At 39.1% G+C, this 142,873-nt stretch overlaps 6 protein-coding genes and 1 long non-coding RNA gene across 30 annotated transcripts in view; 4 read left to right on the top strand and 3 right to left on the bottom strand.

Annotated features, from left to right (window-relative positions):
* CRABP1 (cellular retinoic acid binding protein 1) overlaps nt 1-2,276 on the bottom strand; it is an 11,839-nt gene extending 9,563 nt beyond the window's left edge. Inside the window, exons 1-2 of the mRNA XM_035554016.1 lie at nt 2,182-2,276; nt 1,879-2,057 (exon numbers count right to left, since the gene is read on the bottom strand). Of these exons, the coding sequence (XP_035409909.1) occupies nt 1,879-2,057; nt 2,182-2,251 (249 nt within the window). The 5' untranslated portion in view covers nt 2,252-2,276. The remainder of the gene's footprint in view (nt 1-1,878; nt 2,058-2,181) is intronic.
* Nucleotides 2,277-24,598: 22,322 nt separating this feature from the next.
* Nucleotides 24,599-32,652, top strand: SKIC8 (SKI8 subunit of superkiller complex). 6 transcript variants are annotated; one of them, XM_035553909.2, is made up of 11 exons: nt 24,599-24,694; nt 25,034-25,077; nt 25,184-25,211; nt 25,922-26,027; nt 26,889-27,061; nt 28,155-28,303; nt 28,502-28,595; nt 29,411-29,504; nt 30,193-30,285; nt 30,902-30,980; nt 32,355-32,652. In XM_035553909.2, the coding sequence occupies exons 2-11, from the start codon at nt 25,066-25,068 to the stop codon at nt 32,442-32,444; spliced, it is 918 nt and encodes a 305-aa protein (XP_035409802.1). In that variant the 5' UTR covers nt 24,599-24,694; nt 25,034-25,065; the 3' UTR covers nt 32,445-32,652. The 6 variants fall into 6 exon arrangements, with proteins under 6 accessions (XP_035409802.1, XP_050568983.1, XP_035409803.1 ...); XM_050713026.1 differs by having other exon boundaries at nt 24,648-24,694; nt 24,977-25,077; XM_035553910.2 differs by having other exon boundaries at nt 24,648-24,714.
* Nucleotides 32,653-33,487: 835 nt separating this feature from the next.
* Nucleotides 33,488-39,095, bottom strand: DNAJA4 (DnaJ heat shock protein family (Hsp40) member A4). 2 transcript variants are annotated; one of them, XM_035553904.2, is made up of 7 exons: nt 38,834-39,095; nt 37,059-37,239; nt 36,046-36,150; nt 35,041-35,268; nt 34,731-34,961; nt 34,170-34,270; nt 33,488-34,085 (listed from the first exon to the last, which is right to left on the bottom strand). In XM_035553904.2, the coding sequence occupies exons 1-7, from the start codon at nt 38,963-38,965 to the stop codon at nt 33,867-33,869; spliced, it is 1,197 nt and encodes a 398-aa protein (XP_035409797.1). In that variant the 5' UTR covers nt 38,966-39,095; the 3' UTR covers nt 33,488-33,866. The 2 variants fall into 2 exon arrangements, with proteins under 2 accessions (XP_035409797.1, XP_035409798.1); XM_035553905.2 differs by lacking the exon at nt 37,059-37,239 and having other exon boundaries at nt 38,834-38,931.
* Nucleotides 39,096-39,309: 214 nt separating this feature from the next.
* On the top strand, nt 39,310-78,351 carry ACSBG1 (acyl-CoA synthetase bubblegum family member 1). 10 transcript variants are annotated; one of them, XM_035554064.2, is made up of 17 exons: nt 39,322-39,611; nt 43,171-43,210; nt 43,781-43,859; nt 48,888-49,040; nt 51,932-52,038; nt 60,696-60,913; nt 61,458-61,546; nt 62,298-62,418; nt 63,317-63,397; nt 66,139-66,288; nt 68,551-68,727; nt 69,449-69,630; nt 70,699-70,932; nt 71,411-71,628; nt 74,273-74,412; nt 74,961-75,207; nt 75,945-78,351. In XM_035554064.2, the coding sequence occupies exons 6-17, from the start codon at nt 60,782-60,784 to the stop codon at nt 76,019-76,021; spliced, it is 1,848 nt and encodes a 615-aa protein (XP_035409957.1). In that variant the 5' UTR covers nt 39,322-39,611; nt 43,171-43,210; nt 43,781-43,859; nt 48,888-49,040; nt 51,932-52,038; nt 60,696-60,781; the 3' UTR covers nt 76,022-78,351. The 10 variants fall into 10 exon arrangements, with proteins under 10 accessions (XP_035409969.1, XP_050568980.1, XP_035409957.1 ...); XM_050713023.1 differs by lacking the exon at nt 48,888-49,040 and having other exon boundaries at nt 39,318-39,611; nt 70,702-70,932; XM_035554067.2 differs by lacking the exon at nt 43,171-43,210.
* Nucleotides 78,352-78,518: 167 nt separating this feature from the next.
* IDH3A (isocitrate dehydrogenase (NAD(+)) 3 catalytic subunit alpha) lies at nt 78,519-89,759 on the bottom strand. Of its 2 annotated transcripts, none has more exons than XM_035554084.2 (11): nt 89,626-89,759; nt 88,556-88,618; nt 86,864-86,947; nt 85,362-85,476; nt 84,611-84,798; nt 84,215-84,348; nt 83,456-83,558; nt 83,313-83,377; nt 81,072-81,156; nt 80,634-80,786; nt 78,519-78,763 (listed from the first exon to the last, which is right to left on the bottom strand). In XM_035554084.2, the coding sequence occupies exons 1-11, from the start codon at nt 89,650-89,652 to the stop codon at nt 78,680-78,682; spliced, it is 1,101 nt and encodes a 366-aa protein (XP_035409977.1). In that variant the 5' UTR covers nt 89,653-89,759; the 3' UTR covers nt 78,519-78,679. The 2 variants fall into 2 exon arrangements, with proteins under 2 accessions (XP_035409977.1, XP_035409978.1); XM_035554085.2 differs by having other exon boundaries at nt 88,580-88,618.
* Nucleotides 89,651-134,189, top strand: CIB2 (calcium and integrin binding family member 2). Of its 4 annotated transcripts, XR_007708735.1 has the most exons (8): nt 89,651-89,884; nt 92,230-92,403; nt 104,043-104,077; nt 114,295-114,406; nt 125,017-125,164; nt 125,261-125,456; nt 132,187-132,491; nt 133,533-134,189. XR_007708735.1 is itself a non-coding variant. In XM_050713024.1 (7 exons), exons 1-7 carry the CDS (start codon nt 89,651-89,653, stop codon nt 132,206-132,208), a joined length of 921 nt encoding a protein of 306 aa, XP_050568981.1. In that variant the 3' UTR covers nt 132,209-134,189. The 4 variants fall into 4 exon arrangements, 3 of the variants coding, with proteins under 3 accessions (XP_050568981.1, XP_050568982.1, XP_035409980.1); XM_050713024.1 differs by having other exon boundaries at nt 132,187-134,189; XM_050713025.1 differs by lacking the exon at nt 92,230-92,403 and having other exon boundaries at nt 132,187-134,189.
* A 1,707-nt stretch (nt 134,190-135,896) lies between these two features.
* On the top strand, nt 135,897-140,861 carry LOC118251673 (uncharacterized). 5 transcript variants are annotated; one of them, XR_007708732.1, is made up of 4 exons: nt 135,897-136,016; nt 136,884-137,007; nt 139,103-139,175; nt 139,481-140,861. It is a non-coding gene; the product is annotated as an uncharacterized LOC118251673 (long non-coding RNA). The 5 variants fall into 5 exon arrangements; XR_007708733.1 differs by having other exon boundaries at nt 139,100-139,175; XR_004779903.2 differs by having other exon boundaries at nt 135,897-136,028.
* Nucleotides 140,862-142,873: the final 2,012 nt, after the last annotated feature.

Below are 142,873 nucleotides of genomic sequence, written 5' to 3'. Positions count from 1 at the left end.
ATAAATATATAAAAACCCTTTCCTTTGGTTTAGAATTAGCTGTTCACTTTATAAATATTATTTTCAAAACAGTACTTTTTTTAGGCCGACAAGCCGTCTCAAGTGGCAGTTATAGAAGCTATGCCTTTCAGTGCAACTGTGTAGGACTCTTCTTTGTCTGTCTGAACAATGGATCAAGTTAGTTGGCAGAACAAAACCCTCCACTCCATAAAGTGTATCACAATCTATCACCAGCCCGCAATTTTGCCAGGTATTGCAAATTATATTCTGAAGTATTATTTTATTATCTGTCAGTTTCTGCACTGTGGCCACATCTTGATAATATATACACAACAGTACAACTCATTCCTGAGACTGGACTGTAAATAATTTCACAACACATGGAAAAAATTTACTACTTCAGAAAACACATTTCTTTCAGATTTTTCCAACTTTCAAAGCTTACAGCCGTAATTATTGTTTTTCCATCTGCAGCAATAAATCCCTCTGTAGAAAGCGGGTCACATTTATTGTGTGCGCATTATGCACTAAGACACTAGAATACTACTTTTGCTGAACAAGATAAACTACCAAAGCCAGCAACATTTCCTGAACAAACTGTTAAGTATACGATAACTCATCCTAGAGATGAAGTGGATGTTCTAAATCTTCACCATCTCCCAAGATCTGTCTCCCTTTTTCGTAAGTTTAAATTCATACCAATTGCACTGAAGATAGCAAGTTTATGCTGAATTTTTAATTGTTCAAATGGTCTCAGAAGCTGGCCCAAGAATCAACAGAGATTATAGCTTGGCAAGAAGATTATTTCAACATCACAAGATATTTTAAAATCCATACTCTTTACCTGGGACTACATTCTGGTACTCTTTACAAATTCTTCTCTCTCAGGCAATCTTATAAATGTCAGTGAGAGTAAAGCAATTGGGCAAAGGATTACAAACGCATGTCTTTGTTAACTTTTTTCAAAGACAGCTATGATTAGAGCCCAGTTCTCCAGTACCCCCGATCCCATGTATCTACACCAGCAAGAAGCCGGTATCAGATGCTGCTGACTGACAGCACCACTATTATATCCCCTCCACAGCCACAAAAGTGGTTACAAAGGGCAGAGGAGCAGGGGCTCACACGCTCAGAATCAAACCCAAAACACTCCAGTGAACGCCCTCTGATGCACTTCTGCACAAGGAGATGGTGTAATTATGGCTGGTATAACTCTGGCTGAAAGTCTGTCTTACACTGTTAAAGATTTATCTGATCAGCAAACTGAAGACATGCACTCGAAAGGGAATGAGAGATGATTCCAGCCCAAAACTACCGATAGTCTGTGGTCCTGCTTGTGAAGATGCCCGATTGATTGAAGGACAAAGGTTATGTCAGGCTTGTGCACTAAATCCTGACTCTTGAGGTCTCTCTCACTCCACCGTTCCCTGTGTTCCCACCAGGGAGGGAGATCGGGGAGATCCTTCACTGCAGCTGAGGTGTCCAAGGGAGAGGGAGACAAAGAGAACTGTACAAAACCCTGCCAGCCAAGGAACTGGCATGGTGATCCTTGAGCTGTGCCTTCAGGACCTGCAATGCTCTGTTGCCTTCAGATTTCAGTTTTACCCTGTCCTGCATGAGGGAGAATGTTGGAAGAGGGAAAAAGGGTGCTGTGACCACCACGAACCCCCCCAGAGTGTTTTCTAGTATGAAGCGGGTGGAAGGCAGCGATGGCACTGTTTGGAAATGCTGGCACCAGGTGTGTTTGTCCTATCTAAGAAGAGATTGGTAATGCAGCTGGATGGACACAGCATCCCTCATGGCTAGGGCAGCAATTGTGTGTCTGTAAGCATGCACACACACACCCCACGTGCACACACACACGCGCTATCCTCCTACCCTGCACTTTCGGCCATCCACCGTCTCCTCCTCGAAGCTCTCTCCAATTTTGAAGTTGATCTCAGTGGTGCGGACAGTGGTGGAAGTTTTAATGTAGAACTGGTCCCCGTCCTGGCGGATCTCCACGTGGGGTTTGGAAGCGGCAGCCACCGCCACCTTCCTGAGCATGGCATTGACACCTGGGCGGAGAGGAGATGAAGCAGAGCCTGAAGCCGCCGGCTCGCCCAGCACCGGGCACCGGAGCGCGGCTGCCCCTTGCACCCTTCCCCCGGGGACGCGGCCCCTTCCCATCCCCCGGCTCACCCAGCGCCTTGAGGAGCTCGTCGAAATTCTCGCTGCTCCTCATCTTCCAAGTGCCGGCGAAGTTGGGCATGGCTGGGCGGGCGCTGAGGACGGCGGCGGGGACGCGACGCTGCTGCTCGGGCTGCGGCTCGGGCACCTTGTGAGCGGGGCGGGCCGCGGCGGCGGCAGCACAACGGGGCACACCCCCCCGGCCCCCGGCCCGGCCCCCGGCAGGGGCAGCCCCCCCGGCCCGGCCCAGCCCCGCAGACCCCAGCCAGCGCCACCCCCTGCCCTGCCCGGGGGCTCCCCGGGAAGGGGGGGAAGATCGTCCCGCGGCTGGGGGGGCTGGAAGGGGGCAGCTGGGGTGGGGCTGCCCGGCTGGAAGGCACCCGCCGGCTCGTTACCGAGACGCCTGGGGAAGCCCCCTGAGGTGTTCCCCGCTTGCTGCAATCACCAGCGGTGTGCTAGAGGGGGGAGCGCCTCGCTGCGCCTCGCCCGGTTGTCACCACCACCTCCAGTGTCTGGCTTCGAGTATCCCGGTGTCAGGTCCGGGAGGCTGGACTGAAGCTGCAGCTGATTTACCCACACGGTTAATCGTAGGGGAGCGGGATTTGGCGGTTAAGGCAGACGGAGTTTTTCTGCCGCTGTTGTGCATAAGGAAATACTCCAGACGCTCAGAGGTCTGTGATTTCCCACTCAGACCAGAGCCAGATGTATTGTAAATATAGGAAAAGCTCTGCTGAGCCAGCTTCATGGTACATTCACAACCATCCTTCACTTGTTAGCCTTGCTCTGTAAAATGGACAAGTTGGTTGCTTGAGGTATGTATAAAATGCGTTCAGTCCTGGAGAATGTACAGATCTAGGAGTTACTTCAGCCATAGGTTAGGCAGCATTCTCCTCTTCCTCTATTTGTCACCCCAGGAAGAGTTTTACTCAAGTAAAGAAGAGCCGGGAGGCAGAACCATAGGGTCCTGAACAAAACTTTTCTCCGTTGACAGTCCCTCTTTTTCTACCGATTCTTTTCTCCTGTCTTTTTAGCATACCCTGTAGACCTGGCATGGTTCTTTATCTGAAATATTCTGATGGAAAATGTGTTTGTTTTTTTTTTCCACGAAACAAAAATTTTAGTGGGGAGTATCTGTTTTCAGTAACATGTTTTCTCTAGGGAAAAAAAAATTGCAAAGCATTTTTCAGCTTTCAGCAAATGACAAGAGAATGAATCCCCATCTGAAATACTTTAAGGTTCCCAGTCACCTCATTAAAAAAAAAAAATGGCAAAAAGCACAAATAAAGTGCAAAACCCACCACCACCAAACCAAACACCTGGGGAAGAAAACACAAAACGGACACACAGATCACACACAGATCACAACCCTCTTGCAGGTAGGCTCAAATCTTATGAACAAAAAGCCACGGGCCCAGGGAGCCTGTACCAAGTCTGTGTTTTGCCGTGACGCAGAGAAGAACCCTGCTCAGTCCCTCAGTTTCAGCTTCCCAGCTGCACCTCCGGATTCACACTGCCACGGGCCAGGCTTGCTCCCAGAAGCGCACAGAACATGTACACACAGACCCAGTGGGAGCGGTACGGCCTCTGCAGGACAACGGCTTCATGATAATAAACATGTGCAGCATAAACTGGAAGGAACCATCTATCTCTACTGGAGAAAACAAATTGGCCCAGAAGATGTTAAGGTGGGGGCATGTTGGTCTTCAAAGGACCACCTAAGATCCACTACTATTCTTTCATTTGCTGCACCACTGCCAGAACAAGAAGCGTTCCAGCAGGTGGAATACACCCTTCCCAGTAGCTGGAATCTCACGCTCTGTTAGAGTGTTCCTAAGACAGAGGACTGGGGTTTTTTGGCTTGGACTGTGGCCATTGACCTATTTCATGCTGACCAGGAGAGAGCCCTCAGAATACCCTTCATCTAGAGAGCGCAGCAAGCTGAAGGAACAAGTGCCTATGGGTGATAAAGGCTCTCTTCTGCAAGGGCAGTGCACGGAGCTATGCAATCCAAATACACAGATATCGAACTACATTTTCATTCAGACAATAATCTTTTCTACAGGCAACGAGGTACCAATCCACCTATACAGTGCAGTTTCTAAAACAAAACCCCTGATATGTTCTTGGGTGTTGAATTGGCTTTGTCTGGCCATGTGTACACTTTCACACCTCATTTATACACAGAGCAAGTTTCCCTCAAGCAGTGCAGACTGGGCTCACCAGCTCTTTAGAATTAGACCTCAAAGTTCAACCCCCTAGGAACTGTCCCTCTGAGACTGGTCCCTGGCAGTGCTGCTAGCACAGGGCTGGAGACAGGCACATGTGTTTCCAGAGCACACGCCTTCCTTCTTACCCAAAGTGCTTCATATGTATGCAGAAGTTGAATTGATCACCTACAGCCATTTCCCCCTTGCCCTCTGAGCTACATTCTTCCATGTAGCCTTCCCCTAGGCGTCTTCTCTTTCCTTTTAAATCATTTATGTTTTCCCTTTCTATCTCAAAAATATGCCCTCCCGTTCCTCTGTCTTTACCAAGTCATTTAACAGTCAGCAGCAGTTGAAGCGCAATCTCATAAAGAATCTAACTTCACGTGAAAAAAAGTTTAAAAGCAAAACAACTCTTATGTTCCAGGCCCTTAAGACAGGTAAAATTCAGTGATAAAAATGAGGTGTTTTTTTTTTTTGCTTTTCCATTTCCTGTCTTATGAAAATATTGGGATTGTAATCCCCTTTCATTGTGGTGTACAAGTCCTCCCTTAGACTGATAAGGCAACAGAACGAGATATAACTTAAATCGTAACAAATTTCACATCTTACGTACCAGTTACACCAATTAACTACACATATAATAATAGAGATATAAAAGTCAGTGAGAGCTGAGTTTCTATGTTACAAGCTGTGATCATACCAGCTAGCTCAATGCTGTTAAACTAATCTGCATGCTGGAATTCTTGGGAAAAGAGGAAGGAAAGGGTAAAGAAGAAAATACGGCAAGAAGTTTAAAGGAAGGCAAGAGAAAGGAAAAGAAAATGGATGTGGGATGTAAGAGCCATAAAGAATCTAGCACCATTATAATAAATAAATAAATAAATAAATAAATAAGAGGGGACAATGAGAATCATGATCAGCTTTCTTCATGTCCTGGATCACTCAAATGAAGGAGAGAAATAATATCACTGTGGCAGATACAACTCAAATCTCCACTGTCATAAGGTGAGGGTAGTTCCACTGAGATAGAAAGCTATACTGATTTACCTTAGCTGAGAATATTGTCATTGGACGTTACCCCTCATCACAGATCCTTATCCTAGCACAGCAGCAATAGGAGATGTTTATCAGGTCATGCTGAAATAACCCTGACTAAAAAGTAGTTTTACTTTTCTTTCAGTCTCCTTCTGTATTTAATTTCCCAATTCATATACGGGAAACAGTTTGATTTCCAAAACAACCCCTTCAGCTGTTTTTTCCCCTTGGCGTTTATTTTATTTACCTGAATCCCCTAAGGCTGATCTTTCCCCACAGATGGACCTAATTAATCTTTCCAGCAGTGCCCCTAAGACAAAAGAAAGTAATATACGTACAGATGGGACCAGGGTACTCCATCATCCATCCAAATAAGTGACCAGTAATGTGACCAAAACTATCCCCTTGAGGTTATTGACTGACCACTGTGAAGTCACAAAAGGCTCAGGGTAAACAATAAATTTTATTTACTAAGGTGGTACCTCCAAAAAAGAATGGTTTAAAGGAGAATATAATGAATTATTTCTGACATGAATAAATTATACAACTGGAAGGCAAATTGCTGTCATAAATTTATCTGCCAAATTAATTTACCACGAGCCTCCAGCATGACAATAGGTGAAATGTAATACAGATGTATGCAGAATAAAAAGCATTTCTGCAGTGTTGCATTGTCTACTGCACTCTCATTAACAGTTGAAAGAATACCCACTGTTCCCAGGCTAAAGTGCTGGAGGGATTTCCAGTCCCAACTTATCCTTTGGGGTTTTGAGACCTAACTCACAGAAACACAAATGAATACTCATATTATTAAAGATGGGCAGTAAAGTGTCTGCCACTCTTATGTGCATTAAGAAAAATAAATATCACATTAATTCCTTCCCTATAATATTCCCTTTCAAGAGACACTAATTGATCTGTGTCATCTCCCACATTCAGGCTTCAAGCTGGCCACCTGCTCTTTCTATCTTTTTTATGAACTGCTACGAGAATACAATAAAATTGAGAATGTTTTCTTAACTAACGTATAATTTGCTGCTCTTACTCTGAATACAGAGTTTGATTGTCTCTTCACTTGCACATTAATTCTGCAGACCACTGAGCAATTTGATTCGGATCCAGCAATGCGCAGTAGCAACAACAGTAACACAATAAGTATTAACTGTGGTTTAGAGGTGCTCACAGGCATGTTGTCTCAGGGCAGTACCACTGATATCAGTGGGGAGGAAGATCAAGATCACTCAGTCTCAGACTAATATTCTATCTGTAATAGTTTAAATCACTGCTTTGGAAACCCATTTACAAATGGCCAAATCCTTATGCAGAAGGGTCATACCGAATAACAAACATCTAATACAGATTTTCAGTAGTTGGACCTTTTAACTGACATGCACAGAATTTGAGTACTGACTGAGAGTGTTCAGAGCATAAGTGACATTACCTTCTGTCTAAATAGTCCAGCTATCAACAGCTGACTTCAGCACAAGACTTCAGTTCTTGTTTCCCAAAAGTCAGACTCTGCATGTGGCTTGACTGCTGCAAAGAAGATATAAGTCCCCAACCTCCTTTGCTTCAGACAAAGCAACATGGCAGAAGGGAACAGTTTTGAAGGGACACTAACAATCTGCCAAGTTTAAAATAGTCTTGTATGAACAGGAAAAAAAATCTATTCACATGATTAAAAAGAGCTTTCATGTTTTGTTGGGTAAAATAATGTGCTTCAGGAAGGAAAAAAAAAAAAGAATTTAAAGTGTTTCAGAACCCGTGACTCATGAGAATGGCCTGTCAGTGAAAGTCCTCCTCTGTGAAGAGCCTTATACATGCTTAAGTGGATTTTATGTGGATCTGTGAATCAAGGATGGCTTTCTGAATGACAAACTAGCAAATAAGACTCTAGCCTTCTCTTCTCTTTCTCCAGCATATCCTTTGTTGAAGAGAGCTAAACAGAATAGTCTATTCAGACTCTTTCAATTGATTTGGGGGCTGGTTCTGTCCAGACAAGTACCTTCACCCCATATAAGATGATGAAGAGCTCTTTAAGCACTAGAGTTGCTTGTACTTGCTCATGGGTGACCTAGGCTAGGGAAGCAGAGGACCTGAGGCAGAGGCTGCTGAAGCCCAAATCTTCCTCCTGGGCTCCCAAGGTCAGATCACACTGGTCTGCATCACTCTCTAAGAAAGAAAAGCAAGCCTTCGCCAAGCTTGCTTGCTCTAAGCTTCTGTAGGCATGCTCAACAGTGAGGAACAAAGTTACTGTTCCCCTATTGGAGGCATTTAAATTAATACCTCATATGATGTTTTAAATAGAAGCCTCTGAATGTGCACTTAAGTCAGGCAACAGATAGAAATGTTGATAAAGCTACTCTCAAAACCCAACCTTCCTTTGAGCTATGCCTGGTAGTTTTCCTGTGTGCCCATGATAAATAACTGAGGGGTGTTGAAAAGTGAGAGCAGTGCTCTGCATGTTATGCAGCCTTCATTTGATATTTCACATTTGACATTGTTGAAATGCGGTTGTTAAATTGGGAACACTCCCCACAATCACTAATGCAGAAAAGTTGTTTCTTTCTCATGAAAGGGTTATCATTAAATTAGAAATCAGTGATTTTCACAGAGGCTTTCAGGAGCTCTGCAATTCTCTTTTGTGTGAACAAAAGGCATTAATAAAGCTGTCAATATAAAAGCAATCAACCTGTGTCAGCTCCTCTCTGAAGATGACCCAGGACTATTAAGATTTACTTACTCAGGCAGATGGACCAAGCTGATGCATGGATTACCTTAGATATTGGAAACTCTTAAAGGATCTTTGTCCCCAGGGATAGAGGACCATGTTATTTTTTCCACATGTCCAGAAGAAGAATGACTGAATTCAAAGGAGTGTATTCTCATTTAGGTCTGGACTGAACTCCCAACAGGGCCATGTCCTGAAGCTATAGGGGCCATACCATTTGCACAATCCTAGGTTTTACTCTTGTGCCCTGACCTTTGTGTGTATGTTAAATTCAAAAGCTTTCCACTACATCTGGCAGACAAAAAGATGAAGAAAATTCATTTTCCCTTTCGTGGCAAAATGCAGTATTTAGCATTCCATGTGAATTAGAACCAGGAAATAGGAATCTCATCTGTTAATTCAATTCAGAATTCCAAATGCGCTTTCAAAGGTTTTTCATCAGCCTATCTCAAAGCAATAATAAGTCTAAGGGCTTGGAGTTACTCCTTCCCAGCACAAGTAACTGTAATTCTACTAGTTCCAGTGAAGTTATGTCAGTTTATGTAGTCAGAAGATGAGGTCCAGAAATATGTAAGCTGTAAGTGTTCTAACTCCTATCCATCCTTCTCCGTTCTTTGTTTTGTCCTGCCAAACTTTGCTCAGAAAATGACCTTGAATACAACTGCTCCTTCCATTGCTAACCCTCTGACCCTCTAAACTAATATCCTTTGCTCTTTCTAATTCAGAAGGTTTCTGGGGCTTATTAACTAAACAGGCCAAGTGACCGTTCCCAACTGAAATCAGCATCTCTGACAAGGAGGTCATTGTTTTCCAGGCTTCCTCCCTAGTACTAGATCTGCAGATTTCAGAGTGAAAAGGAATAATGCAGACATTCTTTGTCTACAAATTATCTGGAAAGCATCAAGATAACTCAAGCCACTTCCACACCATTAAAGATTTGAGGGGTCATCTCTAGGGACCTAGGTGATTATGGCCACAGTTTTCAAACTTGTATGCTGAAACGTGTAGCAAACTATATGAGAAGGTATCTATAAGTTTATAAAAGAACCTCAGTCTTCTGAATTAATAATAATTTAAGCTCCCACTGATGTCAGTAAAAAGAGAGAGGGCTCAGCACCTCTATGAGTAGCAATGTTTTTATTTACATGCCTCCCTATGCATTTAGATAACTACCTGAAAGCAATGAAATTTGGACAGTATGAACAAAATTCTCAAAAGAAGATGCTGTATTCAGACTTCTGAATTTACAGTTTTAGAATCCACATGATTTTCAACAGTACTTCTGAGTGAAGTACCTGTTTTTGACAATTCTTTCCCTTTATTTAGGTAAGACGTAGTAAGTTTGATGTTCTGAGTGGTTGTACAGGCTGAGGGATCTTTGTATAATATACCCTGGAAAAGCAGAAATTCTGGCCAAGATACAGTTGCATACTACTAGTCCCTTAGGAAGAGCAGACATATTTTGACATTCATGTAACCTTTTAGCACAAATAAGTCACTTTCAATGGAATTTGTCTCATGTTTCTTGAGAGGCCTGTCCTCAAAACAGTCCATTCAAAATCTAAGAAGTGTTCTGTTCCGTACGTCTCAAAACATCTTTGTACTCCTCTTATTTTAAAGATAGCGGGAGTAAATTTCCTGAAGCTCTCAGGAGGCTATAGGTGCTCCCATGAGCACCACCTAGTGCAGAGCACGCTCCATGTCATCGCACCCACATGTAGCCCTTCCATCTGAATCACAGCTGCGTTCAGTCGTGAGCAGTTTCCTATGGGCATCTTCCGTCACTAATGTTAAAAGGAAAAACATGGGAGAAAGACAAGATATTACGTCAAGTAATATGAAGGTATCAACCCCCAAAGTAGGGGTTACTACTAGTTGCAGAGATACTGCAACTAAATTTCAGGAGAGTGTTTTCATAAAAGCTGACACAAACAATAGAAGGATTATTATATAGGCGCAGTATTAAAGGGGAATCGTTAAACTTGTTTGATAGAACATTGTTTGTTCTATCATATAAAGTGTTTGTGTCTGGGCAGATAAAGTTTAAAAATGGAGAACAACTGGCTTTATACAAACATTTTAAAAGCAACACTAAGTCTACATCAAAAAGAAAAATTCAATAGTTCCACATAGACAGCTGGACCTACATCATAAAAGGGCTTGTGGACACATACAACATTCATCTTTTTCAATGATGTATTGTTTCTTAATACTGCGTTCAAAAGGCCTTCCAAAGATTAAAGTCACTGTTATGCCAGGTGCTATAGATCTAATTTTGTCTACTTTTCTTCACTCATAAATAATTGTGAATGATATTTTCTTGGCACAAACAAATCAATGTATATATCTGGGACCCAGATTGTTGAATCTCTGCTAAAAGGAAGTCTACAAGCCTAAGCAGAATTTCTAAAGAGAAACAGAGCCCATATGTCAGAGACATAACTTCTGATTAGCACAGTTGGAAACGAGGAAATTGTAGTATATTGATTAATTCTGATTTTCCTTAATGAGCTATAATAGAAAGCCACTAGGGTGAATGCACTTTTCTTTCTCAAACAAGAGAGGTTCTGCACATAATACCACTGACTTTGAATGGACACTCTCTGATGTGTGTGTTTTTTGGTTTCTGATTTGGTTTAAATTCATTGCTGCCAGAGTAGTGTTAATGAAAAGAAAAAACTTTGACTGACTGCCATAGAGAGAGAGAGGCTACCTTCCTGAACAAAGAGATGTCCCACTGCCAGAAGCAAGATGGCTAGGAGGGCTGTCTTTGATCTAAATCAACAGGGAAAAGCTGGTAGATATCAAGGCAACCAGACTGTATTCAGGACCTTGTTGTGCTTTGGAAATCCGAACTCACTGTCTATGTAGAATAAAGTTACTGTGGTTGAGAAATTCCTTTTCAAAGACTCAACGGCCAGTTTCCTGATGCAGAAGGTTCAACTGTGTGATCAATGATCTCACAGCAGGAAAGGTTCCAGAAGAAATAGACCAAAGGATTTGATACACTAAGGACTTCAGTAGACTGTGGCATAGGTGTGGCATAGGTGACCCAGTGTTAAGGCAATCGGTCTGTGGGATACCGAATCCCACTGCTTCCAGGCGCCAGATGTGGGAGCTGCATCTGCGAGAAACTGAGAGGTAGGAGCATTGAGCGATGGAGGGAACCGAACTGGATAGGAGGCAGCATTTTGGTTCAGTGACAGGGAGTGGCGCCCTCCTGGTGAGGGGCACGAGACCAGACTGTGGCACGGGCTACAGCTATTTTTATGCACTCTTATGTGTGTGAGAGGTTTGCTGATTTTTTCAAGTGGCAACAGCAAACTTCTCTGCAATACAATACCTTGCTGCTTATCATTTTGAGATATCACAGTTCCAGAAACAGTATTTGCCTTTAGGAAATGGACTAAGCACAACTTAATAAGGAAACATTTTCATTGACTCATTACAACAATTGTGGACACAAAAAAACAAGATTCACCATGCCTTTTAAAGTAAACAGTATATAAGCTCCTTCTGACTTGGTGCTGTTAAATCAGACCTTAATTCTGCTGATTTGTTTCTTGCTTAAGGAACACGCTGCCTGCAGCTGTGATTAGACAGAATATACTTTCGCAATAATCTCTAATGCACTTCCCATGTTTTTAGTCTAATGAGTGTGACGGAGCGGTTTGCTGCTGGCTAGAGGTTTCAAATGCTGTTTTATCTGACAGTTCTGAAGGGCTTAGTTGTACCATACTCACATGCAGTGTGCAGCATGACAGTGACTATATATAGTACACCACTCCACTAATCTCTTTTGGTTGGGAGAAACCTCATAAATATATGTAATGTATGACTGGCTTAAGCCATTACCTCACACATCTGAAATGACTCACAGTCAATTCAGCTGGCACACATTTCAGATGGAGTCCCAAGCCTGGAAATAGCTAGGCAAAGAAATAGGTAAAGTATCTGACGAGGCATACTGTACTGAGGGAACACGTCGGTACAGCCAGCTCTCAGATGGCGCTCCTTCCTCAGGACTCTGTGACACTAATTACACCCGACGAGAAGAGTAGGTGGGCACCATGCTAAATATGAAACAGAATCACAATGGTGACAAAAAGCAAGACAGGAGCAGAAAGGGTAAGTGATGCACTGAAAAGACAAATAGACAACAGACTACTTGTGTGGGACTCATACTGAGGCAGGTATGCTTCTTGAAGCAAGAATCAGAAGTCCTCCACACCTTGCAGAATCTGTAACGTGATTCTTGGCACAGACAAACTCTTACCAGTACACCCATGAGTAAGCTGGAAAAAAAGGTCTGCATCATGGTCTCATGATTGTAAAGGTGAATCAAAAGTGAAAGGTAAATAGTATGTAAGGCCAGCTATGGCTCATATAGCCCTAATTAAATGCATGACAGTCCTGAATATTGTAGCCAGAAGACTGTTTACTGCTGCTTGTCAAAGCCCAGTAGCAGCACGTCCAGACTCTGGTTTCAGCTCAGATTAAAACCTATCATTTCCTGGCCCTGGGCACTAACAGCAATAGAAGGGAGGTGGTCATCTATTCATGATACCACTGCTTGTTTTGGAGCGACTCTGCTCGATTGACTCTTTACGGTCTCTAGACACCATGTGGTGTTGTAGCAGATGAGAATATTAGGATAGCACTGTGTACATATGCAGAAAAATGACGGGCGTATTAGAAAAAATGTACTTAGCAAAGCTATCAGATGTACAAGCCAACATATTGGAGGAGGTTTAAGCTCTTGGCAGTTCTCCCAGTCTAATTGTTTCACTTGTGGGACAAAAATTGATATCTGGAATGTTATCAGAAGAAAGTAAAGCAAAATCACTTCCCCTAGCTTGTAACATAAAAAGAGTAGTACTGTAGGAATCTAAAGTTTTAATATCTGAAATAATCTGAATATTATGTTTACATAAAACAGACATAATTTAAAGGAAAAAGAAGAAAAATGACATTTGCCTGTGATTTTCTTACAAATTCCTATAAATTACAAGAACTGGAAAAAATACATTCTTCTGATATTCTTTTCAACTTGTTCATTTTGTGCATTGCAGCATCCAGTGTGTTCTGATGTTTTCTTCAAATTCTCTTTGGAGCCAGCTCTGCTCTACCGAGTTAGTTACAGTTTGGAGAGGAGAGGGAAATCTTGTAAATCCTAACCAGGATGCCACAGCATTTAATCATTCCACATTCCTTTTTATATCTTTACCAAAGCTACAACGTAAAGAAAACCATTTTTAAAAAGTAAGAGAAGTGGTAGCAAAGCCACAGATCTTCAGAAAGACTCCGTGCAGCACCTACTTCTGTATTAAACTTACTGCTTGAAATTGGTACTGTTTTCTGCCAGCTGTATCTCAGCAGGGTAAGCATTTACAGTGATAGCATGAAAGAAAGCTCACATGTACACGTGAGATGCCAGGCTTGGAACTTAATAAGGAAAAAACCGAATCAAAACAAAACAGAAATGAAATTTTTAAAATCCTTGTGATATCCCCATCCTCACAGGAAAGCACATTGACAGAATAAGCCTCTGGGTTGGGCAGGAACAGAAAATAAAGAACAGACTACTGAGGAACTTCACAGCTCCAGAGGAACCCCAGTGATATAAAGCACTGCAGGGGCAATGTGTCAGAAACATAAATTCCCACTGCAAATGCTAATATGCTCTGCTGCTTTAGGAAATCATTATTTCTCTACCACTTCGATCAGTTCTGGGAAGATTATCTGCTATCAGAATGGATGCCACTGTCAAAAAGCACTATATTTGACAGGCATTTGGCTATGCCTGTCAAAAAGCACTATATTTTTTGTATACAGCACCTCCTTCACCATTGTTGCCTAATAAACAGAACTGCACAATCCTACAGCTAGAATGATAATACTGTATCTATGAGACTGATTTCACCGCTAAGCAAGCTTTTATAAAAGGCAGAGCTTTACCTGGAACATTATGAACATTGCACAATTTGACATAATTTCCATGCAATGCATGTCACATTCATAAACAAATAATTTTTTTCCACCAACTTAGAGTGGTACTTTTAATGAATAAAGTCTTAGAGTAATTGAAAATAGGGGTATGTACTCAAAGGGAAAATACAATGAAAAGCAGATAATTACTTATCTGTGCCACTTTCAGAGTAGAAGATACCTTTTTACTTCATGAATTCTACATATGCCATTGGTTTTCACCCTTCCCCATCTTCAAAATAAACTTTAATCATCTCCAGGTTTTTAGTTATTATCTACTCCAAATTTATCAGTCCGAACTTTCCAATAAAGCATAATACACACAGAAACAGAGCTTTACCCACTGTACAAACAAAAGAACAACCAAACAAGGAAATTCCATTCTTCATCATGCATGGTCTCATGACAAGGAATTTCAACTGCTGTCCTAGGAAAGCCTAAAACTCAGACTTGAAAGGAGGTGTTTTGCTCAGCAAAGCTGTTAAATCCAATCATCTCTCAATGATTGCATGATTCTCTGTGGCCACAAGAGCTACTTCTGATCTTTTAATGGTATTTAATTAAGTCTCTACCAATGCTCATTTCTAAACAGTTTCATCATTACCAAGAACAACTACTATTAACTGCAAAGAAGGCAGCCCTGGGCACAGATGACAGATTAATAGATGAGCTTATGGGTTCAGCAGTGCAGCTTTAAATCTATCCATATCTGCCTCTGAAAGCTTTCTAAACTAGCTAATGGTGCAATATTGTGGTTCTCACTGGATGTGAATTTATGTAATTACGCTGATTATCCATAATTTCTTACCCCAGTTATTACAAGATAGAAGCTGATGGATGTTATAACAGTCATTTATTTACTTTGTTTGTAATGCGTGTAAACACGATGATACATCTGTTCTTGTTACATTATTATTTCAGAGGATACTGATTTTGAAATCAATCCAGTGATTTCATCTGGAGATTATTTATTATACAATAATAATTGAGAACAGATTTTCTTTTCCCTACTCAGAATGGGTTGTATGCAATCTCTGGATGCCCACTGACACCAGCTAGACCACGCCAGTTCTATATTCCAGGGCTTATGATATCAGGGCTTCCAATTATAACAATTTTGCAAGGAAACTTGCACCTCAACCACAAGTATTGCGTCTATTGCATTAATTTATCTGAGCGCGTATGTTTGTATCGGAATGCACCCCAGTGATATTAACATTCTGATCATCTTAACCCTCAGATAAACGTGTCTGATCAGAATTCAGTACGTGCTGTATGTTTCAAAACACAAATTAGAGATTTTGCTTCATCAGAAGTAGGGACTACAGCCACTCCAAAATGGAACAGGCAAGGTGTCAAAAAAATTGCTGTTTTGACTGGACTGCATTAGGGACTGTATTTGCAGGGCCATCCAGCAAACCCTAGCATTTCTCATCACCTTTTTTAGGCACTCACCTAAAAGAGGAAGAGGGGACAAAGGAGAGTCTGGAAAGAGGGGTGATCATGATCCTCAGCCACTGTGTATTGCAGCCGCATCAGGTCATGGATAGCATGATGCAGCCATGTAACAGGTAGCTGAGAGCTCTGCTCCTGTGGACTTCCCTCGGTCTTTCCCTCCAACCCCCCTCTCCAAGTGCACACACTGAAGTTTTGGTTCCCTGGGGCCCAGCATCTGCACATTCTGCCAGCCTCAGCAAAGCGGTCTCTGAGACTTGCACCAGCTAGACTTCACCACAGAGAAGGTAAAAGGAAGTGGCAGTAGCCTGGGGCTCTTTGTTTTCCTCTTGCACATGTAGCAGTCTGAGGAAGTTCAGATCTGCTTTACCAATCGAAACGGTCCAATTAGGTTTCCAGCAGTCCGCCGGAACATCAGTCACTGTAGCACGTGGAATGACCTGAGACTGTGTTTTCCTAGAGATTTAATTCCTTCAAGGGCAGAGCCTCTCTTCACTGCCTCACACCTCCCTCTTGGAAACATCAGAACATTTGGGAAGCTGTCACATTGGATTTTATCACCACAGCCTAATACAGGAAGACTGGAAAGTGACCCACTTCATGTTTAAAAAAAAAAAAAGGCAACAATAAAAAGAATCTGTGCAGACAGCACTGCAAAGATGGCAAAGCAAAGGAGATTGTCTTTACTCAGCAAGATGAGATTTTCTTTAAGGAGCTAGACAATGTGAAATCCTCACAGACAGACTCACTCTGTACAACAAATGGATTTTGTCCACTTGCTTTTGGAGGAAATCTAGCTCTTAAATTCAAGATATTGTTCACTGAAGACAATCAAAAAAACTTTTGTTGCATTCAGTCTTCCTAAGGCAACGCTGTCCACTGAAACCCATGACTTACAGTCTGCATCACTTCAAATCAGTGCTTCATCAGCAGTTGCTATAACATATTTCTGTTAACACATCTGATAATCCCAGGAACTTCCCATCCCTGGAAAAGAAGCTGTTCTTGCTGTGATTTGCACAGGAGGAGAGATGAATGCACATGGAACATAACTGTCTGTGGCTGACAATGCCACTCACAGGGTCAGAATGAAGGTGACTAGATTCTAGCTTTCCAGGACTTAAAGGTTCAAAGAAAGTCAGACTGCAGCTCACATTACAAAGTCATTTTTAGCTTTTGTGCATTATCCTCCCAGCAAAGGCTTTCTCCTGGGCATTACTCGGTTCCTCAGAAGCTGCAACCTGGCACAAGAGGCAGTATATGGAAACAAGAGATGACTGGTCCTTGATTCTTACACTGGAAATCTGTCATTTGTTTTTTCTTCACATTGTAAATTATTCCAATTCTAAACATGTGCTGGAAAAGCTGCTTTTCAAAATCTAAAACTGCTGCAGAGGATCATGTGCCAATATTTAGACCACCCAGCTGTGAACCTGAATTTCTCATTCTCTTCTGCTGCTTGATAGAGCACCTTTTATCCTGCAAAGTGACACTTCAGAGGGCCCCCAGACCCTTATGCATTTTATCAAAATGCATGGAGACTCTTCTGGGAGAAACCCCAATTCAGGGACTGAAGAATATAGCCTACGTAAAATATCAGTATAAAATACCTCCTTAAAATTGATTCTTCAGGATCTGGGCAACAACCTTCACAGAACAGATGGGAGAGGACTTTTATTACCTTCAACTCCTGTTATTAAGGCTCAGAACCAGCAAAATACTTAAACATCATGCTTCAAAACACTTTTACTTCAATGCTAACATGCTTGGCATATGCTTAAATGCTCTGCTGGATCAGCACCTTGTATGTACTGGTTCCAGTCATGCAAAAGAGAAAAACAAAACCCTCTGCTTTTTGAGCATTCTCATAAAATTCCTGTTTATAATGGCAGCCCAGACAGGACCACTGCTGTCCCTTCTCTTATTCTATACTGAGCTACCGGGTCGAAACAATAGTTCTCTGCTTTCTAAGACTGTGCTCCTGTGAGCAGGAACTGGACCTGTATTTGCTTGTTTGCACTAGACTGGTGAATGCTGCGCTGGTCAACACTCTACGCATTTTTACCACCACCGTTCTTAGGGGTAAAATTTCCACAATATCGCTTTTACCATGAAGCTACCAGTTACAGAGTTGCACCAATCCCATATTCTATTACTTGTTTCTTTCCAGTTATACCCAGTGATGGCACTCAAATTTGAAATATCCCAGTCATTTCTCTGGTGGCTGTCGCACTTCAGACAAAAAGCTGCTAATCACTGCCAGTAACAACACATGAACTATGAGTAGTAAATGAGAGCTGCTGACTGCACTGCACTAAACTTGAGGGTGTATAGCAAGGGCCTAAAAGATCTCTCTTCATACCTGACCCCACATGTTTGGGTCAGTGGGTAAATGTTTCCCTGCAGGGTCAGTTCTGGCTGAGGTGTCATTACAGAAATGTTGTGCGTGACCTCCCTCCAGAAAGAAGCATCAAGAGCTTCAGCTAGCTCGGTCACAAACGCAAACACAGCTCAGTACAGCTGTGTAACCTGGTAGCTCCCTCTTGCAGATAAACACAGAAGGCCCAGACTCCCGAGCAGCACAAACACCCTTCACTAACAATTGTCAAACATCATGCAGTGAACATGTTTAGGGGCTCCTCACCCTTAGCACTGCCAAGTCCACTCTTGAGATAACAGGTTCAATGGGGCCAACACACCACAAGGGAAATTGCAGTTAGTATTTTCAACAGACCCATCCCTGCAAGAAAGCCTTTCCTCATCTGTTTCCCTCCACAGTTCTGGAAACTTGCAAGTCCGGCTTGGGAGGAGCACTTGCATTTTAGATGGCATTTTGAAATCACAAAACTTCAAGAATCTCTTACTAGGAGCTCAGGGCTCTGGCTACCACCTTGTAAATTAACTCACATGTTGCAGTTCTTGAAGAACAGGATTTCCTGTTGGGGAAAACTCATAGTACTGAAGCTTGCCTTGGGATCAGTGTCCAAACTCCAATACGATGTTCTGTGCTGTTGGCAACGATCCTCCAGTCACAGAGATTGATCTCATGTTCACTGAAATAAAGAGGAGTTTTTCCTCTGTTATTTCTTTTGCTCTGTGTCTGTCCTAGAAAGCTTGGGACCTAGATGATGCTCACCTCACAGACAAAATTTATGATTTCCTCATGCCACACTTCTGCTTATCTCGCTAACACATCCCTAAGCAGAGGTGGCCCACAACAGGCAATCATCTCATTAGAAATCTGGAATTTTTTTCATTATATGACACTCTCATTGATGGTATAATGTCAAAAGTCATCACAATGAGAACTCACAATAGCAGGGGAAAGCGTACAGCATGTGGTATCTATGGAATTGAATCACTAGAGAACTTGAACGTATGCTCAGGACCTCGTAAGATCTCTGAGACAAAAAAATGTACTCTTGCTGTGCAGGAATAGTATGTGGAATCACCGCTGTAAAATGGGCTTCTGTGGCCTGCAAATGATTCAAAGATTTGCCAAATTTATAGAGTTTGGTTCAAGCATCTCATCTGAAAGTAGCTGAATGTAACGTTTGATGATGTGCCTTGCTTAGTCCTCCTCCCACTGACTTCCACAGAAGCCAGAGCATGCAGAGCACTGGCATTTATCCTCCAGCGTGGCTCCTCTGTGTAAGATTAATACTGTCAATTTGATTCACAAGGGCTTGTGAGCCAGACTAGCAAACCGAAAAAGAATAAGCCCCCCTCTTAAGGAGACAACGACACGGAAGAGGTTGCCCAGCGAAGTCATCAAAGCAAACAGCATGAATGGGACAGTGTTGATGAAGACAGAAGTGGCATTGAAGGCTGCAATAACAAAGCGGGGCAGTGACATGAAGATAAGTGGCAAAGTAATTGGCTGGTTGAGCCAAGTGTGAGTCCATGTAGCCTGCCTGCCAGCAAACACGCAAATGGATACTAGGCATTGAAGATCCAAGTGTCCATGTATGTAAATATATTCTAGGGTAGTGACACAAAAATACATAGGAACAAACTCTAAGTACAACTTCTGAAAATGTTCTTAAAGTCTCTTAGCTAATTATTACAAACCTGTTTTCCATCTACTGCCAATGAATAAAGGGTACTAATTTGAGTTTTCTTACTAATTGTTCACAACAGCCACAGTTGCACCCTCCACATTTGATCCTGTAAATGTTTTTCATATCACAAAGACCCTTAAAATTACAAAGATGCCACAGTGCCAGTTTAGTTTTTGACTCCCGACTCCAACAAAAAGTAGGTTTACAGCCAATTCAAGCAGCTAACTGGATTATCACTTTAGAAAGAGAATCTATAACAAGTATAAAATTAGTAACATTTTACAATGAAGCAAATAACACATCCAGAGACTGGAAGCACTGTGCCTTCTCTCCCTCTTTAGTGAACAGCTTAGTCAGGCAGAGAATGTCCCACAGACAGTGGAAAAACCTCCTTCTCTCCCCCCTGTCCTCCAGTTCAGCAACCCATTCAAACACTTGTCTGCAGGGATCGGGGAAAAAGAAAAGAAAAAAAAAAAAAAAGAAAAAAAGAAAGATGCTTTCCCTTGTCTCCTTTGCCACCACCTATCCCAACTTCACATGACCCAGATGCAAATAGAACTAGCATCCCGGGTAAAAAAAGGTGCACAGGAGCACAGGATCCCTGATGCCTTCATACTCTTCCTTATGAGAACAGTACCTTACAGGTGGTGACTGCAGATGTTCATTTACACTTGAGAATTAACTGGCTGCTTGGGTGATGTTTGGCATAGGAAAGCCTACCAATACGCATGTGTAAGAGCATTTTCTGCTCTAGCTTCAGGTATGGATACCAAACTAAAAAGTACACAATTGGGTGTAAAATAGCAGCTTAGATAACATGATCGTTATTTAGTTGCTCAGAACTAAACAGCCTATTATTGACAACCAAAGACATTTTCCTAGAGCTCAAGTACTTTGCTTTCAGTGCCTAAGGTCATAGATTAGGTCCTCATGAGCTGCCGTGTATATCGCAAGTGACAATAGCAATTTATACATAAATTTGGGTGAAACGTGAGATACATCATAATGGAGAGAAAAGTTTTACTACGAGTTTTGATGTACTAGTTGAAACTTTGTGCTTTCTAAAAGCAAGTCCCAACCATATGCATGACATTTTAAAGTGCCTTATTCCAATCCTGACAAATGAGCACCAGATGTTTCTTTTATTGTACTTGCATTTCATATACTTGTTCAACATTTCAGGCTCATGTGAAGATCTAACAAACTCTCTCTGACCCACCTCTCCCCCCATAAGAAAGAGAGCTTCAAGAAAGAACAAAATCAAGAATAAAATATAGTAATTCAGATTAAATACAGCAAATACTTGAAGGAAGAACTGAAGTCTTTTCACAAGCAGAAAGAAAAGACAGGGTGAGAATAAAGTCTGTGTTCAGTTATCACCAAGCACAGACCAATTCTTGGAAAGTCTCTCACAACGAACAACACTTTTTTTTTTTTACTATTATTATTCCTTTCAAATAAGTTGTGCTCTGAAAGGTTCCCCTCAGCCTATAAATGCTATAACCTAGAGATTAAAAGGCCTGTAATTACATCTGAGCATTCTGGCTTCTCTGCAGGCAATGGTGGGGATGAGGTTGCTTCCATGGAGGAGGGAGTCTGTTTTTTAGGATTTATTGGTTTAACTAACTGCTTTATATTCCTCTTCTCTTCCCAGAATAAACTGTTCATTCACTCCGGTCTCACTGCCCACCTCGCCCATTCAAAATCCAGGCCAAGCTGTCCTCCCAAAGGTGCCTTGGGGTGGAACTGCAGGGTGCCAGTCAGAGAGATTTGTCCCTGCAAGTGCTAAGTATTATTTTCATTCCTGTTTGGCTCAGTCTCTGGCAGCTTTGATTTTCTTTTCCATTTTTGTCTGTCTCAAAAACTGCTCACTGCTTGTTGACTGAATACATAGAAAGGCTTGCTTTCTTGCTAGAGAAGCAATTCAGTATTTAAATGCAACCTTAAAGCAATGTCAATGTGTAGGGATCACTTCAAAAGTGGAACTGTAGACTGTATTAGGGTCTGATTTTCTTTGGCTCTTGCTTTTGTCTCAACTACCCTGACAGTAACATGCTACAAAGCTGGTGCGTGGATTACACATTCTTATAAATTACTTTTCAAGAAAAACATCTAAGTTCTATGTGTAACTGTCTTCCTGGAGCTTGATGAAGGGAACAAATACCCGAAATGAATGAACAAACAGTGCAAATATCATTCCAATTCGCTCCCAGGAACACAGTCTCTTAGCAGTTTCCAAGGGGCACATCGGGCAATGTAAGCAGAGGAATCTTTCCCCTTGCCACAACTGTTCAGAGTCCCTAAAGGGAGAAGGACTCAGAATGATTAATGTGTCATTGTGTACGCCAACCCTTTGCTACTATAAGGAGGTGGAGATTATCTTGATGCTGCTGCCCCACAATGGGCAGATGGTATAACTCTGCACACTGACGCCAAGCTCTTTGTTTCTGCAGTGCCTGCAGGTGCTACAGTTTCTGCGACTGATCCTACACAGAACCCTACCATGGAAAATCAAACCTGAAATTGATAGATCAGCCCTGAAAGGGACCTGTCATCCAAACCAGCCCTCTGCAGGTAGTTATGTTACATAGTCCCGTTCTAAAGTGACCATGTTGCTCCATCTTGATGATCATGAGAATACATATTCATGTCATCTCTGTATACATGCCCACTTCAGCACACACCACACATAACTGCAAATACCATTACCACTTTCCTCAAACCCACTAGTTAAGGAATTACTTAGCATGGATGACGGAGAAGAGCTGGCATGTCTGACAACATTTGAATACTGTAGTGTTCATCTAACTGCAGAACTGAAATTCTAAATTAATTACCTAGCCTTTATGCTTTATGGAGGTTCAGGTGTCTTCAAGACCTTCATAAATCAAGGCTCACTTGGCGTTTGGCTTTTGAGAAAGGCCAAGCAAGTGTTGAATTGTGAATGCTGATCCTGAATTATGATTGCAATAGCTGGCCACAAGGGCACTCAACCTATTATTTCTGAAACTAGCTGTTCGGCTCTCAATTTGTCCTCTGCAATTGTGCTTTTGTCTGGGAACTGCCTTTTGCAATTTTTGTATGGCATCCCAAAGGAAAAAAAAAATCTAAACTTAAATCACTTCTATTTGTTCACAATACCAAGGTGACCGTACTGTATTTTTAAATACATCAGGTTTTCCTTTGTAACATTATTTAAGAAAAATGCATTTAAACACATGTACACTCAAAAAGTATTATTCTGATTAGCGTTAAAACATCCATACAGATACAGAATATGCTAGTGCTCCAGAACAAGGGCAAACATACAGAAACACACTCTTAGTAACCATTCCAAGAAGACAGTTTATCTATAAATCAAACATGTGGCACACTGCTTCAGATTATCCTCTTGATGCACCAAAGCAGCATCTAATCAGCTTTAACTCTTAACAAATACAGATTTGTGTCATAAGTGTTGTAGGAAATAACCCACAATCTCACTCTGCACTTGCAGGAGAACAATAACAACCATTTCCCGTGAAGGTGTAATGTTCTGTGTACAAAGTTAATACCGGTACATAGGAGAACTCTGCGTGATGTGAAAATTCTGGAGGGATTAGAAACACTTTGACTCTCAAAGATTACATGACAGTACCACAGAATTGCAGAACCCAGTCATGGACATTTGAACATAGGGTGAAAGTGGCATATTTTAAGCACAAATTTAAACGAAAAAATTCTTAGGAGAATCCTGGTAGGACACATAAATACACTAATTTACCTAACTATTGAAACAATGCTTTCCAGTGTATCATTAGTAACTGAAATGCAGTGAATTAAAGCAGCTTGCCTTAAAAGCCTCTCAAAGCTCAATCTAAATAATAAGAGAACTAAGGATTCTGTAATTACTTCTAAGAGTTTTACCCAGATTTTCATTCTTGAGTGCAGAACTGTGTTAAGACACATTCAGAATTCGTTTTGGTTGTTACTTCGCTTACTCTGACAAGCTCTATTGATCTCTGTGAGCTTTGTGTACACATAAAGACTGATTAAAAACTGTGAAAGACCACTGATCCTTTGTCTTTAGTTTAAAGCCTCAGGGAAGGCACTTTGTTCTCCTGAACTTTAATTCTGATTGTTTTTCCCAGCTCTAACTTAAGCAGAGGCAGTAAATGCAACATGAAAAAAGTCAGCTTCCAAGAAAAGTCATACCTTTTTTGTCACCCTTCTTTGTCACCACCTTCCTCTCCCTCCCGTGAAATTAAAGCCGACTTCTGCGCTCTGGCTGGGGAAACGGGCAGTGCTGCTCAACATTTACTGCAGCTCCAGGATCCTTGGGAGACGGCTGTTTATGAAGTGACCCAATACCTACGATAAGAAGTAAATTTGAGGCTGTCTTCCCTGACTGGTTGGTATTGCTCCTCCACACCCTTGACAAAAGCCAGCCAGTCTCACTTTTCAGTCAGCAACTTCCAGCCCTGTTGCTGCCCGAGTCCCTCACGTTTTCCACAGCTGCCCTCACGAAACTAAAGTGCATTATTGTTATTTATAGGCCACCCAAAAAATGCTGACTGCTTTTGGACAGGTACAAGCACAGTGACCGGTGTCTCAGCCCGGTGGGGTCGCTGCCTGCGTGTGACGAGCGGGAGAACCGGGGTCGGCCGGGCGGCGAGCAGCCGGCTGCCTCTCAGCGGCCGTGCCCAGGAAGATGGCAGGGCCGGGCGGGCAGCGCCCCGGCCGCGCCGCCAGGCAGCCAGGGAGGAACAGGCGCTCCTCGAGGATCTGCAGCAGCCGGAGGGGACGTGTGAGGGCGGCGGGACCAGCCGGCGGCGCCTTCAGCCCCGCTTTACCTCAGCGGCACCAGGGACGCCGCCGGCGTGAGTCGCTGCCGCGGCGATGCTCGCTGCTCAGCTGAGGCGCAGGGAGCGGAGCCTCCATCGCCACGTGGCGGCGGCAGAGAGCGCGGCGCCGCCACCGCCCCTCTCTATCGTCGCGGCGCCGAGAAGCCCTCATCATTGCGCGACGGCGGCGACAGAAATCCCGGTGGCCTGGCTCGGCACCTTCCGGTACCTCACGGCTCGGACCGGTACCGCACGGCACCTCACGGCCCGTCACGGTCCCTCAGGGCGGGTCACGGCCCCTCACGGCACCTCAGGGCGCGTTTCGGTACCTCACGGCCTGTCACGGCTCGGCCCGGTACCTCAGGGTGCGTCCCGGTAGCTCAGGGCGCGCTGTGGCTGTGAAGGAGGAGTGGTGGTGGCAGGGGTCCTGTGGGGAGGTGGGGGTGCCCCAAAGGCAGCGCTTTCTTCATGCCTTACTCCTGTGCCCACCGCGTTTTCTCCTTCCAGAGTGGTGTTTCTGAGTCAGAGTCTTATTGTTGAGCCTAATGGGTTTTCTCCTTCCAGAGCATTTTTGTTAAGATTGCTTCCATAAAGACATGACCACGCAGGTAAATCAGAACTTAATTTTAAGTGAAGTAATTGTTGGTTTGATATATATACATATATATTTTTTTAGGCTGCTTATGCGTAATACTAATTATTTTTTCTTTCTAGTACGGTATTCTCTTCAAGCAAGAGCAAGGTGAGAAGACACTAATATATATTAAATAATACTGGCTTCATAGGGCAATGTAAAGCAGATATGCGTCTGAGATCACCTGGGTTATGTTTATATGACATGTAAATCTGAATAGCTTAAACATATCTGTGCTGTTTTTCAACAGTGACCTTGGTGAACATAGACCTTGTGTGCTTTGAAACAATAAAAGCGGTGATAAGGCTCCCAGAGCACTGATAGACCTGAAGTGCAAGGGGGTCTGCTGCTAACATTAAACAGGCAATTTTAGCATTACCAAAGCCTATGTGACTTTTTTTGGTGGTTGGACTCTCATATGCTGAAGTTGTCTCAGGAGAAGTCTGTAGGTACTGTGACTAGAGTAGCATGTTCTTGCTGCAGCAGATGCAATAGACTTATGATAAAAAACTCTATGTTTTTTGCCTGATAAACCAGCTACATATGCTTCAAAACTTCCTTTCATAAAAATGTCAAAATACAGCTACAATGTAGATCTTTGTCAGAGCAATCTTAAAATAGTAAAAAAAAAACACAAAAAGGAGCAGTTTCCTGGTTTAAATTGAATTACTCTGTGTCATGTCAAGACATTAATTGGTCTATCTGCTCTGAATATTACATACGTGTCCAGCCTATAATGGGAAGTAAAAATTGGTTGTCATCTTCCATCAAAAGAAACCACCTTAACTTTTAGTTTCTATGTTTATATTCTCTTTTAGCTCACGATGATGCCATCTGGTCAGTTGCCTGGGGAAAGAACAAAAAGGATGGTTCTGAAACAGTGATCTCTGGTTCTTTGGACGATCTAGTGAAGGTCTGGAAGTGGTAAGTGAAGTGCTCCATACTGAATGGTTAAAACCGGTTTTAACCCTGGGAAGTAGTCAGTGTGGACTTACAGCAGTCTTAAATTTCCACAACAGGTAGCATGGCACAGCTCTTGAGCAAGCTTATCTTCATTGGTACATGGTTTTTCTAGGAGTGGTAGCATTCCGATGTGCTTTAAATTGGGAAGAACGCAAACCCTTCTGAAAATATACATTGAATTTTATGTGTCTTCTGCGAGAGAATGGTAGAACTTGATGCATTTTGAAACCAAAGAATTAGAAATGAAGCTTTTTATAGGACAGTGCATTGGGAGCATGTATACTGTGAAAGGAATAATGAGAACAAAGTAAAAGAGGAAATGTTTACCTTCCTTTCTTACTTAAAAAAAAAAAAAATCTTCATAATCCTCATACAAGTGACACTGAAGTGTATTTTTGCAGTTTTCCTCTCTCTTAGCCAGAGCAATATTAAGTCTGTGCTTCACTTTAGTTACTTGAGTAGCTTTGTGTGATATTCTAAAAATGTTTGTCGTTGTTTCATGTTGTGCTGGCAGATTAAGTCTGCTATGCAAATACTCATGTACTGCTGTGTGATGGAGATTTTTGTGGGACTACTTGCAAACTTAAAATGAAGTACATGCTTTTCAGAAATACGATAAATCATTCATTGTTTCTTTCCTTTGAGTACAGCGAGCAATTTGTGCATAGCTGTCCTCACTTTCCATGGGTACTTCTATTTTCCTGTGGTTGACCAGAATTGAGAAGTGTGGGTTAATTTGTTTATTTGTTTTATCTGAGGTAGGATTTCGGTTAAGTACCCCCAGCTATTCATAACTGGCCTTTTCTTTCCCTTTAACAAAAGGAATGATGAAAAATTGGATCTACAGTGGACGTTAGAGGGTCACCAACTAGGTGTGGTATCTGTGGATATCAGCCACACGGGTTCCATTGCGGCATCCAGCTCCCTAGATGCCCATATTCGCCTTTGGGATTTAGAAACTGGCAAACAGGTCAAGTCAATAGATGCTGGTCCTGGTAAGATATCAGTGTTAAACTGTGTGTAAGAAATTTCCTAAACCTAGGTGGTAACTACTGTACATTGTATAATTAGGGTATATGAGATGACTGGGATTTTTTTTAAATCTTTTTTGATTTGCAGAATCTTAAAATCTGAGTGATTTTTATCAATTCAACATAAAGTAATATCAGACGGTTTTACATTTTTACACTATTTATGCTTTTTTAGATATGCTTTTTGTTAGATAAAGCAGAATGGAAACCAGCTTGCTCTTATAGACACGTTAATATATTTTTAAAAATGACACAAACACTTACTCAGACTGGTTTACAAAGAAAGTCTGAGTCTTGATTTCTAGTTATATCTGAATTGAATTTAAGCCATATGTGTGATGCTTATTTATGCAGTACATCCAACCCTAAGGGAGCAAGTCAAAGTAGGGTAAAGCTGAAGTCTAAACTGATGTTGCATTCTCTAAGTTGGAACGCAGGGCCTAAGATTTTATTCTTACTTCATTGATCCATTGGCAGTCCCTTAATTAAGAACAATCTTGGAGTGTTTTAGGTAATTAATCATAAAGAGTACAGAAAAATATGTGAATTACATTGTGCCAGATAAATATATTATGTTACTCTGAAAGGTTTTTTAATTCACTTGCAAGGCATGTTGATCCATGTTACATTCATATATCTGCATGATTCTCCTGCATCTTCTGTGCTTTGCTAACTGCTAGTTGTTGCTTTCTTACACTGGTACAATAGCTGTCAACATGAGGAGAAAAGAACGAATTTATACTTCACATATGCAGCCTTAAACGCTAAATTTGTTGTTGCAGTAGGGCCTACTAAACTTGAGATCTTAGTAGAAAATGTCATCTTTCACTAAACTTAAATAAATGTCTCATGCTCTACTCCATTAAAAGGAAGTTCACATTAATGAGTTTCTATGCTCCTAGAATATTTAGTAGAGTTTGGAGTATTAAGAGTAGCCAGGGATAAATGTCTAAACATACGCATTTAGAACTGACATTGGATAAGGACTAACAACAGTATTCAGCTAACTGAATTGTTTGTTTGTTTGTTTGTTTGTTGTTGTTGTTTTATAATATAGTTGATGCTTGGTCCCTGGCTTTTTCACCTGATTCCCAGTACCTTGCAACAGGAAGTCATGTGGGAAAAGTAAATATTTTTGGTGTTGAAACTGGAAAAAAAGAATATTCTTTGGATACCAGAGGAAAGTTCATCCTTAGCATTGCATATGTAAGAACAGCAACTGATCATCTCTTATGTGAAATATGTGGTAATACGTTATAAACCATTTTTTTTCTTTCATAACTTTATTTCTACGTGATATTGTCAGCCATGCTTTGTGACAAGCCGCTAAGAGCATCGGGAGGGGAGGTACATAGCATAAATTCATACAGTTGTTAAATGCATACTTCCTGTGTTTTATTACAGAGTCCAGATGGGAAATACTTAGCCAGTGGAGCGATAGATGGCATTATCAATATTTTTGATATTGCAACTGGAAAACTTCTGCACACGCTAGAAGGTAATGGTTTGCCTATTTGCAGTACCCAAGTTCTGGCTTCATTCAGGAAAACTGAAGGATATAACCTAAGTTGGAGTTGGATACAACAGCCACAGCATAAATGAATTGACGTTTCTGTCCATTAGATTTTATTTATTCATTTACTTATTTAGCGTACTCTAACTTGCAAAATAAGAGGCAAACTGTAAACTCAGGCTTGTAGCATAAATCCCATCCCTATCTTAAAATATCAAGTCAGTAATGCTTAACTCATTTCTTAACTTGCAGTTGCTTCTTGTATTGTAGTGCACTGCAAGTGAGACTAAGCCAAATCTGTGCTGCTATACATATGATTTTTCTTTTGAATATGGTATCGGATTTATAGCAAAGTATTCCTGTTTCAGAAAACAACTGAACATACTATGTTGTAAAAGATACACATTTTTAAGATGTGTGCTTTTACTGTTCATGCAGATTCTGCCCAGTGCATAATATAGAACCCAACAACTTCAAACGTTAAGAAATCATATTAGAAAACATGACACTTGTCATATTAGAAAGCAGTGTGAGCTCAGAAAATTATGTTTTCCTACATCACTTCTAATTAAGATCCTCAGCTGAAAAGAGTACTTTTATGTTGCATTGGACATGCTTTAACTTTTAAAGCTCAGAATTACTGCCAGTTTCCATTGTATGTTGTGTGAAGAAACCAGCAGAGGCATAGAGGTTGCTTTCTTTTAACAGGGAATGCTGTTCTGATGTAACTCTCAGTACTATTGCTGCCATTAGTAAGCAGTAGAGATAAATTCTGAGCCATGCAAAACTTTGAATTTCAGGTCATGCGATGCCTATTCGTTCACTGACATTTTCTCCAGATTCTCAGTTACTTGTAACTGCTTCAGATGATGGCTATATCAAAATCTACGATGTGTGAGTTTTCATTTTGCAACATATGCTAACAGTAAAGTAACTGTTCGAAAAAGCTGATGACGTAAAAAATGTAATTCCCTTTGGCTTCTGGAGAATTCTTTATTGAATAAGTAACCTTAGCTTAAATAATAAAACATTAAATCCTGCATTTTTTAAGAAGTACATAGGTAGATGATAGTCTTAAGTTTGAAATCAATTTTCCTCATATTTGGCCCTGTAAGCAACAGGCTAATTGTTTTGTATATCTGTCTGATGTGTTTGTGTTTGTACATCTGAAACATCAGTACCTACCTGAAGTGACATTGTTTACTTTTCTCCAAAAATTGGAGCCAAAAATTGGAGGAGTTTCCTGGGGAGGAAAAGGCACTGATTCAGTCATCTTCACTCCCCTATACCTGCATTACTGTGCATTCTTTATAGAAGTTTTCCAGGCCAAACTGTTTTGTCCACCTGTGCATCTTTGTAGTGACCTCTTTTTAAGTTTTGAAATGGAAAACCAGAACCTATTGCAACACAAGACAGCTTGGTTGAAAAAATGTCCAGATCCAAATGTCCTCCTTCCATGATCCTTCCATTGAACTATTCGTGACTGTGCTAATTACGGTATATTCTAGTTGTTTTTTCCCTGGAATTCACAAACCAAATGTTGATCTTGTAATTCTGTGTTCTAAATTTGTTCTTCCTACAGACAGCATGCAAACTTGGCTGGCACATTAAGTGGTCATGGATCCTGGGTATTAAATGTAGCATTTTGTCCTGATGATACCCATTTTGTTTCCAGGTAATGAGGATTTTAAACTCTTATGCTTATTTAAAAAAAAAAAAAAAGTTTTATATTTATAAATGGAGATTAATCAGAAAGTAGATGTGTTCAAACTGCAGTGAAATCTGTAATGGAGTAGCAAACATTACAATAAAAGACTCGAGCCAATTTCTGATGTGATAGCAGTTGTAGTCAATACTATTTTATAGTGTAAGTCATCTCACTGCAGTGTAGTTCCCTACAAATGAAAAATATTTTAACGAAAAAGAAGGGCAGTTGGATTCTAAATATCTGAAAAGCTGCTGTTAAAAAACAAGGACAACCTAATGTAGTAGTAGTACATGTTGATTTGAGTTGAACTGTCTTAACAACTCTTTTAAAACAGCTTAGACAGTTGGGGGACCCAGTATATGTAATAGGCGTTTCTTGATCTTTGGATCAAGAATTTTCAAAGAATTTTCTGGCTAAAACAGGAGTCCTCATTTTCACATTGCAGATACTGAAACAGTGATGTATCTTAAAGGTTACTGGGACCTGGTGGAAGATGTAAATCTTTGTTAATTTATCCCTATCTTTTAAGCTCTGAAATAAACTATAGTTAATCTATTAACTTAATTTTTGATTACTTTTCCAGTTCATCTGATAAAAGTGTAAAAGTTTGGGATGCTGGAACAAGAACCTGTGTTCACACTTTCTTTGACCACCAAGATCAGGTATGTCACCAGCTTAAAACTGTCTGGTCTACCGTCACTTAATCTAAATTACCGTAAACAGGAAAACTTAAGTTGTGCAGTTGTGCGTGCTTGTGCTTAAAAGTGGAGTTGGACTTCAGCTTGTTATAATGAAATCTTAAAAACTGCAATTTTTAGGCACTTAACATCAATCTAATACTCCAAGAGTGGTATAGGTTGAGCTCTTCCACAGAGCCCGTTTTTACAGGTCTAAAACAAGGGCACTCCTGAGGGGCCAAATGGTTTCGTATCAGACTGTATTTTTTATTTATATGGTCTTATTTATTTTTATCACTTACATAGTGTGTGCACGTGTAAGGGGGAGGCGGTTATTTAAAAAGATGGTATTTTTAAAAAATGTTTGAAACTATCCTTGAAACGCTGTTTTACTCAATTATAGCTTTTCTTCAGCAAAAGTAAAGAGGTTACTTTTTTTCCAAATGTTAGGTGTTAAGTAGAACAAGGCTGTATTTTAATGTTTAAGAGAAGACTTAAGAAGGGAAATTCCTGCATATTTAGGCTCTTTCTTCCACAGTACTTTTTTGCTGGTAACCCCCTTTTCAGATATCTGCACCTGTGAGGATTTTGATACCAAGTATAATTGGATTTCTAGTGTTGTTTCAGTTGTAGTTACATGGATTTGTGAAAGGCAGGGCTGCGTCAGCCCCCTGGAAGGAACACTTGATCCCTCTCGTTTTTAGGTACCAAAGCAAAATGGCGTATGGGGTTTCCCCCAAAACATGTTGTTGATACAGCTATTTTGTAATTTTGTGTTAATGTGCTGGATAGACTTCATTCTTCTTGATGTTATCCTAATGAAAGGGATGAGTGAGAGTCGTTTACAGGTTTTGAAGTTTTTAGTTCAAGCCAGAGGACTGACCTGAACTTCTCTTGGTTTTGCACTGGTAAGTAAATGACTCTCAATTAACCCAAGGATAAACTTGATCATTCTTTATCATATGCTGCTTCTCAGTCTGCATGAAAAGCAGTTCAAAATACACTCAAGAAAAGATGGAAGCTAAGAGTGAAAAAGTTAAGTCAGATTTATGCTAACCAGGGCAAGTACACTTTGGTATTTTTCAAGTATCTTAAGGCTGCATAATCTGCAGTCAATAGGAACTGAAAGTAAGAACCTACCAGGCAGCTAGAGGTCTCATCACTTGTTACAAGCCTCATAACTTGTTAAAGCACAAATTGTAACTGTATCAGCTCTGATAAGGTGTTCTTAAATAATCCTCTTTTGGTTGGTGTAGTTGATATACATTACTTGGTGCAAAGATAAATAAACACTTGTTATAAATACTTGTTTTGTCTCACTACCTCCCCTGTATCATCTTCCCTATGTCCTATTTGCAGGTTTGGGGAGTGAAATACAATGGAAGTGGGTCCAAAATTGTATCTGTTGGAGATGACCAAGAAATCCATATCTACGATTGTCCTGTTTAAATGTCTTGATTAGAGCCTTTGGTTAACTTCTGTGGCAGTTCTTAGAAACACTGCAATCCTTGTTTTGTTTTTTTATTTAGTAAAAAGCATTTTAGTAATGCTTATCTGCTTTCCCACTGAAAAATCAGCTAAATTTATATGCCATCTTTATTGTTTAGCATGAAATAAAGCTTTACTTTTCTAAAATAAAAGCTACAGTTTCAAGTAACCTGTAACTAATCCTTGGAAAAATGTATTTTTGGGAATATGCAGTCATGGGTGAGATAACTGGTCAGTTAATCTACCACTGGTATTTCTTCCTGGCTTTCCCACGTAAATAGAGCTAAAAATTGTTGACCAGCTTGAACAAGCTTATTTTAGGAAAAGGAAGCGTGACTGAGATTATGATAGCCTTTGCTCATCTTAATGTTGGTCCTCTGTGGGGGATAGGGTCATTTAAGTTGAACACCTGTTCCAGCCATTGTATGGTGACAGGGGGCAGCTTCATCATGGTTCAGTTTCACTAATGGGTACTATTGTTCTCAACCCTACTTCAATACAAATGCTGCTTTTATAAAGACACACAAAATAGAATTTTACTTGGCTATCCTGGCATAGTACAAAGCAGCAACAGTATATGCAAGGCACAGCCTTTTGTTATAGTATTCATTTTATTTAAAATGTGAGTACCAAAGCCCTAGGAAGTATATAACACCACCTTCTAGGAAAGCCTGAGATAAAGAGCATAGGTTTCTGAAAGAGATCAGTTTTGGGGGGAAGTAGCTCTGGCTAAATCATTCTGAAGTCATGCACTGTATACATAGGAGAGAGATACTTCATAACCTCCTTATTACACTTACACAGAGTTAAGCTGATGAAAGAAGCCTACTCTCATCTGTAGTTAAGGAAGAGAATGAAGTAGTGGGGCAGGAATAAAATACTCTTGAAATACAAAGTTAGCTGGCTAACTGAGTGCATACACCAAGACATCAAAATTAGTTCAGAAGGAACTTAGAGAAACAGGTTTACAAAGACTAGCTTACAAAGCATGAAGAGAAAAAACGAAATGTGAAGTTCTATTTATTAGAAGTAACTTCAGCTATGTTTTATTCTATGAAATTAATTTCCAGTATGAAAATATTTACATAAGACACTCCACTTCTTAGCAGTATTGCCAGAGTCTTATATAAATAGCATAGGTGAAATAAAGTGAGAACCTTCACAGCACAAGAAGACGTATACCAACTCAGTTGGTTCTCAGCTGTGTGACATTTGCTTTATATATAAAGACAAGAACACAATATAAATTAGTTACAAAAAAGTGATACTGACAGCGCAGCAACTCAATTTGCTGAACACAAAAACCAGAAGCAGTGGCTATTACAGCCATGCAGTTTTCATTGTGAAAATTTACATTTTAGATGATAGCCATTCCACCTCGCTTTAAGATGTCTGACATTGTACACCTGTTCTTGGACCCTCTTCATCTTCTTCATATGCTTCTCCCCCACTGTTACGGTAGGTTTGCTCACTAGGGTCAAAATCTTCAAGGTCTACCTGATCCATCTCATCTGTAATCATAACATCTTCTCGTGGAGGAAGCAGAGCCTCCAACAGACTGAGTTTCTCCCTTGGAAGCCAGTGGTGCTCTGGGAACTGGACCTACAATTGTATTTTTTTTAAACAAATAGTTACTCCTGACGCTAATAGACTTCTTTGCTACAGAAAATCAAGTAGTCAACTTACCAAAAATTGTATAATTAAGCTGCCTTTGTCCATTGGAGATTTGTAGATAGGCATCCCTTCATTGTAGATACATTTTAGGTCACCATGTTTTATCACTTCACCTGCACAAATGTCAGGAGTTGTAAGCCATCTTACATGACAGAGGTTTCATAACCAATAAAAACAATCTTTAGGTTACAAAACAATCTATAGAAAACAGCACATACTGAAGCACACTAAAAGCAAAGTAAGAAAAACACCAAATAAAAGTTTGAGTATTTCCTCTACTGTAGGCAAATCAGCTTTTCTTAAAAACAGCCTCCAGGCTGAATTAGCAGATAATATGTAAGTTTCTGGCCTCTCGTGGCCTGTATCCTGCAACTGAAGTAGTGACTTCCTAAGAAGCATTTGACAGCTTCAGCTGTAATTCTGCATGCAATGTTTCAGTTCTTAGTTTTGCCACTCCTGATTTAAATGACTGCAAGCACAGTTTGGATTTGTTGCATCAGCTGATTAAGAAACAGCTCTAGCACAATCCAAAAGACAAGCAGTTTGCATGGCATCAGAATTCCGAAGACCTACCTGGCCTAGATGATATGACAAGGACTCTGTTGTCAAGAGTTTCAATAGTCTTTTTGAAGCCACATAAAGCCTCCGAGAGTTGAATTCTCATTTTTGTAATTAAGTCATGCCCTCGCCTCTGAAAGACACCGTGATCCTTTTGATCAAGTACAATTATAACATCACCAGGCTCCAGATCAGGCTCCTGGTCACCTTCTCCATGAAATACTATCTTCTGACCATCTTTCATACCTGCAGAAGAAAAGCAGTTTACTCTCAATGGAATTATTAGAATGGGATTAGGGATGCAGAACAAATACATGTCTCTCACCTTTATCAACATGAACTTCAATGATCTTTTTCTCTCTTACAACCTTACAGCCATTGCAGTTGTCACACCTGTCCTTTGGATTTATTCTTTCACCTTGGCCTTTGCATTCTGGACACACAGTTTGGATTTGCTGTACCATGCCAGGTCCAATCTGCTGAACTAGAACTTGCATTCCTCTTCCTTTACACACAGGGCACTTTTCTACTGCCCCTCGCTTTCCACCATAGCCTTCAACGAAAGAAGTTAAAGGTGATCTCAGGGGGAAAAAAGTTATTCTACAATAGTCAAGCTACAACTCACTGACTTCAAGAGAACCTCTGAGCAACTTAAGTAGATCTGTAATGCAATTCCAATTTAATTAGAATTTAGTTTACATGACAAACATGCCCCACAAGTTAGGAGTTTTAACATACAAAAGAGAAAGCCAACTTCTCTACTCACAGCTCATTTTATTAGTCTCTCCCTTCACTGCCAGCCCTCTTCCCTCCTCCCCCCCCCCCAATTATCTTGATTTTGAATCAATCATCAACATACAGCCTTCCAGAGCTAGATTTACCATTAACACCTTGGTAAGAATCTGTTTAGTAAAACCAAAAACATACTAAGATACGAGACTACATTAAGATTTACCTCAGTGAAGATCAGGCATTATGGATGCTTAAGAGGTGTAAAATGAGTTGCACAACTCAAGCTACACTTCTACTGCCAGTTATTCAAGAAAAAGTTTAACAAAACAGCTGTTTATTAAAGCTTCTGATTCAAGTATTTAATTAAAGCGCCCTTAATGATAATTTATTGAGAGTTCAAGTCTGCCATTAGACCAATGTCTAGGAAGAGGGCCTTACTCTTGGCTGAACACTGGCATAAAGCAGCCTGATTTGGGGGGGGGGAGGGTGGGAAGGAGAAAAATATATTTAAAAAAATCATACTTCATTCCTAGCCCTCCACTATGTTCTTCATGAAAATCTTGGAATAAGAGGTGTTTGAAACCACTGCTTATTTTACCTTCACATTTCCCACAGATAACATTCTTCTGCAGTGCCAGTTTCCTTGTAACACCGTTATATAAGTCTTCAAGAGATACACCTAACTGGTGCACAACATTCTTGCCTTGGAAAAACAGAGAAAGAAAGATTAATTCTGGTTCAGCTACTGGGAGGACTAATGCTTATTTAAAGGCTTCTATACTTGTTCATACATGCAGTCTCACTGAAGAAATGTTAAGTTCATTCCAGACTTTGAACAGAGCTCAGCCCCCTTAAAAGCATGTGCAGTTCCGTCAGCTTCCACTAAGCTGCACCCACTTAGGTCAGAACGAAGTTGAGCTGTAGTTAAGTAAAGCATCATTAAAGCCACCCAACCCCTCCTTCTACCCATAATTTTATAAGCTTAACCAAAACAGAAAGATGCAAGGACACTACCAGCTTCAGATCTAGTCAATTCAGAAATTGCTGTTAGGCCTACCTATGTATTTCCATGCCACTTCATAGCATGATTTCAAAGACATGTCACCAAGTTACTACTTGCTCTTCCAACAGGCATTGGGAATGAACAGGAAGAAATCATTATGGGCTTTTGGCAACAGTACGTACTCAGTGCCACATAATTTCTCCCACATCTTTTCATGGGATTCAACGTTAACTTAAGTTGATGGTGTCCTTTGAAGCAAGTTGCCCAAAGCATATGAGCAAGTGAGGCACAAATTTAGAAAGGAGGTAACTTAAAACTTATCTGCTAGCCATCTTGACAAGTATTTCCCCCTCCCCTAAAAATTGCCCATACCCATTTTAACAAAAATAAGCACAACTAATCAGAAAGACTGCTATAGCTACATCATGTTATCTACTTTATTAGAATCTTACTACTAGAATAACTAAAATTCATAGGTTACTTGATCTATTAATTCAACTAGTAAAACCCACACTACGTGCACTTAGCAGAACAGCAGTACCAGAGCACACGTGTTTTATGCTTAAGTGCATGGTTAGAATTTCTAGAACTTGTTTAGAACTGTGTACCTCTTCTCTCTCTATTCATTCGGCCTCCACCACCAAAGAACATGTCAAAGATGTCCATGGGTGAAGAGAAGCTGCCGCCACTCAGGCCTCCTTCTTTAATAGCCTGCTCCCCACCCTGGTCATAGAGGTCCCTTTTCTTTGGGTCCGACAGAACTTCATATGCCTGGGATATGAGTTTAAACTAAAAAGAAAAAAGAAGCTCTGAACAACTATGACCAAGAGGAAAAGTAACCCTCTCATGTGCAACTCAATCTTCAGATTGAGCCACTACAATACTCTTGCAGTGTTTGGTTTTTTTCCAAGAGCAAACTCCCTCAACAATAGAGCCTAATAATACACTTTTGTCCAGGAAAAACAGCCGTCTTCTCCCTCCCACCCATCAGCATATTACACACAAACTTCGAGTCACATCCAACTTACAGGCATATGCCAACTGCCCCTTCGATGTTCATGGGTTGCTAACGAACCTGTTTAGGAAGGGATATGATGCTATCCCTTAAGTCTTGGGGGTTCCCAGATGCTCACTGGCCACAGCAGCACTAGTCACTCTAGAGCTACACAGGGATCTTTCATGGCTGCTGAGCTCCTATATCCAGCTAAAATTAAGCAAATGTTTAAATGACAAAGCACTGGTTTAACTGCAAATGGAAGGAATTTGGATACACATCAAAACATCAACCTTATCCAAATATGTTACATTCTTTAAAAAGCCATCCAAAGGCTCCTATTACTAAATCTTATTACTAAAATAACCCATTTTTCAACGTTATTTTGTATTACTGAAATGACTTGCTCATTTTCAACATGATTTACTTATGACCAGGTAAACTGGCAGACCAAAAATAAAAGCATTAGAAGTTAACTTAGCCTATGTTACTATTTAACTAGTTTAGGTTTGTGAATTACTATATTAGATACACAATTATTGTGTTTCCTTTCTTACATTAAGATATTAATTATCAGGCCCATTTCTATGTAAATAAACCTATAATTCAAGTTTGATTTGTTTTCCGTAGTTCTCCAGTTGCAGAGCTCTTTTATTCTCATACACAACGTAGAAAGCTGAGTGGGTCTCTCTTTTTAAATAAAACAGATGTGCTGTAAACAGTCCACTCATGGTTCAGCCCAATGGAATGACTTCCTCTGGGTAGTTACCCTATCCATCTGCATTTGCGGCTCCTCTAAAGGACTCATCCTGTTCATAGGCACAAATTCATCCACTGCAACCCCAGCGTGCACAGTAGTGCTGGCAGGTAGATCCAGTTTTGACCTTCACAACATCTAATACAACACGACGACCATTAAGGCAGCAGGAGTCCTTCTAGCTTTGCCTGCTTCAAAAAGCATCACTGCTAAGAATGAACTCCTCCTGGCAACTGTAAGGAATGGTGAGAGCAATAACCACAGAAAGGAGCCGCCATATCCACTTCTCCTCCCCAACGTGACCTCCTGCCGTGGCCGAGCATCAGGCCTGCTGCCAAGCCGAGATCTCTTCACCCACTTTGCAAACCCGCAACCTTCATTCATCCCGGGTGCCGCTGGAAGGGCGCTACGTCCGTCCTCCTGCTAGAACAGAGGAGCTCCCCCAGGCGGCAGGGGGCCGGGCAGCTCCGCGCCAGCCCCAGGAGCCGCCACCTGGAGGCCGCCCCGCGGCCCCGCATCCCCTGCGGAGTGGCCCAGAGGCCTGCAGGCGGCGGCCACGCGGGGCCTGCCCGGCCGAGGCAGCCCCAAGCCCCGCCGCGACCCCCGGCCCGGTCCCGGTCCCGGCCCCGTACCCGCTCGCCCTCGCTGGGGTTCTTGTCGGGGTGGTACTTCAGCGCCAGTTTGCGGTAGGCGCGCTTAATCTCCTCGGAGGAGGCGGTGGGCTTCACCTGCAGGATGTCGTAGTACTCTGTCTCCTTCACCATGGTGCCCTGCCCTGCGGGAGACGCACCGCGCTCACCACCCTTCACTGCCCCAGGCCCGCCGCCCCACTCAGCGCCGTCACCCCCCGGCTTCGCTGCCTGCCCGCCCGCCCGGATCTGCGCGAGCCCCGCCTCTTCCGCGCCTTTTATAGCGCCGCCAGCCGAATCTTCTGGAATGACGCCGCCGGACGTCACGGCCCTGGAACGGTCTAGAATCCCTGCGCGTGACGTCACCCCCGGTAACTGGGGGGGCGGGGCCGGCCCGGGCCGGGCTTCAGCCGCCGCCGCCCGCTGGGGCCTCAGGGGAGTTCGTTGGGCCAGACCCCCTCAGCGCGGCGGCTCTTCCTGTCAGAGCTGGCAGGCTCGGTGCCCGCAGCGCGGCTTCCCGGAGTTACGGGCCCCTGCCCGGCCTCGCTGGCCCCGGGGCCTCTGCGATCGGGTCCCTAGGCCTCGGGAGGAGCCCTCGGGCCAAGGTCCCGCTGCCTGCTCTGCGTGTGGCCTGCTCCTGGTAACGGGCAGGCGTACCTGAGGGTGGGGGGCAGAGCCACAGGGAAAAATCAAAGCATTGACAAAGGGAACAGTTCAACACCACAAAGCCACCATCGATCACTGCTGTTTTCTGCAAGCGTGATTAGTAACAGCAAAGCAGGTAAATCTGTATTTTAAAATTACGATGTTGCCCTGGCAAGCAAGTAGAGAAACTTCCTAAAATGACTACAGAAAAAAAATGTAGGAGTTTTTTTTTTTTTCCAAAAAATCATTCTTAAGTGGTTTTTACCTTGAAGATAAATTAGCTGTAACATTCAAGCAGTTAATAGCTTTGCAGTAGCTGAGTGCTCCAGCAGGTCAGAGGCTTTCCAAGCACATCATGAATTCACCGAGAATTGAATTTCAAAGGTCAATTTAAAGCAAGTTGCAGAGACAGTACATCACTGCCAGGAGTAGGAAGCCCCATGTGTGTACATGTGAACCTTTGTAAGTACAGTGGGAGCTCAGAGCTTTGGTCAGTGTGCTACCAGTAACAGCTGTTGGTAAGTACCCTGCCAAAAGCTGCTCTGGTGTGGGTCTTTGCTGAAGAGCATTGGGCCTCTTTGCGTTCTTTTAATCAATTACCAGGTTATAGTTACTATCAAGCATTCATTTTCTCCATCTTTGGAGCCAGTTGGGACATATAACTCATTATTTAGTCAAAGAATTAGCAGGAAAAGTAGTAAGGGCTGGTGTTTGCGGTTCGAGTAAATGGAAGTGGTGTCAGTCCATCGTTATCGTTTGCGTTAGCATCTGCATTCCTCTATTCTGACAACTGCAGTGACTGTGGTACCTACCTGAGGGGAGCACGACACTTCTCTAGCTGTCTGATGCAAAACGCTTCCTATTTTTCAGTACTGTGTTTATTGAACAGAGTTGGAATCCTTAATAGCTGATTTAATTCCTGTAATGTCTCATAATAAATGTAGTACAGCCTCTAAGCATTCAGGCATGTTTCTCAGCAATTGCAGCTCTAGTTCCTTCATCTCCTAGGCTAGCTTGGTGATCGAGTGTGTACAGGCCTGATGCAATTTCTTTTGCTACACACCTTGCTTTCTCGAGTCTGGTTGTTCCTCACCAGCGGTTGCTTACCTGCTTCTCAGATGAACACCTGATCTCTTGCTCTCCTTTCCCTTCCTTTCTTTCCTGCTGCATGCAACACTATGAATCACCTTGTCACTTCTTACTTACCAAGTTTGTGTCTAGGTGTAAAAAAAAAAAAACAAGCAGAGAAGCTCCGTTCTCTCCAAGAAGGCAGGACTGGACTGGATTGGGAGTTGGGGAATAATTAGCTCCTATTGCCTGTTTCATTTAACCACCAGGGGACTCTGTGTTTGGTTTTAAAATAGGTATTCTCACTGTTAGCACAAAATGAGTCAAAACATTGCCTGCTATCTGACTTTTGGAACATCCATCATCTTTATAGGCTGCAAGAAGTATGCATTTTATAAAATACTCACAGAATCTCTCTGTTTTTGTTTGCTTCTCTTATCTGGCCACACCCTATGTAGTAAACTGTGCCTTCTAAACTGTGAAGCTGTTACTGGAAGCGGCGTCCCAGAGCCATGAGTAAGAGTGCAGTGTGCTGAACTGCAGCTGGGGTTTCTTTGAGCACCCTTGATTTTTTGTAAAGATGTTCCAAGAATAACCTAAAAAAAAAAAAAAGTGAATGTGGGGCTTTGGACTTGTGTTTTCAAAAGCACTGACATTTGCATAGAGAGAGCTTCAGCTGTCCCTCACAAAGGTGAAATCTGAATCATAACAAACTTCCTTGCTGCTGAGCTGGATTTTTCCAGTATGCAAACCTAAACAGCTATCATGATTTCTACAGTGCATTAGGAGAATACCTTTTAAATAACGTACTTAACCTACAGTTTTTAGTCTTTCTTAAGGTATACTTCAGAAAGTTTTAAAACAGTTTCATGTAGTGGACTTTAAGTGGTACTGGAATTCTTTCCACAGAATGAGATATTGAAAGGGTATTTTGGGCAGAAATCAGCTCTTAGGAAAGCATTTCTGTTCTTGGTGAAAAGTAAAAGACTAATATATGTAAGGAAATGGAAATGATGGCGTTTTTTTAAGATGTTAGGGCAGTTTATAGTAAGCGATTAGCATCTTCAGAGGATTTTTCAGAGCCAAGTTTTAATTAAAATGTGACAATCTGTAGTAATTAACTTCAAGTGGTAGTAATACAAAATGAGTAAGAGAGACCTGTTTCCATAGTACCATTTTAATTGGTTAAGGCTGTGCAGCTCTGAGTGGTTTGGGCCTGTATAAAATTTGAAACTGGATACACAAACACCTGTAAGTAACTGTGAGATTGCAAGTTACTTGCGGTCTAAACCCGACTTTTCCTCAGAAGGAAGCAGCAAAATTGTTTCTAGATGTGCTTGTCCCCCAACCAACAGTCGTTTGGACCTTACAGGTCACATTCTTCTCTCTGGGTGCTCAGAAACAGATGTCTCCGCGTGTGCGTTCACAGCTGGTTTTTTCTTACAATTTTCTTCCTCCATCAGTACAAACTGTAGTTGAAAGCAAATTTAAGATGCTTTGGGTATAGATGCTCCGACTCTAGCAGCTTTGCAGAAACTGGTCTGTAGTGTTTTTTTCTCTAATTGTGGAACAATGCCTTAGAAAGCAGAGTACATTCTTCAGAAAGGCAAAGTGAAATTCCTGTTGCTGTAGCATGGCCAATGAGAGAAAACATTTTTAGAGATTGCTACTGCAAATTTCTTGAAATACAAATACATGGCAGCTGGATACGTTTGGATTGCAAAGTGTTTTGTGGGTTAAACTGTATTTTTCCTGCCCAACGTCTGTGAAGTAGTCGCCTCATTTTAGCCTAGAGACCATGGAATCACAGAATGGTTTGGGTTGGAAGCGGCATTAAAGATCATCTAATTCCACCCCCATGCCATGGGGAGGGACACCTCCCACCAGCCCAGGCTGCCCCCAGCCCCATCCAGCCTGGCCTTGGTCACTGCTAGGGATGGGGCAGCCACAGCTTCTCTGGGCAGCCTGTGCCAGTCCCTCACAACCCTCACAGTAAAGAAGATGCTGATTTGAGTGCAGATAAATTCTCTTCAGTTCTGAAAGTGTAGTGAAAAACATCTAAGGATAAAAGTTGTCCTTTTTTTTTTTTTTCTTTAAATCAGAATTTCTTCATTGGAAATGAATTGGTAGAAGGTATATGCATGAGTTTAGAAAGATGTTGCTTGCCTGGGGTTTTTTCATTATGGAACCTACTCTTAACTACTGCTTGGCCCAAGCTAACTTAAATTAGTTGATCTTCCAGGAATGGTTTAATACTCATTTATTTAGTAAGAGTTATTGGAAGCATAACCAAAGTACTGTTTGGGTTTAGAGTTTTGCTTTAAACACTGAAACCTACTTAAGTTTAAGAATAACTGCTGAGTTTATTAGAATGTTTTAGCTAAATACAGAGGCCAAAATTAAATATTTAATTTTATGAGAAACTTTTTAAGAAAGAATGAACTATTGACAGAGGGTTGGTATTAGCAGAAAACCGAAAAACTGTCAGGCTGTAAGAGGACTGATTTGAAATAATGAAAAAAGATTCAAAGTGGTACCATTTTTTAAATGTCATAAAGCCTTTGAAATAGGAACTGAAAAAGTATTATAGACCTTTTGCTGGTTATGTTTTTTGTTGTTGTTTTTAGACTCAGTGCTGGAAGTCTGAAATAACAATAGGACCACCAGGTTAGCATCATGCTTCTACCAAAAACCATTGTTCTACATCAAGAAGTTTGTTACCAGTTACGAAGTCAGAAAAAAATAAAGACAATCACGTATACTTGTTCTGTTGCATGAATCAACAGCCTGCTTAAACTAACTGGGATAAACAGCAAGGAGCATCCAGAATTAGTATATTTCTCCGCTTGTTTTAAATGAATGTAAGTTTTGTAGTGAAACAAACACGCTTGCCTTACAAGGGAAGAAATGACAGAGCATGCAGCTATGGACAGCTTCATGTTGCCATGGCAGCAGTGTGAATTAAACCTGAAACATCCCATCCCAAATATGAATGGAGTGCCACGCACTCCACCCACCTGTTGGCTGATCTCTGCGCTGTGGTTAAGCTGGTTACGGGCCATGGTAACAGCACGGCTTTGTTTTGGCGTCTGTAATATTTCTGTTTGGGATCTTGTGACAGCCAAGTTTGCAGTGACAGTGTCTTAACACTAATTCCTGGAAGGTACCAATCATGATTGTAAAATGAAGGACATAAACAGCACATGAGCTTTATTCACCTCTTCATTTCCTTCATAGCTTCGTGAGCCTGTCAATGCCCAGAAAGCTTCACCTGCAGCTGGAAGAAGCAGCCTGTCCCATTGCAAGAATTCAGTCTGTGAGTTGAGTGCAATCTCATGCATGTTGCATACAGGCATCAAAGAAAACACTTACTGTGCTAACAACAGCATTGTGTAAATTGCAGCATGTAAAAATTGTTTGAAGGTCAAGATTCCTTACTGAACTCTACATAAGTTATCCTCATTTACTAGTTGTATTATTTGAAGAGTACTGAAAAATGTTGTACTAGGACTGCAAAGACAATTTCATTGTGGAACTTTTTCTTACAGCATGACATTCATAATTCTGTAGTTAAAATGTAGTTATAGAAGAGGTCTCTTCTATATATACTCTGTTTAGAAATGTTTTCTGTTTATTAAATGAAAGCACAAGTTTTGGAGCATTAACAGCCATTTTTCCTCCATGAGACTAGCTGTTCAACATCAAGATGCAAGTTATACAAGGTAATGTGATCATCTATTTGGATTCCTTCCTTTAACATAGCAAGGAAAACATTTCACATGACCAGAAGAAAAGAAAAAGTGAGACTTCTTGCACTGAGTTTCAGATTTGTGGTTTTTTTTTCTTTCTTTTTTTTCTTTGAAGTAGTTCTGGAAAGCTAGTTGCAAGCTCAGGTAAGATATCAAGGGGCTTTCTGAAAACAATCCTTGGAGCAAAGTGAGAATTATTCCAGAACGAAGGAATTAAATCAGCCCTGACAAAAAAAATATATATATGTATATCTATGAGGTAATATGTTTTTTACAGTTGAAATATCCCCTGTTCAGTGTTCAGGGATTTTCAAAGTGACTTTCTGTGAGTGGTGAAAATAGGGCACTTAAAATCCCACCGTGAAGTTTTCTTTTTTTTCCTTTCATTTCAAATTGCACTATGCACAATTAGGCATTTGGATATGGTGCAAGATACTCTGGAATAAAATATGAATCTTTCTATAAAGCGTCTGTAAAGTATACTAGTCCTACATTTTACTAATCAATGTGGCTTTGTACCAGTAAATAACATTCTTGAGCATGTTCTATGGCTCTGAGGGAAGTGGCAGGGCACAGCTTGCATCCCTCTCTCCTTTGAGAAAGGTAGCCATTAACACAGTCTTCCAGTAACTGCCCCTGGCCTACATTATCCCCTCTGTCTGTGGCAGTTGGGTAGGGAAATACCAGTTGGCTCAGACCAAAGCTGTTCCAGGGAAGATGCTCACAGTGGGTGGCTTGAGCTATTCCCTGGCTTTTATTTATTAGTAGAGAAGTAGCCTAAGTGGACAAACTGGACCTTATTACATCCTGGGAACTAATCAGTTCAGTCGTGTAGAAACTCCTACAGTATATGGTAGGCCTCGTTTGGTGAAGTCAATGAAGTGCTGGTAGCTGTGATGCTGGAGGAGGTGCTTGGCTGTTGCAGTACTGGGTTTCATTGGTATAATTGACTTGCAGGCATTTCCTAATGTAATTAATCTGTGTTTTCTTTAAGAAATTAACTTCTCTGAATGTTTCTTTTTGAAAATAGAGGTAATAAAAATCAGAATTGATTCAACTTCCATGAACTAATTTGTTAAAAATCTTGGCAAAAGAAATGATTTGCATCTTAAAGCATTGTAGACTGATTAAAATTCTTCTCATGGATAATTAAAGAAAACTGAATAAAAAAGAAAGTTTAGCAGTAAGCAGCTCACAGGCACTGCGACATTTCAAGCATGTTAAAATCAGAAAGAAACAGCTTTTGTAGCTGTAGTCTCCTCCTCTTTATTACGTGTTGTTTTTTTCTAACAAATAACCAGTTAGTGTTGGTTTCTTCTGTTGTTCAAGTGGCTTATTTATGCCCGACCTTCACAGTTCTTAGCATATTTGTCACCAGCTTTAGAGGGTTTGTCAGCATGCTTAACAGTGGAGAGACTCTTGCGAAAAAATCACAAGACAAAAATGGGTAAAGTAGTTTATGTATTTATATTAACAAACTGATTTTCCAGTTTTTCACAACTTAAATTTGTCTTCTGCTACCATGAGGATCCACGAGAACCTTACCTTCTTAATAGTGACTCAATCTGATTCAGAATAAGAAGTATCTTTTGAGGCTAAAATGAGAGAAAATCATAATGAAGATTCTAAATGGATTTACTCTCCTATGCTAACTTCTAGTTTGGCATTAATCCTAATAGTTTCATTCAGTATGAACTACGTTGCTTGTATCCTATTTGCATGTATCTAATTGTGTAGTGTTCATTTTATAGCGCAGAGGCTTTTAGTCCCAGAAATGGGCTCAGCAGAGGTTTGTGTATAGCAGTTCCAACAAGAGGTACATTGAGTTCCTGTGGCTCAGCTGCTCACAGCTTAGTAAAGACATGGAATGCTAGCTGAAAGTGCTGGTAAGCTACTAGACTCTTGTACTGCAGTAAATTGAATGATTAATAGCTTTCCAACCATGTAGTAAGATTACATACATTCTTAAATACCGGAAAATAGCAAAATTCTGATAGTCAAGAAAGGAGTGGTCATGCTCTTGAACCATCCCTTCATGTGTCTCTGATGGGTAGAGCAGCACCAAAGACTGGGAGTTCGGTACTGTTTGCTCTGCACATACTACCATTCATATTATGTACTTTGAATGGACCTTCAAAAATACCCTGCTGCAGCTATGAATGTAGAGCTCTCTTCCCTGCTAAATTTGAAGGAATAAACCTTAGGTCCTAATTTGCCTTTGTGGTTGAGCATCATCTTCCCATCAAAGGCAACTGAACTTAAATAGGTATCCCGTTTTTTTGAGCAGGGAGTGGAGAACTTGGTTTTAAAAGAGTTTATTTCAGAGTTGATGTTACATTTTTACATGAAAGACAACCCTATCGGCTGCTCTCTTCTTTTTGTCCTAGGTAGGCAACACAAAAGGGAAAAAACACTTCCCTTTTCCTGTTACTCCATTGCTGGAATCGTATTTCTTGTGAGAAAATCTCCCCATCTCTTTTTAGAATTTGTCAAAATGCCTAAGATTTTAAGAATAGATTAACAAATCTCACAGGAAATATTTTAGCTTCTTATTATAAGTTTGTCAGTATCACTGAGTACTAATTATTGATTCCCATGTACTGAACTGTCATATTAGGTAGACACTTTTCTGTTAAGTTAGATTTAATGTCACTGTTACTTAGATAAGAACTTGCATGTTACGTTGCTTGAAAGATTTGCTTGATCTTCTCAGGTAAACAGACGGCTGGGGTCCATTTTATCATAATGATTTCTTCTATTCAGGGCTTTGTAATCCCAGATAAGCACACTCAGGAGTAAACTGTGGAAAAAGGCTTTATGGAAAAGAAAAAAATTGAAGAAATCTTTGAAAGCTTTTGATAATATGTATATATTTTTTTCTTTTGGAGTAGTAAAGTATTTAATACTAGATTGACATTTTTAAATCTGCCCCAAAACCAACAGTTTGACTTGGGATTGGTGTAGCCATATGTACACGCTGATCTGCAGAAGTTACGATTCTGGTAAATTAGTAACGATGCCTCTGTTTTAGTCCAAGCATGGTTCTACTTGTGACGTGCTTAAGTAAAGAAGGTGTTCTGGGTTTCCATTATTTAAAAAAATGTTACAAGAATTTTAAAATATATAGTGGTTTTCGACCATTGCAAACGGGACGTTTAAGTGTCATGTATATTACTTCATTTCAATAAAAAATGTTTGGCATATGGTTTGTTTCTGAATTTCTATTGAAAGAATGTCAGACTAGAACTCTGAATGCTTTTGATGCGTTCAGTTTCCTTTGCTTAAATGCTTCCTTGTTTTTGAAGAAGTTGGTGCATATTTGTTGTCCTGCTAAGTGGTGGTGTCCACCTGGTGTGTTTCGAAGTTCAGCAAAGTTTCTTTTTTCATGCTGGAAGTAGGATTTCAGGTAGAGAAAACTAGACAAAGAATATAAGATTCTAGCAAAATGTGCAGAGGTAAAAAGACCTTTGGTTAGGCTGAAATTTAATCAGCATGACCTCAGAAATGAGAAAGAGAGGAAATAATGAGTTCTGCATGACCTAACTTTGCCTTAATCCCTACAGATTGCTGTACAGAGGCAGCTACTGGAAGATTTCAGGCTCAGGTGTGGGATTTTGCTGGGTAGGGTAGAACAGAGTAAAAAGGCTGATACGTTCCTTCCTATTCACCCACACAATTCTCAGCTATCTGTAGAACTAGTCTGCTTGCCAAAATAAATGGCCTGTTTTTTTTGGAGGGAATTTAGTCATACAAAAGATAAAAAGAAGTTTTATTTTTGCAAACAAAGATAGGCTTTACTAGAAGGTGTGCGTCAAATCTGGCATAGGGCAAAACAGGTCTCAGCTCTTATCTTTATCTTTACTTCTTTGTTCTTTATTAAACTTTTGTGTTGCTCTTAAAGATACCTTTGTGTGGGAAGAAGTTATATTAGTAACTTGAGAAAGATGGTTTTCTTGTGCACTCTGAGAAGAAAACTGATTATCTAATCAGCTGAGCCTTTTTGCAGGAGTAGGCACATATCTGGGCTGCCCCCTTTTTAAGTCTCATAAGGACGTGAAACTAATTAAAACCCGAATGTAACCTGTTCTTCGAGGAGAAGAGGAAATTTTAAATAGAAGAAATAAGGAAAGTAGTATAATATTGCCCTAATTCAAAAAGAGGAGTAATTGGTAAATAAGACCACTCGTAATAGACAGCAATGCCTCTATAAAGGACCATGAGGACCTCTTGTGACTCTCCTTACTTTGCTCCTTAACATAGGAACAATTTTACATGTGATACAAAATTAGGATTAAAAAAACTAATATTGTGTGCCATTACTGTCTGTTTTTCTTGATGCAGTAGAAGATGAGAAACCATTTTTAAAATGTTTTAGGAAATAACTCATAACTTCTCAGATGTAGTATTTGCTACTCAGCTGTTTGTGTTGCTCACAGAATTTGATTTATCTGATGAGCTATCAAACCTGTGGGACTATGTTATGTTGTGTCACTCAGATTCGAATCTGAGTAATTTCACTGTCTTTGTCTAGATCTCTGACAGATTTCTGATTCTAAATTTATTTTCTTGTGCTCCCTCCTACATCCTCTCCCCAGAGTTCTGTTTTAAAATATTGGAGTCAGCACTTGCAAGACGCATGGGAAATCGGGAAAGGATTACTCATGAATGGGATCCAGATGGTGATGGTTAGTGGCTGAAGTTTCTGGGCAAAATGCCAGGATTATTCAAGTTTTCAGAGGTACCCAGAGGTAATTTGGCCCATTGCTTTTCGCTGCCAAAAGAATTGCCAAGTGATTACTTAAGGATTCCATCTTAACTTAAAATGGCCAAGTGACCTGTTGAAAATGCCTAACACCCCATGAAAAGTACTTTGGAAAGTGCAGATGCAGACCCGAAACATACTGCCAAAAGCAGCTCCAATGTAGATTAAAGCTGGTGGATTATATATAGCTAGGTTGCCCCACAGAACATGTAACAAAAGCTTAGGGGGCAAAAAAAAAATCTAGTTGTTAAAACAGACAAATACTTCATAACACTGGTCTCAAAGAATGAAGCAGCCAAAGATGCACACTGATTGGAAGAAGGATTTTTATTTTTTTTTCACCTGCTTTGTTACAGTTTAAATTAAACAGCCAAACTGTAGGGATTTACAAATCATCCTCAGAAGAAGCAAGCAATGAAAGGTGAAAATGAAATTTATGAAGAGGTTCTGCCTTGGAAAAAAAATGCATGTTTTCTAGTTCAGTCACATTTGCATGTTTTTAAATAAGATTAATTTTTAATAATTGGGAAAGCTTAAGGCAACAAAAGTATGTTTGAGAAATAAATACTTGTGCAAATGGGGATTTGCACAACCTGCTCCCTAAGATAACAAAGAATGTCCCTGAGAACAAAATTTATTAATCAAAATATTTTCACTGTATGGTGACCCCATCCATGTAGTACAACATGATTCAGGAATGAGATGAGAGTTGAGCAGCTGTGCAATGGGAGAAGCTTCTGCATTAGAAATACCAGGAAAGGGAGGAAGAGATGGTGGCTTCATCTTAAATCCTGACAGCAGTAGTGGATTCTGGATGGAAGTGTAGCCCAAACTACTGATTGTTTAAACTGCAAAAAACCTGTTTGTTCAAACCTTCTTTGTGACCAGTTATGAATGTGATTTTCAGACTTAAAGTAATTTGACTTTCTGTATATATTTAAGGGGTTGTGACTAAATATCCTGAGGTCTTAAAAAAAAACTTGTACTGAGTAATGTATCAACAATATACACAGGCTTTTATCATTTGATCAACTGTTCATATTTTTGCAAGTTTATAGAAAGCTGACAAAAAAAAAAAACAGCTAATGCTCACTGCTAAAAATCTAACAATGAGAAAGCAACAGAAGTTGAGCAAGTGATAAATTATACAAAAGAATACAAAAAGAATAAGAGCTTTCTGCTTGTTTGCCACTATACATAGAGTTTAACAACTTCCCCTTAAATTTCATGATAATTTGACTGCTGCATAACAAAGTTCAGATTTCATTGGTACAGTTCTTGATCTAAGGAAGCACTCCGCAGAATTAAGGCCAAAATATGTTGAACTAGTTCCTTGTTTTGAAATATGGGAGAAAAGATTCTAACCAAATCATATAGGACAATGTGTGTATTTTGTGAGGTTTGTTAAAGTAAGAATTTATGTGAAAATATTTTTGTTCTCCATAGAAATTATCAGTTCATTATCATATTAAATGTTGACTTTATACATTCTTTTAGGTCTTATTCTTAGTATTTTCATCAGATTTTACTGAGAAAACCTTAAGGACAGGAAATGAGCTGACTGTATTTGACCTAGGATGTGAGATGTATGCAGAAATTCCAAGTACCAGGGGAAAAAAAAGTAGAGCTTGTGGAGGTGCTTCCAAAGTTTCTTGAAGTTTTAAAAAGAGAAAAAGAAATTAGTGTCACAACACACACTGTCATTAATCAGACACTCAGTATCATACTAATAACAGTTTTTCCTGATGTATAACATTAAGCACATGAGGACTGCCATTTCATAATGATCAAAGTGGGGAGATTTAGCTCATATTAAATTTCTTTGTTTCCAAGAAGAAACAGTACTGTATTCATTGGATTTGTTCAAAGACTTTTTTTTTTTTTCTTCCTAAGCTAACTGCTCTGCCAGCAAGCTCAGATTGGATGCCTTTCTTTTGCAGAATCCTCACCAACAGGAAGGGCTCGGGAGGTCTGTCAGTTACTCCAGTCACTGTTGTGCTCTTACCCTGTCAGTTGCACGTGCATTACTTCTGCTGGTTTGCAAAGACAGAACTCACTGGAGCTGTTTCAGTTTTGGAAACAAAGAATGGAATTTTTCCCTTTGTTAATCCACTACAGAGAATGTTCAGACTCTTGATTTTGGTTGTTGGTTCACCTCATATGTGAGAGGAGCTTCAGTATGATCTAGCAGCCAGTTAGTGTGGCGTAGGGCGGTAGCTGCGGGCACTTGGAGCTGCTTTGGGATCCACGCCAGGCTCTGGGCCAGCCAGCCTGAGCCTGCTGTGCCTCCGCCTCAGGGGAGGGCTGGTCTCTTAACTTCAGGCAGCTGACAGGGTCTTGTTTGATAGAATGGTACCTCACCATTAAATCCCAGCCTGTCAGGAAGTACTGTCATTCAAAAAACCCTCATGCTAATGGAGTTGCACAGGAGTATGTTCTGTTGAGTTCTGGCTGGTCAGCACTGTGTAACTTGAACTCGTTTTGTTGTAATTGGCATGCTAAAATGACTTCTACTCTCAAATCTTTTGTGTGTGCTTTGTAGAGGTTTTTATATATTACCTTTGGAATCATACACTTTGGTTAAATAAAAATTTTATATAGGAAATTCCCTTTTAAATTGGTAGTTTAATTTGGGAACATGCTGTCCCTGTACTAATAACTTTAAATGATTTATGCAGAACACCAGCCTTAACTGTTCCAGCCAAAGTCCAGATATTTAGAACATTTTGGTTTTGATAGAGCGTCGTACCAACAAACCATAATTTTGCAGTGCATTTTCTGCTTGCAGCCGTATGCCATGTGTGTTCTTATTTTCCTTTGGATATATTAGTATGTGGGTTGTAGTGTTACATCTTTCATAGTTATATCTTCTTTCAGAATACCTACAGATACACGGCCTATCTGCAGAGATTTGCTGACTCGTTTTGAGGACACCCAGGATGAGAGAGGAGACCCAAGAGAAGGGACCCGAGAAGAGCCAGCAGGTAAGCACATGAAAGGTGATCTTTGGAAATTGGAACCCCTTTTAGAATTTTTACATGTGACCTTTGTGTCTGTTTTAGCAAACTGTCAGTTTTTCAGGGCTGTGATAAGAAGAGCAACACCCCCCCCAAAAAAAAGAAAAAGAAAAGAAAGAATCAGGCAACTGAAAACTTTTCAGGAGTTTTCTGTAAACTTGCATGAATTCAGTAGCTTCCCATGATTTTTGTCTGTATTTGAAATGATTGTTAGATAAAAGTGAAAAGTAGCCTGATCCCCAGCAAAATCATCCCCATCCTGGTGTTAACTTTGGCATTACAGCCTGCTTACCAGCTATTAGCTATCGAGGATTTGCTGTACTGTAATAACTGGAGGCTGTGAAGGAATATCCGTCCTTTGGTCAGTTCTGCATTGTATTGTAGCACATGCATACTGTTGCAATTTTAAACCAAGTGCAGTGTTATATTAAAAGAGCTCTGCTACCATGCAGCTTAAGGGAGGTTTGCAGGCAGAACATACGCAGCTGCTTTGGAAGATTTGCAGCCCTGAGGGAGCTCCCCGATGCCTTGTTGAGACTGCTATCTAAATGTGCTTGTTTAAATATGGTGTTATTTGTACTAAGAGACAAATGGAGTAGTGACTACAAACGGATCTTGAAGAAATAACAGGTTTATGTAGGAATCTGATACGCAGACTTTACACGTATGAATATGCACTTGTATACATACATGTGTACATACATATTCTTTTAAAAAGGCAATTCCTTAATCCACAACAGTGCTTTTTGTTTGGTTGGGTTTTTTTGCTTGTGTTTTTTCTTTTTCCCAAGAATTGAACTGACAGCCATTCGCATTTTGTTGTTCAGTAAGCAGGGGAGAAATTTGCATGGGTAAAGGTGACGACTACCTTCTCTTTTTAAATGTTTAGCATGTTTTATTGAGCTATTTAAGACACATTGCATGCGTAGATTATTGCTGAGGCTGTGATTCTGCAGAGTACTTGCTTGTGTGCTTGTGAAGGCTCTGACCTATTTTTCTAAGAGAATGTATCTGGGACGCTGGTTACTGCCACCAGCTATCCACCCCACTTCTCTCCCAGAGGTTGCCACTGGCTGCAGTTTACGTAGTACTCTGGTCTATAAACCACGGTGCTCAGGAAGGAGTGTACATGCCACCTCAGCCACTCCTGCATTAGGTGCTTGTGGCCTCTGGAAGAAAGGTGAGGCAAACAACGAAGGGTAGAAGCCATTCCAGCTATTCCATGATAATTTTTCTGCAATCGCAAGTCATGCCCCATTCATTTGAATTGAGCAGTTCCTTTATCTGAGCTTAGGTACATTTCTAAGTTGATGAATAAGTCTTCAGCTGCAGTGGGTTTGCTTTGTATGTCAGGTGAAAAGGAGATTCTGATGCTTTCTAGTTGTGAACTGTCTCTTCATAATTGATAGTTCTGCAATTTCAGATGTAAATATGTTTAATGAAGACCTCAAGTTGCTTTTGGAATCTTCTACCCGTTCTTTTTCCACCACCTTATAGAAGCTCATTCCTGTGAAACCAAGCCACACTTTGGTTTTCCTAATAATGCATGTATAAAACCAGAATAACCTCACTCTTGGCAGCAAGTATTATATTGCTTTTAAACCAGTGTAAAAGTAAATGAGAACTCATGCATGCTGGTTATATTTTGATGGAATTGCAAAATAACTTTTTGGAAAAGACCTCTGGAGGGCAGCTAGTCCAGCTTCCTGCTAAAAGGTGAACTCATGGCCTTGTTCAGCTGAGTTTTGAAAACCTCTAGGGACAGGGATTCCTCTCAGAGCCTCTCAGATCCTGTTCTTGGTCTTAGCCACCTGCATTGTGAAATTATTTTTCTTTATCTAAAAAGAATTTTCCTCGCTGCATCTCATGTCCATTGCCTCTTGTCCTTCTGCTGTGCGTCTCGGAGAGGAATCTGCCTTCTCTATAGCCCCCCCTGCCGTGCCTTCAGTCTGTAGCAGACTGCGGTTATATTCACCCTTGGTCTTCTCCAGATTGAAGAAACCCATCTCTTTCAAGGGCTTCTTGTGTGCGGTGTGCTCCAGTCCTCTGAACATCTGAGAGGCCCTCCTTTAGGCTTCCTTCAGTTTGTCAGGATCTTTTGCACTGGAGCTTCCAAACCTGCACACTGCTCCAGAGGCAACCTCACTGAGTGTTGAGTAGGTGGAAATAATTAGTTCCTTTGATCTGCTGGCTATTATCTTGCTAATGCAGCCCAGGAACTAGCCTTTCAGGAACACAATACTGACTCTCACATAGCTTGTTTTCCACCAGGAGCCACAGGGATTTTTCTGCTGAGCCAGATGGCACCCAGTCTGTGCTGTTGCATGAGGTTATCCTAGCCCAAGTGCAGGACTTAACATTTACCATTGTTGGGCTTTGAGGTTTGTGCCAGACCGATTCTTCATGTGGAGTGTCGTCATTGAAGCTGGTGAGGGAGCATTCCATTGCTCAAGATGGCAATGCAGTCATTAAAACAATATTGTTTCTAGGACTAACCCCTGAAGAATGCCACTTGTAATTGACTGCTAGCTAGACTTGGAAATGTTGACCACTGTTCTCCAAGACTAATTATCCTGCCTGGTTTTGATTCACCTGGTACTCCAACTCCATCTGGTCCAAACGTTCCACGTTTGCCTTTAAGGATGCTCTGGGAGACCTTGTTAAAGTAAATGACTTGCCACTGTTCTCCTCTCCCCATCGACAGAGCCAGCCATCTCATGGTGGAAGGCAGTTTGGTTGGACAGACTTGATTTGGGCTTGGTAAATCCATTCTGGCTGGTCTCAGTAACCATTTTATACCTCACAGTGATTTCTAGGAGGGTTTGTTCTATAGCCTTCCCACAGACTGGGGTGAGTTGGATTGTCCTGTTGTTACTCAAGTACTCTTTCTTCCCATTTGTGAAGATGGATGTGACATTTGCCTTTTTCCTGTCATTAGAGATCCCACCAGGTTGCCATGCTTTTTCAAAGATGATGGGAGCAGCCTTGGGATGGCATGGGGCCTGGTCTCTGAGCCTGAAGAATCCCATTTGGGCCTATGGAGGTTTTTGCATGTGTAATACAGAGTTTTGCATTAGAGGTTCTTACTTGGATTCTCCTCTGCTATAGTAGGTAGAACTTCTCATCTTTTGCCACTGGGCACAGAAGCTCAGAAAACCTTGTCAGTAAAGACCAAGACAAAGGCGGCACTGAGTCTATCAGCCCTCCTCAAATCCTATGTCAGTAAGTTGCCCATTGTATTCTTGGGTCTCCCTTTGGTTTCCAGTGTACTTGTAGAAGCCCTTGTGGCTCTTCACATCCCTTACCAGTTTCAGCTCCATCTTTGGACTTTCTATCTCTGCATGCCTTGGCAATGTTTATGTAGTGATGTTTCCTTGTGATTATGCACACGCCTTCGTTTTGGTGCATCACCATCAGTTTTAGAAGCGTCACGATTGTTACAAAGCTTGTTTTGTACGTAGTTGTCTGTTCTGCTGCACCACTCCTTCCATGTCAGTTTGTAAAAACATTCTTTGAAGGATATCTCTCATCTCCGATCCACATTGGTAGCAGTTTCCTGCATCTGCAGAGCAATATATTTTATTATGATTCATAAACATTCCCTTTTTGTCCACTGGAAAAGGTAAAAGCTTCCATGAACTAAAACATTCCTGTGGTTTTTGGCTAATTTAAAAATATTTTGTCTATTTTATTCAATTTTTTCTGCTTAAGAGTTTAAAGCTATAGACAGGAAACAGGGAAAGGTGGTTGCTGTATTCTTTTATTATTATTTTTTTTAAGAATCACTATGCATGTGTTCTGGCTGATATGTTCAGGTTCACTTGAAATTCAGTTTTGTATTTTTCTGTTTAATCTGTTCATTGGCACAAGGGAAAATTTGGTGCAGATGCCAAGCTCTCTGATTCCAATCTGTGTATATTCAACTTTAGTTTCACTAAAAAGAAGTTTATTTTTCAGGGCCAAAGACGTGTTGAAGAAAATTAACAATAGTAATGGGTGAGAGGAGGAATGATGTATTTCTATTGTCAGCAGAATGTGATGGCATCACAGCTGTGGAATCTAGGATGACGACTGTCCATTTAAAAAAAATGCCTCCAGCTAAGAGCCAAATACCTTCTCTTGTCATTAGAGCAGAGTGATGTTTTGCAGGAAGTGGCATATAATCAAGATACTGTTTTGTGAGTTAAAACTGAAAGAGTTTCAAGCAGAAGTTTAATTATTGTTTTAGTTTCTGCTTCTCAGGCACATCCATTGCATAACAATTTGAACTGAGGTCATGCAGCGGGGCTGTTCCACAATCAGCCTTTATTACCTGTTTCCCTGTGTGAAAGGTGACCTTGGTTCGTTTGCATTTCCTACAGCTTAGAGTTCTTCCATTAACATGAGATTTCATTTACATTCCCAAATGCATTCTGGCAGTCAGTCACCAGGGTACTTGAAAGACGAGTAGTGAACAGAGAGAAGGTCTCATTCATGTATTAGCTTTAAATTATAGGATTAATTGCAATTTTTATTTTTTTTATTAGCACACAGTCTGTCATATATTCCAAAGGTCCAGGCATTTCAGCCAGATGTACTATGCATATGAGAAAAGTGTATCGTTTTGCTATTTGCTTGCCTATTTAAAACAGTCTTTTGGTATCTGGGCTGGGAGAGACAGCCTCTACCATCTTGAAACTGTTCAGCCATACACAGTGGAAAGAAATAATTGGCTTACAAAAATAGAAAAATTCTGATGTGTTTATATTATGTATTATTTCAAATTTGGTAGGAAATATTTTAATAGCAAATGTACTCATAAATTAGAATTTTCTTATAGATGGTTCACAAGTCTAGGATTGAATTGCGAAAGATCAGTTGAAAACTTTCAAAGTACTTTTTAAATAGAAAACAGTTTTAAACTGTTTATTTTTTCCTGTAAAGTTTCATAGTGATTTTTTTTTTAATTTTACTGGAAACACTGTCTGCTTAAAATTCAAAATAATTGATCAGATACAATTAGAACAATTTCCCAGACAAAAGGCAGCAATGGTCATCCTGTTACACGCTTTGTATGCAGCAACTCTGAGCTGCCTCTTCCTCCAGCCGCAAAGACAATGATACATGGAAAAATTAGTCTGATAAGGAGTTGTGCCTTGGAGGAGAATGGTGGAGTTGAGGGGATGGGATAGGGACACTTGAAGGGGCTCAGATATTCAAAGGTGAGTACCTATCTGAATAAAATCTGTGCTCATTTGTTTTATCTAATAAAACAGGTTTTCTAGGAGCAAATATTTTCTCACCATCTCTGACTAACTGAATTCATGTGAAGGACATGAGCCGAGGTCATATATTAGTGAATAAAGAAGCTTTTGGGGTACAAAGTGTAATGCAGATAGCAGGAGTTACTAGAAGAAAGAGGAAAGGAACAAATACTCCTCTTTGCTTTCATATAGAGAAGTGTCAGTGGCATTAAGTACTTTGAGGTGGAATTCTGTCTTATTTCTTTTTATGCTCTATGTAAACCTACAGGTGTATAATGCATCAATGCTCATAGTTTATTTAAAGGATCTTTATTCTGATTTCCACTTCAATTCAGGTGGTGAGTTCATTTCTATCATGGGCATTGCAGTTGAGCTTTCAGCTGCTAGTGAGGCAGGGCACCTATTTTGCTTTTCCCAGTTTATAATCAGTTCATTCAGTATTTAGCCAGGCATTCTTTCCCAGGCTCTTTCTGGGAAGAATGAGCCCTCTGCTTAATATCCCTTTGTGTACTTACAAGAGTATGTTGTTCATTTTCTGCTGTTTTTAGAAACTCTGTGGGAGAGCAATCTTTAGATTATTATTATTATTTTTGGCTTAGATCTAGATTTAAGAACTGTTTTTAGATTTAAGCTTTACCTGCAAATACATGCAAGTACAGATACTGAATGAGTGTTCAAGTTTATATTCCTTTGCAGTATGTATTGTGTATTATTAAGGTGGCTCGTTGAGTATCTGTGAAACTGATTCTGTTCTTAGTCTTTCTGGTGTGAGTCAAAGATGCCTTTTTGACACCAGAAAAATTGCTTAAATAAAAACAAAACGATTCCCTGTTTCAAAGTACACTTTTGGTTTTCATTTGTAGATATTGCAATGATGTGATCTTTCGCTCCCCTGTCTGGAAGCTACTATCTGCTGAATGTCTGCAGTGAAAATATTGTGATTATGCAACTTTCGTAATGTTATTCTAGGAATATTGTTAATATTTTCAGTTCCCTTGGAGAGAGCGAGAAAGAGACTTTGAAGAGTTTTTCATAATAGGTAAACTGGGGTGTTGTAATTTAGTTCTGTATGGTATGATTTTGTGTCCACTCACACCTGTGATCCTTCCCATCTTTGTTGGTTTAGAAGCCAGAACATCATAGAGGGTTTTTCACCCAGGCTTTGTGTGTGTGCAGAAAATAAGCACTTGGATTACCAGTAGCTTCCTTCTCTGACGGGTCTTATTTCATCCTGTTCACACCAGGACTGGAGTTAAGAGCAGAAACACCTGCTTTGTCCTCACACTTAAATGTTTGTTGGGTGCCACTGTTTATACTTCAACGAAGTCTCTATGTCCACTACCTAACCTCCTCCATTACTGCTGCCCGGATTTGTGGTGCCCTTTATCCGTTGACCTTAAGACGTGTGAGAATATATGGTAAAGCTTAACACCTGTGTTTTGAAATCATTATATACAATTTATACATGAGAAAATGAAGGCACATGGAGATTAAGCAGCTTTATTTGTATTTACTTCTGTCATTATTACTTTCTGTTTGTCAGGATGGTCAAGAGAACAAATGTAAGGGTGTGAGTCAGGAACATGAATGCAGCATAATATGAGTCAGGAACAGTAATCCCAGATTGACACGCATCACGGCTTTGACTTTTCTAATTACTTTCTGCACCAGGGTTAGTATCTCCTTGCCTGGGAAGAGGTAGAAAGGTTAATTAAGTATTTTTTTCAAAATGCTTGTACATGCTAAGATAAAGCATGGGGGCAGTGAAATCTTTACAAATAGTTTCACTGAATGCTGGCAGCAAACCAGCTTCATTTAGGAAAGTAAATCTAAGGAAAATCTAAGGAAAAAATGTTATTCTTAAACTGTTCTTGTACTGTTTCATCCAGAAGGATTGGAACTAGCTATTTGGCAGGGGGGTTGTAAGCATTCTTTTTGTCTCTCTTGTAAGAATTCACGTAAATTTTGCCAATTTACTAACCCCTAAGTTCTCTGAAGAATGTATTGATATTAAGCCTGCTTCTTGCTAGGTCAGCAATGGCTAAGTAGGATCTTTGAGGCAGCCATTTGTTGTGAATGCCAGGGACACCTACAGTCCTTGGCAGCAGTGATGAAAGCAAAGTGAGTTAGTTGGTGCGCCCTGTTTGTGTCCTGTCAGCGATGGGGGGTGTCCTGGTTTCAGTTAGGACAGAGTTAATTTTCCTCCTAGTAGCTGGCACGGTGCCATGTTTTGGATTAGGATGAGAAGAGCGCTGATAACATGCTGATGTTTTAATTGTTGCAGAGCAGTGCTTACACCAAGCCAAGGACTTTTCAGCTTCTCGCTCTGTCCTGCTAGCGAGCAGGCTAGGGATGCAGCAGGAGCTGGGAGGGGACAGACCCAGGACAGCTGACCCAAACTGGCCAAAGGGGTATTCCATACCATCTGACGTCATGCTGAACAATATATAGGGGTGGCTAGCCGGGGTGGAGGGGGGGGCCGGCTGCTTGGGGATAGGCTGGGCATCGGTCAACGGGTGGTGAGCAATTGCATTGTGCATCACTTGTTTAGTACACATTATTATTATTAATACTATTATCATTATTATTATTATTGTTGTTATTATTTTCCTGTCTTAATAAACTGTCTTTATCTCAACTCACAGGCTTCACTTTCCCGTTTCCCTCCCCCATCCCGGAGAGGGAGGGGGGAGGGTGAGCGAACGGCTGTGTGGTGTTTAGCTGCCAGCTGGGCTAAACCACAACAGGCGGAAAAGATTTTTTTTTTTTTTTTAAGTGAATGGTGGAAAGATGGTTAGCAGGAGGAAGGCAAGAGCAGAAGGCAAAAGTTGACATGGTAATGGGGCAAGAAGGGTGAGTGGAGATCCACAGATAGATATACTAGAACATAGGGCAGATGACCACAGGAAAAAAACCTGTAGAAAGCAGTGGGGGGGATAGGGGCAGGATAGAGCAGAACAGCTGGGGAGAACAGAGGGGAAGAAAGGGCTAGGATGAGCAAAAGTAGCTGGGATGCTGGACAGGAACAGAGATTTCAGATTGCCACATAGCCTTCTGCTTCAGGAGCTGTTCCATTAGCTCAAGGGATAGTGGATTGTGCTGGGTTGAGCGTGAACAGTCTTCACAGATTGGTGGAGTGCCTGTACCACAGAAGATCAGCATAATTCTGAATGATGTTAGCACTTCTATTCAAGACACCGAACAAAGTATAAGAAATAGAGTTTTCTTTCTACACAGAATGTTCATTAAAGTTATAAAACTGGAAAGCCCTTTTCTCAAAAGATGGGAATTGATGGAATTATGTTCAGTCCTCTTATCTTTTGATACAGTCACACAGTATTTTTCACTAAGAGAATACTCTCATAATGCTTTATTTTCTAGACTCTTTGTGGACTTCCTTTGCTGATGACAGAGTCAGACTGAGAATAGATAACTCATGTCCGCAGACTCCCATAACGGTTCATCAGATGTTCAAGGAGAGCCTAGAGAAATATGGATCTCTTAATGCTTTGGCCAGCAGAAAGAATGGAAAGTGGGAGAAGATAACTTTTTCAGAGTATTATTGCCTTTCCAGGAAAGCAGCAAAGAGCTTCTTGAAGGTAGGTACAGAAAACACAACCAATTCCCTTTTCTCCCTTTGTCTCCTCTAAATAAATAAATAATGATTAAAATTGTATTCAGTCAAAGAGATAACATTCCTGTCATTGCAGGTGAATGCCACTGTTTCATTCAGGCATAGGTGCAAAGTTCAGCATGAGGCCTTAATCTTAAGACAAGAAATAAGTGAAAGCAGCACTCGTGAATTTGGCAAGATAAAGATAAATTTAAAAACACTGTAAACTGGGGATAAGACTAATTCTCCTTGTGCTTCTGTCCGTATTGAAAAGTTCTGTCTTTCAGGCTTATCTAGACAAAAGGGCTCAAGCAGGCAGGAGGAAGCAGTGCAACATTTAGATCGTGTTAGTTACTGACAGATTCTGGTTTTATCAAGGATGTCAACACAGAGCCGAAGGTGGATGTCTTGTCAATGCTGAAATAATAGATCAAAACTTTCCCTTGTTTTGTATGTGTATGTATGTTTTGTGCTGTATGTTTCTCTCCAACATGCCTATATTGTATAACTTTATGCTTATTACTTTTTAGCTTGGTCTTGAACGATTCCACAGCGTAGCAATCCTTGGATTTAATTCTCCGGAATGGTTCATCTCAGCTGTTGGAGCTGTTTTTGCTGGGTAGGATTATTTGCTTCCCTTTTGCATAGGGATTTCAAGGTTTCTGTTGTGCTAGGTTTAGAAATGTAGCAAATCATTATTTGGTGTCACATCGTGGAAGTTGTGCTGCAGCTGATTAGCCTATTCAGCAACCTACTGGAGTCTCATAGTTTTGAGTGTATCTGGAATAGTCCAGACACTCATAAATTGAACCTGTTTGCTATGGACTTAATTGTGATAGTCATGTATCTTTTCTTACTGGAAGATGTGGGAAACAGAGGACACTCCCAGTTTTATGTCAGTGATACATGGTATCTTCAAGTGAATGAAGTGACAGATAAAATGCTCACTAGCCTGATTCCTTCTGTCCTGATACGTGTTAATACAATTTGGATTTGACCTCTTAGTCTGTTTCTGTGCCAGTGAAATTTAAACTGAAATCTGTGTGAAGTTTGAACAGAAAGAACACTTGGTGGTTTTTGTTTTGTTTTGTTTTACCACTTATTGAGCTAACTCCCCTGTAGCCTCAAGTAGGCTAAAATAATGAATCCTAGCCTACAGCATCTCCTACTGAATAGAGTTCAGGGATTTATTTTGCATATATCATCCATGTATATCCGAATACTTGAAACAAACATGATAGCTGTGCTGATGTGTACCTCCACATCTTCATATTTTCAGCTTTCATCTGATCTCTTACTCTCTTTCTGGATATTAAATGCATGTATGTGTGTATATAAATATATGTTCTAATATATAATTTTGGATATAGAGGAATTGTCACAGGAATATATACAACCAATTCTCCAGAAGCCTGCCACTACATTGCTTATGACAGCAAAACCAACATCATGGTTGTGGAAAATCGGAAACAATTGGACAAGATAATGCAGGTATGAAGTGGCTCAAAAATTCATTGACCAAATACCAGGCTATGCGGTCATCAACATAGAGAGAAGAATAGAAATTGTAGAGCTCAAGAGATTTGGTTCATACATGTTTCTATCTAGAAATAGGAAAAAACAACTGTGGCAAACGCTGCTGTATCCATCTGAGGGTTTTTTGAAACTATTATTTTAGTCTTTGCTTCTTTCAGGAAAAAAAAAGTATAACTTGTTACCCTTCTAATGATATATGCATAATGGCTATCATCAGGCCACTGCATTTGTATTAGCACAGACTGGTCAGTTCAGTTCATAATGTGATTAAGTCAAAGATATATGTGAGCCACTGGGTCCCACAAAGTTGAATGAAATGAATGCTCTCTGAAGGCCATGCAAAGCAGAGAAAGACTGTAAGCCTGCAGCTTTATATTTTTATTTATCCTTAAAATATGCAAATTGCTTCCTTTTTCTTTTCTTCTCCTTTAGGAAGATAAAACATTTTATTTATTTATTTTTAGCAGTTTAACAGTTTTTATTGGGGGGGTTTCTTCTATCTTTATTGGGAACCACAGGAGCTATGGTCAACTTTCAGCTTGAGCTTGACTGTTCCTTGATATGTCCCTTGATGCAATAAGAGAAAGGATACTGACGAACCTTTTTGGTATAATTTAAATCTTTTTACTGAAACCAGACTTAGCAGATTAGCAGACTGTGTAGCATCTCCTCCTCCCCCTCTTTTATTTTTGAGCCAGTTGGTTGTAAGTTTAGGGGAGAATATTTGAGGGAGGAGGGAAACAGGAGCTTTCTTCTGACTGTCAACCCAGTTACAGTTTTGGCAGTACTTCAGTGGGGAAAAACACAAGATACGAATAACAAATTATAAGTTTGTTTTTAAAAAAACTAACAGATCTGGAATCGTTTGCCACACTTGAAAGCTGTTGTGCTGTACAAGGACTCCATTCCAGAGAGATGTCCAAATCTGTATACGGTATGTGAAATGCTAGAACAGAGTTACAATTATTAGGGTATTATTTATTTGATGAATTTCTACTATGTTTGATCTGTGGAATGCCTGCCATTCAGAATGCATTGCTGTCTTCCAGCAAAAGCATTCACAAGCTTCATGAGTGCATTCTATTGAATTTAAGCGTAACTTGTTGTTTGATGCTTGACATTTAAAATTAGAGTTACCTTGCTTGACTGTTTTTTGTCATAATGTTTTGTATTTTTTTTTTCTTAACTGGATTAACAAAACACCTGTAGGCTTCAGGTGGGAATGTGTACTCTCAAACCATTAAAAATAAGTTGTACACTGGCCGTAGTGAAAGCTGAATTGTGGGTGGTTACAGTGGATCCAAGGACATGAAAGTGTCTGTACTTCTACTGATGATAGTTGCATCATGTTTGCACCAAATATTTCTGGTGTCAGGCAACAGGTGAAGAGAAATACCTATAAGCTACACAAAGCAGAGCGCATTTTCTTAGCATGCCCAGAATCTTCGGGTCACATGGTAAAAAGAAAGCTGAAAAAGGGACAAATGCAGGATCAGAAATTTGAGTCGTAGAAGTCCAGCACTTAAGAAATGTTAGGAATTGTTTTTTGTAAAAATGTTTTTTTCAATATATTGAAAATAGTCATGTAATGAGACTACAAAACCTATCTTTTTTAGTTGGCTTCAGATTATCAGATTCCAGTCTGAAAAACCTCTTAATGAAGAGGGAACAGCATAGCAATACTTACGCTATGTTGAATTTCATAAATATAATACTGTTTATAAACAGTAATCAGTGTTACAACAGTGTACATCTCAGTATGGAGTATGCTTTACATCCCAGTACAATAAAAATGTGATACAAAGATCTTGCTGCTTATATTTCATAGTAAAAGGAATAAGGCTAGCAGTTAATTCTGGAACAACATTCTGTTGCTGAAGCCTAAATGCTTGAGAATTTTGGAAGAGAGAAGTAATGCATGGTTTATTCTGTTACTGAAAGGTACATTCGAAAACCGCCCTGTTCAAGTGCCGGGTTGGACACGTTTTCTCAATAGAGGAGGGTAGCTTTTGAGAAAGTCTTGACAGTTGCCTTAGTTTATATTGTGTAAAGGAAAAATTGGAGATCAAATCACCAAAGGCAAAAATGGTTTTATAACTTGGATGGAAGGCAAGGCACCCAAACTACATGGCATATGATGAAAGAGATTTATGTTAGAAGTTGACAGCGGAGATGTAATGAGCAATTGCTGCAGTAGGGGCCAAGCTTTAGTTCTCTTATCAGCGCATGTTACCAGAAGGCAAATGTAGTCAGTAATGTGTTTGGCTGTTTGTACCTTTCATACTCCCGAACAGGAACACTCGCTATTGCAGGTACTGTTCAGTAAATAAAGCCTGGGCAACAGATGCACAAGTGATTAACACATTCTGGTATGAGAAGACAGTAAGGTCAGGAAAACAGGAGCAAATGATAAGTCACATAGAAACAATTACACCCTTGACACCTCCAGACTTTCCAGGAGCTGGTGAAATAGATACGGCTGTATTCTGTGGGAAGAGATAATATGTGATGAATCCTTTCTTGCTATGGAGCTGTGCTTTGTACTCCCCCTCTTCCCAGAGAGATGATATGGTGGAAGAACGTATGAAGCTTGTCACTGGTGGTTAGCAGAATGCTAGGACAGTGTTGCCACCCAAGAAAAGGAAGTCTGGGTGCCACAGAGGCTAGCTATTGTAACCTTAGTAGCACACTAGCAACAGCAGAGGTCTGAAGGAAGGAATGAACTCCTCGTCATGCACAAGGGGAGGTTTTAACCTCTGCTGTCCTTCACATCATCCTCTTTATTAGTCCGTGGTCCTAGATATATTTCCAAGAAATCATTGTGGAATGGAGGTGCTGCATCTTGCTCTTGGATAATACAGTTCTGTAGCACTGGTTGAATCATTGGATCTCAATGGGAAATTGACTCTTGGGTTATTGACTAATTTTTATTTACCCTAGTTTTCATTGCATTGAAATCAGTGGCATACCCAGCAGGATATCAGGTGCATGTGGTAGATGCATCTGAGAACGACCAATAAAATATGGATGATCAGGCTCAGCATTTTTCTGGGACCAATTTGTGTTGTACAGAAGTCCACCATCATGAAAAGTTTAGCTCATTCTAGATGGAGGCAAATTTGAATGGAGATTGTGACCAGCATTATATGTTCTGTTTGCTATTAAATAGCAGGGAATTTGGGCAAGCCATTCACACATCTAGATGATGATGCTTTTGCACAGAAGCTTTCATTCTTTTGCTTTATATAGTTAGGTACAAGAACGGTGAATTATAAGTTGAATGTCATAAGTGTACTCTTAAAAATGTAGATCCAGATTCTTTTCAACAAGAATCATAGTCCTCCTAGGTGTAAGATAGTAATAGAATTTTATCCTCTATGACTTGTACATAATATCTGTCTTAGATGAGGAATGAGACTACCATTCCCTTCATAGGCACTGGGAAGACATGTAGCAGCATAATTTCAGACAGTCTGTTTGCAGTTTCCACATAAAGTTATACACTAGTCTTATGTTCTTTACATAGGCAAGACCTGAGGTAAACTTGTCTTGGAAATGTGTTCAGAGTAAGGCACTAAACTTATTCTGCCATTCTTTTTAGGCTGGTAAGGTGCTGCATCTTTTCCACTTGCAAGGAGGTTCATGATATCCTGTATTTTCTGTTACATGCTCTAGATGGAAGAGTTTCTGGACTTGGGAGATGACATATCTGATGCTACTTTGGATGATATTATTAACTCCCAAAAGCCGAATCAATGCTGTGTACTAATATACACGTCCGGAACAACTGGGAAGCCAAAAGGAGCCATGTTGAGTCATGACAATGTGTGTACTTTAAGCTCCTCCTTTAGTATAAAAATAGCAAAGTATGAGGATACTTATTCCTGTTCTTTTTAAATGACTGGTGCATAATAGAAGAGCCTTGAAATTCCTCTGGTTTTGCAACATGGATAGTGTACTACAAAGCAATATTCAAAATGGAGTCATCTGATTTTGATTATGTTTAAGCACGGTGAAGTATAAAACTCCATTCTAAGTAGCATTTCACAAATTTGAATGTAGCTTATGAGTATGCATTTTGTTACTTGCTGGGTTGTTTGTGAGATACAGTACTTTAATTCTGCAAATAATTTATATATAGCCATAATGTTTCAGTGATGTTGTTATGTCATCTTAAAGCAAATCATATGCATCAGCCAGCTGCTGTAAGAAGAGCCTGAGACAGACTACTTTTGCAAATTTTACTTTTCTTTTTTTTTTTTTTTCAGTCTTAGTCCTGGATGTTTTTTTAGTCCGTAATCACCTTAGCTGTATTGTTGTGAATAGAAAATTGCCCACTGATGGAGAACAGCAAAGTCAACTGCAAAAATGGCTCTCCACAAAGGTCTGCTAGCTAAGATCTGGACTGTAGTTGGTTTATTTTACTTAAGGTGGCTGAGCAGGAGTGGGAAGTGGTAGAGAGCCTCTCTGAACACTTAGTCTGTGAAAGGGCTGGCCTAAGTTGTCACCTCTCCTCTTAGAAGAATGCAGAAACTATTACACATAGTGAGCAATTCACCCAAATGTAGGGAATCAGCACAGTAATATCTGGAAGGAGAACATAGTGGAGTCGATGGACAAAAAGACTTATCTGACATTGCAAATTCCATGCTCTTCTGTCTCAAAGGGGTCTGGTGTCATTTCCATGTTAGCTGCCAAACTATTTCTGGCTGATGATCACAAACAGGCTATTTTTATGTTGACTGACAGTGGAAAACACTCCTTGCCTGTAACTGCTGCTGCCTTCTTTAGTCAAAAGAAGTTTGCCACTGTCCATCTGTAAAACCAATGCTGAGTCAGTCATATGCACCCACACAGATCTACTGTGAGCATGCCTGCATGCTGTGAGGCTTTGGAGGATGAAGAGGATAAGCAATCAATATAGCCACGTTTCAAAGACATCCCATTCTGCCTACCGTGTTTAAGTCTCCAATAGCTCCTTGACCAATGCTGCCACCTAAATCTGGAGTGGCCTGTCCTGACAGCATGCTGCTCCTTAAAAGCTTTTCTGGAGAATTGCTATTTTCTTAGACCAAACCTACTCTCATGTTAACCTTGAAATTTATTTTGAAGAAAAGCAACTGGCTGGAACATACTGTGAGAGCAGGTATTGCATGATTTCTATCTTTTCCCTGCTGTGCTGAGTAACTTTTTTTCTGTGTCCTATCCTACCCAGTTTAGATTAGACTCCTCTGAAAAAGCCATCTCCTCTTTTTCTGCTATGCATATGTGTATATTTTTTTCCTCTTACCATCACACATATTTGTGGATCTTGCATATACTGTATTCTGTTAATGAATATATGTATATTTAGCATCCTTTGGCTGCATCTTCTGAGATAAAGAAGAACTGGGAAGAAAAGGGGGAAACAGAGTTTCACTAAGAAGTCAAGCAGCGAATCTTAACCATTATTCACAGATGTAGTTCTGCTTATGGGAGGTGTGTGTGTGGGTGTCACTTGTGAACCACTGTGGTGAATCTCCCAGAAGCTTCCAGAGGAACAGGATACAGCTGCTAATGATCCCAATTTGTGCATAGCCATGTGGTGATCAATACAATGTGATGAGCTTCTTGCGGATACTTAACTGTCCTGTGAGGTCACTGATTACTGAGTATTTATTGTTCTTTTTCAGGTAAACACATAGACATACACTGGTGAAAAGTGCCAGCTTGATAGAAAGCATGCACAGTAGGAGACTTGCAAAAGAAGGGGCTGATCAATTTTCTTGTCCATCCAGCCTGTGGCTGCCTTACTTAGTGCGCCACTAGGGCCTGGGGAGTTGGTAGTGTTCACAGCAGGTCAGGCAGCAGAAAGATTGCATTTACTTCTGTTATCTGCAGGCCGTTGTTGCTACTAGATGAGTTCATCTTGCTTTTGGCTGGATGGCACCAGAGGAATAGCCATCTGGTATGTTGTTAAAGATTGAAGCATCTTCAGCAATTTCTGTAAGCAGACTTGTCATAGGTTTGTTGGCATAGCATAAGGATCCTTAGTTTGTGTTAAAAGAAAAAAAACAAATCTAATGTGTTTATTTTTTATTTAAATAGATAACTTGGACATCAGCACATTGCAGCAGAGCAGGAGATATGCAACCTGCAGAGGTCCAACAAGAGTCCATAGTCAGTTATCTTCCACTCAGCCACATAGCTGCACAGATATATGACCTGTGGACTGGAATCAAATGGGGAGAACAAGTTTACTTTGCTGAGCCAGATGCTCTGAAGGTATCTGCCTTGCATTGCACCTGATTAAGCTTGCACTTTTTCATCTTAGAAAACATCCAAAGGAGGAAATGTGTTTTTTGAAGAGGTGCAGAAGATGAAGATTGAGAGTCCATTATTTTAAGAATTGTGGAAAACTAAAATCTGTTAGTCTCAAGATGCAGTGCTCTGGACTCCATTTACCCATGTGGTGAAACTGCATAGAAAAGTCTCTTTGTAGTTATGAGTCTATAAACTGCTATAAAAAGAGTGTGCCTGGAACTGGTCCCTAACCTGCCCCCACATAAAGCTCATAAATGATACAACAGAGTCTGAGTAGATCTTGGTTCCAGTGTTTTCTGTAATTAAACAGCTAACTTAACAATTTATACTCAAAATATTCTGAATGTGTATATAAATTTGGTAGTCCAGGTCTGTAAGCTTTAATTAAGGTAGAAGTGTGCCTCTAATGCAGAAAAAGTATAAGAATTTTTTGGGAGAAAGGGAGGCAGAAGGAACTAAACCACCTGTGTTTTTTCCTTTTGGAGTACATACTTCCCCTGGTGTGTAAGAGCAGATCCATGTTAGTGAGTGTACCTGATTGAAATAGGTTCAGCAGTCCTTGCTCATATCTTGTATCTTTAGTGATGTTCTACATATTGTTATTGCAAGATGCAGACTGTATCATCAAACCTCTTTTTCACTGATGTGGGCCTTTTGCAATGTTTCAAAATGATTTTAACAGGGCAGCTTGATCAACACACTAAAAGAAGTGCAGCCAACGTCTCACATGGGAGTTCCCAGAGTGTGGGAGAAAATCATGGAGAAGTTAAAGGATGCTTCTGCTCAATCAGGTTTTCTGAAGAGGAAAATGCTGTCATGGGCTATGTCAGTTAGCTTAGAGAGAAACCTGAACTGCTCAAGCAGGTAAGTATTATTGTGAGTGAGATCTCCATCATCCCAGAAGTAGCTATCTGCTTAAAAGAAATATCAAACTTCAGTGAGACTCTCTAGATGTAAACAGGTAAAATTTGGCCTAGCAACACTCCAAATATAATGTAAGAGGGAGGATATAGTTATCAATTACAGTAAGCTAATCATAAACCCAAGTGACTATTAAATGGGTCCGTCCATCTTCTCCAAGAATGTATTTCCACTAACACCTCCCTGAACTCTGTCTCTTCTATGAGTTGAACTGGTTAGTTTTCAGCTGGGAGAGGTCCAGCCTCCCATGTGACTGTGCAAGTACTAGTTACTGGTATGAAGAAAGGGCATGAATTTGAAGGAACTGTGTGAGAAGGGGAAAATTCTCATTTTGAGGGCAGCCCAAACATAAACTCTCTCATGACAATTTGGAGTATGCACCATGGGAGCAAGAATACCTCATCGTGATACAAACTCAGGGACTATCCCAACCCCCTGAATTCTGTGAGCTCTAAATAAATCATCTGTTCTGAGTAACAGGTATTTTCCTGGATAAGAGTGCACAGATACTGAATATTGTATAAATTCAAATATTAACTTAACTCACAGTTCCAAAGTTCTTAAAATGTGAAATATGAAGTGTGAAATGACTTACTGAAAATGGAATTTCCAAAGATACTGCACATTGGTACTGATTTCCTTGTCTGATCTTTCAACTCCTCAGATAAGTTGTGTAAATTTCAGATTTTACTGGTTCTCAGAGATTCATTTAACTGATAAAAAATCAGGAATACCAGAGCTTTGTCTTATGCAGTACGATTTTGTAGCCTCTTTTTCAATTTGCAGTATTCCGACACCTTAGGAGTTGGAGTTCACTTGCAATGAAAGACACTGAATAAATGAAACAAGGAGAAATAAGTTACCTGTTCTTATTGATGTGACTTCTGTCAACATCCAAAACCAAAAGGCAAATATATCTCTAAACAAAACTTGCATCTGATTTTGTTATGGAAATTCTGTTGGTTCCTCTGACTTACTACTATCTCTTCCTCTTTTGTGTTTTGTACTCAGCAGTGACCTAAAGCAGTTTTGGACAAGGTTAGCAGACTACTTGGTGCTTGCTAAAATACGCAATGCTCTGGGTTTTTCTTGCTGTCAGAAGCACTTTTGTGGTGCTGCTCCACTCAATACAGAAACACTGTATTTTTTCTTGGGTCTGAACATCACCTTATACGAGGCCTATGGAATGAGTGAGACCACAGGCCCACATTGCCTGTCTGGGCCATATAATTACAGGCAGCACAGGTAATTTTATAGTTAATTTTACGTGTTGTATTTCATTATGAGAAAAGTATTCACTGAGTTCAGCAATGATCTTACCACTTACTTTCTCTCAACGCATTGCCAGTCCGTTGAGTTTGGGAGACAAAACATTCAAGTCAGAAACTGAACACATTTCCTCCATAGCATGCCAAGTCAAGAGCACTGAAAGTGATCTACAGCATTTTATGCAGGACATAGTTACTAGATCAGACGTGTAGCATAGCCCTGGCCCATGGCAGGATAACTTTCAAATACGAGGCCTCAAAGAGAAAAGTATTTTTATGCCTAAAGGTATGGGGCGGGGTGTGGGGGGGGAACAGAAAGCACAAGGCAAGATACACAACTGAAAACTGACACTAATACTTCGATAGGTTCAGGGATTTGGTATTGTAGGTGTCCTGCCAATATTAAATTTAGTATTTCTGTGTTCCCTGTGTGTGTTTCTGCTCTTCCCCAATAGCTGTGGCAAACCAGTACCTGGCTGCAGAGTGAAATTGGTGAATGAAGACACAGAAGGCAATGGAGAAATCTGTTTCTGGGGAAGGACTGTTTTCATGGGTTATTTAAATATGGAAGACAAAACAAAAGAAGTGTTTGATGAGGATGGGTGGCTGCATTCTGGAGATTTAGGAAAACTAGATGAGGATGGCTTTCTCTATGTCACTGGAAGAATTAAAGGTAATAAGCAAAATCTTGTATCATATTTGTAGTAACTATTCATCACTGGTCAGTCATATATCAGATGTGGTGCATCTAAATAAGTGTTTTTCTTTTAATGCAAGCAGAATTTATCTAACAGGAAAGGAAAATAAACTTTTCTATGATGAAACTGTGGCATACTTTGTTTAGGGAAGGTTTCCCTCTAGTCTGTGATAGGTGGAGATAATTCAGTTCCTACAATGAGGCTTTTCATCTCCCAGACCCTTATTCATTATTACTAAGAATAAGTCATATAAAATAGTAATGCAGGTTTAATGTGTTGTCTTTGATTCTAATGATCCATTAAGCTCTTCCTTTGAATCTTGCCCAGTTGTCTTAATTACACATTAGAATGTTTAGACAGTAACAGGAGACAGCCCTCTATTATATAAAAGTTATTGCTGTAGGTCAGAGCTAGGTTCCTCTGATGCCTTAGGCGGTTTGCAGAGGCCACTATTGAAATTTGAAAGCAGAGGGAGAGCTAAAGCAGTAAACCTGGGTATTATTACAGTATATAGGTTGAAGTCTTGCTTGAATAACACTGGTTGTTGGTACTGTGGAAGCACTTTTTCAAAATGTGTGTGTAGAGAGAGATTTGTCATGGTTGACATGTAACAGAAGAAGATTTAAAAACTGAGTAACTATCATCTTAGAATATATGATGAATCACTAGGGAGAGAACATAGATGAGTGAATTTGTCATAAGATAAGGTAGTAGCCTATTAGGCATCAGGACTTGAGTAGGTGCTATTAATAGCCTGCACCAAATACAGTTACCTTGATTTTAATTTGCTTTCTCATCTGATCCATTTTTCTTTCATGTAGTTATTAACATCTTCTGGTCTCATTCTGTCATAACATTTGTGTTGCACTCACATCTTCCTTGATTGTTGAACTAATAACGATTACTCCTAATTACAGGGTAGGATATATCTGGATAAAATAAGCATCTGTCCAGTTTCATTCAAGTTTTAAATTCAAGTCCAAATAAGGTAAAATGTAATAGAAGGTAGTAAAGAAGCTCTTCTTTTAGTGACTTCTTTGTTTGGTTGATTTGTTCTTACAAGTTTTAGGACTCATTATATTAAGCATGAAACGGTAGAAGTTGCTTTTTGATATCTGAGAGAGAGAGAAGTTGCAAAGCACCAAGATTTTGCTAAAGGAGCCCATACAGGGAGTATCTGTATAGTTGTGCAAAAAGTTGTTACAATTATTACAGTTTTCCTGATCAGCTGGGAAAAAGCTGACATTTCAGACTGGAAAAACTAGGACAAAAACAGCATTAGGGCAAAAGGAAAGGAAATGAAAACCTCTTACAAGTTTGGATACACAACAACTTTGCTGTATTTATGTGGTTTGACAGAAATCTCTCTTTCTATAAACGCAAGTCATGCTTCCTCAAATGCACTCACTGTGTTGACTAGGGAGAAATAACATTTATAATTATGAGATGAATGCGTACTCCTTACCAGAATGTGGAGTATGGATTGGGAGTTATTTCTGATCATTGCTGTTCCGGAGCAGTAGAGATGTTAAAGAACAAATGTGTGAGTGCTGAAAGGGTGCCATATTCCCTTAACTGCATCTAAATTCTTTTATCACTGGCAGTGGTTTAGGAATCAACCCAATCTTTCATATATAATCTGCATTACTACACAAAGGACTGGTCTGCCATTGGCCTGCGTTATTTATTTCTTGAAGCATGTTACTTATTAAAACCCTGCCAAGACCATTATTTGAGGGCAGTGAGAACTCAACAGTGTAATTAAAACAGAGTTGAAACTTACTTGGATAATTCTCAGTCGTGAAAATTTCAGTAAATATGTGTATTATACTTCAGAATGAATGCATTCAAATAGAGTTACACATGCCCTTATCAATGGTCAGTATCCCTACCATTGTTTACAAACCTCAAAAATACTAAGATTCCAGTCTGTCATTATACTCCCCTCATGTCAAGAGTAGGGCAGGAATGACTGTTTCTGCTGTGAACTTCCTCTCACAGATCTTGACTTCTCCCTCCTCATGTTTCTCTCCCTTCTTTCCATGTTGCTTCTGTGCAGCCTTCATGTAGTAGTAACTTGCTTTTGTCTGGCCCCTGTTGGTGACTCTAAGAATTAATTATGATGTTAACCACAAACTTGCTTTTTGGTGAGCCAACAACAGTAAAATAAAGAGTGAATCCTATGCTAGCTGGGAAGGGATGACTGCTCAGAGAAAAGGTATGTGTTATACAATTTATGAGACTTAACGGTTACTGGTTTGTATAAAAATATATTATACTATATGCAGTTGGACTAGATGATCTTTGAAGGCCCCCTTCCAGCCGAACTATTCTGTATCTGGAGCTTGTTATAATGGAATTTGCATTGTGTGTACATGGGAGCAAATGTGTTACTTGGAGGGAGAATTGAAAATCTGAGCACATACTTGAAATTATCAGCATTGCTATTTTGAAGAGAATCATACTAACAACTTAATAGGTTTGGTTCTTTTTGAAAACTATGAATTTCTGCATGTAAGAATAAGAAATTTGGATCCATCCAGGAATTAACCTGTTCTTTAGAATTTATTTGAATTCAACTAATAGCCCTTGTTGATGTGTGTTTTTTATTTCTCCTAGATTTGATTATTACGGCTGGAGGTGAAAACGTGCCTCCGCTTCCAATTGAAGATGCTGTGAAAAAAGAACTCCCAATTGTTAGTAATGCCATGGTGATTGGAGACAAAAAGAAGTTTTTGTCCATGTTATTGACCCTAAAGGTACATTAGTTTTAATACTCATTTCAGTGAAACTATTATACCTGCACCTAACAAAATGAGGAGGATTGTGAACCATTGGTAGAAAGACACAAAATTTGATAGGAGGGCATTAGTTAAAGAAAAAAAAAATGCATGGGAACTACAGACCAAATCATCATGATTTGAACTTGTCGTGGTTAGATGGTACAATGATGAACAATGCAGTGTTAAGCTAAATGCTCCTCTATAATGATGAAATAATTGGTAGGTCTGGTAGAAATTCAAGGTCATTAGACATATTTTAATTGACGTGTCTCAAGTCTATTCATGTCTTCTGCTTTTAAGCCAATCTTTTTTTTTTTTTTGCATTTGATAGCTAAATAGAAAGAAAATGAAGCATTACCATATATAGATAGATATTTCTGCTGTTTCAGGCTTAAATAATATTTGGGTATTGGTGCTTGGCTGCTTTGATTCTTAAAAGTTGGGGAGCACCTGATCATTTAATGATCACTGATTTAATGCATTAAGAGTGAGCATTTGATGATTTTCTTCATCTGATATTCTAGAGTGTACTGGACCCAGATACATCAGATCCCACTGACCTCCTCACTGAGCAAGCTAGAGATTTCTGCCAGAAGACTGGTAGTAAAGCCACTAAAGTATCAGAGATAGTAGCTACAAGGGATCAGGCGATCTACCAGGCTATTCAGGAGGGAATCAACAAAGTCAACATGAATGCTACAAATAGGGTTCATTGTATTCAAAAATGGATAGTTCTGCCAAGAGATTTTTCCATTTCTGGGGGAGAACTAGGTAAGATTTGCTGATTTATCCTAATGAGCACACACAGTAATGGGGCTGCTGATCTAAGAGTATTCAACTGATCTAAGAGTATTCAAATCCAGTTTCAAATGCCAAATTCTGGGTACAACCACTAGAGGGAAAAGAAAAAAGTTATGCAGCATTTTACGGACTGCAAAAACTGGAGCTTCTGCTGTGTGTACATATCTACAGTACACGTGGTCATTTAGTGTGCATACAACTCTGTGGCTAAATTTGAGATTGCTTAGGGCAATTAAGCAATTCTAGGTAATTCTTTATGCATTAAAGTATTAATAATTTACAGTAATGATACCAAAAAGTTGTCTTAACAAAAAAAATGGAGGATAAAGTGAAGGATTGACAACAGAGCCCCAAACACATTATCAGGCTTTTTTGAATAAATTGGGAATTCTTAAAAGGTTTTTAAAAGGTTTCAATACTGTCAGCCTTTTAATTAGTGTTTGGGTTGGGGGGGGGGGGGGAGGGAGACAGACACCTGGAAGTGTTATCCCAGTTATCACTCCGTTATCCATAGTTTCCTTTGAAGTGCTCATTAGAGGGAGGCAACCTTATGTACAATTGCTTCTCCTTTAGCAGAGATCTACGCTAACAGAGTAGATACTTTTCCATGCAATGCTCTTCAGTAGAAAATGTTATGAACCAAAGCTTAAACAGAGTAGAAATTTTTGGTTCTGTTTCTGCTGTTGTGACTAACATCTTCTCTTTAGGTCCGACAATGAAGTTAAAACGACTCACCGTGCTTGAGAAATACAGAAAAGAAGTAGACTCCTTCTATCAAGAGTAAGAAGTCTTTCATCCAAGCATTAAGGAAGATCTGTGAGCTAAAGAAAGTATTTCCTAATCATAAGCATTAAGGAAAATATGTTTTTGTTATGTAGTCTAGTTTCACTAGAAAACTGCTGTATTAATTTAGTTATTCCTGATACTCACCTGATAGTTTGTCCTGTTCGTATAGAAGCATCTACAGTGCGTCCTTTTTATGATACAGCTTTTACTTTATGCCCTAAATGAACAAGATTAAAGACACCCTCATGTTGTGTATGAAGTGGGGTATAACTAATTAATTCCTCTAGACTGAAATAGAAGGAAAATCTTTATGCAGTGATTTACCTTTTTTTTTGTTGTTGTTCTGCAGGAGGTTGGCTGTAGCTCATGCTTTATTTTGGTAGATCAGTAGTTACCAGTAGTGTTAATCAAAACCGTTATACTATTCCAGTGATAAAGATGATTATTAAAAAAAAAATCAAAAGGCCTCTTTTTTTCCTTCCAAGGGAGAAGCGTATTTTCACTAGCATACCATTTTGAAGCCTAACCAACACTCTTCTATAAGGGCTAGACTTCAGTGAGACTTTTCTGAAAGCAGCAGGTCATCACTTCTTAAATCCATGTTGAAACAAGTGTCATTTCCCCTAAAAACAAGCAATCCAAGAAGTTGGGGGAATAGCTTCCTAAGAGTGAAAGAAAAACTAGGTAATATAGGAGCTCTCACATAAAAATAAGTTTGTGTTGTAAATTGTAGTTTAAAGAGTTCACAGGACTTTTTAAAGCAAAAATGTTTAGAAGGAAAGTTCATCTGTATTGCAACAGTACCATTGTGTTTCAACATTCATGTCGTACTAATGCTTACGAATGGGAACTGTATTTTTTCTTCCCCTTATAAAATATAAATCACATCATGTGAAGGGCTAAGGGGTCGGGTAGTAAGTAATATTTGGCAGAGTTACAATAGCTAACAAGCAGGGAGACTACAGTTCTTGATTTAAAAACCAAAACAAAAAACACCTTGCAGAACAGGATATTTTCTCTATGAAAGTTCCATGATCAGTCTTAAACATCCTGTAAGTTTAGTTTGTTGCAAGTACCAACAATCAGATCAATGCAAAGACATGACAGCAGCCTAGGATTACAAAAACAACAAGCAATTGGACTTGAAAAACTTTATTTTTTCCCTATTTTGTGCCTAATGGTACTTCAAGAGTTCTTAAACAAGATTAAAGGAAACAACACAGCCAGCAGCTTGCAAAACATAGAAGGAACTGTCATCCTATTCACCAAAAGGCGGAATGCATAAGGAATAAAGCTCATTGTCCCTCTACCACCATGGCATTAGGCTGTATAAAACAGCTGTGGTGCTTACTCTATAGAGTGATGCTAGAAGATATTACCCAAAATCGTTTGAAGTCTGAAACAACGGCCTAACCAGTCTCAATGAGAAGTAACTAAGAGGAGTAATACCTATTAACGAAATAAAGCTTTAAGAAGTCTGGTTCTGGCACTACGTATAATCCGATGCTATAGCCATGACCTCTGAAATGTGCATTTTCTTGTAGGATGCACTAATGGAAAGCATACCCTAAGACATCCAGGTCAGAGTGGTCATGAGGACCTGTATGTGATGAAGGAGGGAAGGACAAAAGGTGCTTTTGTGCTTACTGGGCTTAGTAAGCAGGAAGAAAAAAGAATTTGAGATTCCCTCAAATAGGGATGAAATGTACTTCTGAAATGTAGGCAGCAGAGCCAAGCCTTCAGCTCTGTCTTAATCCTTTTAGGACCAGTCCCTTACATCTAGAGTTTATAGACTAAAATTACTAGTCAGTGCAATGAGATACACTGAACAGATTGCATAAAAACAAAGTACAACACAAAAAGCAATACAGCAGAAGCCATAAAATATTTAGAATAAATTGGCAAAGTTAATACTTTTCCTTCACAATATATGGCAGAAGTAAGTTTTTATTATTTTCTCTCTTCAGAACTCTGTTGTAAATTAAACTGTGCTTGAGTGAGGAAAACGTTTAAGAACAACTTTGGTACAGATATGAAAAACAACTTTATGTTAATATAAATTCTCACACCTAGCTGGTTTGTTGTTTCTTTATGTACATAAATTAAATCTCTAGCTTTCGGCATTTCTTTATTCATGCTTTTCAAAGACAAAGCTGTATTTCATGAAAGAACAGAGCATCTGGAAGTGTTTTTTCATTGCTTTTAATGCCAAATTGCTGTTATTTCATACCCATTTCTTTTTGTAAAGGTTATCTTGTGCTACTGTTAGGCTGAAAATCTGCCTTTTAAGTTTCAGTAAGATCAATAAAAGTAGGCTTTAAACATTAAGGTGCTATTAGAATTCACTAATTCTGTTAATATTATATTCACATAAATTTTCTTTGTGGAAAGTGAAAACCAGCTAGTTGAAATGGTAGACAGTTACAAGAAAATGAAACAGTTCACTTACATGAGAACTTTCACCAGATAGAAACAAATGAAAGCAGGCACAAGTATCATCTGTAGCCATTTGGACTAAGTTTATTAATGAAGAGACCCTTCCTAAAAAGTTTGCTCTCTTAAGAGACAAATAAAGTTATATGCATATAGATACCAGGTTACACAATGTACTTCTGTGATGCATCCTCTCAGCGTTATTACAAGCCGTGTGAGATGTTTAGTCTGTATCCTGTACTCTGCGGCAGATCTCCTCTGTGAATTCTGAGCACTTTGCATTACCTCCCAAGTCTTTTGTCAAGACCTGAAGGAAGAAAAAATGGTATTAATAAAACATTTAATGGGGGTAGTCCTGCCTCTGCAGTTTTATCTTCTACATGTTGTACATGGGTACTGAATACAAATGAGTGGCTACGTCACATATGAGTTTTTCTGCATTCCATATAGCTTTCATCAATAACAACTACGCAAACTGAGGCCGGTAGAGAAAAGTGAGTACGAACGTGGAGCATTGTTATCTCAGTGTGAGATTTTGTCTTAACTACAGGAAGAAATCAAATTTGGCCAAAGCTCTCAAAAGTTAAGGAAAAAACAAGTTAAGAATACTTAAGAAGTTTGTCCTTTGGAAGTAAATTTCATATATGAGGACTCAGTACAAAGCTAACTAATTAAGAGTATCATTCAGTAAGGTTTTTGGGGGTTTATTTTTTCCGAGGAACCCCACACAGAAAAAGCACATGGACAGCTCTCAAAATGCTCCATGTTAACAATTGTCTCATGTTTGCTTAGTTAAGAGATGGAAAAACAGACAGTTAAACTTTCTTGAAGTACAACTCCTGTCTGGCAGCATGAGGATAGTAAAATAATAATTAAAAAAGTGGGCAACATTGCTTGTCCAACCTAGTCAGATTAAAGTAGACTAAGAGGTAATTTAAAAATCATTAGTTCTCCCCTTATATCACACACACACAGATCTCAATTAAATAGCTTGGGGTGGGGAAGGGAAGAAATGGCAAGCATGAGAGGCAATAAAAGGTTACTATTTTAGAATCTTGTCATTTTAATTGCATTATGCTTTTTTCAATTTAAAAAGATTCTCTCCGTTGTGAGCATGTAATCATAAAATCGTAAGCGACTAGTAAACAAGTAGCCATGTCACAAAACTTGCACTGTTATTTTCTGTATAATTACTGACCTGCAGATGGAGAATTTCATTTCCAGAGCAGTAAATGGGAACTTTACAGGAGCACCTCTTTATTCACTTGTAAGTTTAGTTTTTTGTTTGTTTGTTTAACTGGCTCCTACACACAGCAAGGTAGCTGCAAACAGACCACTTATGAAATGATGACAGCTTTTTGTTTAAGCATGCTTGTTACTTTTAATTACAAAGCAGCTTCTCATGCTCTTGCCCCAGATAATTGCACTAGCATGGCTAAGTACTAATCCTCTTTAAGGCAATCATCAGGATCTTTCCAATTATGTTTTGAAAAGGTGGAAGTCAAACTAGGTGAGTGAACCAAAAGAACTCTGAGCAGAAATTCAGGTCAGGTTTCAGAGCAGAACTCTCTCCTCCCCCCTCCTCTCCAATCCCCTTTGGGTATGGAATCTGGAGAGAGTTTATTGCCCAAGGGAAATTGCATACAATGTTAAGGGAAAAGGTAAGTAGCAGATACAATTTTGCCCCTAACTGTTATTTAGTAATCCAAAAAGGAGCCAAAGTAGTTAGGAGTGAAAAAGAAAAGTGACCTGAAAAATAGGAGCAGAAGTATTACAGTCAGCACTGAAATGAGTGATTAAGCCTGTAAAAGGCAAATGAGCATACTTCACTTTAAGGTCCTGATTTTAACATAAATGTATTACAGACCTCACATGGAAAACAACACTAGCTACTTGAATGTCCAATCCCTTTCATGAAAAACAGAGATCCAGTTCTAGTTTTTAGAGCTAGTGGAAACTGAGACACAAGGAGAGCTACAGAGCATCCCTCTTAGTGAGCTGGGCAAACTTGATACCACTGAGGGTAACATAATTACTGTAAGAGAACAGCTGTGGTACTGCTCATGATTCAGGCCAGCAAAGCAGGACATCTGCTGTTTTGGTGTTGATGTTCTAAGTTTCGCTATGATAGAATATTATTTTAATTCACTTCATGTATTTGCACATCTTCATGTTACCTTTCCATCTTTAATTGTATCAAAGCAAGCTGTCTCAATTTTTGTGGCATGCTTGTGTAGTCCCATATGACGCAACATCATTACAGCACTCAGAAGAAGGGCAGTTGGATTTGCCAAGTCTTTTCCTGCAATATCTGGTGCTGTTCCATGAACCTAAAAAGAAAAGTGAACCTTGCTGTTACAAAGTTACTAAAAATGTCCTAGTTAATTCAAGCATGCAACCAACTTAAAACTGAACAAATAGTCCATAAACGAACATGCAAAAGTTTGTGTGTAATGCATGTTCTATTTTTTGAGTAAAAATTTAGCATCTTCACAGTAAAGAATAATTTCACAGGGTTTCTACTTCAATAGTCACATTATGTGTCATGGAATTTTTAGATTCTCAAGTTGAGACAAAATAATTATTACTATTAGACCTCTAATAAGAAGACTTACTGATTCAAAAATTGCAACTCCATTAGCACCAATGTTCCCACTTGGTGTTACTCCAAGACCCCCAATCAAGCCAGCACACAAGTCACTAGAAAAAAAAAATCCACATGTTCTTTCCACATAGTTGTTTCTCAGCAATGTATTAAAATAGCTTTGTTATTTCTCATTTTATTTTGACAATAAAATATTCTAACAAGACAGTCTAAGAATAATATGAAAGAATAGATCCTGTTAGCCACTTGTATTCCACTGGAACATTTGAGAACTTGCAGAACTACTAGCAAGAGAAGTTTCAATAAGGAAGAACAAAAAGGAAATTCTAAATAGTAAAATAAAGCTGATTAAGACACAGGCACAACAAAAGGTACTCAAAGCACAAAAAATCTGTAAAAGCCTCAAGAACTAGCAAAAATTCTGATGTACTATCTATACATATGTACATATCTAAGTCTTATTTCCCTTGAAGAGGCCACAGAACCATTTACTGAATATAAAGGCCTTCTAGAAAAAAATGGAGTAATTTTGCTCGGATAAAGGAAATACTAGTAAAGTTTATTGTGTGAGAGACTTAAGGAATATGTTCCAAGTGGCACAAGACTGGCTTTATCCTTCTCTTTACTGAACAGCCTGAAAGTCATAAATCTGACATCAGCAGACCATCAGACATTAGTAATTTGCATTTAGTTTCCTCCAAAATTAGCATAGGAGAGAACAAACCAACTCTGCCTACAGTTTTCATTCTGTACCCTCAAAGCTGAAAAAACTGATAAGACTCTTAAAACTCTAATATTTTAGCACACTGTTTTGTTGTCTACAGGGTACCTAGTAGATGAACAAAAAGCAGAGAAGTTTGGATGAGCTTGCAGAACAATCTTTTAAATTAACCTAAATTGATCAACTATAGTTTAGAAAAAAAACGGATACAGTCTAAACTTGTAACTTAAGGTATTTAATGCTTCAGGATGGAGATTCCTTCTGTATCTATTCAGGCCAAGAAACCTTTGGCATTGTGCTCATGCTTTAAAAAAGCACAGGGGGTGACTTTCTCCAGTGACACAAGTGCCCTTCTTCAAGAAAAAGACTCAAATTTATTGAAGCTTTTTGGAAGTATGAAGTTAAAAGAATTTCCATGAGAACTTCAAAACTGGCAATGCTGAACTAGGTAAAGTAAGTTGAAATAGTACTGATGATGGGACTCAAACTGATCTGATATCTTCCAGTTAACACTGCAACGTCTGCTGTGAGGGCCTTGTGGACTCCTCTACCAGTTCTTAGAACAAGAAGCATTACTTGGAGTCTGATTTTTCTCAGAGGTGACAGATATCCTTATCAGAAGGAGAATGCCATCTTAAGAAAAGCTGAAAGAACATTTCTTCTTATGCATCAGTTACTTTTACACTCATCTGTACAGAAAAGAGGAGATGAACTTAAGGATTTAAATTGTCATTGAACTTTTAATCAAATTCCAAGGCTGTTTTCTTCCATCTCTCCTTGGACATGCAAAGAGAAGCAGTGCTCTGTTGTACACTGAAAAAGTTCAGATTAAGATACTTAATTTTACTTTAATTTTTAAAGTAGTAATCGAGTTTACACTCTACTTAAACATTTTTACAGAATGGAAAACATCTGCTGATTGACTTGGCTTTCAGGACATCAAGTAACTGTAGTAGAAATGTTTTTTAAATATGAAATTTAATCTCAAAGTGAAAAAAATACAATACAAAACCCAAAAGCTGGTAGGATAGTAAGAGGCCATACATTTCAATCTTCAGAATCATTTACCTCTATGGATAGCTTGCTTTAAATGTGATATTCCCACAGTCATCTTACGTAAGTTTTCCTAATAAAAACAGCAAGTTTTCCTTACTATCTATCCAAGTATTCTGTGCTACAATTTGAGTCATTAACTTTTTCACACTTCTGGAGAAATTCCTCCTACACCCAACCCCATTTGAGTAATATTCATAGCCTCTACCCGCAGAAACTTTTTTCTTTTAGTAAGAAGTGTATTCTCATCATATAGCTCATTCCAACTACATAGTAATAATATTAGTGTAATAATACCATCCTTTCTTCCCATTCAGAGTCTGCGTGGTGTTTAGCTGCCGAGCGGGTTAAACCACAACATTAAGATTTAAACTTTGGATGCAGAAAACAGTAACTTATCTGGCTAGCATGTAACTGGATTAACTTTCTGGAACAGTATCTTACATGCTGATTTAGTTTAAATCAAAATCTCCATACCTGAGGATGTCACCATACAAGTTTGGCATAACAAGCACATCAAATTGTGACGGATCCTGAACCATCTAGAAAGAAGTATATTTTTATTAAGGCTAAGAAAGTAAACTAAAAAATAACCACAACTAAACCAGATAAATACTCACATTCAGACACACAGTATCTAGATACATTTCGTTAAATTTAATATCTTTACAGTTTTCTGCTGCCTCCCTGCATTTTCTCAAGAAAAGTCCATCAGACATTCTCCTGCAATTAAGTGAGAGAATACAGCTGTTACTGTAAAGTAAACAATATATTGAGGTAAAGATGACTGCATGCAACAGGGATTTAAATAAAGAAAAACATTAGAGTGCAGACACCTAATTGCTGACTATTAATCCCTTATGTTAAATATAAATATTTTTAACATGGTACAGTCAAAGAAGTTAACCCTTTTGTATTCCCACCTAAAATGTTTGCGGAGCAGTAGTTTAACTGTCACGCATTAATTCCCAAACTGACTTGTTCTTTTACTAAAGGCTTACTAAATTTGTACAGGTGGTGACGTACTATCTATCACGTGCAGTGTGACTCAGTTCACTATGAAGTGCTTTGGAAGCTGTAAAAGACACTAGCTATTTTCATCCTCATTTTTTTAATTCTTTTTCTTAGCTTATTTTTAAAGTAAGAGCTGTGGGAAGAAAGTCACAGCACTCCCACATTTTTACTAATACAAACATTAGCATATAGTCACTCCAGACCTATTAATAGTAGTTCAGTATTGTCCATTTTACTTATGAGGCATTTACTTCACCCATTTTTCTTACTCCTGCTAGCATTAATGTTAGACATTGGAGGAAAATTTAAAGTGATTTATAAAAGCTTATTATTTTTTGTTGTTCTTAAAAGAAGTTTCAACATACATAATATTTGCCTTGTGTACAGCAGTAACGTGGCTTCTCTGATTGTTTCTGGCATACTCAAAAGCAAACTCTGCGATACGCTTGCTAGCTTCCTCTGTGATTAGCTTGATACTTTGCACAACACCTTCAACAATCTGAAAGACAATAGTTGCATTGCTAGTGGAAACGGAAGCTTATTTTTTCAAACCAATAGTATGAACGTTTGGAACAACAAAATAGTAGAATTTTCAGCAAGGCAGCCTGCACAATGCATACCACAATAAAAGAACATTTTTGTGGGTAAAGAACTTAAAAAACACCACTCAGCCTCTTAGTAATAAACAACTGAGATGGGCAAAGTTTTTGTTAACAAAACATAGAAACCCTGCCAGAAACACAACACTTCCAGCAACATACCACATGTTCAATTCCACTGTATTCGCCTTCTGTGTTCTCTCTTATTGTGACAATGTTTACATCTGTGTAAGGGGTTTTGTATCCTTCAATTGAGACACAGGGACGTACGTTTGCATAAAGGTCAAAGGTTTTACGCAGAAGCAGATTCATTGATGGGTGTCCCGCAGCAATTGGGGTTTTTAAAGGGCCTGAAGGAAAAAAATAATAAAACAAATGAGATAAAACTACTCCACAAATTTCAGAGTTGAAACTCTAGGTAAAGTTCTGTGGCACTCCGCCAGAGGAACTCCAAATTTCTATGTAACTCTTAACACTGAAATGCCACAGAAATTCTCTGTGCCATCAAGAATACTACGGAGTGATATAAATCAGCTGTTCAAGGGCCAAATGGTTTCCCTCATTCAAGTGGAACAGGGGTTCTTAGAAAAGGTTTTTACTGAAGTCAATTAATAGTATCTTCATTTTGTGAGTATAATTACCACATTCTGTTGTATATCGACTACCTTGGAAATGCATTCTGTTTAGAGTCCAAAGTTGATATTTAGTACTGCCCACCTTTAACATATTTCCTAGGAAATCTGTGACACTTACAGCTTTGACATGAAGGACTGTTTTTAAGACTACGGAAGACAACCTGACAGACTGTCCCCAAGAATTAGCCATTATATTACGTTACTGATGAAGGACTTCTACTTTAAACCAAACTCACCATAAAACAGTATTTAATACCTTTGTGTTAACCCCCAAGTACCTTTTAATCCCATTTTGTTTTTATCCATAGATTCTTTGGCATCCGGAGGTATCATCCACTTTCCTCCTGGTCCTTGGATGGCTGTAACATTCCTCTCTTCCCACTGAATAGGAGCCTAAACACATTTTCTCTATGTTAACTTCAATATGAAGACTTTTGCTTCCACTTTTAGCTCATTTTTCACAATAAGGTGCTCAAGGAATTTTGTCCAAGCCTTCCTAAACATTTTTTCTCTGGTGAGTGACAGTAAGCATGAGATGCTTGAACTTGAAAATAAGAACAACAACAACTTCTAAAACACAAGTAATTGAAAATGAAATAGTACGATCAATATACTATACCAGCACAAAATTCACGATCACAAGATGCCTACCTAGTAATGATATACAGGTAGCATGAGAACTGCATTTACATGCTAATTCCTTTAACCTGTTAGAGTTCTCAAGTTCCCTGTATTCAAGAGACATAAGACATCTGAAAATGGAATTCATTGAGAACTGATCATACAAACAGCCTGGAAGACAGTGCATAACATGGATACATCTGCTATCTAAATGGAATCTGCAAGTGTTCCACAGTGCTTTCTGAATTTTCGTTCACCATGGGATTCTTCTAATAGGAAACGGGCTGCCACCTGTTCATCAGGAAAGGCCATAAAGGAAAAGGTGCAAGGTCTTACATAAGCAAACAGAACCAATCTAGGCTTAACATACTAGAAGAAGAATCCCCTTTAAAATGAGCAGATCAGAGTAAGGACTGAAAACCTGCACTCATACACAAAATAGGTTTTACTCTGCCACACCTCCTGCCTCCCTCCCCCAAAACAGACATAGCTATTACAAGCTTTCATGTGTAATTAAAGATAACTTCACCTTTTCCAAATCTAAGTTGGACAGTTGTAATAAAAAGTGAACATGCTTTGACACTATTACTAATAGGGAGCGCTTTAACAGCTCCTCAAGAAAGAGCACTATTTTCTTCCAAGGAAACAATACAAATTCTCATGAAGTTCCTGGGATAAGTAGAAAAACAGTTCTCCTTGAACTGTTTTCATTATCACAAAGGTGAATGCGATTTAACAGTGCAGCAGAATAACTGCAGTAAGGTTCCTAATAATATGATAGTCCCTTCCCTTCACATATGCTTTGATCTGCACTGAGAAGTCACAAGGGATCAAAGAATGTCCTATCAGTGGCTCAGGATTGCTACATCAACAAGATGATTTTACATGATACATTGAGTTCACATTTCCAGAACTTAAGTGCAACATTTGCTCTCAAGTCACTACTACTCCGCCAGCCAACACTTTCAAACACTGCCATGATATTGCAATACTATCTTTTAACATCTGAAGCTTCAGACTGTTTGTATTGCCAAGAAGTTTTAATAGCTTAAACATGACTCACTCGTTTGGAAGTTAAAAACATTTATAACTATAACCCAGATAACGTCTGTTGTGGTAGTTAAAGGCACAGTGCTCACAGCAAGACAAATCGACTTACTTTGGCAGCATCAAAGATCTTCATGACAGCAGCAGAAATCTCAGGTCCTATGCCATCTCCTGGGATTAAAGTTACTGTTTGTACCTAGGCAAAGAAATAGAGTACAAAAAAATAGTACAGCTAATGAATGCTATGTTCAATGCAGGAAACATTTTCATAAGTTGCAGAAACCAAGTAACTGCTAGAAAACAAAGTTTGAGTTACCAAAAATCACTATGAAGAGTAGCAGTACTGGACAGAGAAGCAAGAGTGACTAGCTTTTTTTCAAAGGGAGCGTGCAAGCATTTTAGGAGAACTTTTAAAAAATTTGCCTACTGTTCTTATTTTAGAACACAGATTTAACTTGAAAGACAGGATCCTGCTCAGTACTCCTTGAAATAAGCGATCTCAGCATGCTTTCTTCTTGAAAACTGGGGAGGAGACAGCACTGCCATCTGTTTTCCATACATCTCCAGTATTATCAACATGCTGTGTAATACTGACCCATGCTAGGAAAGACTTAGTTTATGAAAAGCTTAAAAAAATAAAAACAAAAACATATCTAAACTTCTCAAGCAGTTCTCAAAAAAAAAAAAAAATTTAATACTGTCAAGTTCTTTTTCTGCCATGATTTTCTCAGTTTTCTTTCCTTTGTCATCTTCAAACAGATGAAAAAAATTGCACGCCCTAGGCTCACTGGATAACAGGGGAAGAAAATACTCTGCTTTGATTAAAAAATATATTGAAGATTGCTATTTTCATCCTCCACACCCCAAATCTTTATTTTGTTTATAGATTCCCAACATTTTTGTAAGGGATCATTACTACCTATAAAAAGGCAGCTTGGATACAGCATTCCTTGTCAAATCCCATCTAGAATCAAGTGACAAGATATGCTGCCATCCTCCTCCAAAGAGAATACTCAGAATTTCATAAGGTTTTATCTGAAACAATAATGTGGTATAAGCAGATCTGGAGGAGCCTTACCTTATACAACTTTCTATACTGTGTAAGACACAAGCTACACTTCAGTTTCTTCTCTCCACCATCAGTTCTAGAAAACTTAGAATTAAGAGCCACGATTCTTCCTTAAACTTAAGCCCTGCTTAAGGGTACATGCAGTGCTGCTGAGCCCTGCTTCTGCCTGAGCAGTTTTCAAGGCCATCTTCACTGAAAAAAGGCCTGTGGGCACCTCAAACACACAAAAAAAGAAGGTAAAACATCTACAGGGAAATACACAGCCAGTGTCTAAAATACATTAAAGAGGGCCTTGAAAAGGCAGAATTGTAAATGTGAAGTACTCTAAAAGCAGCAGGATTTAGAGTAAATCCAGCGTGTAGCAGAATGTCTGCAAAATAAAGATGAGAAGCTTCTCAACAATCTTCCTAATTTGCCCATATTTGCCCATTTCCCGATAAGTTTCAGAAGACTAGCTTACATCCATATTTTGGGAAAAGGTTTCATGCCACTGCCTTTTTTTTTTTTTAGTAGAGTCTTTTAAATTAGCACTTACTCTTTTATATGAAGTAGCCAAAGACGGTGATTAACCAATATATATCCAGTATGGCATTAAGAGCCTGTATGTTCACTTATTTAGGCCTTATTTTTTGAGAAGATAAAATTAATAGCAGCCATCTTATAAAAGTCAATTTCTGGGGCCCTTTCTTGAGAAACTTCTTAAAAACAAGAAGGAAATGGTACTATCATACTCACAGCACTACCAAAACTTCTGGTCACCTGTTTTTGGTTTTTGAAAGCACCTAGCAATCGCGAAACCTGCAGAAACACAGAACAGGAAGATGCTATCTTATTGCACCAAAGGGATTTTAAACAGTTGACAATATTGCAGCAACTGTGCATTTTAAAGCCGTATCACTTTAAAGTTAAGCCTCAAACTAGCATACAACTCGAAAGAAAGCAGCTCGTATCTTGCCAAGCTGCTCACAAGCATGCTGTGTACCCGACTCCTCACGCGGGTATTCCTAGCACGAGGTCAAGCCAGGACAGCCACGCTGTGCAGCATGCCGCAGTGCCGCTCATCATGCCTGGAGGTGAGGAGAAGTTGTTGCACGGCAGCCTTAGTCCTTAGGTGCTACACACTGGAAAAACGGCTGCAATAACTCCAGCTAAGGAGATGATACAATGAGGCTTAAGATAGCAAAGAGAAAAGGTTTGTTTCACCAACAGCAGTATGTTCGTAGTGAGGTAACACTTCCAAAGCTTCCACCGGTGCAAATTCCTGCATGGAAACCTGGGTGCATTAACCCTTACCCTTCTCACACCCGTGTGCTTGGTGCCGTAGCCCTGCGCGCCCAGCAGTGTATGAAAAGCGTCATTCCGAGGCACGCGGAAGACAAAATTCACCATGGCGATGGCAGCCCCTGCCTGCGCGGCTCCATCCACGAATCACACCGGCACCCTGACGCGCACAGCGGGCACCAGGCCTCCAGCGGAGGCTGCGGCACACCCCGAGACCCGGCACAGCACCGGGAGTGGTCCGGTCCCACCTCAGGGTGGGTGCTGCGTGCCTGGCTGCTCGGAGCGGACCGGGGCAGCCCAGCGGTGCGGCCGCCCTGCCATCCCTCCCTGCCGGCAGCGCAGCCATCTTGGCGGGGCCGGGCCGGGCCACCTCAAGGTCACGGCAGCGGGAGCCACCCCGCAGCGCCCGGCGGGCCCCGGCCGCACCCCCGCCGCGCTCCCCTCAGAACCGGCGATTGCAGCCCACGCTTCCCGCCCGGCGCGGCACGACCGGCGGCGCTCTCCCGGTCCGGCCCCGCACCTACCGCGGGCATCCACGCGGCTGCAGCCATGGCTCGCCCGGCGCCGCACCCCAGCAGGCCCCGCAGGCACGGCCACAGCGCCCGCAACCGGGAGGAGCCCGGCACCGGCACCGGGACGAGTCCCGCCACGCCCCACCCCAGGCAGCCCGGCCCCGGGAGCGCCGTGCGCATGCGCTGTCTTTCCCGCCCAGCGCTTGTGGTGGTCCCGCTGAGGTGGCGAAGGAGGGGGAGCGGTTGGAGCCCCTCAGACCCCGGTGCAGTGGTGAGGGACACCGAGTGCTCCCGGTGGGGGGAAAAGGCTGCCGCCAGCAGGTAGCTGCAGGTGCCTGGGGGTGCTGAGCGTCCATAGGAGCGTGGCAGTGCGCGGAGGCACCTCCAGCTGAGGGGAGCGGTCTCTGAGGGGTTTGGTCCCCAGGAGTCTGGGGAATCACCTCAGCCTCCGCGTGGCCTGTTGGCAAACAGTTGTGTGGAGGCAGCCTGCTACAGCACGGTAGGCTCTGCTGTCTTAAATAACAGTACTGCCAGAGTGTGCACTTTTTTTTTTTTAATTTATTTTTTATTATCACACGATTTATGCCAGCTGCTTTGTTGTGAATTCAAGAAGTTAATTATAGGAATAAACGAGTATGTCAGCTTTGATTTAAAGCCCTGAGCAGCGTAGGTGTTACTCTAATTACACCACAATAGCATGCTATGAAGAGTGGCTGCTGTGCATCCCTTCTGAGAAGGACCAAACAACACAGTAATAAAAACACCAGTTATTTTCCCTAGGCAAAAGATGGCTTTATAGAGATAGCAGTAGTTTTTTTTACCCTTGTTCTATTGAGAGTTACTTTAAAGGAATTCCTGATATCAAATGTAGTCTCCTCAGGAAATCAGTAACTTTTTACTTCTTATTATTCTGCCCTAACTTAACTAATGGCAAGTAGCAACAACATAAATGTATAGGCTGCCCTTCTAGATTGAAACTGTTCATTTTGCAAGCAGGGTGGAACTTTACAAAGAGGTAACCTGCAAGGAAACATCTGTGCAGGAGAGGATTTGGTGTATTTGGCATAATGGGCATGAAAACCTGCAGGTTCTTTTTTCCCCAGTCTAAAGTCTAACTTATGGTTGTATCTGTGTATGAGCACTCAGAAAGGTTATAGCGGACGATCTTTGGGAGTGAAGGCAGCTCATATGCAACTTGTTAACTCTGTGTGTGGATGTGAAAATTCTCTATGGAATGAGACAGAGGTAATGTGGCCAGGGTTCACAGTAGCTTGATCTTCCTTGGAGGAGTAAGAGCTTTCATTCTTAGACCGCAGCCAAACTTCTGCTGTATAATTTACAGAGGCAATTTAAGGTAGGATGACCCATCTATTGGAGGCTGTTAAACTTAGACCTCTACTAATAAATCAGAGCAGTCACCTGGTTTAGCAACCACAGCTAGCAACAGTTCAAAGCAGAAGACTTTACACTGAAGGGACTCAGAATTGTGAGCACAATCTGTTCAGCTGCCTGGGCTGTGGAGGCAAGTCCTTACAGCTGGGGTCAGATTGCAGCCTTAGATGGGTGTTAAGAAATTGCAGCTGACAGCTGTCTTGCTATAAAATGTTAAATCTGGTGTATGTGGTCGATAATTTATTTTCTGATCTATTAATTAAACTTTTGAAATAGATGAGGAGCGGCTATGTAAGCACAATCTCTGCTATAATGGCTAGTATAATGGCAAGACTACTGTGTATATATATATTGTCCTCTTCATTAAATTTAATTTGCAACTTTGTAAGGTATATGTTGTGTGTTGCTAAATAGCTTACAATCAGTCCATTTGACAAACAGTTTAGGGAAATTCAAATACCATGAAGCGATGCAAAACTGGGACTGATAACATTAAGATTAGAGTCTGCTGTGTATATAGAGAAGTATTGATTTGTGGCAGTAGTGTGCTAGGAGTAAATATTGCTTAACGCTCAACTGGCAGATTAAACTAGTCATTGAAAAATACAAACAGAAGAAGTGAAAAAGAGCAAACTGAAAAATTTAACTGAGCTTTGATATATACGAGGAGATAGGAATGAAAAAGAGTTTGTGCTTTATGCTGTCTTGAAATTTTACCCGGTTAGTGTAGCAAGATCATTACATGACAAAATATAGATACAGCTATAGCACGCTTGAAAAGTAGCTAGCTAGTATAGAGGAACCCTCAAAAATCAGTATTTGGAAGTTATTGTAAAAAAAAAAAAAAATCCTGTGCATTTTAATTGTATTTAACAATTGAAAATCTTCTTCAGAATATGCAGAGAAACAGTTTGCTTTCTGTCTGTATACTCAGTGGGTGCCATTGTCCATTGCAGTTGTCTTTCTTTTTAAGTAAGAACTTAGAACTTTTAAAGCAATCATCCCTTTCAGCCATACTAGTTTTCTTATGTGATTTCTCTGTGTTTGAATGAAACCAAAGCATTTTTAATATGGAAAAGTGGAGGAGGACAGAGTGGGAAGATGGTGCAAAAGAATAAACAGGAATGTGTGAACTTCAGGAACTCTACTTCTAGTCTGCTTTGTAACCACAAGCAAGTCATATCTACATGGTGCTTTCCATTTAGCCTTTCTTCTTTCTTCTAGGACATTAAACTGTTGGAGAGTGTCCAGAGGAGTGTGACGAAGATGGTGAAGGGCCTAGAGGGGAAGACACATGAGGGGCGGCTGAGGTCACTGGGCCTGTTCAGCCTGGAGAAAAGGAGGCTGAGGGGGGACCTCATCACGGTCTACAACTTCCTCGCGAGGGGGAGTGGAGAGGCAGATGACCTATTCTCCCTTATCACCAGTGACAGGACCCGTGGGAACGGTGTTAAGCTGAGGCAGGGGAAGTTTAGGCTGGACATCAGGAAGAGGCTTTTCACCGAGAGGGTGGCTGCACACTGGAAGAGGCTCCCCAGGGAAGTAGTCACTGCACCAAGCCTGCCTGAATTTAAGAAGAGATTGGACTGTGCACTTAGTCACATGGTCTAAACTTTTGGGCAGACCCGTGCGGTGCCATGAGTTGGACTTCATGATCCTTATGGGTCCCTTCCAACTCAGGATATTCTATGATTTTATTTTTATTTTTTGGTTTCTAAAGATAGAGATTGGCTGATCTGTGTCATCTAGGATACAGTGGGACCAGGCAGCCAAGAATATAACAGCAGGTAAGAAATGAGATGTCAGTCTTACCACGGTAATAACACTCTCAAGCATGCAGGATCACAAGATTAAAAGATACGGAGCCCAATCCATCTTTGGTGTCGATTCACTTCTGTATGATGGCATTGAGAATAATTTGATCGTTTATATTTAATCTGATTTGCATAGACAGGCAGCTTGAATCAGGTGGCTGTGAAAGGAGTGCTATTTCATACAAATCACTTGACTATGTACTGTTCTGATCTGACTGCAATCAGCTGCTAGTTGGTGCATTTCAGTAACATCAGATCATGAGTAAGAAACATGCTTAATTTTATGGTTAATCATTAAAGCCAGTGATGCAACTTATTCAGAGTTGAGGATGTGTAAGAACAGGGACGTTCTGAAAGTTCTTAAAGTTCTTAATCTCAAAGGGCCATTATGGGTGGTGGTTTTCAGATTCAAAAAGTTTGTTGAAATAGAAATACTCTGATTTGTATGTTTTGCTTTTTTCTTCTTTATATTCTGTCTTGGGGGTAATTTTTTGGAACAGAAGAAGAATCCAATGCCACTATACATTGGTGAAAAAAATAAAAACTGGTTACTAGATAAAAAAGAGGTCAGTTTGGCCATGTAACAAATGGTTGATTCAAATGGGTGCTATTTGAATAGATGCTTGCTGCACTGTTGATCCGACTGGAGGTTGGTCATTCAGTTTGTGTTACCCTTATTACTGTAGTTTTTTTCTTATTATTTTGAAACTGCTGCAGTATATTCTATTGGTAGCATCCATTTCTTTCACTGATAAAATTCTGATGCTAGTTTACCACTAATAGCAAGTGTTATTGAATGTATTCTCATCCCAATAAATTCATTTTGTACATATGGTAATAGTGTGTTTTAGTAGCACCAGGCAGTGCTGGTTTATAGTTAATCAAATCTGCATTTCTAAATGTTGCAATCTAAATAAATGGTCTCTTAGAGACTGTTCCCCATTCATTGGATGTTTTTACTACATATCCAAAACATTTCATAGGACATTATTACACTATATACAATAGATGTATTTTCAGTGTTTTTGTGAAATATTTGTTCCTCGTTGCATGTGAAGGTAAACTCAACTCCTATTATCTGATGCTGTTATCTGGTCAGGGTCATTAGAAGTTGTAGGAAAAAAGCAGAAGGTAATTCTCCAGATACTAAATATACTAACTTGCTGAGGGAATAACGACCATGGGCAGAGCTGTAGGTAAAGGAAGGAATTTTATTAAACATTTTCAAACCCTCTGCCCTTCCTATGCTTACAACTGGGCAGCGAGTAGGCTGAAGAAGCTTATTTGTAACAGGTCTTGCCTCCATCTTCACATCCTTTCTCACCCAGCTTTCCTCCTGTTCTTATTATAAGAGCTCATCCTTCTTCAGATGTTAGATAATATGATTTTGTTTCTGAGTTTATTCATTCATTCTGTCTGCCTGCATCTCTTACATGCTCTTTTTTTTTTTTTCCTTTTTTGTTCGCTTTCCAGGAAATACAGGAGGGTTGTGTTGCTTTAACGTATGTTGTGAGCCCTCTAGCGGCATTTTCTGCACCTCTCTTTCAGGCTGTGGTAGCGTTTTTTTTCTTTCCAGCTTTGTTTGCCTGAGCCGAAAGAGTCAGATTAACTTTTGTTTAAGCTACTTAATTAAACTTTCCAGGTTTGTTTCTTTAATGTGAGAAGGAATACTCGTTTTTTCCTGGTCTGTCTGAGAGTATTGCACCTCTGGTAGTGAGCTTATACCCTGGGTAGCCAGGGCTGATGTAGCCGCAGTGTGAACACAAATGTGGAGCCCACGTGGTACCTGCTGGTGTTGTGGGGATGCTCTGGGCACTTAAACACCGCTGGATGGAGGCTCCCACTTTGGCAGCATGCTACTGCAGGTCAGATCCAAGCAGTGATGAGGATGGACTTTGATCTGAGGGGAGACTGACTGCAGAAACGCTTGCTCTACTAGTCCATTCTTCCAGTTCCTAGCCTTGCTCTGCGCGTGTCCGTTACATGACTGCGCTACCGAGCGCCATCAGGTGACGCAGAGCTGTTCTGAAACGTGAAGGTGCCGAGCAAGAGCACCCTGAACTCGCAGACTGAGCAAGGAGACACCGAGGCAGTAGAGAGCTGATTTCTTCAAGTGCTGCCTGCTTGTTTTTTTAAGTCGTGAAAGCTCTGTATGTCACTTAGAAAAGCATCTGCAAAAGGGGGAGATAGGTATCATTGTTTTGGGGTGACACCTGCCTATGACTTCAACAGTTCTCGTCCTGGCACACTAAAGTCAAGCCTTTGCAAAGATTTTCCAGTACCGCTTCCTTCCTCGCTGGACGGGTACAGGCAAAAACAGTTCAATGCAGGCTTTGGGATTTTTTCAGCACATTCACGGTGTATACGTGCTCTAAATGCCTACAATACAGAGGAATCCAGCTACTTCTAATGGGATGCATTTGCATAAAGGAAGAATTCCTCTTCTAAGATGGGTAATAAGCAGACAATATTTACTGATGAACAGCTGGATGCCTACCAGGTAAGATACCTTAGTTTGCTGAAAGGAAAGGAGTAACCTCAACATGTTTGTGGGTTGATGGGTTTTTGTTTTGTTTTTTTTTTGGGAGTGTTTTTGCAAATAGAAACAAAAACTTGCTCTTTAGCTTGCATGTATATATTTTACTGTTCCTTCCCCATACTTGTATTGTAAGGGTGGGTTGTTCAATATGCTCAGTCTAATTCTCCCTTGTCTGTGTACAGAGAGGAGTCAAATTGCTCATGTCTGGGCTAGGAAACAGCATGAAATCTGTTACCAGCTTGCTTAAGGGGAATTTCTGGTGCAATCTTCTTACCGAGCATTTTGTAAAGAAATGTATCTATAACCTTTTTATTTAATCTGTGCCGATTTTGCTGTATTAGGTGTGGGGGAAAAAAAGGACACATCTAGTTTCACTTCTAACAGTGACTCATAGAAATATACTTAATGTAATAACTTAATCTAAATGTAATGTAAATGTAATATAAATACTTAATCTAAAATAGGTATCTTTATGCTTGTATCCACTCCTGGATGGTAGTTTCTTTCTTACCTTGACAGAAGAATTATACTTTTTGTGTTTGGGGATATTTTATTGGTGGCACTTTATTTCTGTCACATCAAATGAAGTTTTAATACTCCAGAAAATAAATAATTTCCAGTCTTCATTCATGTTTTTGCGTACTGTAAATCTTACTGAAATGCTTTGAGAGAAGCTCTCTGCACAGTGGGCAGTTAGAACAAGTTTCCGAAAAAGCAAGTGAGGCAATATGTGAAAATAGAACTGTGCTCAAGACGGAAGCACTGAGTACCTGTTCTGAGATGCAGACAGGGCTGGCTGCATTGCTCTGTTCTTTTACAAGAAGTGATAAAAACAGACAGAATTAACAGTGTGGGAAATGAACATTTAGTTTCTCCTGATAACCAAAGGACAGATCCGAGGCACACAAAAGTAAATAACATTGTATTTGCCTTTGTGAACTTTGACTTCTATCCTTGTAGTTGAAACTATGATTTTAAATACCATTTTTTGGGGAGAGTTAGTGCTAACACGGACATTTCACAGGTGTAGGTATTTATCCACATCGAGTCAGTTTAGGGATACAGGCTAGAAATGCTTTAAAATGTTATCCAATTGTGAAAATAAGGCATAAGTTAAATGTTATTATTAATTTCCTAGTTCTGTTGGTATCAGGGTTTTATACTTGTCATTGTTCTTGCTCCATTGTCACATTTCATACAATGACAGCTTCTTTAATTTCCATTTCCTTACACATCTCATCCTCACCAGCAGTCTGTCACTGTAATATACCAGTCTTAGACTGGGTTGTCAAAGTTCTAAACAGACTTTTTTTTTTTTTTTTACACCCCTGAGAGATAGGCAAGAGGGAAATCACAGATCTCTGAAAACACTGATGTCTGTCTTCTGCTACCAGTAAAAGTGAACACAGAACAGAGCCCAACTGCAGGGAAACAAAACAAAATCCAAATGTAATTAATGTTATCTTCTTGACATAAACTGGCAAATGCAAGAGCCGAAATGTCATCCCTAATTCATTATTCTTCATCTAGAAATTGCCTTCCTCTAATGGCTTTTGCAGCCCCTGCCTTTCATAATGCTGGGTAATTGATCTCAAAGCCTTGCAGTAGTTAGGGCGATTGGATTGAGTCAGCCTGTGGGATTTCTCTCTTACAGAAGGACTTGTAGTTCATTAGCATTAGTAAAACACGATTTGCAACAACCTGTTGTGCATATAGGTGCCCCAGTGTGCATCCAGGTATATACTTATAAATTAGTTTTAAACTGAAAGATGGGTTACTCCTTTTCTTATCCCAAATGGGGGCTAGGCAACTTCCTGAGAATATGATGTCTGTGAGTTGGTGCTCTGCTCCTTAGAATAGAACTCAGGGTTACTGAATCATATCAGTATGTCAGAAGCAAGAGAGTCAATTTTATCCTCTTTATGAAATAGATTTTTATTATTCCCCACAGCACCTATTAGAAAGCTGTTCAAAAACTCCCTCTCCTGATGGTTAGACTTGTAATTTATTTGCTTAAGGTCATTTTATTACCTGGTTGTAACTTGCACCGTTTTTGTCTTTCAACACAAGTTATTCTGGATTTACAGCATCTGAATGCTACTTTAGCAGTGAAGTCTTTTTTCAGGTTATGTTTTAAGAGCTTGTTTCATAGGAGATGCTTCTGATAGGTAGAAGGAAGATGGAAAATTGAGAAGTTAATCTGCTTAAAGTACAGTAAATCCACACGCAAATTACTTTAGTTTTCAGGAGTAAAAGTTTAAGCTGCAGAAAAATCACCTGCATAAAAGCTACCATACATTAATCTCAGGTCATCAATATGATATTAATGAAATAAAATAACCCTATCTGATTTGTCTAAAACTTTCAGAAATGCCCACATGTAAACTTTGTAATAGTTAAATGACCATATTGAAGGGTCACCTTTTATCACAACCTCTACATTTAAATGAAATGTAAATGTGGTCAGTTGCATGGTGCTCCAATGTTTTAAAATAGATGAATGTTTTAATTAGTCTCCTAAAAGAGTGATGATGGGAGAGCCAGTTGAAGCTCTTTTTGAAAGAGATGAATAATAGAACTCAGTAACATTAAACCTCTCATTGTTTTCTTTTTTTTTATACTCAGAATAGGTAGAAGGAAATCAACTAAAGAAGGACTGGCAACTTGCAAATCTTCTAACACCTTGTCATATCACCTAGGAACTTATTTAGTCCCTGTTCTAGTTGACAGCTCTTTAAATTTGCATAGGCTTAGTGAAATGTTAGGGAAATCTAAGGAGTTAGGCTTTTGCAGACATTTGTTTCCTCACTGAGATTCACCTCGTTACAATGTTAGCCATGTAAGAAAATGATTTGTCAGGGATTTCTTTTTCCTGTGTCTTTAGAGTACTTGACTGTTTTGTTGTCTTACTACATAAAATGCAAAATCTAACCAAGGTCTGACTAGGGGAAAGGTAAGTGTTAGCAAGAAAGATGCTTCATTGCAATCAAATAACATCTTAAAATTAAGCTTTTAAAAGTTGTCTGCAGGACAACTTTTGGATACCAAGTTCCATAATGAGAAAAGTAAATTAACCAGGAATTTTACTTTGAGTTGTGCTATATAAAGATGATTGGAGCAGGGAAAAATTAAGACATAAACCAAAGTAGTAACATCAGGTCCATGTATTGGTCTGAGTGCGCTGCATTTCTCACTGAGAAACATGATTACATTGAGTAAGAAATGCATAGAAGCTGTGCTTGGGGTTTGAACAAACTCCTCCTCAACTGCTTTCGCTGTGGTTACTTGAAAAGGTGGCCTGAATTTGATACGAATTGTGTTCCAGTTATTTCCTTAATAGACATAATTTAGAGAATGTAGGGCACAAATATTTTATACCAGGTATTACTCTTTTTATTCTAAGTCAATTCTTTTTGTGTTTGTTAATTATTAGATTTTTTTTTCCCATATGTTTAATACAGCACTAAAAGAAAGTGGTGTTTATCCCGGTTGGTTGTCTTCTAGGCAATACTGCAAAAAATAATAGTAATGTGAAAAAAATAACATTATTGTCTTTTAAACAAGAATTTGTCAGTTAACTAACTTTTTTCCTTTTATTAAAATTCTGGTCAAAGTGGGATTCAACTATATATCATGTGAAATATGCAAAACTAGAAGAAACAAGTTACATTATATGTCAGTAAACGCCATTTATAAATTGAAACAAGGTCATCAGGCTGTCTTTGGATTTTTAAAAAGCTGTGCTTGACTTGGGCAGGATCTGTGATGACAATGTACCTTTTTGGGGGCAAAAGTGCAAAAAGCCTACTTGTCACAGGTCCTACAGGACCTTCTGCTAAAAGCACTTTTCAGTTTCATAAAGAATTGCTGTTAATGTGCAAACTTTAAGTAGCATAATAATGGAAGAAGCTTTTGTGAAATTATCTTGTAGTCTGATTCCGGTTTCATGTTACTGTTTGGTGCATATATGGATTGAGCCAAATTAAATTTGCTGACAGTTTGCTTCTTCATCAGTACTTCCTTATGTCTAGCTGTTTCTACTCCAGTGCCTCAGTACAAATACGCAATCTATTTCTTACAGCTGCAGGTTTTGCTTACTGAAACTTGGTGGGGATTTTAGGGGTTTTCTGGCTGTAGTTCAGAAACATGCTTACAAATAAAGAGAATGTGAAAATCTCCACTGATATTGTCTGCTGCAACCAGCGTTTTTTAAGATAAAAGTCCATATAACAGTACTGTTACTAGTGCAGATACTGATTGTGACATAATTTTTTTAGCATTTAAATTGGGATTTACTGAAGTACTTGCACAGATATGCGACTTACAGGCTGGTGCTAGTCTCATTGGCTTTCAGTAACTCTTTGTATTTACAGTGATGAAGATACATAAATGTATTTATGCCTCAGTCTTGCACAGCTCTATACCAGTCTTATTTGTATGGCAATTAGAATCCAAAATAAAATAATACTGCACTTGTAAAAATGTTACAAGAGTAGAATTAATAATAGATCATCTACCTATATGAGAATCGGTTTTGTCCATCACCTTTTGACTTCTTAACTTTTTATTTCTGATTGCTTCATAAGGTGATGTGTTCTTGGTGTTTCACTTAAATGCTCTTAGACACATTGAGTACTTTTGTCACAGTGCAAAAGATCATTTGTGATTTTATAAGTGAAACCTCTGAAATATATATTTAAAATGTTAATATTTAAAATGCAGCATTTAGTACTTATATATAGTAATATAGCTAGAAGCATCTAATCTATCTTGCCCTGAGGATATTTTCAAAGTTCCTGTTATTCGTTGGTTTATTTTATCTGTAGCTTGTTGGCTCTTCTTCAAGATTCTTTCTAATTTGAAGTGACTTTTATATTGCTAGGACTGTTTTGTATTATTTATTTACTTATAAAATGTTCTGATGAAGCTGTTGCAGGTTCAGAATAATCCTGCCCTTCTGAAATTATGCACATAAGTGGCACAATTATACAACTGTTGTTATAGAGGATAAATATAATGGGTGTATGAAATACTATTTTGCAATAGCTTTGCACATTTGAGTGCTGCCCTTTTCTCATTTGGTTGTTATCCAGTTTTTCTTCTCTTCCTTTCTGCAGATAAATATTGCCCTTCTCTATGTGCAATTAATTTTATTTGAAAATTGTGCTTTATGCACAACAATCTTTGCTTCTAAAGGTGGTAAGTGACAATCTTTTATTCAGTGGACTGCTAAAACTCGTGAACTATATGCTGCTCTCTGGGATAGGCAATAGATCTCGCAGAACAAATTACACATGGTCCAGTTCCAGAATAACACCGCACGTTACACCCTGTATGTGTACGTCACATAAAATTAATGCTGATTAATCAGCATTCTCAGCACCGTTATCTCTACTACTATTTTTTGCTCAAATCCCTGTAGAGCTAAACACAAAGCAGAACTGATCTAGGAGTTCACAGTGAAGTCTTACAGACTAATAGACAAGGTAGTAGACTGTTGTGTTTATCTGTTACCATCTTGTCCTAAACTTGCATTCACCTGACATAGCAGGTCAAAGAATAAAACGCCAGTTCTGGTTTTGCTAAGCTCTTTACATTGTGCTATTTTATAAAGGAAATTTTAAGAGCAGAGATTGTTAATATAGCTTTGAGCAACACTGTGTGACTAGCAGAAGGTCACACCACCAGCCAAGAGCAAAGCCACCCATAAAACCAAAGTACGCCAGCTACATGTCTCTTTACTCTGCAGAATATTTTAAGAACCAGTTAAGCTACCTAAATGCCAAATTTGAGAATCAAGTTCCATTATACGAGCTAATGATATAATTGAAATCAATGGACAAAATTGTTTGCTTTGTTTTTCAGTCTTCATTAGCCATAAGGAAGTGGGTGATTGCAGATTTGTTTGTGTTATCTCAAAAAAAAAAAAAATCAGTGTTCCTTTGTCACACTTCTAATTAGTTTAATTACTGAGGGCACAAGGACAGACCAAGTGGGATAGTTGATCTTAGAAGAGGAGCGGGTATTTTCTCAAGTGCAGGAGTAGGTAATCTTTCAAGGCAAGACCTCTGTCCTAAATAACCTGAAACCCACAGGGGACCTCCTGTTAGCAGTAGTTTTTCAGGCTGTTGTATAGCATTAGAAATAAAAGCCTCCATTTCCAGGGCAAGTTCTTGCTGGAAATCTAGAACTGATACAAGTTATGAAAACTGTGGTCACGCTTCTTTGAGTGTTTAGCATGTGCTTTTTTAGCAGGACTCCTCATGGCTTTAGTGTCTAAACAGAATAGGCAGATTGCTTTGTAAATCAATGGTAGACTAAAATACCGTCTACATGATAACAGATGCGTTCCATGATATTTATGGCTTTAAGGAAGATTGATGTAGGCATATGCATGAACCACAAATACTTCCCAGGACCCATTTCACCTTTACATATGAGGGACTTAATTTGACATGTTTATTTACTATTTATTGTCCATCATTTTGTATTTTCTGTATGAATTAAGTAGCCAGAAGAAAATTGGATGATTCACCTCCGTGCTTCTCTGGCCAAAAGTCTTTAATTAAATTTGAATTAAATTGATGGAGTTCCAGCAAATACAAAATGAAATTATATTTAGACCTGGGTTCCATGGTGACTTTAATCCAACTTGGGGCCGTGTTTCCAACAAAAAGGGCAGTCTTATACCTCTTCCCTCCCACCAGTAATGACTTGTTTTAGTTTCTTCTCTTAACACTGGTGCTAGAATTAGTGACACTGTTCTAAGCCACAACAAGGAGGTGATCCAAGCTGAAAACGAATCCCTTGTTGTGTGGTTAGTTTCCAAACACATTAGTTCCTTCTCTGAATTTTCTGATGCAGTTATACTACTCATTGGCATGAAGTCAGCATAAAGGAAGAACAGAAATAAGCTGAGAGAAGCAGGAGAGCTGGCTGGACTTCCCTCTCAGAGGCTGGAGCCGTGGCTTTTGCATTTGCCATTCAGGATCAGCCAGGCAGAACATTTTTTAAGTGGTGTGTAAGGTCTTGCTGTGGGTTGGAAGTATAGGCCAGGGTCCTGACCTTGGTGCCTTGACATTGAATAGCTCTAAGCTCTCTGAAAGTGGTCTCAGGAACCATTGTAAATTTTGTGACACCCCTAACACACAATGCCGTGTAATTGTCAGGCGTATTTGGAATACTGCAGTCAGCAACAGCGGTCAGGCAAATACTTGCTATTACAGGGAAACATAGGATTGTGTTGTCTGTTGTTATAAAGGTTTCCAGTGTCCATGTTTTTACATTACAGTACTAAAAAATTCCTTTGATAAAACTAAAGATGGAATACAATAATGTTTGTTGTCAAAGAAGTGAAGTGACTTGGATTTAAAAAAAAAAAAAAACAAAAAACTAAACGCGGACTTTCATCAGAAAAGGTTTATGATATGATATCTTGCTGTGGTTTTTAGTGGTGCTCTCACAAGAGTTCTGGAAGGTAAAGGGTAACTCATCTTGTTCATCTTTATCTCTATTTGTGTGTCAGTTTTGTGTCAGCTTTCTAGTTAAGTAACAGTGTCTGCTGCTTTCTCAAGCCTATACAATTACGGGATGATTGCTGCTCAGGGCACCACCATCATTTGAGATTGCACCTGCCTTTCATTAATAAATGATGCATCCTTTAGTGGCAGTTTGACTGTAAGTGGTGAACAAGCTAGAATTAATGAAGACTTACCCAGCTGGCTCCTATTTCACTTTGTGCAGTTCCAGACAATGTGACATCTTTGTTGGCAGCTCACAGTGTGCCTTCCTATCCTGCCTTGTAACACTATTCTGCTACACAATACATGGAAGGGAAAGCTGCTTCTGCTCCTGCTTGGTGCAGAGGAGAGCAAGCAAACTCAATAATTGATACCAGGCAGGACTGATACCGTACCTGGATACCTGAGACGAGCTGGTTGATTGCTTCAGCTAGCTGTGATCATTTGCTTTTCCCCTCCTTTGAAGAAGCAGGCATTTAGCCAGATTAATTCTCACCTTAGGGACAAAATGCATTTTCAGTAGTTGACTGAAGAGCAAGACCAGGGTGAGGGCACAGTAGCTGTATGTGCTCGTAGGTACGACATAACAAGTCTGCTGTTATCTTGCCACTAGCTGATTTTAGGATGTGTATTTTAAATGCTTGCGTTAAAGGAGAAAACCTACTAGGATAGGAGCTGAATTCTTAAGCATACGCTCTGCCACATCACCCAGGCCTGTGAGAGAAGCAGGTAGCCATCAAGAGCGTCGTGGTTTCATTATACTAGCATCTAGCACTCTGGCACTCCCACCCTCCCATCAGCCAGTAACTCTGAGACACAAACTTGCATGTTCTCTAAACTCATGGCCTGAGCAATGTGCAGAACTGATCATCCTGTATTTCATTGTCATCAGTGTTTCTAGTTTTGAATACAGGGCATAACTTTCCCTAAAAAAAAAAAAAAAAAACTTAGGATATTTCAATTATTTTATAACATACATTGCTTTCCATAGAGTTACTTTATAGCATATATTGCTTTCCAAATCAAAACCAGATGGTGCATATATGGTATCTTTAATGTTTTTCTGCCAGCTCTAAGTTTTCTCCCCAAAACATTAAAAAGTAATCCTTTGCGCTCACTTTCAATATTTCTATCGTATGGTAAAACATTTTGTTTTTTTAACAGGATTGCACATTCTTCACTCGGAAAGAAATCCTTCGGTAAGTAAGCTATATTATTTTTTCTATCATCATTCACATGGAAAGAACAAAATCACTTTTTTCTGACTTGTGAGGAAAACAAATGAAACCAGTTATTTTGCATAAATGAATGTAGGATGGGGCTCAGGGTACGTGTATAATATGTAAATGTATGTAAGCAAAAGATGTCTGTTGGGTTAACGTCAATAACATAGGCTTTTCTAGGAAGAAGCCATTGAATAGTAGGGAGTCAGTGACTTTCTGAATGGAATTTGCTGCTTTTCTATTTGTTTTTCCTCAGGATTTTTGTCCTAATAAGGAGTGAAAATACAGCCGTGGCATGTATCTAGACTTAGGAGCTCATAATGTTCCAGGTTCTCAAATTTGAATAGCTTCTGAGACATAAGCAGTATCAGGGAAACAGCGTTTGTTTTCATAAACATTGGACTTTTGCTTTGCTCTGAGGTCAAAAATAGATGTGGTCTCTGTGAGAGGTGTTCTTTGCCTTAGCTGTGTTGCAGTAAACTTCAGTAAGACTGATGTTCAGCAATTCTGTTGAGGTGAAAACTAATGGCATGCATTAAATGGGTTGCTTTATTTTTTTGATGGGGGAAAATAGGGGTGGTATTTAAGCTAATTTCTTACATACCTTTGTTCTTGGTATTTGTGCACCTAAGGTACATCTACAGAAAATTTTGTGGACAAATAGGAGTCTACAACATGTGTAATACAGGCCCAAATTAAAGAATATGACACAAAACACAGCTAATTTTCTAGCAAGATTGTAATGTTGGCAGGGAGAGAATGGATGCACAACTGTAAAATGCTGATGAAAGAAAGGAAGTAAGGAATCAAATATTTCCCCGGAAGATGTAATTAGTAAACTTCTTAATCTGAGTACACAGACTTTCACATTTGGAAAACAGCATTTCCAAAATGGAAATTTGAACCATCACGAGCAACTGAGGGAACACAGTAAGTGTACTTTGAAAAATATGCTGCAGATTTCAGGAAAAGATGTTCTGAAGTCAGAAAATGTCACTGTATGATAGGCAAGCAGGAATTTTACAGTATTGTGAAAGCTGGCAATGAACTGAGGAGTCAGCAACTTTTGTTCTCTTTTTTTCTGGGTTGCAGTGGATAAAAAAAATAGTTGTAGAGAAGTTTCCAATGTACAGTTTTGACAAGCAGGTGAAGACTGACAGAAATGAAGAGAGATTTCCCCACAGAAATGTCCTAAGTTTTTTTACATGCATTCTGGATTTTTTCTTGATGCATGATACTGAAATAAAACTTCTGTTGAAATTTGATATCAAGGCACTGAATGTTTCAGAACTTTCAGAACATTCTAAAAATAGCAATTATAAATGAGCTGGATTTGTGAATGTTCATGTAACAGTATTCTCGGGTGTGTCTCAGAGCTGTGTAATTTGAAACTGCATTTGCAGATAGGTGATTTATGATTTTTTATCCTTGCATGGTAACTGTGACAGAGTAGAGGAGGTCACTGCGATTCATAAGACTTCCTGTTAAAGGAAGCAACACTGAACTGTGGCAAAGGTTCTGCTGCCTAAGAACGAGATGATGGTTATTTATCTAATAAAGTTTAACATGGTGACTATGCATGGGATAGGGACTGTAGAACTGGAAGTTGTTGGTTTACCTTGTTACTCTTTCACTAATCTATGTAAGCAACTTTCATCTATGTAAGCATCTTTGACAAATTGCTCCTTTAATTCGTCTGTCTTAATATTTTTGTGCCTTTTAAGTATGAGGAGAATATTCCCTTTATCTTGACTGTTGAGGTTGCAAGCTCCTCCTGGTAAGAATAATTCAAACTATTTTACCTCCAGAATGCTGAAACTGGTCTTAGTTGTAGGTTTTGCATTCTGTTGTAGTGAAAATGCTGGTCTGAATACTTCCTGAAGCTTGTGGTATCTGTGAGAGGTGTCATATTCACCTGGCATTTAAATAGACCAGTTAAAATACAGTGAAGTGTTGACTGTGGCAAACAGTATTTAAGTTAGAACAACCCTGATAGATTTTAGTAAGGGCTATTTTTCTAAAAAGCACAGAAATGTAAACAAATAACTTGGTGAAAAAAAAGCAAATAGTTTTTGGCTGAAGTCAGCCTCCCTGGCTGGCTCACCATCTATTGGTATGAGTGTTAGTGATGACACAAGCAAAGGGACACAGTTGTTTAGATGGGGATGAAGGAATAAATATGGCAGCTCCAATCTAGATGACTTGAAACTCATGCAAAACAGCATGAGATTGCAATTAGGTAAAATGGGCTAAGTGATATTATCCATCTTTCCCTGCGGGAAAATAGACCATCAAAAAGCCCAAACAACAACAAATTTCTCTTCTGCTGGTTTAATGAGCTGAATCAGCTCTCTTAAGGGTGAGCGCTAAAGGTGAAACAAGAACCAGAACAGGAAAATGGGACTGAAAATGAGGAAAGTAGAGGAGAGCAAGGCTCTACATTTCAGTGGAGGTGAGATGTTAGATTGTCTTAGTCAGTGTAAGACTCTGGTACCATGATCAACTTAAGTCAGCATAAATGCAGGCTGCTGTCAAAGGGGTCGAGGACACATTCTCCTGATCGATAATCTAGGTGTGGAAGGAAGTATGTTTATAAACTACAAGGAAATAGTGCAATTTAAGTTAAGGTGAAGAAGAAATGAAAACATCGTCGTGATCCACGATTATGGATCTAGGAGGAGGGAAAACCACTGTGTTAATGGACTGCAGAAAAGATAATCATGCCTGGTGAAATAGAAGAAACAAATAATTATTTATCATGTTTCAGTTGACTGTTTATCACCAAAAAATCTAAAAATTCTCTTGGAGAAGTGCTTAACACAACTCATTAAATGATAGAACTCATGAGCCCAGGGCAAGAGCGTGTTGAAGATCCGTGGATAATGTAGATGTATACATACTATCACTGACAACATATTATCTAAAATACTTACAGGACAGCTGACAAATGTTTAGAATCCTTACTAATTCTGTTGATAGGTGTGTGTTAGGGCTTTGAAAGCATACCCCACTTTGCCTGAGAATGTGGAAATTACACCAGGACTACAGGACACAACCTCAGTGTATGGAAAGATGCCAGACCACTGGGTGGATGATCAGCTCTTAAGTGCCTAGAACATAATACGTGCTCAGATGCAGCCACTGTGGATTTGCTAAAAGCAAATCTCCTCCTTCATGAGTGACTGCTCTTGTGGATAAGAGAAAAGAAACAGATGCAACATATCTTTATTGTAGTAAAGCCTTTTTGCATTTTCCTGCATGCATTAGTCCTTTTCTACCTCTGTTGTGTGAGTGCACTAACCTCTTGGCTAAGGTACCAGTGAACATACTTGAAAAAAATTGTAAGAATTGTAAGAAACATTGAGCTGAGGGGGGATTGCAGACACTATGAAGATCAACGTTACCTTTTAAAGCAGTGCTCAATGTATTAGAGAGAAGGTCCAAGATCACCAATAGTCTGCACTGAAATTGATACGGTCAAGTATTAAGAACTGTCAATAGATAGGAGAAAAAATTGTCAGTGCAGAATGGAAGCTAAATGGCATTAGTAATTACGAAAAGATATATGGGAAGGGGTTTAATTGATCTAAGCAAATTTAAAAAACAAACTGACCCCCCCAGCCTCCCTGGATACTTTTGTAAAAAAAAAAAAAAAAAAAAAAAGGGGGGGGGGTGGAGAGCAGGGGTTACTTCTAGGGTGTGTTAACCTAAGCATGGTGTGTAAAATGGGAAAATTCCATTCTAGTCAGCATGTCATTCTGGGACCTCAGTGTGAACAGCTGTCCAGTTTTGGGCATCGCCATTCAGAAGAGATCTGTTGTACTGGAAAAGGTCCAGTAGAGAGAAACAAGAATAAGAGGCTTAGTGGAGGAAAAACAAGAAAGTAGAAAGGTTGGAAAAACACTTTACTGATGGCAATAATTAATCTGTTTATATAACATGCCTGTCTTGAGATTGTAGATGGGATCAAATGCTTGTCTCCTATAAGGCAGTATTTCTCTTCCTTAGTTTTGTAAATCTGATTTTCTAGCAGCCAAGCTTTTATTCCAGCAATAATGCTTATCTGCTAGCCAACCCATCTGTTTCTATTTCTCCCTCTAGACTAGTACAATTTGGCAAATACCCAAGCATTCAAACACAGGTGTTCTTGGATATCTGTCCTAGCCAAAAAGTATGAACTCTGTAAATTAAAGTTGTAGAGTTTGAGACTGACTTAACCTAGCTAGACAGCTGCTAGAGGAATATGGCACTAAATTACCAAGTTGGGCACTATCTGGACAATCAGCAAAGCTTTGAACCTTCTTGTGCAGAAGAACATTTATAATTCCATTGCATTCCCTTCTGTACGTGTTCGTTGGCGTGTGTTTGAGGGGTAAAAGATAAGGTGCAGAGGAGCCAATTCTGGCAATCCAGCTATATGCTGGATTTAAAACCCAAAACCTGCCTGAGAGTGAAGTTGGGAAGAAAAGCAGGGGTTTTCTCCAAGTGTCTGGAAAGCCTTCCTTATAAGGGAACAAATACGTGAAAGGGCTAGAGATGCATTTCCTGTGGGAGCAAGCTGCTATGCAGATCGAGGGAGAAGCTAGAACACAGCTTCTGTTTTCCTAGCACATCTCATCTTTCAAAAAGCTTGGGGCCTACATGCAGAAAGGGGAAGTGCCCATACTGTCAGTTCTGGAGAAAAAGGAGTCTGCCAAGAGAATAAAAACCTTGCCATTTAAGCCCGATGGCATAAATCTGAGACCCTGAAAGGAATCTTTCCTTAACCAGTTGCAGACAACCCTGAACGTCCCTCGTTTCTCAGCCCCAAACTGAAGAGCCTCCTTCTCTTCGAGCTGCGGTAAATTTTTCTGTGTGTGGCAGACTTAGGGATATAGAGCCATCTGCACCCCAGCTCTCAGACCCCATGTTTGACCGTCTGCAATAACAGCACTGTAGGGCAAGTGTGTGTGCACCCTAACAATTTGCATTGCTACAGCAACTAGCATCAGTTGAAAATCAGTTCCCAGCTGCTGTCTTTGCCATGAGTATGTTGCATCCTTCCCTGCAGTCTGTGCAATTCTGTCTTGAATGTCGTTGCTTCTTTTGCTTCTAGCCATCCATATTTCTGGGGGTTCACAAGGGCCGATCTGTCTGTTCCCAGGGCTATGGGCAGACTAATCACTGCTGCTCGTCTCTGAAGTGTTGTGTTCCTGCATGTTCCCAGAAGCTGTTCTGCAGCTTTTCCATGTAACTCATACATCTGAACAAGAGCCAGTAGCTTTGATTTTGGTGGGAAACTGAAAGTGCAGCTGAACAGCAGCAGAGTGCTTCTCTGGATGTGCTGTTCATAGTTTATTCCATTCTGTACAGTCAACCTTAGGCTAGATCAAGCTGTGGCTCGTATGAGCTCTTGTGGTGGTTTTACCGTGCTAGGCAGCTGAACACCACAACCGCTCTTTCACTCCCCCTCCTTAGAAGAGGAGGGGAAGAAGTAAAGGAAAGAACAACTCACGGGTTGAGATAAGGATAATTTAATTAAAGGGAAAAAATAATTATTAAGGAAAGATTATTATTAATTAAACAATTTAACTAAAGGGAAAAAAGGGAAAGGGGAAAAGGGAGGGGGAATGGGAAAAAAACAAAACAAGTAAAGGTTGTGTGGAAGTGCAGAGGAAAGAAATTACTCTCTGCTTCCCACAAATGAGCGATGCTTGACCACATCCTTGAAGCAGGGCCTTAATGCACGTAGCCAGTGTTTGGGAGGACAGACGTTTTCGCAACAAGAGCCCACCCCTCCCCTCTTCTTCCTTTTTCCACCTTTTATTGCTGAGTATGACATCATATGGTATGGAATATCCCTTTGGTTGGTTTAGGTCAGCTGCCCTGGTGATGTTCCTTTCTCACTTTTTTGCCCACCCCCTAGGAGGGTTAGAGAGAGTCCTGATGCTGTGCCAGCACTGCTCAGCAGCAGGGACAACACAGGTGTGATACCAGTGCTGTTCTAGCTGCAAGTGCAGAGCACAGCACTGTATGGGCTGCTGCAGGGAAAATTAACGTCCCAGCCAGACCCAGTACAGCTTCTTGTGGGACTGCTCATCAGCACTCAAGGCGTTGCTTTGTTGTTCCAGTTAAGCCCTATTGCTCTTCGTTTTCTGTGAATATGCAGAGCAGTCTAGAATTTACTCTTTGGGATGGTCATGATTTGTGGTGTTACAGTCAGATGTACTTTGAATGTATTCATGTTATTTAGCCTGAAATAGGATAGATATTCCTGAATAGAAATGTTTTTGCTGTTTGTTTTTTCTTCCATACCATAAATGAAGTGACCGGTACTGTGAAGGCAGCACCAGACTTTGTGAGATGTTTTAAGGTATTAGGTTATAAAGGCTGCTTTAAAGCTTCTGCTTCCGTCTAATCAGTGAGCCATTACCAGCTTTTATCTTTTGTTTTCAGCGCTCTTTTAGTGCAGAGTTCTTATTACAAAAGCAGCCCAGCTAGCTGTAATGTCACAACATTTAATGGTGGTGATTGATGTGTATCAAGCCAAGGAAGAGCTTCTCTGTTTCTCAACATATCCACTGGTGACCTCAAGGACAATCTGACTTTCCCTCTGAGCTCAACAGCAAATTAAAACAATCACTGCAGGGTGCTTGGAATTCTTTTATTTATTTATTTATTTTTAGATCTGTTCAGGTATAGCTAGAGGCTCTGTTATGAGCTTAGAGAGATCCCATTTCCGCCATGTCCAGCAGATGCCCTTTTGTGATTCCAGGGTGTTACACCCTTGAGAACTGGACCAAGGACTCTGACCCACCATTTTTGCCAAGTAAAACACTCTCAAATGGTAGAATGAAATAGCAGAACCAAAAGTAGGGTGCTGTAGTGTTTTTTTTTTAATTTGCTCACTGAGCTGAGTTGATTTAACAGCTTCTTCTGTCTAGAGGGGTAAGTCTTGATCTGTCCTTGTTTGATTAATAGAAAAACTATACCCTCAGTTACTTGCACAAGCACTATTGCAGTTGCAACTGTGAGCTTCCTCAAGGAGCTGTGAAACTTCTGTATTTTCAATCACATCAGTTCCCTGACCTCACTGCAGTTTCCTAAGTGTTACTGCTTATGCAAAGGAGGTGAGTGGGTGGGCAGGCCTGAACAGTCTGCAAGTGCAGATCAGCAGTTTGGTTTTGGACGGAATTAATTTGTGAGAGAATCACAGCCTTGGTCCTTGGGTATGGTACATTAAGCTTAAACATTCACCAAAATCTGACGAAACAGTGTCATTTGTCTGTTATGACATTTGTCACTACATTTCTTCTACTCTAATCTGTGGGAAGGAAAACACTAATAAATGCTACTAGTCTTATTTTCCTTCCATGCAGAATAAATAAGGCATTCTGGCAACAAAGGGAGTGCATCCAGGAATGGAGAGATGATTTTGCAGGCATCCGGAAGAATTTCTTGAGGTAAACACCACGCCAGGATCTGTAGTCACTGCTGCAAAGGCAGTGAGGCTTGTTGCAGGCCCTGGGCTTGTGAGCATATCTAATGGTCTGTGCATGGTGAGGGCAGCCTTTCCAAATCTATGTTTGTTTAGATTGCACTGCAAAACTTCACATAGACACATTTATGCCTTATAAATGGAGCAATGACTAAGGCAGACAGCCAAAGCCGCTTCATTATTTTCAGATATGCTTCCTGTTCAGGGATATGCTGAATGAAAGGACACAAAGCCAGGTCACAGCTCCATATGAATTCAGGCCGTCATCTGAAGTGCCTTCTGCTTCTGTACAAACAGAAGAAATAGTAGAACTTTTAGCATAGAGGTTTACTGATATGCCATTTCCAGTTAGTAATTAATGTTATTGTGTCAAATGTGTCAGCACAGTAACGTGTACAGTGGCAATCAGCACAGCTCTCGGGAGATGATTGCTGAAGCTGGCTCTCCGTATTGGTCTTAGTACTTGGCCCAGGTATGGCAGTGGTGTGGCTGATTTATGTAGTGGTGTTGCATGCAGGAGGTTTACGGTTCTAGACTAACCCGAGTAGTCATCTGAGGAAATAACCTTTATGTCCACTCATCTTTGCATTGTGTTATAGAATGATTGATGAGAAACGTACAGTTCCCTTGCCAAAATGTAAGTACTCACCCAGTGTAATGCAGGTTACTCAAGTGCATGGAAGTTTGACTAAAATTCATGCAAAAGGGACTGTATTACACTATGTGATATATGGCTTTCTCAGGATCCTATAAGAGGCTGCAGAAGTTCTGTTTTTCTACCAGTTATCCACAAAGTCATTTGAGGGACTGGCAATCCAGTGCTTAGTTTATCATGAAATGGTGTGTGGTGTCCCTGAATAACTTTCCAGCTGTCTTTACAACTTCCCAGTGGAGAGAGGAAAAAAAAAAAAGTTGTGGTGTTCTGTTGATTGGTTTTATTGTTTTTTTTTTTAATTATTATTATTTATTTATTGCGAAGGATAATGGTGCTTGTGCAACATATTGCATATTGGTTTTGGAACCTTTGTGTTTTTCATCGTGATAATGCCATGTAATAAAGCTATCTCAAATGGAGTCGTAGGATCCTTACAGATAAAAGCTTGTGAAAAGCTATTTTATTGCTGTAGTTTTATTTGCAGGAACCTGGATCACAGCCACTTCCTACAGGCTCATTTGGATGCTTTAGTGTGAAATCCACTCAGGTGGAAAGTTCTTATTCCTATGGATCTTTGTGTGATTTGGTGAATTAGGGGGAGAGTTAGTGGGAGGAGAACAGGATAAGAAAGCTTCCCACAAATCTGCTGTTAATTACTTGCGTGTTTTTCCGTCCCTCGTCTTCCTTCTAGCTACATCTGACAGAGTCCTGTTGAGCCTGAGGCAGTGTTCTGGAAGGCTCTCTAGTTGTTAGTGCCTGGCAAGTCCTTTATGCTCTGCTTCAGAGAAAAATCAAAACAGACTTAACTGTAAATGGACTGACGGGAAACAGATTGTGCTAACAGCTTTCTGTAGAAATGGATGTTGACTTCTTGTGGATGTTGCTGAATAAAACAGAGCAATTGCATGTACTCAGATGTATATCTAGGAATGTATATATATATATTACAGCAGAGACATTTTACAGGGGGGTTATTTTCTTGTTTTGGTGGTTTTTACCAACTTCCTGTCCCTAAATGTGTGTTTCCCTTTGTGAATCTAAAAACTAAGCAAATTCTGTCAGCAAATGTATTGTTTAGCTCAACACTTTTGGCCCTAACTCATTCATCTTTCTTTTTTGAAAGGAGTTTTATTACACTCTGTGGCAGCAGACCAACACTATGTGCTTTTATTCTGTGTCCTTTAGCAAAGTTTTTAGCTAAAACCTAATCATTGTAATAACTTGCTGAAGGTTTCTCTAAGGAGAAACACTTGCTTATTGCCTCTAAAATACACCGTTTTGAGGAATAAGCTCAGACAAGAATGAAGCAAAACTGTGTGAAATGGAATGAAATGGAAATGGTCTGTGTGACACTGCTACAATTACAAGTCTAGATCTGCTTTGCTAGTGAGGCACAGGTAGGTAAAGGGCTTTTTTTTATTGAGAAGTAAGGTCTCGCAAGATGCTGTTGTCCATAGCATAGATAGCATATTATTTGTCTTTTCAATTTCATGCCTGTATCTTTGACCAGCATTCTGCACTCAACTTTGATCCCTGGATTTTCTCAGTGTTAGTACATTGGTCCAGGCCTGCTTCTTGTGTACATGTAGGAATCTGGTGCTTAAAAATTATATACAAATAGTGTGAAACCCTGCTTAATAAAAAACTCAAGGTATATGTCAGTGTTAGCAGCAGTTGTGCTGGATACTACATCAAAGCCCTCTGTCTCCAAAAAGATGGGGATTTGGTAGGTCAGTCCTATGCACTTACAGATAATGATTAGCCAGATTTATGTTTGATTACTCAGGTTGGATAAAAGGGAAAGGTTCTTCACTAAGATGGCGGTCAGGCACTGGAACAGGCTCCTCAGGGAAGTGGTCTTGGCCCAAAGCCCTCCAGAGTTCAAGAAGCATTTGGACAACATTCTCAGAGATAGGGTTTGGTTTTTCGGTGGTCCTTTGTGAAGCTGGGAGTTGGACTTAGATAATTATGGGTCCCTTCCAGATTAGGTTTATCTAGGATTCTGTACTGTATTAATTGAATGGATTATTTAAAATGACTGTTTTTTCTACTTGTTTACAGGTTGCATGGCCGGTACCATGAAATGGCACCAAACGTTGTGCCCATGGACTATACAAAGGACCCGGATGTTAAACTACCTATGCAGCTTATAATAAACATGCCTGAGCTAAAGGTATGGCTTCTGACTGCTTACAAACTGTATTCTGATAAGCTCTATAGCTTTTCTGCCAGAGATTGTATCAAGTGAGTTTGGTATCTTTTCCCCTTCCAGTTATTGTTCAAGGGCAAAGCCAGCCACAGAAAATGGAAAATATTTAGGTGGATGTCTCCCATGCAGAGATAGTTGGGATAGAAGTTAAAGGAAACGAGTAAGAACTAAAACTAAATTTTACACTCTTTTCACTTTGTATATCCCTTCAAAGCCAGTGGGTTGTTTTGCTGCTGACTTTCCTTAAAAATATTGTATAGTATAGGAATGTAGTTAGTATGTACCTCACTATTGTTAAAATAGTTACAAAATTGAAACCTATGATGTGAAATGAGTTTTTCCCAGAGTTGATATAATATTTCTTTCATCAGCTGGTTGAGAGCTATTCACCCTTGTAACTCCTAAAGCAAACCTGATTAGAATTCAGCTACAGGTTAGCTTTGTATCAGCTGTTTGCATTTTCTAGGTCTGTGTCCTTGGCTGCCAGGGCTATTGGTGTAATTCCCTCCTCTGCAGCTTACAAAGCTGACCTTCTTATCTCATCTCTAATGAAATGAATGACATTTACTAAATCACATAGGTATTACAGTTTTAAAAAGTTATTCTTCACCCATTACAGTGCTCAGTGTGAATCAGGAAAAGGACGTGCAAGTAGTATAATTTAAGGTTTGTTTATGTATGAAAGTTTAACAGCAGCAGCATTCTATAAACCCTTTTTTTAAACAATATTATGTGTGTAAATATGTTGAAATATCTATGAAAGAGCCTAAATTATGTGCCTATGGAGTTAATGAAGAAGAAAGTGCATCCAGAGAAGGAATCATGGAGCTTGAAAATAGGTGGTATAAAGATCTTGCTGAAATGTTCTTTTCAGTTCATCAGTTGGCATAAAATATCTTACTATATGTTAACTGTTCAGATACCATAAATATATCCTGCAAGTTTTGTATCACACAGATGTTTTTATACTCTTTTCTTATTGTACAGATAAGAAAATTAGGCAACAGGACAAGTTAGCAATACTTTGCAAAAATGCTCCATATTTTTCCTCTCTCAAATTGAGTCTAAATTGGAGATAACAATGCAGATTTATAAGTTGATTATCTAGAATTAGATTGTTTAAAACAAAATTAGGCATCTAAATCGGTAGCCTGAGATAAGTAGTTAGCACAAGCAGAGCTAATTAGGCCCCTAGGCTGTATACTGAAGTATATTGTTAAATTGCTAATGGAGCTAAAAGTTGGAAAGTAGAAAGCTTGCTCTAAGCTTTCTTTTTCCTACTTATGATGGGATCAGACGAGTGATGAGAGGTGAATTGAGAGCAATTATGCACTACTTTTCAGAAAGACAAAGAGTTTATTGCAAGAAGTTATTAGAGACATGGCTGACAACACATGAACAATGAGAACCTGTTGCCACAAGACATTGTGGATGAGACAGCACTGATATCTTCAAAAACTATTTAAGTGCTCATACAGAGAAGAATTCCACAGATTACTAACTAGATTTATGATTTGGATGTAATTTCTCTAACTCAGAAGTCCCTCGTATTCATTGCACTGATCTCTTTCTTTTTGAATTTTATTTCCATCTGCTGGTGGTTCCAGTTAGAGTTAGGCTGGTGGACTGGATGGACTGATGATTTTGATGGTTACTGTATTCTACTTTTTTTTTTTTTTTCTTAGAGGTGATCCCTAAATGAGTTGAATTTGTTTTTAATGTCCCAGTGAGATTTGCTTTAGATTAGTTAAAGCATCTGCTCTTAACAGTTATCCGGAACCAGTCAGTCATCCGGAACTTATCTTACAATAGGAATATATTACTGACTTGCTGACATGTTGGATGGACAGCTGTATATAAAAATGCAAATTAGTCTTCTATGAGATGCAATAGCAAAAGTTACTAATGGTCTTACCTATATGATTATAAATTAAAATAAACTAGTCAGCTTTTCCAGTAGCTGGCAGGATAAAATATTATGGGCTTCATGTGGTCTAAGTACATGGGAGTATCTTGAAGTATCCTGATTGTATTAAGCCATCTGCTGTGTTTTGCTTATGCGCAGATACTGATTTTTTAGATTTGTGATTAAAATACATGGTTCTTAAGGGTTTTGATTGACTCATCCAGTGTTGCAAGTAGTTTGATATCTCTCTATCATGTCATGTCTGCAACTCTTTCATCACTGTAGCATCTTAGGTGTTCGTACTGGCACTTCTGGTGGGGAGAATCACTATTCCTTAAGTTTTACATAGTTATCAAGGCAGAATCTCTAGGATATTGAGAGCGTGATATGAAATTTTCTGGATCAGTTATGTAACTTTGAAGGGCTTAGCTGCCAGATGGCTGGTAGTTGTTCTGTGAGACATTGGCAGGCTGATTTCAGCCTTCAGTTCAGAAAAGAAAATAAGTAATGGTAATCACACGTACTTTTTTTGTCTTTAGAGGTACAGGGTCAGACACTTCGGGAACAGCTGTTCTGTGATAATGTTAAGAGATGGACTGCTGTTTTTACAAGACAGTGTGGTGCTTAAACTGAGATATAAAACATAGGTTTTATGTTGAACCAAGATTAGATTTTGTGATACAAGAGCGTCTGTCACTTTTGTAACAAATTTAGGTGGTAGTGGTGTAAGAAACTTGCATAGGTGTATTTAAAGTGGATCAAAATCTATCTTCTTTCACCCCTCTAAATCTGTGAAGCTTTCTGACCCAGCTATATAGGCTGTCTTGAGAGGAATTGAATTTGATTTCATGCAAATACCAGGACAAAACTCAGTGTCAAATTTAATAATAATTCTCTCCCAAGTTTCACAAGGCTGTGAAAACCCTTAGAAATACTGCTGTCAAACCAGTCATTTCAGGAACTGAGGTTCTAAGAGTTTGTAGAGTACAGTCAGTAGCTGGTAAGCTTGTTTCCAGTAAAATAACAGTTAAAAGAGGAGACTAGATCTGCCCCACCTCCCAAGGTCTTTCAAAATATTGACAGTAAAAGGTTTTAAAACGTCACCTAAGATCTCAGTCATAAACCTGGGCCAGTGTTGGTCACGAAGCATTTCCCTATCTCCTATAAAGACAGGGGAACAAGTCTTTCACCTAGAGTTCATTTTCTAAGCAGTCTAGGTATTGACTTCAGCTCATACATGAAGAAAAAATGTCCTTAACCTTTGCAACTTTCCCAGACTGATAAATAAATCAATATTGTTTATTCAGTAAATTTTCATCAAGGTGAAGACAAAGCTGACATTTGAATCTCAGAATAGAAACAAACAAACTAAATGTCTATTGAATTTTAATAAAATTAGTGATAATTTCAATGCACCTGGCTTTCTTCATATGCACATTACACTTCTAGTTACTGGCAATGTTGAGCTTAATACCATTGCAGATTCTGACAAATGGATAGAATCAATAATGCACTTTTCTAAATTAGATTCTGCTACTATAAAGAAATATCTTTACTTCACGCATTAATGTTTTGAGCCAGGATATTTTTAAATATATCTGTGTTTCAAAGAGAAAAAAGATCATCACGAACTTAAATTGGCAATGAATTTTTCACTAATTCATGGTCCTTAAGTTGAAAGTCAGGGCAAGAAACAAATAAATAAAGAAGGGGCAGATACTTTAGGTTGACTAGTTCTACCATTACATTGAAGCTAACAGATTGAGTTTACTCTATCTGTTCCACCGGAGTCTCTGTTCTCTAATGTTGACAACCTTGGTTACACAGGCAAAAGTCTAATAAGTTAATTCAAGGGCATATGAGAACATTTGAGGTTACACTAATTAATACTGCAAATTTGTCACAACAATATGAATTGCTGAGTATGAGGCCATGTAGAAAGGGAAGATGCCTTTATTTCAAAACACAGCTGATTTCACTTGCATTATCCCTGTCATTTCCACGTAACTAGATGTGGGAATGTAACCTGATCGCAGAGATCACACATGTTCTGTAGAATGCAGGACTAAATGTGTGGCTGCCGTCTTTGTGATGTATAAATCCCTGATTGTAAGAACCTTCAAGCTGGTGTATGGCTGTATCTGGTTGTGGCAGTGTAGCAATCTTTGTGTCAAGACGAGGTCATAAAAGGGCTTCCTGGAGGGGAACCGTTTTTGTTTCATTCACTTTACAGTCTGTTGCTTTCCATTTTTGGCTTGTGCAGTAACTTCATTGATCCTCACAGGCCTTGTCATTAGCTGCAGTGGTGAGTGAGGTAGTTCATAAATCCATACACTACTGAAACAGAATGACCAGCAGGCACAGGAATCAGTCAGGGGAAAGAAAGGACACACAAGGAAGAGTGAATTGGTCACACTTTAGAACCAGTGTTAGTACCCTGTTTTTTTCTAAGTTTAAACATGAACACATACATGCTGTTTCAAAATAAAAATAAAATCATTTCCTATAATTTTAAGAGGATTGAGTTTTAGAAGTCATTTCAATGATTTTGTTGCACAGGTGCTAAGTAAAGATCTGTCCTCAGTTTTAAAAGTTTTAAAGCTTTCTATGTAATGGATGATGTCACCCAAGAGAGGAGGTTGATTGTCTTCCCAGATCCCCACCCTGCTCTGGCTAACATTTGCCTGTAGCTCATCCTGACTTCCTTGTCCCTGCATCCCATTAGTTGTTTCTAGTTATGATGGGATGCTTTATGCCTTTTAGACCCTTCCTTTTGTCTTTCTGAAGGCCCTTTTTAACCAGTGTTTCTCAAGTTAACCCTGAGCACTCCAAGTGTGACAAGTGAGGGCCATTATCTCTCCAAATTCTAAATCTGTACCTGTTGGTGCTCTATACTAGTATTTTCTAGGCTTTTCTGCTGTAGTGAATCAGGTTTTGTTTCAATGCCTTATATTCCCATGATGGACTACTATGTTCTGCAAGACTCAGCAATCCCATATGCAACTGGCATCTTTGTTTTTTTGGCCCTCGTGACCATGGTGCAGCCATCATTAAATAGGTAAGCTTGTTGCCAAACCGTCTTAGATCTCTGCTTTTTGCACAGGTGCAATTGCTCAAAACCTTGTAAAATTCGTTTTGGCTTATATTTTATAGATTTTTAAAGTTGTACTTGAAATAGACCTCAAAAGGTCGTCTACTCCATTCACCTGTTTTATCTACAATACTTAGCAAAACTGAAATTCAGTGCATTTTGCATTTCTCATTAGAAACTATAAGAGTTTTAAAAAGCATAAGAGCTTTATTAAGCATGTACAGACAGATATGGTTGTTTTTTGAAGATGTAAACGTATCAATCTAGCTGTATTTTAGCCTTGGTTTGTGCAGGACTTTCTTATTCAGCATGCTGTAGGTGCTGCAGAGAAGTTGGGAAGACAGAAATAGAACAATCTAAACATAAATAAAAATTGTAATTGATTTTTGAGGAAGGTGTTTGTTTTTTAAAAAAAGGGAAATGTGCTTTTGTCTGCTCCAGGGACAACTTGCTCTTGCACTTTTATGTTTCTTCCATAGTGCCAGCCTTTCCTTTGGATGTCTGGTAATGAACACTTTAGCCATTTTTATGTTAATGTTTGTCTAATAAGAATCCATTTCTATTTTTTAGGAGTAACTCCTGAAACTTGAAAGAGGCTTGTTTCTGATCAGTTCTGAACAAGTTCTGATTAAAACATTCAAAGGGATTCTGGCTCGCGCATTTGAATATTTCCACTGATGTCAATGGGGACTTGTATGGAAATCCAAAAGAGAATATCACTGTTTCTGTGGGTATAAAACTGAGAAGTATTTTGTAATGACTACCCAGCCTCTCTAGTTTAGTTATCTTGACCTAAAGAGAATTGTTATAGTTCTACTTGCGGCACGTTATTTTGAAAATGCAGTCAGCTTGTGATAGGAGGATAAAGTGCTTCAAGCTGCAGGATGATTACAAAAACGGATAGGGCAAAAGGACAACACAGTGCTTTCCTTGAGCCTCTGACGGAAGTGAGAGAACAGCGTGTAAATAACAAATGCCACGGTAAGATTTCACTGTAATCACAGGCATGAGGCCTATAATCACAGTCTTAGAAAACTAATGGTCATGATTTATCACATTGTGTTCTAAGTCTCTGTCAGAATAGATGCAACAGCATATTAAAAATGTATAGAAACACAAATGAGTAGAAAAAGCTATGGTTAAGAAGATAGATGGCATGTTGAGGAAGATTATCTCAAGCCACTTAGATGGCAGCAATCTGCAAAACAGCCAAGTTTTAGCTGTAACAGTTCTTTATGGTTTCTGTCTCCACTCTGATTTTTATTATGAGAGGACTGAAAAAGCTTTTTAACGAGATAAATGTAGGTTTCCCGTTGTAAAAGGATTTTTTTTTAAACAATTAGTGTTTGAAGGAAAACAATCTATGAGGGAACCGTATCATTTTCCACTTTATTCCCTTCCCCCATGACTTTTCCTTTAAATATGATGGAAGCCTAATCTGTGCTCTTTAGAGTAGAGGTAATGAAATTACAGAAAGGATGTGAAAAGTATCTGTGAAGGTAAACTAATACTTTCCATTGTGTAAACCGCAGATATACTGCCTGAAGACACACAATATGAGAAAGTTAAAGGAAAGAAATCAATATGAGGAAAGATTTTATTTTTCATTTAGATTTTAGAGATCCATTTGGCAAAGAGTTACTTAAGAAGTATGCTTAGGTCCATTTAATTGATTGTTGACCTATCTGTATTTTCAAGGCCTCTGACAAGCCAAATAGATAATTCACCTTAAGCAACTGCAATATATTAGTCAGTGAGATTGTGACTAGCATTGCAATGCAGAAAGTCCTGGGTTTGATATTCACTGCTCATAGGGATATTTGCTTCTGTGTAGTCCCTGCTTGTCGCCCTATGCTGCCAATAAGATGTCAGTTTCCAGCTGTTGCCATGCCACCATGTTCTGATGGGATTGGTTCTGAAGAAAACAATACAGCAGTTCAGAATGGCAGTGTTTCTTACATGTTTTCTCATCCAGTCTGATACCGAGCATTCCCTAATACTACACGTTTAACAGACACACTGTTTTGTGTCCTTTGAGAAAGAAACTGGACATTTCTCATAAAGCCCAACTGAATCCTGCTTTGTCTTCATGATAAACCGACCATTTGAAACTATAGAATCAGTTATTTTTCCACTGAGTGGCCTTCTATATGTATATTCATACCACAGGCAGGTGTATTTCCAAGCACTCGAGTCAGATGCTCTTAGTGGTACCCACTGATGCACATCTTCTATACCTCCTCTACACATCATGCAAATGATGGGAGGGATCATTTTGTATCCTTTTACAACACTTCCTCTCAGCCACCTGGCTTATTCTGGGGTGTTGCTTTTTGTTCTGTGACTCTTGACAGCTGTGACCCTGCTGCTTTTTTGAGCTTGACATCTTTTTATTTTCAGAAATCCCCCTTTTTAAATCTGTATTTAATTTCTCTCATTTTTCTTTGGCTTGTATTTTCTTCATGTGAACAGTGAGCTCAGACTCTCATATTAAGTTCAGAGCACAGTGAAGTCATTAATTTTCTACCCTTTGAAATCTGCAGGCATGCTCCGTATTGTGGAGTTACTTCACTCATTAAACAATGTAGCAGAATTTGAATTTAGTATTGACTGCCTTAATGGTCTGTTATTTGAGACCATGGCTCTGTTGCTACTTCAGCTATCTTTTGAAACAGCCTTATTTCTGGCTGTTATCTCAGCCAGAAAGGTTGGAGAGATCTTGGCATTTAGTAGTACTGAAAATCTCTGATCAAGGCTGTTCTGTAAATCTTGATTTTCCCAAGAGATTAATTACACTTCCAAGTTAGGTTTCTGAGATCCTCACTCATCCACAAAAGATTGACAAACACGCTTGTATTGTTTGCCACTGGATGGCTATATGGCTTTTGGCAGACTCCAATCACTTTCTACTATGGAAGTAGTTGTAGAGTGCAAACTGAAAGGCTCAAAGGCATCTCAGGTTGTTAATGTATGCTGAGTCCTATGATACCAGTAAAGAGAAATCTCCTGATAAAATCAGGTATGCTGTGAGGATATGAATAGCCTGTTAGCTTCTGCATGAAAGTATCTCCAAGTTCTAGCTGATGAGGCTGCCAAAATATGTTATACTTACCAGGCTGTATGTCTTGCTAAGTGTACGTAGATATAGGACAGCTTTTTTTCAGTCCAGGCCACATACCCAAATGTCTAACCACTTCTCTGTGTTTGCATCCTGGAGCAAGACATTGCAAGGAGTCATCCAACAGTAAGAGTCCACACATGACCAATCACCTGAAGAAGAAAGGAATGCTGCTTTCCAGGAACTGGATGTCCTTTGAAATGTCCTTGTGCACAGTCACACCTCATGTTCCTCTTGGAGCAATTATGCTGTTGTATGTTATGCTAGCCTTTTGATAAGAACCCCTAAAAGTTAAAATGAACTGTAAATGGCATGTTGGTCTGTGCCCCTAGGTAACATGTAACTGGCACGTGAAAGAGGCCATAGGGGAGCATACTTTAATAGTCACTGCTGAGGCTCAGAAGTCTGTTATGTGACCACTTAGTGGTCATATAACAGGCACCTTTATAACACTTACAGAGGAACAATGGTTTTCCTGGAACTTAGCTACAATTCTTTATTGGAACTACAAAATCTGCATCTGCCTGAAATTTGGGTTCTGCCAGGCTGTGTCCTCAAATGCAGTAAGTCAGTAGGCTTATGCTAACTAGCATGAGCTAGAAAGATTAGGTACAAGAGTTCTATTTAAAATTGCCTTATGATATCTCAGTCCATGTTGGCTTAGATTAATTTTCCATTTCTCTCATAAACTTGATCTGAAATTTTTGGTAGATTAGAACTATGTCAAAGTTTTCATTGTTTGAGGTTGTAACAAAATATATTTTAAATGTTATCTATGTGTGTATGTGTGACCAATGTCATTATGCTTCCAAGATCCCCCTGTGACTTCAATTGGATGTCTTTATCTTTAGCTCTTATTTTAAGCTGTTGCACACCATTAAACAGTTGTTGAATTTAACTTCAGAGGCAGCTGCATATTAGTGTAAGTAACCCAATTCTTGTAAGGTAGTTTATGCTCCTATAAGATGCAGGATATATAAATATAAAACATCAGTCTGTTCATGTAACTTTGCTTTGTACATGCTGTTTGTATTTAACCTCTGGGGGCATGCAGAAAATACTGTTTTGTACACGCATATGTGCTCTGTGTGTATTATCAATAAATAATTCAAGTAAACTGAAGAATGGCCACTTTCTGGCCATTTACCTCTCCAATATAGCTGTTTTATGAAATTTTATTATTCAAAGTAATTGGAAGGTATTATGAATATTTGTTAGTTAAATTTTTGTGGGGAAAAACTGAAATGGATATGAGTGAGATTTTGAGTTTTCACAATACTGCTGCTTTTAAAAGCAACCAAAATGCTGCAAGCATATTAAAAATAATGACTAAAGCTGACTGCATTTATAGGAGATCAGTATTTTAATTGCCGTTCTTGGCTTCAGACAAGGTCTATAGAACAGACTTGATGAGATGCGGCTTGCAGTCCAGATGAGGTTCATTTGTTTTATTCCTATCCAATTGAATTGATTTTTGCCAGTTTTATAGACATAGCTACAAATTCATCTTGATTTTTATATAGCTATTGGAAATATGTTGCTTTGTTCCTATGAAAACAGTGGTTTTGGACTTCAGAGTAGTAAAGCAGCTTTTCTTACGCTTGCTGACTGTTGTATTTACGGTTATAGAATATTGGCTTTTTTAGAGTGGCCTGGTCACCAGCTGGGTTGGTGAGGTGCTAGAATAGAATCTCAGGATCATCCCTCTACAGAGGAAATCGAGTTCAAAACTCTGGAATTCATAGTCAGTTCAACCAGAAGTTGGATATTATTTATTTATTTATTTATTTGGTAACAGTGAAAATGAAAGAGCCTTCTACAAGATGCTACTGGGGGTATGCCTCTACATCTTTAATGAGTAGATTTGGTTTGATTGATGGTTCCATATCAAACAGAGTGGATAGCACAGATTTTTACTTAACATGCTTTCATAAATAGTAGTTGTTCCTCCAGCCAGGTATCACCAGGTGATGTAAAGACCCTGTTTGTTCCATTTACTTTCCACCTTGGTCTTTCTGTTCCCTTCTTGTGTCACCCCCTGTTTGTATCTGATAACTTCTTAACGCAGGAGCGGTAATCCTCTAGCCTCTGTTAGTCTGAGAGCCTGTCTGGAACCAGTTATGTGCAAATGATATTCAGTCTTAGTACCCTTATCCTAACATTTATAAAGCGGGTGTTTCACATTGGAGAAATGAGGTGACCATCAGTTTAGAAATAATGAATAACAATTGAACTGAGAAAATCTGGGTGAAAAGTGGTGTGGTGGCAGCATATTTTACTGACACTTTGTGCCAAAGCATGCAAATGTCAATTTTTGGATGCGCTTTGGGAGAAGGAAGTTGTCTTCAAAAAGTGGTCTTCAAGCATACCACTACTGTTTATTTGCAGGGAGTCTGTGTTTTTGTGGATGTTGTAAATACTTTAAAAAAAAAAAAAAAAGTATAATTCTGTTTTTACAGGAAAATCCCTTCAAGGAAAGAATTGTGGAATCTTTCTCAGAAGATGGAGAGGGGAGCCTCAGCTTCAATGATTTTGTGGACATGTTCTCTGTCCTCAGTGAAATGGCTCCCAGAGAGCTGAAAGCAATCTATGCCTTTAAGATCTATGGTACTGTACTGAGATGCTTTTGTATGCCCTGCTTGTTTAAAGTAAAAGAGTATGAGAGTTGCTGGTGATCTTTTCTTTGTTTCTTTTACTGTTTAGATTTTAACACAGATAACTTCATTTGTAAAGCAGACCTGGAAAAAACCCTCAATAAGCTGACTAGAGAAGAGCTAACAGCAGAAGAAATCACTTTAGTTTGTGAGAAAGTGATAGAAGAAGCTGACATGGATGGTGATGGGAAGCTAGGATTTGCAGATTTTGAAAACATGATTTCCAAAGCACCAGACTTTCTCAGGTATTGCCTTAAGAAAAAGTATGTCACTGGGTATTTTCAGGTATTCTTTTTTGGATGTTGACTGTGTCGTGTGGCACACTGTCCAATGTGCCAGTTTTTTTAATTTATTCACAAAATTACACGTTGAGTGTCGTGGCAGGTTTAGTTTCCTTTTTTTTCTCCCCTTAGTGGAAAATACCAAAGTATTGCTTTATTGGTGAAGGCTAGGTAGATTTTATAAATGTGCATAAATATCATATACATTTTACAAATCTACATGGAAATATTGATTATTCTCACTGAGAAGGTGAGAGCTAGAGGTTCATACTGGTAGCAGAAAATTGATTAAAATGATCTATTGCTGTGGTCTTTTTGGATCCGCTGTTAAATAGTACTTTTTAATAATTGATTTCTGTCTGTTTTTAATGCTCTGTAGACAAAACCCAGTTATCTTAAGGTAGAGCTTTTCTTTCATGTTTCATATTTAAAGAGAACTTTTATAAAAATACCAATGACTTCTAATTTTTACACGTTGATGAAACATTCTACATAAGTTATGGGTAAGACTTACTCAAGTAATACAAGGATAGAGCCTCTTTAAGAAATTGCAGTGGAACAGCCAGCAAAAGTAAGATACTTCAAGACTGAGAGGAGTTTAATTTGGATTTTGAATCTATTGGCAGTGTAGGCTGAAGCTAAAGCCTAGGTCTGTTTTTCCCCAGATGTCAGTGGGCTGGGTTATCTACATCTAATAGTAAGCGCATGATAACTTCAAAAAATTCTTTCAGTCTTTGTTCATACACATTATTGCCAAGTTGGTAGTGTGACTGGTGATAATTGACAATAACAAAAGTTCTAACATTTGGGAAGATAAGAATCCAACAATCATCTGGACTGCAGGCAGGTATATGGTATGATTTTAAGTTTGAAGTGTCCTGAAGAAAACAGAGGAGTTTTTCTTTGATAAATTAAATTTCTGAGGAAAGGCATTGTAACAAAATGATATGTAGAGCATGAAGACACCATTCCTTTGAATCCTAGGAAACATTAGCATCTCAAGAGGATATGCTACAAGTCAATGTGAGTGTCTTCTATACAATAGAAACGCAGCAGGCAGTACTTGACTAACCAAGTGTGTCACTGGGAATTCTTTTAAAACAAGATACATATCATGGTGAGGTTCAGCTGAATATGCATTCCAATATTTTTTCTACATATTTCTAGCTAAAAAAATGTTCTCTGTACACTGTTCTCCATAAAGAAACTGTTGGGGTCAGGTAGAATTTCTTCTAATCAACGAAGAGGCCATGAAATGTAACTACAGATCTGGTAGATAGCACAGATCAAATGTGAAGAATTGAAGGCCGATGTAAAGATTCAGCAGAAGCTGTAGTTTCAGAGGTTTCCTGTGCCATGACTGACTTTAGTGCTGTTGTAGAAGCTTGCAAAGTGCTGACTGAAATCCAAGCTGTGGATGCTGTGCAATCTAATCGTTTCCTGAGAAGGTGGCAGAGAAGAAGAATATTTGCCACCATACCCATTGGAATGACTGTCATAATTATTTTTTTTAAAGTTTTTGATGTGTTGGTGTAGGCATGAACTACCCTGCCAAGTGAGTGCTAAACTTATGCCTGAAACATCTTCTTGATAGTGCAAAAAATATGAAAACATTGATTTCTTTTATCTTAGTCAAATTGTTCCTTTTGAAGTCTTTAGCAGATGCATGGAAGAAACACCAACCTACACATGTCCAGAGACATCTGTAATTTTAATTTGGTTTTGCTTATCTCCACATTTTGTGCCCAATTGAATACACTCCAAACTTCAATTTCAGGGAAAACCAAGTGCCTATTGATTTATACTTTCAGCTGCTCAGCAGCTCTGAAAATTAGACACCAATGCATCAAAGCTATGTCCGCTTTTGAGAATGATTGCCAGTGAGCAACTGGAGATGCTGGGCAACTGCAGTTTTCAGAGACTATGTACAGTATTTCTGAATACTGGATCCTAGAATACCACATGGGTACCTAACATGGGATCCTTTTAAAAATGTTAACTACTTTTCCAAACCCTAGATGATTTTTGTTGTCAGTAAAGAAATTCTTACTCTATTCTTTACCTTTTTCCTCTCTCCAAAAGCTACTTCTTCACATCAAAAGATTATGAAGCTTAGATGCAATTTTTTTTTCTGTGGCTTTGCCACTGTTTCAGCATGTGATCGCTGCTAAGCCATAGGTGATGTTACTTTCTCTTTGCTGTTATATGGGTCCATTGCTTACCTGAGTTCTGACAGACACTGAGAACTTTTATATGATCTATCCAACTGTAAAATCTCACCATCATTAAAATGAGGTATAAAATTACTGAAGAGGAATATCTTTACCCTGTTGATAAGAATCTTACCTTTAAAGGTTTTCCGTAATTCCTATTTTGAAGCACTTTTTTCACACAGCTCCATGTACTATTTTTTAAGCTGCCATACTGTCATGGATAATATATATACAACATATAATATATACAGCAACCATTAATTTTGGCACTATGATCCAGGCTTTGACCTGGTATGAGCTAAAGTTCATCCATTCTATGTTGACTGCTTTTCCTTATCTCACCACTTGTTTCTCAAACCTCTGTTTAATGACCCTAAGTAGGTTTAATCTCCTACAGGCAGCCTTTGCAAGCTTTGTGCTGCTGTCAAACAAATGAAGATGCAGTAAAGTCTGTTGCTTGATTTGTGCTGCTGCTGTTGATGATACTTCTTTTAAAGACTAGAAGAAAATATTGCTCGTTGTTGACCAGGGAAGATGATGTATACAGTTTTGGCTTTTATTCTCGAAAGTAGAGTAAGCTGTAAATAATAATGACAATCACTAGTACAGACAATTTGGTTGCAGTAGGTTTATTTCACTCAATTGTTATCAAGAAGCTGCTTGCAGTTTAATGGAAATGTTTGCACTCTGAACTGGCGCTAGCTAAGTGTTCTGTTCTACAAGACTGGGTACGTTTTCCACAGGAAATTGGTACATAAATCATCCTGGAAGTTTAAACTTATTTGAAGGCCCAGGGGTGAAACATACTATAACAATTTGAAATGGAGCTTGAGAAGATCATGGCATTAATAACACCTGGGAGGTGCCAAAACTAGACAGAAACAGCAGATGAAACAAAGATTTCATTGGAGATGCACTGTTCTGAAACCTTTGTGGGCCTTTACCAATGTAACAGGCCATGTCATGACTCTAGTCCTACCCAAAGCTGACATGACAGGAGCTCTCTCTCAAGAAATGCGCATCTCAAAAGACCTGTCCTAAATTGCAGATGATCTAGTTTCTAAGGATTAAAGTCAAAGCTAGTGACAAATTGACAAGAGATGCTTAGTGAGCAAACAATGGCAAGAAATCATTTTTATCATTATTTTTCACAATATATTTCAGTTTCTCATTAGTAAAATGCTTCATTTCCAGAGGCCAAAATGACAGTCTGATAGAAATACCAAGAAAAACCCAACCTTAAACAGTTTTCCAGTGAAGTAGATTTACATGGATTTTTTTAAGGTGTCATTTCTAAAAATGTGTTCAAATGCTGATTTATTTTTTAATTTTTTAGATCCTAGATATTGCCAATGTGGGACTTAAATTTTAAAGATCTTAGATTAACGCAGGTCTCTATACATCTCTTGAGTTCTGAACTAAATGTTTACTATTTTTTTTTCTGAAGTCTTAGTATTGGTAGGCTCTTTGCATTACAATATGCTTTCTATACATTTCAGTGTCACCCAGACAGAATAAATTCCAAGATGTGAAGTTCCTGGGGACTACTGTGAACATAACATTTTGTTTCCTCTGTATACATACCACAGGCTTTCCTTCAGTGAATTCCTGATTCAAATCAAACAGCTGTAATCAAGTTGGAGCCTCCCTGGAAAATAATCTAAAACTGTATGTCCAGAACACTTCAGCCTCTGGAATGCTCCAAACCTCTAAAGCTCTTTCATTCCATATAGGCACCAAAATTACAGTTTTTGCATGTAAATATACATGATGAATACCTTCTGATATCAGTCAAGAAGGAAACATACAGTTTGTAACACTGTAGGCACTGTCACAACATAGAGCAGAGATTATCACCTAGGGAAGGCTTTTCTACTTGCCCTCTGCATCTTTTACCATCCTGACAAGTTTCTCAAGAGTTCTGAAAACTAACAGCAGTTGTAGGATGTGTTGTGCTGTTTACCTCTATCACAGTGCAAACCGAGGATAAATAATCAAAATGTCTTGGTCCTTAGATAAATTTATCATTTCTCATGCTGCCTAGTTTGATGTGCATAGGAATCCAAATGCTGTGCTATATCAAAAGTGCAATTGGGAAACATGTCACTCTGCTGTATATCCAATAAATAAGTCAATGGACAATTGATTTAATTCAGTACTGTGCTCTGCCCTCTGATCTAATGTGTTCAGAAGATGTAAATTTCTCTTCAGATGTGTAAATCTTCATGAGAGAAGGCTTGTTACTGCAGATAACTAATAGTCATAAATGCATTGGCCAATCATGGATTCTAACTGTCCCAGAGAATGGGACAGTTTGCAACGTCAGTAATTAATCTATACTCTATGGCTGTCATACAAAACAGAAAATAAGTAGATATTCTTGTAGTTTTTTCTTTTCTCTGTTACAGGAAGATTTGAGGTTTCCAGTCCTGGCATCTAGGTTTGGCTCAGTCTAAAGACTGCAAGATGTTAGCAGATTTCCTATCTGCATCACAAATCTTTGGGACCATCTCTCCTGCACTAAGATTTATTTTTTCTTAGGATATCAATATCTCATTGTATATCGTGCTCTGGGATAAACTTGTTTATATGAAAGAAATATTATGAGTACCTCTGAATTTCCATAGTTAATACAAGTGATGAGAACCTCATACACACAAAGAGGTCGTTCTAGATGCAGCATTTTTTCTTGCTGACTGGTAATGAAACTTTACATAATTGAAGGAAACATGATGATTTAGCTAACCTTACATCTCAGTCTGCAACCAGAATTGAAGTTCTTTTACGTCTAATTGACAGTGTAATACTTTGCACATAGGGACAGTACATTTGAGAAATGCTTGGAGCTCAGTTTCAATTAAATGCAGACTGTAAAATGAAGTTGTGAAATGGAGAGATGAATCACTATTATTCTGTGAAATTGTGAAGATGATGCTGCTATGCTAAAAGACCAGAAGGTTACCTTAGGTATGTTTTTAAAGTGGCATTGCCATCCTGTATCTACTCACTGTTATTGCAAGATACAAGGAAAAGATGAGCATACTAATATATGCTTTTTTCTTACAATGCTGTCATTCCAGCCAGAGCAGTTACTGTAGGATCTTCACCAGAACTGGTTCTGTAAAGTCAGGTTTTCAGAATATTGAATTTCAATAATACTTTTGCATCTTTTTCAAGATTATAGTGCATTTCTGCTTTTCAAGTAGTTTTATTATTTTCCAAATATTGACATCTGAATTGTCACTTGAGCAGAGTTTTTTTACTATATAGGATAAGAAAAACTGTTTTTGGATCATTCCCTCATAAGTACTATAGTTGTGGGTCTACAAAAATTCACAGTTTAACAGCACACTGACTGGTTCTGTTCATGTGCTGCCTGTGCCTGACCAGAGGAGGCTTGTTGCCAGAAACTTGGAAAAATCAATGGAAAAAATAGTGACCTATCCGATTTTCTATAGCTTTGCCAGGTGCTTGGTTTGTCCATTTGCTTATTAAGGGTTAAGTTAACATTTTGCTCTGTCAGCTACTCATTTCCTCTGTTAGATATAATAGATATATTAATAGGTATACTAATGTTATAAGTAGTTGCCCAAGTGACTTAGTCAGTGGTAGTTTTCTGGTAGTTTTCTCGAGTAAATGTTGTAGTATTATAGTCAGAAGAAAAATGAGATTATTCCCATCACAACAAAGCAGAGGTCCATCAAAATGGTGGCAATTTACAGATGAAACAATAAGTCCCTGAACACTTCACTGTTGTTCTTGTAGGTTAGATCAGGCCTTAGGATTGACTATTGTGTCCTTGCCAAGCATCCTGCCTATGCCTGAGTATTAGCAATCCTTGCATTTGTAGCTCAATGTTCTGTAGGTAACTTCTGAGGTTATGTGAAGATCTGTCCTTCTGACACATTCTGAAACTAGAACAGTAGAGCAGGATTTCTGCAGTTCAGATGGTATAGATGTATTTGGAAGTCATTGAGTAGTTTTGTTGCCAGTCTGTTCATGTCTTTATCAACAATTTATGACTGTAAATAGAAAATGTCTCCCTGTCCAAAAGATCTTAAGCTTTCTAATAAAACCAAAGTTTAAAGTATTAAATCTGCCTCTGATAAGTAAAAGCTTTCAAAATGAGAAATTCTCTAAATGCAGTCACTGTTCATCCTATCATTGTCCTAATTTTTTTTTTTTTTTTTTTTTTTAATACTTGACCTTCCTAATTGTTAGGCATTCAGTAAAAGGATGATTGTACTTTCTGGAGTAGAATTTAGTAGGTTTAGAAATGCATTTCATCTTGAAATACTTCAGTGTAAATGAGAATGCGCTTCAGTTTTTCACCTTCTCATATGTCCTTGCTAGGAGAAAGGACAAGGAAGACCAGAGATTAAGATTTGTTATGCAGCACCTTCATTTATATACTCAAAGGAAAGTGTTGTATACAATGACAAATTTATGTCTCTCTCTTAATCTTTTTCTTTCCTTTGCAGTACTTTCCACATAAGAATCTGAAGATGTTTCTGTGAGCCAGTGTTATCAGAAGTGACTTGCCAGTCCAGCCTTTCTGAATCTCAGGCGCCTTGGGGGCTTTTGTCCTCTTATTGTGGCTTCTTAGAACGCAAAAAGTATTGAAATAATTATGATGCACAAACGGAGAGAAGCATCATTTGATCTACAGGATATTTGGAACAGTTGCATTTTTATCTTCGCTGCTGGCCAAGCACTCTGGCAAAGATGGTTGGGTTGTGGTTATTTTTTTAAAAACAGGCAGAGTATCATCAGAATATTATTAAAGGTATTTCCACATAGTTTTTATATTTATGAATATTTAATACTGCTCTTAAAAGCAAAAAAAAAAAAAAGATGATTGACAGGAAGATGAAGTTGGGTGACTTTTCCAAGAGAAAGCAAGCATGGGCCTTAAATAACGAGTTGCCTCTATCACTGTGGTGTACAGCTGGGGGTCTTGCATGGAAATACTCTTACATGAAAGAACTGCAGTCAAGATCAAACTCCCAGTGTTGAAGACAACCACATCCCAGGTTTGCCTTTCAGTCACTGAAATGGCAGGTGCTGGGTTTGGTGCTTACCTTCAACCAATATTTTATGGATTGTCATGTCCTTATGAAACTTGAAATATTTGCCTTTTGTATATGATAACTGCATATGTGATTCATTTCTTTCCAAGATTAACTTTAAAACTGTGTCCTTAATCTCAAAGGAAGTCTTGCATTTTACTGATTCTATGGGCTGATAGTGTTGAATAGAAGAATACGATCATCTGTTACCCATGAAGAAATTAAAGAAGCACAGCACTATTACTAAGGACATGAAAAGACATTTTCTTTCTAAACAAGCTATGCAATCTTTCCCATAAAATGCATGAATGCAGCTCTGTATTTCTCCTTCCTCTTCAGCTGGAAATCAGCTATGTTCTTTTTATTTTATTCCAGTACTGTTTAGGTACTGTGGCCTGAAGACAATCATACATGTATTACTGTTCTAACAGTCAATAGAAGGGCTCTGTCACTTACATGGCTTCTGTATCAAAGTCATAACAATTAAAACTTTTGACGCATTTTATCGTGCTTTGAGAATTTTTAGGCTAAGCACATTAACTTCCATTCTACTCATTATTCCAACTACTGTAAAGTTAAATCTTTCAAAGGCTGAAACATGTTACACTTATTGAAATAGCTGATAAAATATAGAAATTAATCCTTTTTGCCATTTCTGTAGGTATGATGATGCTCTCTACTGTGGAACTTGTAATGGATGGTAAGCTTGCAGTTTGGCTTTCTGTTGAAATGCGCAATCTCCTTTTCTTTTTTCCCAGGGCTAATTTTTGTTTGCTTACCCGTTAGAGGCACTTCTGATGCAGTCTCACAAGGTGGCACCATAACATCACATCACATCATGACTTGAGTTACCTGTTTAAACGTTTCTCTGAAATACAGGGTACTTATGTACTTTGATGCTACAAACAAAAAGATGAAAACTGCGGTTATCTGTTGATTTTAAAACTGTAGGTAATAAGACAAAACTTCATATTTGCTAAAATTAACAGTTAAATCTTAAAATGGGCAAAAATAAATACTGTTGAAACAGATACATGAAAGTTAAATGATTTTGTGTTATCGAGTTTTGTGTATCGAGTTTGTGTACAAGAGAACTTCATTTGTAATACATGTTAATTGGACTGTGACCCACTATAGTGACAGTTTCTGCCTTATTGCATTTTAAACCCACTCTCAAATGCAGATACTGTAAGTTTCCAGGCAATTATTTTTTTCCTTTTGCATGGCATTGGTCTCAGTGCTATCCGATAGCATTAAGAGTACCAGGTTGTTTTTCCCTTTTATGAGTTAATGTGCTTTTAATTCCATCTGTTCAGTTTTGCTGTCTTTCAATATAATTAGATATTATGTTCTTTTTTTTTTCATTACGTAATAGCAACTTGTGTTTTTTTATGTAGAAATCATTATTTCATATACATCTGCCATATGCTCTTTGGAGATATGGTGGCCACAGCTGTTACAGGTAATTGAAAATTTTTGATTTATAGAATGTTTTCTTTATTTTCTGTCTTACCCTTTGTAAGTTGTGCTAGCTTGTTTACATTAAAATAGTGACACACTTGGAAAGTTGAAGTCTTTTTAGGTTGTCTGTGGTACTTACATCTTTTGCATGTTATGAGAAAGCACAAAATAGAATAATTCAACTTCTTTTAATTTTAGATGCGCATTATGTGATATGGTGATATATATTAGTGATGTGGTTTAGTGGAGGACTTGTTAGTGTTAGGTCAGAAGTTGGACTGGGTGATCTTGGAGGTCTCTTCCAACCTAGATGACTCGGTGTGATTCTGTGTGATGCGCTGAAGTTATCCACCATAATGTTAACTGTTAACCAATTTAATGTTGATGGCTTTAAAACATTTCAGTCTCAGGTAATCGATCTATTTAAACTTCACTGGGACTTAAACATATGGCTGATGTTCAAAATGCGGCAAGTGTACTGTTCTGAGTAGAAATGCTTCAGTGAATTAAGGTCAAAGCAATGTAAGGCCTCATATGGGACATTATCTTTCTCCTTAGTGCAATGGAGTCAGTTCTAGGGTATGCTGTTTCTTTATGAGAACTGGAGAGGTCCTATTAAAAATCCCAGAAAATTTAAATGTACATGAAAAATTAAACAAATAGGGACCTTGCAGAAACTGGAAAAACTCATGTTGTAGAGATTTAACAGATTCAGATTTTCCGAAATACCAATATAAAGGAAGCTAGATAGAGATTTTGGTACCGATACATTTGCAGAGTGGAGTCAAAATGCCCAGTAAATCAATCTGGGTTGAAATAACAGCAGGACTATAAAGTGTTTATGTTACTACCTGTTACAGCTCAGCTGGGACAGAAAGTGGAAATGAAATTGGATGAAGAAGGCATTAAAGACAAATCACGATTGCTGATGTCTTTAGGAAGATGTGTCTGAGACAGAAGCAAAGGACATTGTGAGCACATGTTCTGCTTTTTTCTCTGTATGATTTTGCAGTTGTAGGTGTCTTGTAGAGATGTTGGTGATGCTGAGTGACTATCAAATTCTCTCTGGTGGGGAAGAGAAAGAGACTGTTCTTGGTGTAATTAAAAGAGCATCACCATTGCAGATGAGTGCCTTTATTTAACTGGAATTTCTGCCATTCTTGTCTGTAAAAGACATTTCAAAGTCTGAATTCTGAATGAAATTCCCTGCTGCCCTTTTCTTTAGACTAATTTGCAAGACCAGTGGCAGACAAGTCAATGGCATCAGCCTCCTGTGTTTTGCTAAGTTATCAAGTAAATTAATTGTTCCCTCTGTCCTTTTCTCAGTTAAGATTTGTTCAGATCCAAATATTTTTCTACTTAAATCCATGACTTTGTTAGATATATTTTGCACACACGGTTGATCTTGCATGCATGCTGCTGACTGCATGCTTGCAAACCCTGCAAACGCACCCTGATTTACTCTTTTCCACTTCTGTGCACATACAGGTCAAGGTTATATGTGCTTTAAGATGTAGGCCAAAGTGTTTTAACTGCTGCAGAGGGCTGTGGGCAGCAATCCAGCCTCCTCCTCTGTTACTGTAGCTTCTCTCAAGTGAAATCAGCAGGGGTGGCAGCCTGCCAGTAGCAAGAGCCTCCTTACTGGGCGCTGAGTCACAGCCTGGACAGTTCAGCACAGACAAAGCTTGCTGTCTGCTAACTGTGTGAACAAACTAGACAGAATGGTAGCTGTTTGATGAAAGGGTGTTAACTGAAGACCTGGGCCCTTCAGGAAAAGCTCTGTAAGAATGCAGGTACCAAGTGTCTCTCTTTACTTGACAGGAAAAGGTTTTCTCAGCTCAGTCTCAGAAAGTGCAGCCCAGCTCCTGCAGAGGAGGTCAGGTTCAACTTTTAGCAGACCTTTCACCCCCACAGCCTATGGGCTGCTTCTCACACCACCCTGGAGACAGTACTGATAGTAAACTCACGCTGATTGTTAACTATCTGGTTTTGGTATTTGCTATTCTGGGTTACTTCAATGATACTTAGAAATATGTTAATTTTCACCAGACTTTTTTTCCTTTGAGGGGAAATGATTTTCTATTTTGGAATCTGTTAAACTTCGTCATTATGAACTAGTAGACCCTGAAAGGAAAAAGAACATTAGGATTTTAACCAAAATAGTCTTTTTGTTTTTTCAGAAAATAGTCCTGCAACTTCTTTTGGTATGACTTCATGCAGTAAGATTCTGCATACAAAAATATAAAAATAAAAATCTGTAGATTCAGAGACAATTCCCTCTGCAGGAGTAATTTGAAGCAGAAAGACTGCTTTTGCTCTGTCTAAACAAATAGGTTAAACAATGTGTGTATTCTCAGAAATAAAGTAAATTCCAGCAAACTCAATGAGGCTTTTCATGTTCAAAAGTTTTCCTCTGTTTTATGGTGGTTTTAGTGACTGTTTTTCTTCCAGTGATAAAAACAGGTATGATAAGGAAATACAAATATTGCCTATTGTAATTTATTTCGTCGTAATGACAGTAGCAGTAGACTTTAAAGAGTGACCTGAGAAATAGTAAAATATGGCTTTCTCCAGAATTTGTTAGCAAATGTTCCTAATGAAATGACTTGATCCCATGTGACTCACTTTCAGTATTTTTCCATTTCCAGTTACCTCCTGTAGATGAAAAAGCAGAATACAAGGAAAGAATTATCAGCATCCAAAGATGGTGTATTTGAGATCTTTTCCTTCTTCCAGGAAATTCACAAAATTAAATACTGGTTTATTAATGCAGTAAGTCCGACCTGAATTGCTTAGAGTTGTTTCTTTCGCTTACTGTGGTAATTCTGTACTAGCCAGATATCCTTGAGGGCCTGATTTCAACAACAGGAAGACTCCTACTCCTTTCAGTAGGCAGGCTTCAGATCACATCTTAAATAATATTTTGCTTTGTTCAAACACAGAATGCTTAAAAAACAGATCAAAGACAGAAAATAAAGTTTTTTTTTTTCTGAAGAAGTACTAATAAGCAGGCACTATCAGAAGTGGAAAACAGATTTGCTGCAAGTTTTATCATCTCATTCTTTATTAAGCAAAATACAAAAAGTGAGAAAATATTATAGGTTCACATGACAGATGAGATAAGTGGTGTGTTTGATAACAGTGGCCAGGAGAGCTAAAGGAAACATGTGCAACAATCTGTGTATCAGGACTGTTTTCCAAGCTGGAGAAATTTGTATGGATTTGGAAACCTGCTAAAGTTCACAAATCAGTCCATGGTAATGCAAAAGTTTAATGTCTTGTGACCCAGATTCCACCTCTGCAGACAGAGATTTCCAGGTTTGGGTGGAGTCTAAATGGTACTCAGCAGTTTCCATCAAATTTCCTTTGACACACAAGGTACCTCACTTTTAGTGGTGGGGGGACGTAAAGCACGTCATGTGAGCAGCAAGCGTTTAGCTGCGAAATAAAAAGAAGGGAAGAATTTCTGGGCAGCTTGTGAAACTAGAACTTTAGTCTTGCTATGTTCTGTAGGACCACTGTACTACGTATTTCCAATTTAATGCAAGTGTCTTATGGCCAGTTTAGCTTTAATTCTGGAGCTCAGCATTCACTTCTGGAGAAGAGATGATGCTTTGTTATGAAATTATCTTCTATTTTTCTGTGTAACTATGAGTTTGAGCATATTATTTTAATAGATAGTGAATTTTTGAATCATTCTTTCTTAAAACCTCTGGACTGCAGGCCACAGTTATTACTTTCCATCTGCTTTCATATACTCAGCCAATAAAAAGAAGTCATGGAGCACAGGGTGAGGAACAGGTTTTCTTATACAAGGAATTGATGCCAATAGCATAAATCTCAGTGGCAAGTGAATAGCAAACAGAAAGGACCCCTTGGGATACCAAAGAACAAGCATGTCTGTGCATCTTCTGGGCACAGCCTTCATCCAGTCTCCTCATAAAAAATGGAGTGAATTAATTTCTCAGTAAAGGTATAGTTCTTTTTATATATCTTCCTCCTTAAGTGTGCAGGTAGCAATTTAACCTTGCATGATTTAGTTGTGTTGAGGCAGATACTAGCCAATACGGTTCTTTGCTCTGAGGATCCAGTCATACCATTTGTGCGAAGCAGTACCATTCTCTCTATTATGACCCTTTGATTTTGGTGAGTTTATGTAGAGATGAAGAGCCAATCAGTGACAATAAGGATGAATCTTGCCCCGAGACTACTGAAAAATACAAGAACACCCTGAATCCTTAGCCATTTAATCTGTGCCTTACATATTTTGTAGGAGTTTTATGGCTTTACTGATTCAAACAAAATATATTTGAGGTTTTATAAAGAATAGGACATCTGAGTTTGCACTATATAATTATTTCCTGTAACACTGTACAGTGAATTCAGCTAACGTTCCCTCTCATTTGCTTGCTTGAAATGAGTATATTTTGTCCACAAAGAGGCTGCAGGCTTACCACTAAATATCACTGTACTAGACATTCTGAGTAAGCATTTGATAAATTCTGGTAAATCCAGAGTAAATACATTAAATAGTAATTGCATATTTTGACTGAACCTCTCCTAGGAATAAACTTGATATGTCATATATCCCTTTGAAAATGTTTGAGTAGCATTTGAAGATTCACTCCTGAATCTCTGTCATGTATTATATACTAGTTGGTCTACCTCAGTGCAGTATGTTTGGCTTCAGGTCTCTCAGATCTGCCAAGAAATTTGGGGCTTATTCTGATCACACGGCTTTAGAAATAAAGTCCATTGTGTTATGTTTTATTCTGATTGAAAATTATAGCTGTGTTGAAGTAGACCAGTTATTGACCTATTTATAGTATATTCTAACTATTGCTTAATTTTTGATTGTTTTCAGCAGAGAGCAGATAGATCATCGTGTTTCCGCAGTTAATCTGTGGTATTAACCTTGTGAATGCCAGTGCAGAGATAAGGTAGGGTGAGCATGGAAAATTAAGCCTGTTATGTAAAAAGAGACTGGACAAAGTATTGTCTTAGGAAAGTGAAATGGAGAGGGTTATGAATCCTGTGATGAAATTCAGGAAACTTGACTCGGTGACCTGGGTTTTGAAACCTACAAAGCCTCCCACCTTTCCCTCTACTACTTACCTTTAGTTATATAAAACAGTTCTTGAATTGGTAGCTAATCTACCCCAATTGAATCTAATAAGTTACAAATAAATGTGATTCTTCGTGACGTATGATGCTTATTAATCTCCATTTTATGTTCCACTAAAAGGAGGAAAATGAAGTATATGCAGAGGAAAAGGAGTCAAGGACACTTCCCTGGTCATCTACTGATAGATTTATTCTGCCCCCAAGTGGGACCTTCAGTCACCTCTATGACTGCTGAGGCAGCCAATTTCTAAACTCTTTTTCAGCTTAGAAATCCATTATAAGGACAGGAGAAAAAGACAATTGTGGTGATAGTTTTTAACGAAAATTCGTAGATGATACCTTTTTTGTGAATGGGATTTGCTTTCTATCTAGTATCTTTTTATTGTTTCTGCTAATTGAGACACTATGGTGATGTTGCTGGCTGCATGTTTCTTCCTGAGTTCATGAAATGAGGTAGACCCCTTTTTATTTTAGTTGAATGATTTTTCTTGTCTCACCTTAGGAGTATAAATCTTTGTTTTTACCAGCTTTGATTTATAATCACCTGTGATGTATGGCAGGGTTTTATGATATGACTGTTTTGCATCTTTCAGCTCCAAGCTTAATGAGTTTATTGGAAGTGTTTGTTAGGAATTCTAGCCAGAGTGTCTTTGAACATGCATGGTCAGTGAAATACAACTGAACAGAATGGAACAGAATACAATAGGTAGCAGCACTTTTGGAATAGTCCCACCACTTTGGGATCTGGAGAATGTAAAGCCTCTCCATTGCATTTCTGCCTTCAATTCAGCTGAGTTGCAAAAGTGCACTGTCACTTATTTTAAATAGAGCTTTTCCAATATTCACAAGAAAACATAAAATACGTTGGCCAAAACTTTGGATAGATTTTTATAAAAGGTGTACACATACTAGTGCATCACCAATTCTTTTAATATGCATGAGGTTTCAGAGGTCTTTATTATGAAGGGTTATATTTTATTCATTATTGAACAAGGAACAAGGTTTACAATTTGTGTTCAGAGTCTTCCAAAAAACACAGGAGAATGTCTAGACACTGTGAGAAGAAGGAGTCTTGACTGAAAGCTATTAATTCCACTTTAAGAGCTGGCATTTTTTTTGCTGTTAGATTAGTGTAACTAATAGGAGAGTGAGACAGAGGGCTTGAGGTTGTCCCAGAAACTGTTCTTTTTTGGTTTACTTTCTTTTCTTCTTAAACTTGCTTATTTGAGTTTGAAGTTTGAAGTCTCAGTGAAGAGTCATGGAGTTTTTGCTTCTGTATATGCCAGCTGTAAAACCTTTTTGAGAGGCTAAGTATATTAAAGATACTGACAAAAAAAATCCTGATGCTTTCATTCAAAACTAATTACACCTTCTCAGAAAACTTTGTTACATTCCTACCAGTAATACTAGTTGTGAGGGGTTGGAGGTTATGAATACTAAGAGCTGTAACAAATAAAAGCTGTAAAACTCATTATGATATTAAACATGCATGTGAAACAAAAGGCAAGGAGCATGATCAATTTTAATGTCTAAGAAAACATTCCTTAAGAACAGTTATACCATATCCTGGATATGACTGTTTGCATCATTTGCAGAAAATCCATGGATCTGTACAAGAGAGACGATATATTTAAAAATAAATAAATATTTTCTCATGTAAATGGTACATTTATTACTAAGGTGATAAAAAGTATGAATGATTGTTCTACAGATATCCAGATGAAGATTTCAAATAAATATAGAATAAATTTAAGTTTAAAGAGCTTGATTCTTCTTCAGTTCTCACAAGGTTATTTTTGAAATTATCCATGCGAATTTTAAGATGAGTCAAATCAAAGGTTTTGCTTACAGTAAAAAATACAGTATTCATTATGTTGATGGTGATTAATGTTACACATTGCACATAAACACTACTTTACCTGCATACAACTGTTAAATTAATGTAATCAAGTATACAAGTTGTTATTAAAATACTGATGGTATTTTAAGCCACCCACAAGGTTTTCTTTGTGTTAGGTCCTGCACAAAGACATAACAAAATCCTTGTTTCTGCCTCAAAAGTGTTTACAACGTAAGAATATGAAGAACAGCAAAGGTCAGTCAGACTTTTAGGAATACAAATTCACATATTGCCATTAGCTGCAATTCTTCATTAGCATAAGTTCTATTGTATCATTTACATTTAACTAGAGTCGGTTGTACTTTGCATAAGAGCACAGCTGCTTTTGTTCTTTCATTTGCAAATGGTTTTAAAATAAATAAGAGTGACAAATTTGTGATAGGGTCCATTTCTCACACACACACAAAAAAAAGGAAAATAATCAGGTTCCTCTTTTGAAGTTAATTTTGAGATCTTTTGTCACTGAATGTTTTAATGGACTTAAAAGCCTGTCCAAAATATTCAGAAGTGGCTACATCTTGGTTACTCAAAGGTATTAAGCATCCACAAACAGACTGATAATTTGAAGTTTACACTACTATATAAAAAATGTTTACTACTTTCTGCTACATACCTTGTTTTCCCTTTATAAACAATCAAACCAGCTGTGAAAAACACCAGCGAACATTTTATGAACATTTTACACCTGATGAACATTTTACACCTATTTTCTACAGCTATTGAGCACTGCAAGAGTAGGTCATCAATCAGGACTAAACTTGCCAGCAAGTCTACCAAACGATTAATGCAGTTCATTCTTGCTGCTAATGAAACTGAGGAGGATAAGAATCAAGCAAAGCTTTATATCACTAGAAGGAAGTTATCTCTAAGTCTGCTTGAGCTGTGACTGAGGCAGTTTCACACAAGACGGAAAAGTTGTTCATTTAATCCATTCACACTGTGCACTATATTACCTGCTACATGTCTATGTTGTGTCACAAATCAAAGTTTTAGCCCATGTCCTACAAAAAAAATCTAGAGGAAAAAATCTAATCCTAGGCAGTTGCACTCTTAGAAGGACTCAGTCTTGGAAGTTTCTTTATGTATTTAAAGCTTCTGTAATGTCTCAGGCTTTCAGATATCAATCTTGGAAATGAAATTGGATAATAACTTTATCAACTGCAGAGCAATGCTAATATTGAGATGGTGACTGACAGACAGCTTTTTATATTCTTTATGACTGTTACAATAAACCTGGATTTTTCTCTTGTGTTCTATGTTTCAAAACCATAAAACCAGGAGTCTAAACTGAATCATAGGACTTCTGTTTTTTCCTTATGAAACATTTTAATACATATTTTTCACTGGCACTGGGTCATTCTTTTCCACCTCCCACTAAGGTAAAGTGGAAATGTCTAAGCTACCTGAAGAAGACATCCAACATAGATGATAACTTGCTGATCTGTGGTCTGCTTTTTGCTGTCACTGAAATCGGTAAACAAAAAAAAGCACACAATCCTTTTCATAATCCTAGGTTTCTAAAGGGCAAGTCTAGCAGTTGTATGTTCTTATATCTTCTGCGGTTAAAATTCAGTATGTGTTTAATCATGTTGGTTTCACATATAAAGCTATGTC

Source organism: Cygnus atratus, chromosome 11 (genome assembly GCF_013377495.2).
Source record: "Cygnus atratus isolate AKBS03 ecotype Queensland, Australia chromosome 11, CAtr_DNAZoo_HiC_assembly, whole genome shotgun sequence".
Lineage (NCBI taxonomy): Eukaryota > Metazoa > Chordata > Aves > Anseriformes > Anatidae > Cygnus > Cygnus atratus.
The sequence above is the reverse complement of the archived record's forward strand: the minus strand, read 5'-3'. Positions and strand labels throughout refer to the sequence as shown.

Bases quoted from the DNA above. Each gene is read 5' to 3' on its own strand.
- IDH3A (XM_035554084.2), bottom strand. From the start codon at position 89,652: ATGGCTGCAGCCGCGTGGATGCCCGCG. The intron at 85,477-86,863 runs GTAAGTCGATTT...AAATGTGTTTAG, and splicing joins AGATCTTTGATGCTGCCAAA to GCTCCTATTCAGTGGGAAGA. The intron at 81,157-83,312 runs GTATGGAGATTT...TTTTTTTTCTAG, and splicing joins TTGTATGGTGACATCCTCAG to TGACTTGTGTGCTGGCTTGA.
- DNAJA4 (XM_035553904.2), bottom strand. From the start codon at position 38,965: ATGGTGAAGGAGACAGAGTACTACGACATCCTGCAGGTGAAGCCCACC. The intron at 37,240-38,833 runs GTACGGGGCCGG...TTTTCTTTTTAG, and splicing joins ACCCCAGCGAGGGCGAGCGG to TTTAAACTCATATCCCAGGC. The intron at 34,271-34,730 runs GTAGGTCTTCGG...ACATTTGTGCAG, and splicing joins TGTCATATCATCTAGGCCAG to GTGAAGTGATAAAACATGGT.
- CIB2 (XM_050713024.1), top strand. From the start codon at position 89,651: ATGGCTCGCCCGGCGCCGCACCCCAGCAGGCCCCGCAGGCACGGCCAC. The intron at 92,404-104,042 runs GCAGATGACCTA...TTTTTTTAACAG, and splicing joins TCGCGAGGGGGAGTGGAGAG to GATTGCACATTCTTCACTCG. The intron at 125,165-125,260 runs GTACTGTACTGA...TTTACTGTTTAG, and splicing joins CTATGCCTTTAAGATCTATG to ATTTTAACACAGATAACTTC.
- ACSBG1 (XM_035554065.2), top strand. From the start codon at position 60,782: ATGTTCAAGGAGAGCCTAGAGAAATATGGATCTCTTAATGCTTTGGCC. The intron at 69,631-70,698 runs GTAAGTATTATT...TTTTGTACTCAG, and splicing joins AACCTGAACTGCTCAAGCAG to CAGTGACCTAAAGCAGTTTT. The intron at 70,933-71,410 runs GTAATTTTATAG...CTTCCCCAATAG, and splicing joins TATAATTACAGGCAGCACAG to CTGTGGCAAACCAGTACCTG.
- SKIC8 (XM_035553909.2), top strand. The intron at 28,596-29,410 runs GTAATGGTTTGC...TTTGAATTTCAG, and splicing joins ACTTCTGCACACGCTAGAAG to GTCATGCGATGCCTATTCGT. The intron at 30,286-30,901 runs GTAATGAGGATT...TTACTTTTCCAG, and splicing joins GATACCCATTTTGTTTCCAG to TTCATCTGATAAAAGTGTAA.